This window comes from Saccopteryx leptura, chromosome 8 (genome assembly GCF_036850995.1).
Source record: "Saccopteryx leptura isolate mSacLep1 chromosome 8, mSacLep1_pri_phased_curated, whole genome shotgun sequence".
In the NCBI taxonomy this organism is placed as follows: domain Eukaryota; kingdom Metazoa; phylum Chordata; class Mammalia; order Chiroptera; family Emballonuridae; genus Saccopteryx; species Saccopteryx leptura.
The window spans coordinates 31573549-31717727 of NC_089510.1; the positions used below are offsets into that span (position 1 = coordinate 31573549).

At 35.3% G+C, this 144179-nt stretch overlaps 1 protein-coding gene across 1 annotated transcript; it reads left to right on the plus strand.

The window, feature by feature from the left end:
• The first annotated feature begins 38947 nt into the window (after positions 1-38947).
• ZPLD1 (zona pellucida like domain containing 1) lies at positions 38948-85597 on the plus strand. Its single transcript, XM_066347571.1, has 10 exons — positions 38948-39059; positions 54236-54456; positions 57247-57428; positions 59034-59106; positions 63784-63881; positions 65233-65313; positions 78093-78264; positions 79494-79602; positions 84953-84982; positions 85422-85597. The coding sequence occupies exons 1-10, from the start codon at positions 38954-38956 to the stop codon at positions 85595-85597; spliced, it is 1248 nt and encodes a 415-aa protein (XP_066203668.1). The 5' UTR covers positions 38948-38953.
• The last annotated feature ends 58582 nt before the right edge of the window (positions 85598-144179 follow it).

The window sequence follows — 144179 nt, forward strand, 5'->3', positions numbered from 1 at the left end:
GGAAGCCACTTAGAGTTTAATCCCCTCTCTACTAAGAATTCTTTTGGGGAAACATAAGAGTTGCTGTTTGGCACCTAGAAGTGCGTAGGAATACTGTTGAGTGGGAATTGGCCCAGGTATCTAAGACCTAAAAGGATTCCTTGTTTCTGAAAGGCTCGCTACACATGTCTGTGTTCAGAAAGAGAGTAGGGAGGATGGGAAAGGTAGTAAGATAAGAATAACAAAATATTTCTGTGACATTTCAGAATGTAACAATGTTCACCTTTCAAAATAGTTATTGGGAAAAGTGGAAAGTATTATCTGACCTAATAATTTTTTATATAAAAGTTAACACATGCTTCAGGAAATAATTTTTAAAGGACACCAGATTCTATGAAAGAATTGTGTCTGTTTGAACAATACTCTTTCAGTGTCCTTAATGTATCCATCTGTGTTTATTGTGGGGAAGAAATACATTCGGTTCAGATAACACAAGGTGGTTGCAAAAGTTTATTTTACATAGACAAAGTATTTAACTGTGGGTTAAAAAGATGGGACCTGGGGAGAAATTGGATTCTACTTCTCCAAAGCTGAGAGATATAAAAGCCTTTGCCTGGCAGAATTAGCAGATGGTTTAAATCCTCTTGAGGTACAAGGGCTCAATTCAATATTTGAAATTATTCATTCAAAAAGTGTTGTCTGTCCTGAGAATTTAATAAGCTAAGCAAGAATAAACTGTGCCATACAATTTGATCATAATAAGTTTTGTAATATGACTCAAAAGATTTATCAAGGTAACTTCTTACATTTGGAAAAAAATAGTAAGAACATCCAACACTCGACATTGGCTATGGCTGATATAGACTGTTTTTGAAGACAGGTGACTTACATTGATCTGACTTCAAATACTAGCTTGGATGAAGTATGCATGATTCTATCCTCTGTATTTGAGATAAACCTGGGTAGAAAACCAGAATTTACTCTCCAAAAGAATTATTCAGCCAAGAATAATGGGTTGACTTTAATAAGGTACAGCTTATTGTAAATAAATATAAATCCTTCATTTCATGTGTAGACACATGAAAACTAAAAAGAATAAAATGTGTTAAGTTATAAGATAGGGGAGATGGAGTGTAGCAGCAACACGTATAAAGTTAGCTCGCTGTATTAGTCAGGGTCTCCAAAGAAACAGAATCAATAGGATCTTTCTCTCTCATTGTTATATTTAATGTTGGCTATATGGAGAGAGCAGAAACATTTTTTAAAATAATGATGAAGAAAAATTGATTAATATTGTTCTATTTGTGAAGGAAAGTACAAGGAATGAACACTTTTTCATAATACTGCATTTTCAACCATAATGGACACATTCTATATTTCAAAGCCATAGGTTTAAAAGACTAGGAAACATTAATTTTGTTCTTTGTCTCCTATCCTCTTTTGTCAGGATAGTGCCACCAAATACCTTCATGAATGTGTCAAGAAATCTATGGCATGATCAATCTACTTTGAAATAATTATAGTAAATTATCAAGATGATACACTTAGACTTACCATTCTTTTCTTTCAAGATGTACTTATTTGATAAAATTATATGCATGACATTGTGATATTGGGTCTTGTAAACATTCACTGTAATGAATGTATAAATGGGCATAAGAAATTCACTCTGCAAATTGGGAAAATGTTATTGCTGGCTACCTGGGCAGTACTACCCCAAAAGAACAAAATTTTAATGGGAAACAATCTCACTTTTTTTTCATAAGAAAATATTATTGACTATTCAGATTTCTAGACAATGTGAAAGACTAGTTGCTCAAAGGTGTAATCTAGTCTAACATGTGTAAATGATTTAAAAACACAAAACAGTATATAAAACTTGAAAGGTTGCAAATAAAAATCTTAATCTGCTCTTTTTTTAAAAAAAATTCCAATTTCTGGCAATGTTGGGTCATGTATTTCTGCATGACAACAACCTCCTGAAAGAATGTAGTCATTGCTGCCTTTAGGCCAGCTTTGTGCTCTATGGTTGGCCATGGTTCCAGCTACTGACTCGTGCCTGCATGCCCATACACCAGGTGGCTCACATCATTTATTTACATTACCTTCAAGCCTTCCTAGTTCTTGAAGTTAGTTTCCTGCTCTAGAAAAGAGGTGAGGCTCGATTTAAATAAGGATGCCAGGACAAATTTCTGCCATTCCAGAATAGGCATTGAAATTATTGCTGTAGTCTGAGTTTCTGGCTTTGAAATTTCTTAGAATTCTTGTTTTTAAAAGGAATAAGCCTGTCTTATTATGACAATAGAGATATGATTAGAACAATCTTCCTACCATTATCCAGTCTGTAGCTTTCAACAAAGATTTACTAGAAACACAAACCACAATTTCAGTGCTTTTGTTGGTACATAGGGGCTGTGCTGGTGAACTGACACAGTAACTGCTCTTTTATGACCATCACCACTCCAACTTACAATTATTTTAAGTGAAATGCATTTTCAAAAATGAGTGTGCCTAAGTAATCCAAGAAACAAGAAAATGCCTTATAAATCTAGGGATGATTTTAAAAATTTCTTACAGTTATTCAATATCAGATACCTTGTAGAGCTAGTTCCTGGAATTGATCATTTATAAATTAATTATTACCAAGAAATTATGTACTATAAATACTATAATAGCCATGAAATCTTCATGGAAAGTATCTAGCATATATCAGTAAGTCTTGTATGCAGGGGAAAATCTCTAAAAATATCTAAAAAAAACCCCCAGAGACTTAAGATTCATGTAATATATAAGCAACAATATATCCGTATTTCCACTGATGGTTGTAAAGTAATAAATTCTGCATTCTTTTAATAACATTTTCCCTTAATATGGTATAATAATACTTTCAATACAATAAAGCTTTAACTTTATAGCTGTTTGCTAACTTAACTAACAATTTATGCTGATCAAGAAGCAAGGCTAATTTATTCAGTTTTTAGGCTCTTGAGATTAGTAATATTTGGTTAAATTACTTGTTGAGCTGGAAAATCAATTGCACTTATGTATAAAGCTTGTTTGGGCCCTCTTTCGAGTGTGGCTGAATCTGTTTTATAATTTGTCTACTATGCTGTGTGGGTTGAAATCTCATTAGGACATAAAGCCAAATCATTTGTGTGTGAGAATGCGTGGGCCACAGCTGATTTTACAAGTACCTGAAAAACCTATAGCTCTTCTACTCTTCAGCTCAGCAGAAATGCTGTTAGGCTGTATCTATGATACAGCCACATGGCATTGAGAATGAAAAGTAAGGCAAGCTGGTGAGGGAAGATTTATGAAGTCAAAACTATTTTCTGGCTGCTAATGTAATTGATTATATCAATCACAATGAAAATCAACATTTATATATTTTATAAAGTTATTTTTTTATCATTGAGTTCAGGTCCATTTTAAAACAAAAAAAGATTTCTGTGAGTGAGGCTAAACATTTATTTGGGTGGTATAAACTTTATCAAGCCAGGAGATATAGAGATACAAATTTTTAATATTTATTTTATAATACTTTTTGTAGTGTGAAGTTAAAACTTTGTTTAAATAGAAAACTATGCTAAAACTGGTCTTCCCTACATTTTCCTTTAACTTTGAGAGAAACATTATACTACTCTCAAGTTACAATAAAGAGCTTATATACATGTTCTGCAATCCTTTACTGTTTTTCTTCATGCATTTATTTATTAAAATATTTTTGAGTGCCTCATATGCCAGACATGCTTCTTAGCACTAGGAAAGCAATCAAGTACAAAGAGAACCCCTTGGGGGGATTACATTCCGGTATGTATCTAGAGGGAGAAGACTTATAACTAAGTACATCATATAATTCATGAAAAGATGGTAAGTACTATAGAGTTGGATGAGATGGAATCATCATGGAACTAATTCAATATCAGATACCTAGTTTATAGTGAAGTGAGGAGGGCAAAGACTGAGCTCTGAGCTCCATCACTGACAGGTAACTCCATGAGACTACAGCAGAAATTAACCTTCATTCCTTATCCATTGTATAAACTGCTGGTGAATGTCAATTTCATCATTCTAAGTTTTACTCTAATAAAAAAATTTAAAATCTCACCTTTATGTTTCATATTGAAAAGATACACACACACACACACACACACACCCATATATATTTTACTTAGAAAATTAAATTTGACAGGGTGACATTGATCAATAAGAGTACATAGATTTCAGGTAAACATTTCCACATCATTTGAACAGTCGATTATGTTGTATACCCATCACCCAAAGTCAAATAATTTTTCGTCACCTTATTTTTCTCTCTTTACACCCTTCCCTCAACCTCATCCCCCTTCGCCACATCCCCTTATATTTAATGGTAGAAAGGATGTAACGTTTCTATAAGCAAGATCTTAAAATCCTGACTCATTAATTATGCTTTATTATGGTTTCATCTACCAGGAGGGCTTTTTACTTTCATTTTCTAGCTGGGGCAATTCAGCCAATGAAGGTTTAGTTATATGATTTCTAAAGGAAATCGGGGATGAGCCATCTAGTTTAAGAAAACAGTTACTAGTCAGGGTGCCTTCAGGCCTTAATTCAGCCTTCTGTAGGAATGAAAATGCATTGGTCACTTTTCCTTCTATTATAAAACATTAGGTCCTTTTATGGATAATTGCTCAGATTTTCACTTTTGGTTGTATCAGATACTGATGCATATTTTATATGCTTAAAATTATTCCCTGATACACGCACATGTTGCATGTTCCACTAATCAAATATTCAACGAAATCACACAGCCTATAAGACAAGAAATCCCCTAATAAAGGACTCAGAGTTTTCAGAAAACTGGTAAAATTTTCCTTGGAAGTTTCTGAAATGTACAATATTGTTGTTCACTACATTAAAAAGATTAAATAGTAAGAAATAATACTTTATCTCAACTATTTTATCTTTTCCTTGATGAAAGGCTCTTAATGGAATTGCTGTCTTTTTAGCTAACCAATTTTTAGAGTATGTGGGCAGTGGTTTTCAATATTTATGAAATGTCTGTTATCTCATAGGATAGAAGCTACTGATTATTTTTTTCTATATATAGAAGAAAATATCAATTGTTACTTGAAACTGTTATGTTTTCATTTTAATTTTAAAATGGTAGAGGACATGATGGTCATGCTTTCAAAGTAAAATCTGGAACTTTTCTTGAAAGCATCTAGCTCAAAACCTTCATTATAGAGTAAAACAGATGCTGGAGAATGAGGGAAGGCTGCAGCTCCTGTCAACATAATTAAGAATTGGTTTCCTAAAATTGTTTTTATGTTTTTTTGTTTTGTTTTGTTTTTGTATTTTTCTGAAGCTGGAAACGGGGAGAGACAGTCAGACAGACTCCCGCATGCGCCCGACCGGGATCCACCCGGCACACCCATCGGGGCCACGCTCTGCCCACCAGGGGGCGATGCTCTGCCCACCAGGGGGCGATGCTCTGTTGCAACGAGCCACTCTAGTGCCTGGGGCAGAGGCCAAGGAGCCATCCCCAGCGCCCAGGCCATCTTTGCTCTAATGGAGCCTTGGCTGCGGGAGGGGAAGAGAGAGACAGAGAGGAAGGAGGGGGTGGAGAAGCAAATGGGCGCTTCTCCTATGTGCCCTGGCCGGAAATCGAACCCGGGTCCCCCGCACGCCAGGCTGACGCTCTACCGCTGAGCCAACCGGCCAGGGCTGTTTTTATGTTTTTAATAAGAGTGCTTAAACATAAAAGTACAAGAAAATTTTTATGAATAATATTTTAAAAATTGGTAGATTTGTGTATTTCATATTTACTCATGAGTAGAATGGTAATATAAGTATGCTTGTTTATGGATCTGACATGACCCTGAAAAACATGAAAGTGCATTTGATGTGAAAAGTTCTAAAATCTCTTAATGCTAAACAGATCGAAGGCAATGTGAATAGCTTCTGGCTGTTATTATTATTATTTTTTAGTAGTTACATTAGCTTTAAATTCACTTACTCTTTAGAGAAAACGTTTGGTTCAGGGGATTGAATAGGCAACTTAAAAGGTTGAAAACTCTTGTAATTTAATTTACATTCACAGTAGCCATTGGCAACTTGCCTCTATCACAGAAGCAATTGAGAACGTAAATGTCGTTAAGGCATCCTGAGCCAACTGAACAAAATAATATTTTATAAATGCATATACTCCAGTGGTATTACTAATAAAGGAAAGTGCTTTCTCAGAATAGCCATTCTTATTAAACAGTCGATGGAGTGATGTATACCTACACAGTAGGCTGCAGTCTTCTCCACAATCATCCTTAACCACAGTAGTGCATAAGGTGTAGCTTTACTAAGGGTCACAGTGTCTTGGAAAGCTTTCGCTATGGGACCTGAATTCCCAGCTTCCCACTTTTCTTCCCAATGAGAAATTATAATTGTTATTAGAGTGGAATCCTTAGATGACGTCCAAACTGGATCCAAGGCTCCAAGGGCTGGTGGAGTGAGAGTTGGTTGGAGGTCCCGAAACAAAAGCAGAGCTTATGAAGCAGGTTCAGTGTCTAGCTCATTCTTCACAATTGGGTCCTATTGGGTTTTTTGCATTGACAGCCTCTTAGTCATTATTTTCTCAATCAAACCTGTTTTCATGATGATATTCTATATCCAATTTTCATCACTACATGAAATGTAGTATTGAAAGAACCAGGTATCTTTTACGAAGCACAACAGGACGTTGATAACTGTGCAGATTAACTTTCAGATCAATTGCAGACCTTGTTTCTTACTTCATGACTTTGGTTTTTTTTTAGATGAGCAGGCTTTCCCTCACCAGGTTGATGGTGGCTTTCTTCACACATACCACTCAAGACTTCCATACAGTATAAAATAGAAGATCAAAAACAGGTAGGAAAAAAAGAGTAAGGGAACGAAATAATTGAAAGAAATGTATTTGGAAGGAAACAAAGGCTAATAAAAGATGAGCTCAAGTTTCATGTTGGTGATGATTAGACTTGCGAAATCTTCTGAGACCTGTGAAAGTATTTGCTGTCTATAATCCAGTTTTTTCTTTCTTTCTCTATTTCTTTTTTTTTTTTTAAACCTTCTCATAGTGAACAATTATTCTCTCATTTGAAGGGTTGAATCTTTTCTGAAAAAGTTTGGGAAGGCCAGACATTTGAACACTCGGTCACATGCGGCAGAGCCAAGCACATGGAGGACAGCTGACTCCACAGAACCAGGGACTTGGGTAAGTGCCCAGCACTGAAGCCACCTAAAGTGACTGCAAATGTCTTTTTAGTAAGCATAGAAAACTCATTTTATTTTAATATTTTTTTTTATAACACAAGGCAACCTCCAGTAAAACTCTTCTGGTGATGTGGTTTTGGTGATGGGTTTGAGTTGGGCTGGGAAATACCTTAAATGTAACAAAAGGAAGAGAAAAGTATCTTCCCTTATTTGGGTGTCGAAAGGTAGAAACAAAATAGTGTTTTGTAAATGGCAGTACCACTCCAAATATTTTTATTAGATTTGGAGAAAGGAAGGACTGACTCTTTTGGCAGCTTCTTCAATTTTGAGGTTGGAGCTTGTGGTCGAATGTTGTGCAGGATTTGCCTCACCATTGAATATCCAACTTAGGTCCTGTCCACAGTCCAGCATCAGTCAGCTATAGCCCTCAGATGTTCCATTTAGGGAAGCAAACAGACAATTTACATTTGAGCTTTCTTATCAATGTTTTATCATATCCAAAAAGCTGGCTGAACATGTAAGGCATAATCTCTAATTATAAAGATGATAGGATCATTGAAAATAATGGTCTGATTTTTTTTAATGAAAATTATTTTGATGATTAACCTAGTATTGTTAGAATTGACATGTATTCTCATGTGATATGGGGAAAGTCATCCATGATTCAGAGAAAACTTTGTGATTTCTATTTATTGAGTAATTGATATCTAAGACTTCTTCCATTTCAAGATTTCTTTCAGTAGAATTAGTTGTTTTGAATGTTAATGAAAAGATGTTACTTCTTGGGTTCAGGTATTTGAGTTAATAATATTGTTGGCTATCAGGAGTATGGCGTTAATTATTTTGCTACTCTAATTGGCCTTTTATAATTCATTTTCGGGAATAAAGAAAACATTCGAAACTGTCAGTATAAGTAAAATTGGTAGCAACAATAAAAAGAATGAATTTAGTGAAAACCCAGTATATTTTATTACATAATAGAATATATTTATTATTTTATTTTGCAGTCACTAGCTTTATGGGACACATATCAGAACTATTATTCAAACCATTGCTTCTAGTTATACATTTTTAATGTCTGTAAGTGATTTTTGAGTTTTTTTCACAGATTATAGAATATTTAGATAAAAATAAAAATCTATATTTTCATTTTAGAGAGATTTTTTTTTTAATTTTATTTATTCATTTTAGAGAGGAGAGAGAGACAAGGGGGGAGGAGCTGGAAGCATCAACTCCCATATGTGCCTTGACCAGGCAAGCCCAGGGTTTAGAACCTGCGACCTCAGCATTTTTAGGTCGACACTTTATCCACTGCGCCACCATAGGTTAGGCCATTTTAGAGAGATTTTAAGAAATAGCTTCAAAATGAAATATAGTAATCATTATTTTTAACAATCACACATTATAGTAGCAAGATCATGCTAGATATCATGGCAAGTTCTACATTCCTTTCAATATATTTAAAGCTCTCCCAAACACTTGTTTCAAAAAAGCCTAGAATAATAATGCAGGGGTAATAAACAATAAAATATTCTGTTAAGAAATATTACTTTAAAGATAACTTTTGAAGCATGAGCACATGCTCATACTATATTTACTTATATTATATATTGAATTACTAAATTTTTATATTTTGTAGCTTTTTCAATAGCTTGAATGGCATTAAGTTCATTAGTAGAGAATGATAATCTTTTGTATTTTTAAATACCTATTAGCAATGTTTTTGGATAATTTACCAAAATTTTCCTCTTTTTCTATATTTAAGTACGAATATAATCTGGATCAAGACTGTGAATTAAATTTGCTATGGTTTGCTCTGTTTTACCTTTATTTAAAAATGGTGTGGCTTGGAGGCCGGGCATAAAAGCTTGACCAAAATGTGATAAAATGAACATTAGGATGTTTTCCAGATTCAGAATCATTGCTGATTGTTATTAGATGTCTTAGTCCATTTTAAGTAGGGAATTATTAAAATTCAAACCTCTCAATACTTCAGTGATAAAATGAAGAAAGGTACAACTCAAAATAGAAAATCATGCTTTGAACAGTTTACTGATACTTTTCTAAATATTGAGTGAATATCATGGAAGGTATTTTATTGCTGCTGCCCAATGGCCTTTACCAAGACTTACAAAAAATATAAATATATATATATTAATAAGAATATTAAAAATTATATTTCCTGAAAGAAATCCTCTTGGAAATATATTGTTTCCCCTTCCTTCCGATGTACATGTTGCATGCATATAGTCACACTCTCATACACTAATTGTTTAAAGCAGGATTGACAAACTTCTCTATAAGAAACTAGACAGTGAATATTTTAGTCTTTGTGGGCCACTGTCATGACTACTTAAATCTGTCCGCTCAAAAGCAGCCATAGAAAATACATCCACAAATAAGCATGGCTATGTTCTAAAAAGATTTCATTTATAGACATTGAAATTTGAATATCATATAATTCTTGCTTTTCATGAAATGTTATTCTTTTGACTTTTTTAGTCATTTAAAAAATGTAAAAATTGCTTTTACTAATGTACTATACAAACATAAATGAGAGTCAGAATTCAGCCTGAAGGCTGTGGTGTACTGACCCCTGGCTTAAAGCAGTAATTTTCTAGAACTCACAAGATATACTAGCACCTCAAGAAATATAAAAAGTACAAAATAATATACATGCTCTTTTGGTTTTTTAAAGTGATAAAAATATTTAGAAAATATAGAGCTATACTTTGAAAAAAAGTTGCCAAGCTTCTAAAATAACAAAGTTAAAGTCAGATTAATATGATCATATTTTATTTCTATTGCTTTATATGTGAAAAATTCAAATGCTAAATACAAAAAAACATTTTTTAAAAAAAATTTGGTTAAAAGGTAGTTGAGGCCATGTGAAAATATCAATAGCTTTATTAGTTTATAAAGTTAAGATTATAAAATGAGATTAACTTGAAACTTTCAATAATATTATAGTTATCAGATTCCCAGTTACTATGTATAGATGAAAATGTTGGACAGTGAAGAAGACTGATTGGAAAAAAAATGATTCATTAAAAATATGGTGTTGGAGGCGGCATTATGGTACCCTGGACTGGTAGAAAGATAAACTGGTGAGCCCTAGAGCAAATAAGTTTGAAATATCATTGAAGGCAAACACGATAAAACCAAAACTGTTGTCTTTTGGGTACATCACGAGAAGTAAGGTTCCTTGGAAAAGACAATAATACTGGGAAAAATAGAAGGCAACAAGAAAAGAAGTAGACCAAATATGTGATGGGTTGACTCCATAAAAGAAGCCAGAGGCATGAGTTTACAGCAGTTGAGAGGGTCTGTTGAGGACAAGATTTTGTGTACATCACTCATTCATAGGGACATCAGGAGTCAGAACTAACTCAACAGCTTATAACACATAATATGAAATTGCATCATTAGAGCAGGAAAAAATGAAGAACACTTATTATCACATATTAGAATTTAAAGTATGATATTTGCTCAAATCTGCTTATATAATAAATAGCCAGTGTTCATATAACTATGCTATCTCTTCAGTTGAACACATCATCATTAAGCCACTAAATGAATCTTCTGTACATTACATAAATTGTACTTTAAAATAAAAACATTTTTCTTTAGATAAGATATATTGTGGGATTGGAATTTATGGTTATGCTTTTTTTTCTATTTCAAATATAACTTACCATAATTTGGATTTAAGAAGTTAAAATAATTGCATAATTTAAAATACCAATATTTTATAGATTTTAAATCATTATCCATAGACTATATATTTCAAAAACGTATGTGTATTTTGTATTGTATGTATTTGTGCTCATGTATTTGAATCCTGACAGTAATTGTATTTAGAAACTTATTTTGAATAAGCATTTAAAATTAAAGTAATAAATTTCTGGTTTCTAAAATTCATTACTTTATCAATTCTATAACAGAAATGTGAGTCCTCAGTGTTAGTGGAGTGAAAAGAAGACTCAGCAAAGAATTGTATTATTTAAGGATGATGCTTTTTTAGTTTTAAATATTTTTAAACTAAAAAAAATATTATTTACAGAGCATAAAAAAGTATTCACTGAACATATTTTTTTAAAGGTAAGCAATTAATTAAAGCTATTGAGAACATAAAAGTACTTGCTGAACATTTTTTTAAACTAGAGAAACTAAGTTGAAGCGATTTTTAATTGAAGTTTTACATACATAGCTGTAATTTCAAATCAAGTTCTAGATCCCAGATTTATTATATATATTTTATGTTAAAAACATATAAAAAGTAATATAAATTATATCTAGTCATGGGTGGGTTCATTTGAGGATTTTAATTGTTTAGATAAAATCATAACTTTTAATTTCATTAATGATATAATTTTTAAAAAGTGAAGCATTATCCTGAGAAGGACAAGATGTTGATACACTTGATTTTCTGTATTGTGATAGTATGGTATTATCCCTTTTATATCACGATAATTATTTATTTAGCAAGTGTATTTTGAGAATCTACAGTGGACCCGTCATTCATTCTGCTACATCTTAAATGCAAAGGTTAATATAATATTCTTTTTTTCATGAAGCTTACAGGTTTATTAAGGGAGAAAAAAGATGTACATCTTAGTCAACAGAACTGATTTTGAACCCAAGAGGCATTTGACAGTGTGCGGAAGAGATATTTTTGGGTGTCGTGACTTGAGGGGGAATGAAACCAAGGACATCCTACAATGATGTGAAAACATTCTACAACAAAAAATTTATCCCGTTTAAAATGTTAATAGTGCTTGATCTAAGTGTAATGTATTTTTAGAACTACTATTTTAGAATAATGCACGAACTGATGGAAAGACAGAAGAGTAAGTGGTCAATTTAACAATTAAAAGCAAAAAGGGTTGTTTTAATACAGAAATAGTTTGAAAGAAAAACTATGTCCAAGTTGATACTTGAATGTAGAAATGTTTCTTTAGCGGGGTGGAATTGGGAAGAGATGCTTTCCAGATGGAGGCAGCAAAGTGAGCAAAGGCATGGATATATAAAATAACTTCTCATCATTGGTAACTATAAGAAATTTAGGGTGTGTAGCTAGGTATGGGAGTGTAAACACCTGACGTTGGGCAGGTAAGTAGGAATCTTACCTTGGGGGCTTTTACTGGCTATGTCTTAGAGGTGGGTTTTCTCCAGAAGGTGTTGGAAATTATAAAAGATTTTGAGTGGGACATAGGATCAAGCAGTCTACTTATAAGTTCATTAAATAGAAATGTGAAGTATCATAATTATTTAAGAAAATGTAAAATCCTACATAATTTGATCAGAGAAAGCCACAGAAGGAAAAATTCTCCAGTGGGAAAGAAAAATCCCTTCTTTTTTCATAAATGTTTTGCTTCTGATTTAATACTTTCACTTTGTCAGAACTATATAAAAGCAATAAAAACTTAAGCATGATTTATTTTTCTGTAGTTTTATAAGTGTATTATATTGCTGATTGGCTGACTCCTGTGAGAGTAAGCTCTCACACTTACTGATGCTACCTGATGTGGTAGCATTAGGCAGCATTGCCCTTCCTTATTTTCTTGTTCTTGAATCTGTTTTTGATTCTTGTTGCAGAGCCATGGTGAAAGAAAAACAAAACAAAACAAACAAAAAATCTGCTTATCAATAAAAAAAAAGACAACTAGAAATGGAATCTCAATTCTAATAAAACCTTCTTCCTCTGTTCCATGTTTCTCAACCCTGAATGCTTGTTAGAATTACTGTGGGGAGAGGTGTGGGCATCTAATTTTCAATCCCCCCTCACGTTAACTCGGGGAACTGTGCTATGGATACAAAATATTAACTTCACATTTATATTTGGCTTTGCAATGATTTCTCTTTAAAAAAAAACTTTACCAGTAAATGTACTTTCTTATTTGCATTAAAGTTAAATAGCATTTTCATTTTTCTGAGCCTATACCAACTTTCAAATGGTGGCCCTCTGACAGTGTTACAGAGCTAGAGGAAACTTGTGTATGATTTACTTATAAATTTCTTATAAACTTACCAGTTGGATGAGTCTGACTCGGGTAGCTGAGAAACAGAGATTTGAACATGGAGTTTTTGTTTTGTTTTGTTTTTTGTTTTTTGTTTTTTTTTTATAATTTTATTTTTTTAATGGGGTGACATCAATAAATCAGGATACCTATATTCAAAGATAACAAGTCCAGGTTATCTTGTCGTTCAATTATGTTGCATACCCACCACCCAAAGTCAGATTGTCCTCTGTCACCTTCTATCTTGTTTTCTTTGTGCCCCTCCCCACCCCCTTTCCCTCTCCCATTCCCCCCTCCCCCCCGTAACCACCACACTCTTATCAATGTCTCTTAGTTTCACTATTATGTCCCACCTACGTATGGAATAATACAGTTCCTGGTTTTTTCTGATTTACTTATTTCGCTTCGTATCATGTTATCAAGATCCCACCATTTTGCTGTAAATGTTCCGATGTCATCATTTCTTATGGCTGAGTAGTATTCCATAGTGTATATGTGCCACATCTTCTTTATCCAGTCATCTATTGATGGGCTTTTTGGTTGTTTCCATGTCCTGGCCACTGTGAACAATGCTGCAATAAACATGGGGCTGCATGTGTCTTTACGTATCAATGTTTCTGAGTTTTTGGGATATATACCCAGTAGAGGGATTGCTGGGTCATAAGGTAGTTCTATTTTCAGTTTTTTGAGGAACCACCATACTTTCTCCATAATGGTTGTACTACTTTACATTCCCACCAACAGTGTATGAGGGTTCCTTTTTCTCCACAGCCTCTCCAACATTTGCTATTACCTGTCTTGCTAATAACAGCTAATCGAACAGGTGTGAGGTGGTATCTCATTGCCGTTTTGATTTGCATTTCTCTAATAGCTAAAGAAGATGAGCATCTTTTCATATATCTGTTGGCCATTTGTATTTCTTCCTGGGAGAAGTGTCTATTCATATCCTCTTCCCATTTTTTTATTGGATTATTTGTTTGTTTGTTGTTGAGTTTTATGAGTTCTTTGTATATTTTGGATATTAGGCCCTTATCTGAGCTGTTGTTTGAAAAGATCATTTCCCATTTAGTTGGCTTTCTATTTATTTTGTTATCAGTTTCTCTTGCTGAGCAAAAACTTCTTAGTCTGATGTAGTCCCATTCATTAATTTTTGCCTTCACTTCTCTTGCCTGTGGAGTCAAATTCATAAAATGCTCTTTAAAACCCAGGTCCATGAGTTGAGTACCTATGTCTTCTTCTATGTACTTAATTGTTTCAGGTCTTATGTTTAGATCTTTGATCCATTTTGAGTTAATTTTTGTACAGGGGGAGAGACTGTAGTCCAGTTTCATTCTTTTGCATGTGGCTTTCCAGTTTTCCCAGCACCATTTATTGAAGAGGCTTTCTTTTCTCCATTGTGTGTTGTTGGCCCCTTTATCAAAAATTATTTGACTATATATATGTGGTTTTATTTCTGGACTTTCTATTCTGTTCCATTGGTCTGATTGTCTATTTTTCTGCCAATACCATGCTGTTTTGATTGTCGTGGCCCTATAATATAGTTTGAAGTCAGGTATTGTAATGCCCCCAGCTTCATTCTTTTTCTTTAGGATTGCTTTGGCTATTCGGGGTTTTTTATAGTTCCATATAGATCTGATGATTTTTTGCTCTATTTCTTTAAAAAACGTCATTGGAAGTTTGATGGGAATTGCATTAAATTTGTATATTGCTTTGGGTAATATAGCCATCTTGATTATATTTATTCTTCCTAGCCAAGAACAAGGTATATTCTTCCATCTCATTATATCTTTTTCGATTTCCCTTAACAATGGTTTATAGTTTTCATTATATAAGTCCTTTACATTCTTTGTTATGTTTATTCCTAAGTATTTTATTTTTTTTGTTGCAATCGTGAAGGGGATTATTCTTTTGAGTTCCTTCTCAGTTGTTTCATTGTTGGCATATAGAAAGGCTATTGACTTCTGTATGTTAATTTTGTATCCTGCGACCTTACTGTATTGGCTTATTGTTTCTAGTAGTCTTTTTGTGGATTCTTTGGGGTTTTCGATGTATAGTATCATATCATCTGCAAAAAGTGATACCTTTACTTCTTCTTTTCTGATATGGATGCCTTTTATTTCTTTGTCTTGTCTGATTGCTCTGGCTAGAACTTCTAGTACCACATTAAATAAGAGTGGAGAGAGTGGACAACCCTGTCTTGTTCCTGATTTAAGGGGGAAAGCCTTCAGTTTAGTGCCATTTAATATGATGTTAGCTAATGGTTTATCATATATGGCCTTTATCATGTTGAGATATTTTCCTTCTATACCCATTTTGTTGAGAGTCTTAAACATAAAATTGTGTTGTATTTTATCGAAAGCCTTTTCTGCGTCTATTGATAAGATCATGTGGTTTTTGTTCTTTGTTTTGTTGATATGGTGTATTACGTTAACCGTTTTACGAATGTTGAACCATCCTTGAGATTCTGGGATGAATCCCACTTGATCATGATGTATTATTTTTTTAATATGTTGTTGTATTCGATTTGCTAGTATTTTGTTTAGTATTTTAGCATCTGTATTCATTAGAGATATTGGTCTGTAGTTTTCTTTTTTTGTGCCATCCTTGCCTGGTTTTGGTATGAGGGTTATGTTGGCCTCATAAAATGTGTTTGGAAGTATTGCTTCTTCTTCAATTTTTTGGAAGACTTTGAGTAGAATAGGAACCAAGTCTTCTTTGAATGTTTGATAAAATTCGCTTGTATAGCCGTCAGGGCCTGGACTTTTATTTTTGGGGAGGTTTTTAATGGTTTTTTCTATTTCTTCTCTATTGATAGGTCTGTTTAGGCTATCTGCTTCTTTTTGACTCAGTCTAGGAAGGTTGTATTGTTCTAGGAATTTATCCATTTCTTCTAGGTTGTTGAATTTAGTGGCATAAAGTTTTTCATAGTATTCTACAATAATTCTTTGTATATCTACGGTGTCCGTGGTGATTTCTCCTCTTTCATTTTGGATTTTGTTTATATGAGTTCTTTCTCTTTTTTCCTTGGTAAGTCTTGCCAAGGGTTTGTCAATTCTGTTGATCTTTTCAAAGAACCAGCTCCTTGTTCTATTAATTTTTTCTATAGTTTTTCTGTTCTCTAATTCATTTATTTCTGCTCTGATTTTTATTATCTCCTTTCTTCGGCTGGTTTTGGGTTGTCTTTGTTCTTCTTTTTCTAGTTCCTTAAGGTGGGAAGTTAAGTGGTTCACTTGGGCTCTCTCTTGTTTGTTCATATATGCCTGAAGTGATATGAACTTCCCTCTTATTACTGCTTTTGCTGCATCCCATAGATTCTGATATGTCGTATTGTCATTTTCATTAGTCTGTATATATCTTTTGATCTCTGCACTTATTTCTTCTTTGACCCATTCATTTTTTAAAAGTATGTTGTTTAGTTTCCACATTTTTGTGTGATTTTTTCCCTCTTTTTTGCAGTTGAATTCTAGTTTCAAGGCTTTATGATCAGAAAATATGTTTGGTACAACTTCATTTTTTCTGAATTTGCTGATGTTGTTTTTGTGGCCCAACATATGGTCAATTCTTGAGAATGATCCATGTACACTGGAGAAAAATGTATACTCAGTCACTTTGGGATGAAATGTCCTGTAGATGTCTATCATATCCAGGTGCTCTAGTGTTTTGTTTAAGGCCACTATGTCTTTGTTGATTCTCTGTTTGGATGACCGATCTAGATCCGTCAGCGGTGTATTGAGGTCTCCAAGTATGATTGTGTTTTTGTCAGTTTTTGTTTTAAGATCAATAAGTAGCTGTCTTATATATTTTGGTGCTCCTTGGTTTGGTGCATATATATTAAGAATTGTTATGTCTTCTTGATTCAGTGTCCCCTTAGCCATTATGAAATGGCCATTTTTGTCTCTGAGTACTTTTCCTGTCTTGTAGTCAGCATTATCCGATATGAGTATTGCTACACCTGCTTTTTTTTTTATGTTATTTGCTTGGAGTATTGTTTTCCAGCCTTTCACTTTGAATTTGTTTTTATCCTTGTTACTTAGATGAGTTTCCTGTAGGCAGCATACAGTTGGATTTTCTTTTTTAATCCATTCTGCTACTCTGTGCCTTTTTATTGGTGAGTTTAATCCATTTACATTTAGTGTAATTATTGATACTTGTGAGTTCCCTATTGCCATTTTATATCTTGCTTTCTGTTAGTTTTGTGTCTTGTTTGATCCTTCTCTTTTGTTTTTCTATCTTTTGTTTTTATTTGGTTGTATTCCATACATCTTTCCTCTGTTGCTATCTTTTTTATCTCATGTGCTTTTGTGGTGGTTTTTTCAATGGTGGTTACCTTTGAGTAATGAAAAGAGTCCCTACCCTGTTCATTGTAGCGAACTATTTTGTGAGTACTTTTGCACTCCATCGTCCTTTCCTACTGTTAATCTCCATCTTCTCCCCCTCTTTCTTTTTGTTGTTGTCACAGTTTAAATTTGGTTTTATTGTGTTCTTCTTGGAGCTTTTACTTGTGGCTCTGTTGTTTTTTTTTTTGTTCTTTGTATCTGATTGGAGAACCCCCTTTAGTAATTCCTGGAGTGGGGGTTTTCTGATGATAAATTCCCTCATCTTTTCTGTATCTGTGAATGTTTTTATTTCTCCTTCATATTTGAAGGATAGCTTTGATGGGTATAGTATTCGTGGCTGAAAGTTCCTCTCTTTCAGGACTTTAAATATTGGGGTCCACTCTCTTCTAGCTTGTAGAGATTCTGCTGAGAAATCTGATGATATTCTACTGGGCCTTCCTTTATATGTTGTATTCTTCTTTTCCCTGGCTGCCTTGAGAATTTTTTCTTTGCTGTTGGTTTGTGTCAATTTCATTATGATATGCCTTGGAGTAGGTTTGTTGGGGTTAAGAAAACTTGGAGTTCTGTTTGCTTCTTGAACTTGAGGCTTTAGTTCTTGAACATGGAGTTTTGAGCAGTGATGTTTATGCATTTAGAAGGTCTTATATTGTGTTGCGCAGCCCTGTGATTAGTTGGTTAATGTGCCTAGTGAGAACAGTGAAGGAAATTCTAGCAGTCTCCTTTTCCTATAGCCCATTTTCAGTTCTTAGCTGTAGATCATACACCCATCCTAGACAGCTGCCTTGAAAATGTGGCATTTTCTTGTTAATGTGTCACAGGGGATTGTACTGTGCTACTGTGATTGTATCAACACTAATTTATTCTTGCAAAAAGTTAATAAAATTACCAACCCTAGCCCTTTGTTTATTCAACAAATGGTTATTTTTTGTTTTATGGGTTAGGGATGACTTTTTCATTTATTAGGAAGCAGAAAGGAAATGGAAGTTTAGCTTTCATTCTCTATGGGTTGTTTATAGCATTCTATCAGTAAGTAAAAGAGAAAACACTTGTGCTAAACTGTCTTCTCTTTGGCCTCTTGAATATTTTCCTTTGCACTTTTCTTCTCTGCCATCAGTGTTCCTGTTATGAAAAATCTTCTTCTTAATTTTCTCCTTCAGTTTACAAACCTACTTTAACAAGTATCTATTGCTTCTACCTCTTTAATACAAATTTATAACAAACACGTTTTAAAGACATTAATAAATAATCAATTAGACTGTAAACCTACTTCGAGTCCTTCCTCAGAGCATTAGAAATATATTTTCTCTCAACATTGTCTTTGTGAGTAGTTCAGTCTGGGAATGCTATTTTCCTTTTGTTTGCTTCCTTAGTGAGGCCAATGAAAGCATGTTTAGTGGTTTACGGGTAGGGACATTGAGCCCATGTGTACCAGATTGCTACCATGTTCTAAATCAAGTAGGTTTTAATTCTTTTAAATCTAACCTACAGTATGAAATTTTACATTGAGATCTAGAGCATATACCCATATATATATACAGTACTTTTACATTTTACAAACACATCCCATTCCATTTTAAGCTATAATATAGCATGCTATTCTATTTTATGAGAAGTATTATTCTTGACATACTAAACTAACATCCTCATACAGTAATTATTTCAAAAAAATTATTCTAATTTAAATTCATGATTTTCAGCCAGGCTTATGGGTGTAGCATCCTCTTAAAGAGCTCAGTAAACTCTTGAGGGTATACAGATAGCTTGAAAACAAAGCTGTTCTTTATTCTATTGTTTTGATTTGTGCTTAGTAAGAAGAGTTAATTTAGATTTCCTTTTATTTTTTAATTGAATTGTGATATAATTTTATATATATATATAATTAATTTTAATGGGGTGGCATAGATCAATCAGGGTACATAGGTTCAGAGACAACATCACCAGGTTATTTTGACCTTTGATTATGTTGCAGATCCATCACCCAAAGTCTAATTGGCTGCCAACACCTTCTTTCTTCTACCCCCTCTCTCTCTTCCCCCTGTAACCACCACACTCTTGTCCATGTCCCTGAGTCTCATTTTTATGTCCTGCCTATGTATGAAATATATTTTTTAATTTTGAAATGAAATTTAATGCCTTGACATTGATCAATAAGAGTGCATAGGTTTGAGGTGAACATCTCCATAGCATTTGAACTGTTGATGGTGTTGTGTGCCCATCACCCAAAGTCAAATCATTTTCTGACACTGAGTATCTGCCCCTCTTTACACCTCTCTTCCCCACCCGCTCCCCTGGCTAACCCTGTATCGGTCTAGCTGCGACGAGTCTATTATGGGGTCTTGAACGGGAAAAGGTATGAAATTGAATAAATGATAGAGACTTAAAGATATATACATACAAATGAGTTTGGGAGGATGGCAAGGCGAAGAGTCTCTTCTGTTCCTGAGCTGTAACATGGCTGCTCCCAAAAGCACATCTGTCTTTATTCAGGGAAAAATATGTGGTCCATTAGCAATTCAATTAAGTTTCCATGGCAACTCAAAGACAACCCTCACCATACCATTCAAATCTAACTTTAAACCAATAAGAAACTAGCTTCCAGCCTCTTCCGGAGAACATGGGTGAGACAAGTGAGAATCAGGTATAGCTCTTTGTTAACTAGGTAGGTGAGGTGGGGGTTGGGCCCAGTATCTCTGTCTCCAAGATATCCAGATTGTAAAAATACCCTGTTTATATTTCGGTTCCCAACATAACCTTTTCACTTTTATCTATGTCCATGATTCTCAGTTTTATATCCCACCTATGTGTAAAATCATACGGTTCTTAGCTTTATCTGTTTTACTGATTTCACTCTGTTTAATATTCTCAAGGCCCATTCATGTCATCATAAATGGCAATGTCATTTTATGGCTGAGTAGTATTTCATTGTATATATACCACATCTTGTTTATTCAATCTTCTACTGAGGGACGCTTTGGTTGTTTTGATGTCTTGGCTACCATGAATAATGATGCAATGAACATGGGGGTGCATTTGTCTTTGTGGACCAATGCTTTTGACTTTCTTTGGGTAGATACCCAGAGAAGGGATTGCTGGGTCATAAGGTAATTATATTCTTAATTTTTTGAAGTGCCACCATACTGTCTTCCATAATAGATGTACCAGTTTACATTCCCACCAGCAGTGAATGAGGGTTCCTTTTTCTCCACAGCCTCTCCAACTCATATTATAACCTGTCTTGTTGATGATAGCTAATCTAAAAGATGAGAGGTGGTATCTCATTGTAGTTTTGATTTGCATTTCTCTAATAGTTACCAAAGATGCACATCTTTTTATATACTTGTTGGCAACTTGTATGTCTTATTAGGAGAAGAGTTTGTTAAGTTCCTTTCCCTATTTTACAATTGGATTGTTTTCTTGTTGTTGTTGAGCTTTGTGAATTCTTTATATATTTTGGGCATTAACCACTTATCAGAGCTGTTATTTGTGAATATCAGCTTCCATTTGGTTGGTGTCTTTTGGTTTTTGTTGTTGTTTCTTTGGCTGTGCAGAAGCTTTTTAGTGTGATATAATCCCATTCATTTATTATTGCCTTTAGTTCCCTTGCTTTTAGACACAAATTTTTAAAATGTTCTCTATGGCCAAGATCCATAAGTTTAGTGCCTATGTTTTCTTCTATATAATTTATTGTTTAAGAGCTTATATTTAGGTCTTTGTTCCATTTTGAATTAATCTTAGTCCATAAGGATAAGGTGCGGTCAAGTTTCATTCTTTTATATGTGGCTTTCCAGTTTTCCCAGCAGCTTTTATTGAAGAGGTTTCCTTTTCTTCATTGTGTATTTTTGGCTCTTTTGTCAAAGATGATTTTTCCATATATATGTGTCTTTATATCAGGATTCTCAATTCTGTTCCATTTGTATGTCTGTATTTTTTCTTTCTGACAATACAATGCTGTTTTGATTGTCATGGATCTGTAGTATAATTTGAAGTCAGGTAGTATGATATCTCTGCCACTATTCTTTTTTCTCATTATTGCTTTGGCTATTTGGGGTCTTTTAGGGTTCCATATAAATCTGGTAATTTTTTTTGTTCTATTTCTTTTAAAAAAGATATTAGAATTTTAATGGGCATTGCATTAAATTTATATATTGCTTTGGGTAATATGGCCATTTTAACTATGTTGATTCTTTCAATCCATGAACATGGTATATTTTTCTATTTCATTGTGCCTTTTTCAATATCTTTTAATAATGCTTTGTGGCTTTCAGTATATAGGTCATTTGCATACTATAAGTTTATTCCTAGGTATTTTATTTTTTTGCTGCAATTATAAGTGGAATTGTATTTTTAATTAATTTATGAAGTTTTATTGTTTGCAAATAGGAATATAGTAGACTCTTGTATATTGATGTTGTATCCTGTGGCTTTATTATACTTATTTATTGTTTCTAATAGTTTTTGTTAGTGTCTTTGGTATTTTGTATATACAAGATTATGTCATTTGGAAAAAGTGATATTTTTACTTCTTTCCCAATATAGATGCCTTTTATTTCTTTCTCTTACCTTGGAGAATGTCTTTTTGGGTTGAGGTAACTAGTCATCTTGTTTGCTACTTGGATTTGAGGAACTAACTCTTTCCATAAGCTGGGAAGTTCTCAATTATTTGTTTGAATATGATTTCCATTCCCTTCCTCTGTTCTTCTTCTAAAATACCAGTTATTATTATATTGCTCTTTCTGATGGAATCAGACTCTTCTTGTAGAGATTCTCATTTTTAAAAATCATATGTAGGGGGAAATGATATTATTTTTGTTTTTCAGAGGCCTAATTCCTATTCTTTATCAAGTCCCATTTATATTTTATATTTTTCATGGGTCATCCAGTGAATAAAGCAAACTAAACATCCATTGAAATTTACTTAGCTATTGATTATGTATTGCTGGGTGACATTTTTTTTTGTCATAATAAGCTTTGGTTTTTAAATAGTTCTTGATAGAACAATTTGATAGTTATCAAAATAAAGTAAAGTCAACTCTCCTGAGAAGGGTATCCCATGCTTGGAAGGATTTCTGTTCAAATTTTCCAAAATTCCTGATTTACTAGTTAAAACACAGCCTTGTTTACAATTTCATCCACAGTAATGTCCTGTTCACTTCCTTCTCTGATCGCCTCCTTTCCCTCACTTACCTCCTACTGAAATCCACTATAAGGACAGCTTATCTTGCCTACAATGGTCTGCAGCCATCTCTAGACCTTGCCTGGTGCTTTTGATTCCAGGGAGCATTTAGTTTATGACACAGGAGTTGAAAACTTGTATCTAGTTATATTTTATATTCCTAACTCTATTGCAAGATCATGCATTTGTTAGAATTATATTTATTTTACCAAAGACATAAAAACTCATAAGAAATGGTAACTTGCTTTCCCTTCATAACTCTCATACTCTAATATCTTGAACCATTAACTTTTATCTTATAAATAAGTTAGGTTGATTTTTGCCTCTTTTCTCTCACTATACTAAAGGATGATATGTCCTTTAAAAAAGGTAGATTCTGGCCCTGGCTGGTTGGCTCAGTGGTTAAGCATCGGCCTGGCATGCAGGAGTCCTGGGTTTGATTCCCGGCCAGGATACACAGGAGAAGCACCCGACTGCTTCTCCACACCTTCCCCTCTCCTTCCTCTCTGTCTCCCTCTTCCCCTCCCGCAGCCAAGGGTCCATTGGAGCAAAGATGGCCTGGGCACTGAGGATGGCTCTGTGGCCTCTGCCTCAGGCACTAGAGTGGTTCTGGATGCAACAGAGTGATGCCCCAAATGGGCAGAGCATCGCCCCCTGTTAGGCATGCTGGGTAGATCCTGGTCGGGTGCATGCGGGAGTCTGTCTGACTGCCTCCCTGTTTCCAGCTTCAGAAAAATGAATAAAAAAAAAGTAGATTCTACCTTGTTATAGTTATTTAGTCACTTAGATAATGTGGGTTTATTTTTTATAGATAACAAGAGAGTCTTAGAGAAGCAAAGTGAGTTATTATAGGTACCACAGAATAAGTTACCTATAGGTCACTTGATTTGAGTTTTTACTATAATAAATTACAAATATACAAGAGATTAAAATAATAACGTAACCTTTAATGTTTTCCTTTATTTCCTACAGACATATGCAAATACACACACACTTCAAACTTTTTTATGGGTTATATTAAGACAGAAATATTATTGTTTATTTGAAAGTCAGGATTAATGTCTATTTCTTTTTAATTACTGATTTTCAGAGTACAGTTTTGATATAATGATCACCTCTAGCTATCTATGAATGATTATTTTAATTAATAAAATAGAAACAGTTATTATGGTTCTAATTGAAATGTTTAAATAGGAGGATTTAGATTTTAGGTTCTTCCTGATTGGAACATTATTTCTTAAGGAATGCATTTGTACATATGCTACCTGACCCAACAACTAAAACTTTTGTGGAACTGATTTTATTATGCCTCAGATTATTATATTTTGGGGATTTGAACTTGTTAGGTAACAGCTAAGTTAAAGATATTAAACATTATTATTTCAGGACCTGCTTTTAGTTATCTTTTTAAATATTATCTATAACGAGTTTCTACTATTTGCAAAAAGTTTTAGCCTCTTGGAATCAATTTCCATATCTAAGAAGCAAAAGCAATTTTGTTTGCTTCAAAGAGTTTCTCAGAGTAGTGTGTCATGAAGGCTAATATTACATCCTCCAAACAGCTCAACAAATAATAAAAAAAAACATGAACATTAATAAGAACAGGGTGAACATGTATTTGAAGCAGAACAAAATGCTGTTTTAAATTACCATCAGCATATATTATTCTGTGATCTTTGTTTTCCTAAAGGCCTTTGAGACCTTTGAGAAACAAACAAAAAATGTAGACACAAGGGGAAAAAATAAAAGTACAAAACCAGTAGTAACTTACTTATGTTTCTTTCATGTAGTTTTGATTTTGCCGTTTTTGTCTGTGAAAAGACAAAGCCACCCAAAAGTGTGAGGGTTATAGCCTTCCTTTAACACCATTGAGATTAAGCTATAAAACTGCTTACTGATTTTATTTCTTATAAAAAGAGGAGATTGATGTAAAGGTGTTCTAGATGCACCATTTGCCATCTCATAAATTGCCAGGGGTAGGGCAAGAAAATGGAAGCTCTCTAAAGTCTACTGATACAGTAAAGCCTAAATTCTGATAAGGAAGGTGATTTTAGAAAGAAGGGGAATTGATCATTCCTTTCCCCTGCATTTATTAAAACATCATGATTTAATTGGCTCTTTATAGCTGGAAATCATCTTAGTCATGTTATTGTCAAACACTACATTTCACACATCAGGTAACTCAGAGTAAGGGTCATTATATGTCTTCCCTAAGACCACACAGATAATGCATGTTGGGATGAGAAACAGAGTCCAAGCTTATGGTTTTATTTATTTAAGGATATATTAGTTTACATTGCATAACTATCATGTTATATAAATTAATAGACAACATGATAACAAAAATACTTCAGTAAGGATCTAGGAAAGTGTTGGGAGGCCCAGACTATAATTTATGATGGTAAAGCAATACTTTTTCCTAAGAAATCTTTCATTACTCCAAAGCCATAAAGTGCACTCTTAAGTTAACTACTAGACATTTTAATGTTGTTAATGTAACTATTATAAAGCTAAAGTGTTTCCCTTTTGATTAAAAACTTTTTAAGAGGAGAAACTCATATTCAGAAATACATATTCAGTGCCTTTAGTGAAGTCACACCAAGTAACATTTATCATCAACAAATTCAACTATATATCCTTGGGAAAAATAGAGAAATGCAATTAATTAAATAATATTTGTAGGGTTCCTTTTATTCTAATCAAAGAATTTATTTATGAATCTATGTAAATGTGAGATAGACAACAACAAATTGATATCCTTTAGGAGATCTTAGTTCCCTTGTAACTCTCTGAGTGTAAACATCTCAACATATGATGGATGATTTTAGTGTTTAAAGATGTGAATTCTATGTCTAACATGGCTTCTGAGGAATAACAACCACTTATTCTGTGATTAATGTGAGTTTTTCTTGTTGCTTGCTGTTGAATAATTGAAAAATATATTCTAAAGTTTTTAAGCATTAATGTTCAATTAAAACTACAAATAAGAAAACTTACTTATTCTTAAAAATTTAAGTTTAAATTCTGACTTTTTGTCTATAAGTCTAGTAAACTTTTTCTTTTTTTTATTCAGTGAGAGGAAAGGATGAAGAGAGACAGATTCCTACATGCACCCTGACCAGGATTCACACGGAAAGCCACTAGGGGGTGATGCTTTGCCCATATGGGGCATTGCTTTATTGCTCAGCAACCGAGCTCTTCTTAGTGTTTGAAGTGGAAGCCATGGAGCCATCCTTAGTCTCCAGGGCCAACCCGCTCCAATCGAGTCATGGTAGGAGGGGAAAAAGAGAGAGAGAAAGAGAGAGAGAGAGAAGCGAGAGGGGGAGGGATGGAGAAGAAGATGGATGCTTCTCCTGTGTGCCCTGATGAGGAATCAAACCCAAAACATCCACACATTGGGCCAATGCTCTACCACTGAGCTAACTGGCTAAGTCTAGTAAACTTAAAATTTATTTTTAACTTTTTTTTTTGTGATAGGGACAGAGAGAGACACAAAGAGGGACAAATAAGGACAGACAGACAGGAAAGGAGAGAGATGAGAAGCATCAGTTCTTTGTTGCAGCACCTTCATTGTTCATTGATTGCTTTCTTATATGTGCCTTGACCAGAGGGCTATAGCAGACCAATTAACCCCTTGCTCAAGCCAGCGACCTTGGGCTTAAGCTGATGAGCCTTGCTCAAACCAGATGAGCTCGCTCTCAAGCCGGCAACATCGGGGTTTCGAGCCTGGGTCCTCTGTGTCCCAGTCTGATGCTGTATCCACTGAGCCACAACCTGATCAGGCTTTAATTGGTTTTTGAGAAATATTTCATTTTATATGCAAAAATAGTTAATATACTAAGAAGGAAATCAAATATACGAAATAATTTTTTAAAAAAGTGTAATATGTTTGAGTGAATTTAAGTATCTATTATAACAAGATATCTCAAGTATTAATGATTACAAATAAAAAATAGATTTTAAATTTGGTTAATCTATATTTTTGTATATATCTCAATATTTCATGTAATCTTGGTGGCATGTCAATTTTACACAAAATGTCTAAATTGTTTACCCAATTACAGATCTCATATAAGAATAAAAAGACTAACCTGCTAGTCAGATTCTCAAACACGTTTGAATTAGTAAAAATACCAACATGCATAGATTCTTTAGCACAAGAAAATTATTCTCTGATTTTTAATTATCTTAAAGACTTCTATGTCAACATATTCCTGGGGTAAAGAGTTGCTAACCCACTTGGAAAGCAGTTATCTTCTAAACTAACTGTAATTGCTTATTAGCCAGAGCTTTTGACTGGGACAATGGGTAGATTCTCATTGTTAACCATCATGCATCATCACTTATACAAGAACTTGATCAATTAAAGAGGTTACATGCAGCCCATTATAACACTTTTTAGACACATGTTTTACATTTCCAGTTTCTTCTCTTTGTGACCCCAACCATACAAATTTTAATATTTGATTACATTTTATTAATTCTTAAGATACTTGAACAAATTTTATGCAGCTTTATATATTTCTTATTTTGACAAAATCTCATATTTTTTCACATTCTTTTGGTCTGGTAGGACCATAAAAATTTTTATGGATGTAAAGTGCTATCAGAGCAGTGGGATATTCTATACTGTATTATTAAAAGTTAAAAGGATATAATAATTTAAATGTAATGAATAAACCTTTGCATGTAGTCATGTTATTATCTTGGTCCCTTTTTTTTGTATCCTGGATTGTGAGGAAAAAGCAGGCATAATGCATATTTTTTGGTAAATTGAAGAAATCTGAGTATGCAAAAAAAATATTAGATGCTCTTATAAATTAGGATCAAAATGTCTAAAAGTTAATATCAAATGATTTGAAACATACCATCACTACAGCAACAGATGGGGAAAGTAAGACAAAAATATAAGAAAAATAATATCTGATTGGAATCTTTATATCTCAAGTCTGTGTTATATATATATTGTGGTAGCTCCAGTTTCAGAGAATGTAACTTTTATAATATAGATCTCATCTCCAAAGGTAGTAATCTATTCAAGTGTGAGAAGAAAAACTAGTTGTGAAGAGCTCATGGATCAGGCATGTCTCTGAACAGAGTGTACATAAAATTCATTTGTGTCATAAATATATCAAGATGAAATGTTTGTTATTTCTTATTATGTGAATTCCAATTATAGAAAAGATTGTTTTTTGCCCATGGCAGGGAACATCTAATCTTGCCATTTCATGATAATTCTGGTTTAGAATTTAGTCACGGCTGGTTTAAAATTTAATTTCTTTGGGATTGACTATCAAGTCTGACGAGTCCTTATCTCCCTTCTTCTAACCTCTTCATGATTTGTGTGTAGAAAGGGAGGGTAGGGAGGTAGCATAGCGCAGGATTAAGAACACAGATTCTGGAGCCAGATTACCTGGGTTCAGATCCTGTATTCACCGCCTCCATGTGAGTGCCATTGAGCAAGCTACTTAACCTCTCTCTGCTACAATCTTCTCACCTGTGAAGTAGGGGCAATTACAGTACCTCTCTCATAAGGTTGCAGTGACAGTTAAAAGGTAATATTGATAAATACTTATTTGTTTATTTCTAGATTTATTTATTGATTTTAGAGAGAAAAGAAGGGGGAGAGATAGAAATATTAATCTGTTCCTGTATGTGCCCTGACTGGGGATTGACCCACAACCTTGGAGTATCTGGATGATGCTTTAACTAACTGAGTTATCTAGCCAAGGAAATAAATAGTATTTAATAGTTATCAATAATAATTATATAAATAATAAATTATAAAATGTATGTCAATAAAATAAATAGTACTGTGAACAACAATCTGACTTTGGGTGGTGGGTATGCAACATAATTGAACGACAAGATAACCTGGACTTGTTATCTTTGAATATATGTATCCTGATTTATTGATGTCACCCCATTAAAAAAATAAAATTATTAAAAAAATAAATAAATAAATAGTACTAATTATCGTCTACGTTAGCCACTTTAAAAAACTTGATTTTCCTGACATTGGTGAGGGTATTTGGTTTATTTACCATTTTGTGGTCCTAATTGGGCTTAATAGATAACTCTTATCTATTTGGTCTTCAGGTATCATCACTACCCTTGCTGTGTCTACCATGGCCAGCATCACTTATTATTTCTTTTCTGAAAATGATGAAGGCACAGTGATATATCCTATCTCCTAACAGAGGCTATTCCTCCTCTCTCATACATGTAATCTCTTACTGTTTTTGTGGAACTCAGAGCTGCTGACACGTTCCCCAGCTGTCCCTGACTCTGGGCCATCCATCTCGCAATTCTCCACCACCTACTTGCTTCCCTGCAAGGTATATAGCACATCCTGATTTTTAATTACCTTCTCTATCTCTCTTGAAGGGTTCCAAGGCTTTTTAAGGTATAACCATGTTAGTAGGGAGACTATATGGGAAGCTATTTCAAGCCTTTCTTTGGCTAGATCTGTTCTATTACCATAGCCACTCAATTCTGACTTCCTAATGTTGGCATGGCCTTCTGACAGACACTTAGTACCAGATTGCAGACAAAAAGCTAGGCATGTGTTCCTTTTGCTTATAGATACTATGTATCACCTGGCTATTTTTATCTAACATGAGCAGCAGAAGGAAAACCCTACATTGGAATCTAAAGGCTTTTCCCACTCCTCTCCAAGCCCCTTCATGTGAGGCAAAGCATTTCATTTATGAAATATCTTATCTGACACCTCTTTTGTGGGTTTTCGTGCAAACTCCGTGTTCAGATCTCTAAGCCTGGCTCTTAGAGCCCAGATATTGGAGAGCCAAAATTTTCCTTTGTCTATACCAGGTGAAAACCATAAATTTTTAGGGCTATTCTCTCTACTTTCAGTGTAAAATAAAGGTATTTGGCAGTCTGAATTAGGCAATATTTTCTTTTTCATATAACTTTTATTATCATCTTCCTTAAAGGATGGAGCAACAGAAATGACCATGAAGAAACTTAGTGAAAATATTGCTCCATTACTCATGAATCTCACATAAAGATAGGAAATTTAAGAAATTTCAAGGGTAATTTTGATTATATGTGGTAGCTGTGGATCCTAAATGCTCAGTAAGATACTCTCCCTCTGATTGTGTTAGAAACATTCTCCTGTCAATACATATTTTATTCATATAATACTCTCTGTGATAAGCAACAGAGGCTTGTTCTTGCAACTTAAAACATTTGTAACATGGCTCCTTACAATGTGTTCCATCTTTTATAGTATTTCAGTTTCTAAATAGAAAAAGAATTAGGGTCCCATGTATTCGGTCCAAATGCACTAATATCCTGGTCCTTTCTCCATCTTGTTCCCATTTCAATAAGTGCCTCCTCCCATTTTTTTCTGTCTCAATCTTTGTACTGCTGTTTAACCTGGTTAACCAAGACAAACTCGAAAGGCACCCTCGACTCCTTTCTCTTCATTGCACTGCACTTAGAATTTCTACCACCAAGTCTCATCATTTTCTGTTAAAAATAACAGTCTAAGCTTGTTTATCTATACTTTACCCCAGTCATGACATTACCATCTTAGTCTTCAACTTCAAGGCCGTCCGTTGCTTTCCATTCCACTTAGGAAAAATGCTGTACTACGTCTTCTTGTCCGAACCTCCATAATTTCTCCTGGCCCTTTTCCTTTGCTTTGTATCATGGACCTTCTTTCAAACTTTACCAAAAATATTAAGTATTTTTATATTTTGGGACTTGCGATTACGCAATGAGCATAATAATTAGCTGGAGTGCTAATTTCCAGACTTCATCTGACAAATGCAAATTAATCCTTTAATTCTTGTCAACTGTGGCACTTCTCAGAAAGCCTTTCTTGATACTGCTTATCTAAATTAAGTGCGATGGTTATATTTTCTGGAAGCACTGTTTATTTATTTATTCATAGCACTTACTAAATACATGTATGTGTATTTTTAGTATGCAATTACTAGTTTAATGACTATTATCTTCTCTAGTTTGTAAAGTCTGTAGGAGTAAGAATCTATTTGTTTTGCTCACTGCTGGATTCCCAGTGCCTTGAGTCTGATACTTAGAAACCGCTCAGTAAAAATTGTGGAATGAATAAATGATTGGATAAGTTATCAGAAGAACATAAAATAGTGGAGCATTAATAGGTAGACACTCTTTTATTCTTTTTTTTTTTTTTTTGTATTTTTCTGAAGTTGGAAACGGGGAGGCAGTCAGACAGACTCCCACATGTGCCCGACCAGGATCCACCCCACATGCCTACCAGGGGGTGATGCTCTGCCCATCTGGGGCATCACTCTGTTGCAACCAGAGCCATTCCAGCACCTGAGGCAGAGGCCATGTAGCCATCCTCAGTGCCTGGGCCAACTTTGCTCCAATGGAGCCTTGGCTGCGGGAGGGGAAGAGAGAGACAGAGAGGAAGGAGAGGGGGAGGGGTGAAGAAGCAGATGGGTGGATCTCCTGTGTGTCCTGGCCGGGGATCGAACCCAGGACTCCTGCATGCCAGGCCGATGCTCTACCACTGAGCCAACTGGCCAGGGCCTCTTTTATTCTTAAGCAAGAGTCACCAAGTTATGAACCTATCTTGGCATGATCATTATGGTACCCATACAAATACTTTTGATGTTTTGGAAGTGGGTTGATATTCAGCCAGACTATATCAGCATAGTATTGCTTCTGACTGGCAATTCCTATTCTGGCTGCTCATATATATTTTACATATAGAAAAAAATATGTTCATTCTGAAATAATCATATAATTGTTAATTACTAAATTAATTAAAAGGAAAGAGGCATTTAAGACTAGTTAAGTTATTAATTTATTAATGTACTTCATGAAAGAAGGAAGTCAACATACTAACATTTTCAAAGTTGTTTCAGAAGAGTATAATGTATCTTGAAAATGAACCTGGTAAATTATTATAAAAAAGCTTTTAGACTTACTTCAATCTGTTATTACCCTAAAAACTAAGGTGTTAGAATAAATGTCCTAAGCTAAACACTGTAGATCATTTAAATGCTATAGATTACTCAATAAAACCCTGAACAGAAAGATTAATGAGAAAGACGGGCAAAGGGAAATAAATGAACACTTACTTTGTGGCAGAAAAAATTGGAGTGGTTTTTTCTCTTAGGAACAGCCTTTAGCATTCATATTTCCTTTTGGTATACATCTACATTAGAGTTGCAAAACTTCTGAATGTCTTCTGGATGGCTAAATATATTTCCTTCTTTGTTTGAGGCATTATTCTGAAAAAATACAGGTGTGTTTTATTCTTGCAAGACAAAGACATGCTATCCTAAAGAATATATATGTACATAATAATGGGTATTTCTGATGAAAGTTTTATGCTTTCATTTTCCTTTTACTATATATATTGTCTCGAATGTTCAAGTGCAACCCAGAAATAAAGAACATAGAGCTTCACTGTAGACACCCCATCAGAAAATGTTTCTTCATTAAACAGTCAGGGTTTGTAGTGCTTTAAAATTGGTGATTTTGAAGTGTTAGCTAGTATATATTTTTTTTCTACAAGCAAGTCTTTTTAATAGTATGTGACTTAACTAAGCAAAATGCCTGTGTAATTCAATGCCTTTTTGCACCAGATCTTACCTGGGTCCTATTGGTTGCTTTAAGTAAGGCTTTATTCCTTTAACTTAAACTTCGACCTCTGTTAAATAAACATTTCTCTACCCTACTCTTTCCTGGGAAATTTTAAAACTATTTGTAGTTATTTAAATCCTAAAGAACTATTTCTGATCTTTTCTGAGGAGCAGGCTTGGGTGGATGATGCAGAGCACCAGAAATGGGCTTCTGCCCCTTGTAGGGACAAGTCAAGTTGTGCCAAGTAGCTAGCTGGTCAGTAAGTGCAGAGATGGCCAAGAATAAGAGGACTGGCCAAACATCCCATTCCATATTTTTGTGAATCTGTATGACAAAATAAGTGTATTTTGTTTAATGGAAAATGCATAAATCTTAGAGTAATGATCAGATGTGTAAAGAAATGATGTTTGATTTGAGTTTTTTATTTTTTTCCCCACTAGAACAGCATGACACCAGCTGGCTTAAATGAAGATGATAAAGTTAAAGCAGTATGGGAGTTTGATAAAATGTGCCCCCCTTTGTTTCTGTAAAACCTGTTTCTCAAGAGTAGGTAAAGACACCTGTGAACATGTTCACTTTTTTCCTCAGGTCACAGGGGTGCTATTTAATGAATTACTTTTCTTGGGCATTATGAGCCACCTTTATTCATTTGAAAAGGTTAATGTAGCTGTTCAAAGTGTCCAAGTTATTCTCAGAGAGTAATTTATGCCCTAAAAGTTTTATTTTATTTGGGAAATGTCTAAATAGAAAAAAAAGTGAAGTGCAAATTAAAGACAAGGAGATCTGGCTGTTCGTAACTGAAGTTTCTCTTCCCTTGAACTTCATTTATATAAATTGATTTTTATCCCTGGTCATCCCATTTAAAATTTCAATACTCCTTGCCCTTTACCCCTGAACTTGCTATCATTCTTTTTACTTTATTTTTCTCCATAACACTTACTACAAATAGAGCCTGTGTATTACTTATAGAGTTTGTTTTCTTCTGACCTCTTTGACTAGAATATGAGTTCTGTGCAAATAAAAATTTTCTAATGGCACTTCCTCAGCTCTCCTAGACAGTACCAGGCACATGTAAGCATTCAATAATAATTGATAAATAAATGTAGGCATAAAATTGCTATTGATCAAATTTACCAAGTAATTGCCAAATTGCATCTGACTTCCTGTTATAAGAATCATTTTCTAAAAAGCAGTGCCACTTAATACTTGAGAGTGGTTTCTGGAGTCATTGTGCATTGAATTTTGATTCTAACACTGGTTGTCTATTTAACCTTGGAGAAGTAACTTAACATTTCTATCTCTATCCCCAGGGTAAGTATAATAATTTACCTACCTTATGTATAAAGTGCTTAACAACAACAACAAAAAACACAGAAGTACATTCTGGTAAATTGTCAGCCCTTAAAATTTACTGGTACTATCATTAAATCAACTTGTAAAAAGAATTTTTTTTTTTAAGAGAGAGAGAGAAGGACAGAAAAGAAGGGGAAAAGATAAGATGCATCAACTCATCAGTGTTTGTCATTCATTAATTGCTTTCTCATACGTGCCTTGACCAGGGGCTTCAGCTAAGCCAGTGACCCCTTGCTTGAGCCAGCAACCTTGGGCTCAAGCCAGTGACCTGGGGATTCAAGCCAGTGACATTTGGGCTTAACCCAGTGACATTTGGGGTCAAGCCAGTGACCATGGGGTCATGTTTATGATCCCATGTTCAAACGGGAGACCTCATACTCAAGCTGGTGAGCTCACGCACAAGCTGATGATCTCGAGGTTTTGAACCTGGGTCCTCAGTGTCCCAGGTTGATGCTCTATCTAATGTGCCACCACCTGGTCAAGCAAAAGAATAATATTCTTTATGCACTCACTGCCTAAATAAAATAGAGTCATGACAGTTATGTAAAAATTAAAAGTATTTTGCCTCAATCATCTAAATCATTTAGTTCAAAGCATATTTTAAGCATACATTGTTAATATAGCTCACTTTCTGAAAATTAGCAGGGCATTAATTTTACTTATTTGACAAGTTCCAATTAAGTTAAACAGCAGTGTAACAATTCTAAAGCTCAGGCTTGGCTTTGAAGACTGCTCTGCCATTTCCTAGGTATGTGGTACCGAGTGAGTCAATGAAAAACTTTAGGCTTCTGTTTCCACATTTGTTATATGAGTAAAAGTTAAATCTATGTTAATAGTTGATGTTCAACACAGCACAGTGCTTAGCACAAAGCAGATCTTACTAAAAGGAAAGTTAAAAAAATATAGAGTACATAAAATCTAGAGAATCATGTTTATGACAGAAATATATCATTATATAAAATTGAGTGAGAATTGAAAGTTAAATTGTATTTTTCTGACTCCAAGTTCAATCTTAAACAAATAAATTAGAAATTAATATTTTGAAAAAGTTACTATAAAAATAATATTTAATATGAGAAATACTGAGATATTTGACAGAAAATTCCTTCACGTTTCTAAGTAGAAAACACAGAACTTATTAGTACCAGTTTAAGAGATGCACATGACTTTTTTTAAATCAACACTTTGGAATTTCTTAAAATTCAACTTGGTGTATGGAATCCTCCTCCTCCCTATCCTCATCAATTTAAATTTATGACAGTTCTAAATTAAGAATCGTGTACAAAAACCTTTTCCACACATATCTTAAAGGTCATTATCTAATTATTATTAATATTTTGTGATTTGGCTGTATTAGGCAGTCTTGTACCTCACTGTTGGTACCAAAGTCGAGTGTCGGTTTCTGCACTTACTTACGGTGGAGAAGGTGAGAAACGCTTCTGCTTCGGTGGGTGCTCTCAGTAGAGGTTGCTGGAGTCACCGTGGGACAGCAGGCAGGTCAGGTCACCCCACAGCAGACGACAGAAATCTACCTTGTAACCTGAAACTCAGCTACTTTTTTTTTTTTGAGAGGAGAAAGAGAGGGAGATTGAGAGAGAGAGAGGAGAGAGAGACAGGGGGGAGGAGCTGGAAGCATCAACTCCCATATGTGCCTTGACCAGGCAAGCCCAGGGTTTCGAACCGGCGACCTCAGCATTTCCAGGTCAACGCTTTATCCACTGTGCCACCACAGGTCAGGTGTCAGCTACTTTTTTAAAGCTACATTAGGATTGGGGTACATATGTCTAGAACTGCACCTGTCCAGGAGCTAAGAAGTCTAAGCAAACAGTACACTATATGCTGAGGAATGTAAATAGTCTCAACATAGTTTCCATATCTCAAGTAATACTATGTCAGGAAAGAACTTTAGGAACCATGGCAAGGTAGTATCCCCAAGTTTGCTGCTGTGAGTTGATGCTCAGAGTTTCTATGTGCTGAAGAAGTGATGGAGATAGGATTGAGAACAGGAAGTTTTCCAGCTCATTATTTTGCTTTAACATGTAGATTGAATATAAAAAATTCCCCACCCCCTAAAAGCCTCCCAAAGTATTGAAAGTTCCATAAGCACTACCAGTGTTACACAGACCAAAATGTAGATACTACCTGTACAATACATGTAGATGTCTTTAAAAATGCCCTGCTCATTGTATCTTAATACTAAAACACAGACCAGTACAGATAACATTATAGATAAAAAAACATTGTGGTTCAACTCACCAGGATTGCCTCTAGACCACAGGACATGTTCACGTAAGGCAGTCCAGCTCCAGAGCGTGTGGCTTACCCAACGGAGCACAAGCTCTGTCACTGTGCCCCTCCATTGGATGCCCCTGTGCCGGGAACAACTTACATCAATGTGTGATGACCTTGAAACCAATATTTTCATGCCTTTTGTGTGTCCAGACTATGCTATGTTCTGATCATCATCTTGATTTCCAAGCGACAAATCTAGGCAATGACTGAAGGGGCATTTGAATCTATCTACATCTGTTGATATCAAAATAAATGTATTTTCTGTTAAAGCAAGCTGCCTTCTACCTTTTTTTCCTTCTTTTTTTTTTAAATGTTTATTAAGGGTTTCAATCTCCGTGACAGTGCTGGAGGTCCCGTTCATTGCCTAAAAGGGAGAGGCATCCTTCTTTTGGACGACCTCAGAGCACATCTGAAGTGGTAGAGCTAAGACTTGCTCAAGCTGTCAGTGAGCTACTTCAAATGTCTTGAATTCCTTATACATTTTAAACACAAATCTGCCCAGATTAGTCTACAGTAATAATTCTCATTCTTTCCACAGTAAGGACTTCCTTTCCCTTTAAAAAAATAATATTCTCTCTATTTCTCTATATTTCTCAAATTATAAAATATATTACATACATTACATTTACTATATAAGAATTTGTTTATTCACTTCCAGTTGAAAGCTCTATTAAAGGGTAAATCATTTAAAAATATAAAGAAAACAACTAATGAGAAATGACAACCAAGAAAAAAAATGGAATTTATTTAGTAACATATATTTATGTAGTTTGTGTAACGAACTTTATTATCAGACAGATTTAAGGTTGAATTTTAGTTCCTCTACTTTTCCATTTTACTTAAAATTTTTTTTTTTTTTTTTTTCATTTTTCTGAAGCTGGAAACAGGGAGAGACAGTCAGACAGACTCCCGCATGCGCCCGACCGGGATCCACCCGGCACGCCCACCAGGGGGCGATGCTCTGCCCACCAGGGAGCGATGCTCTGCCCATCCTGGGCGTCGCCATGTTGCGACCAGAGCCACTCTAGCGCCTGAGGCAGAGGCCACAGAGCCATCCCCAGCGCCCGGGCCATCTTTGCTCCAATGGAGCCTTGGCTGCGGGAGGGGAAGAGAGAGACAGAGGGGAAAGCGCGGCGGAGGGGTGGAGAAGCAAATGGGCGCTTCTCCTGTGTGCCCTGGCCGGGAATCGAACCCGGGTCCTCCGCACGCTAGGCCGATGCTCTACCGCTGCTTAAAATTTCTAAGACTTATTTTTATTCTCTTTACATGTAGTAATAATTCTAACATCATCCAACTATGATTAAGTTTATGAATGAGAGAATATAAGTCAGTGGTCTGGCAAACAGGGCCTTCTATGTGTACAGTGTTCACTCAGTATGTGTTGTTTTTTTCTTCTGTGAGAGAATATGAAAGTTGGGAAGCATTTCAGAATAATAAAATAGCAGACTCTGTGAATCTCGAGAGTAAGAGATATCTCTAAAGACAACAATGTGGATCTAGATTTCCAAAACCTTCAGGGAATTTAGGGCACCATCATTAGAAAAGAGTGACAAAGTTGACCTGATTGAGTGTGAGACAGAACGTACCATTCAGAAAAAAAGTTGCTATTTTTCCTGGTAGTCTTTCGAAGACTCCAAAAGAGCAGGGCTGACAATCTATCTAAAGTGTCTTGCTGAGCTAGACAATGAAGGTGCAGGTATGGCCAAGAGAGCCAAGAGTCTAGGTTAGCCACCTGCGTGAGCCTGTTGTTTAGTGACTCTCCTGGGGGAGCAGAACTAAGCAGACATATGGCTATTCTCCCAAAAGTCATTAGGTTTGTGCCTGCACAGTATGTTATAATGCTGAAGGAAGGAAGCTCCTATCAAGTTAATATTTTTTTGCTCTATTTTTTTAGAGTAAACTCATGCCTTCCTTTCCCACATCCTCACCAATATGACTTTGTTTACCATAAACTTGTAATACTAAAATGGTGATTTAAAAGCAAGATATATTTCCTTCCTTTTGCTAAAGACTTGATTAATTATCCAAGGGCAAACCTTTAAGGACATCTAAAACATCAATTTCTCCCCTAAACCTCAAACTTTTGAAGTACATTAAATTATTTGCACAAACCATTTCCAGTTTTATTTAATTTTGCTTTTTACGCATAAACCACTAACACAATTTTTTTTTTCTCATGAACAGACTATACTCTCCTGGGAGGTGTTATAACTTTATCAGACCAATAAAAAGGCATTTAGAAAAAACAAATTAAAAAACTTAACAAATCACCTTTCATTACTTTTTTCTAAGAATTCAAGGTTTTCATATGTCTATATCACTTATCACCCATCAATAAACAGTCACTGGTGGAACCATGGTGTCAATCCACACATAGTGCTTTTGTGTTCTCCTTTCTGCTTTATTCTGTGTTTTCTGACAAAATGATAAACAAACCACTGATTTGGAGAAGTTAGCAGTAGTCTAAAATACCCTTGTTAAGTGAAAATTTTTTCTGACCTTATTTGGTCATTGAGAGTATTAGGATTCTCTGAGAATCAACTACTGAGTGTTATATTTCACTGCCTTGATGTATATTGGTATTTTAAAGTGTAGTGCTGTCTCCAAATTGGTCCATCTGCCTAACTCTGCTGTCCTAAATATTGGGTTTGAGTTCTTCCCATTTAGAATAAAATATTTTAATTTTACAGATTTTATGACTTATACTATGACAAAAACCTGGCTTTTTTCACACTTAGCAAACTTAAGCCAAGAATGAAAATAAATTTTGAAATATTGTCACCAAAATTTCTGCTTTGTTGCTGCTAATTATTCCTGATCATTCTTAAGCCTCTAATGAGCTTTAACTGCATGAATGTAGACTGCTGGCCTATCCAACAGTGAGTTGGAATCAGCCTCAGTCTTTTCAGTAAATAAGAGTGAAGGAGAGGCATGTCCACATAAGTAACTCTTTTGTAGGTTTTGCGATGGAACGAATACGGCTGCTGTTGGTTCTAACAATTAGAGTGCTTCCAGGGTCTGCTCAGTTCAATGGCTACAACTGTGATGCCAACCTCCACAGCAGATTTCCTGGTAAGTTTGAGCCTAATCTTTTCTCTAATTATATCTGAAAAGAGTGATTATGTTTGAAAAATAAATCATTTAAATACAAATGAAAAATGTGGCAATTACTCCTCCATATTAAATGGATATTAACAAAGGGCAAATAACAAAAGACATTTTTTTCTGGAGTTGTATATTATGCCCACATTAACATATAAAGTGTTCGTCGTAGTTAATATCATTATAATGGCTGCTCACAGATGTGAAAAATATTGGCTAGTGGGTGATAAAATTGGGAGAGGATAATTTCATTCAAAATTTGCCTAATATATGCCTTTTTCCCTCATAAGTTAATTCAGACTCTCAAAACTGCTTGTATATGCTAATAGGCTTATTTAGGAATAGCACTTAAGAAAATAATTGTGACATAGTACGCAGAGCTCAAAAGTTACTATTGGTTACCATTAAAGTACAAGGCCAGCTTTAAAGTGAATTTCACAGCAACTTATCAATGTGACAGATACAAGATTTTGACCATAATGATAGAGATGTCTCTCAGGTTCTTAAAATCTGCACTTAGTGAGAAATAATTCAACAATTCATTTAAGTATTAGTCATTTCATATGGAGATAAAGTTTATTTTCAAAATAAAAGTTAGACAATCTGAAACTATTTCTTTTTAAAATCTGCCATACAAACTGAAATAACTTCTATCACATTATGCATTCTTCAAATCTGTCAGTACTTCCATGTCCAGAGCATGCAGGCCATCAACATACTTGCTTAGAGCAATCGGCAGGTTGTTACATAGTTAGTCTGAGATTTCTAGTTTACCTGCAGAATGGCAATCTAGCTTGCTCCAGAATTAAGACCAAAGTGTGAAGGAATGTCTTCATGAGCCCAGAGCTAAGATGCAAACGCTTGTCATATTAAGGTAAATATAGAGGTCAAGATAAGGAATGTCTAAAGGTAAGTCCAAAAAGGTATGCAGGGTTGTTAATGGTTTTGAATACCAGATATTATGTGGGCTTTTTGTTTGTTTGTGTTTACATTTTGTTTATTTTGGAAAATTTCAAATGTATACAAAAGTAGTGATTAATAAAAAGAGCACTTATATTATATTATCAGCTTTATCAACTACTAAAATTTATAAATTTTATCTTTTGTCCTTCTTATACCCCATCTCTAGAATATTTTAAAATAAAATCATATGGAATATTTTAAAATTAATTCATATGCATGCATATATATCATATATACAATAAAAAAACTTAAATCATTACACTTCATGTGTATATCTAATAAATTTAACAGCAATTCCTGAATATCATCTAATACTCAGCCACTTAGCATCTAAAACATCCACATTTGTTAATAAGTGTCTTAAATCTATTTCAATAGCAGTTCCTCTTTGTCCTGTGCTTTTCTGAAATGCTATCTATCTCTTCAAATAATTTGGTCATTTGTTTTGCAGAACTCTGGATCTACTTTGACTGTGACTCTGACGTGTCATTTAACATGCTCTCCTTTTTCTGTATATCCTATAAACTAATTAGAGCTAGAGGTTTGAGCAAATTCAGGTTCAGTTATTTTGCAAGAATACTTGGTGTGTTATTTGTGTAACAAAGTGTTTTGTCTTAATGTTCAAGGGAATGAAGGGCCTTTGAGTCTTTTTAAACACACCTTTTTAAGGATTTGATGAGGTCGTATTTTGTTTTAGAAAGCAGACGTGGGGAAAGGTATAAAATCATGTTAGGAGAGACTAGAAGCAGAAGGAAACGACAAGGCAGTGACTGGGAGCAGTAAAAGGCAAAGGCTATTAAGATATACTATGTGGTGGACTCGCCAGCACTTGAGGACCGATTCGACGTGGGAAGTGAAAAAATGAGAAGACTAGAAAATATTTTGAACTTCAATAACTGGATGTTGATCTTGTTAGCAGACAGCAAAAGTATTGGACACTTTCATATTTTAGAAAGAAAATGAGGGTTTGGAAAAAGTGAATTTGAGGTGCTTTTAGAATTCAGAGTAGCAGCCTACTACTTTTCTAGTAATAGAAAAAAATGGAGCTGGGTCTGAAAAGAGAGGTTGAAACTGAAAATTGCTATACAGGAGTTGAATCCCTGTGCAGTACATGAGCAAGAGATGAGGGAACAGGAAAATGAAGGTATGAAAATAGACTCCCTGCTGGATAACTTTGATGAAGGAAAGGGAGGAGTAACTTGACTCAGCTATTTAAATGAGAAGAGAGGAATTTAGGATTAGAGAACTAGAGACACCTGAGTATACATGAGTAAAGAAAGTATTCAGAGATTGGGAATACTAATAATAAAATAATTGAGATAATGAGTAAATAAAATATAAAAGAGATTTATGGTAGAGGTGGAGGAGTTAACCTTGAAAAAGAGGTAGCTGTTTCTCTGATTTAGGAGAGAAAGAAAGGAAAGGCACAGGCAGAGAAGTTGAGAGATGCCGATTGTCCTCATCTCTGCAGTGAAGCAGGAGGAAGATGCTCTCTTGAGAGTGAGCGGCCAATGCTGTGACTGGGGCCCGGGAAGGGTGGTCAAGCCTTACTCTATTATGGATGAAAAAGAAAACCAACATGTGGAAAGATTGCTTAGCAGAGAGGATTAGCTGATGTTGTAGTTATATATCTATAAAGGTAAATAAAACATGTAAATGAGCCAAGAAGTGACTAGGACAGGAAAAAAAAATGCAATTTTTTATGTGGTAAATTTTTAATATTATGTTATAACATTCATTTACACTGGTGCCCCCTGCCCACTTGCACCAAAATCACCTGGGCTAGTTGCTAAAGTGTAGAGTCCACAAGTTCATCCCAAATATATGGTAGCAGAATCTCTGAATATGGTGCTGGGAATCTGTATTTTAAAACTTGCAGATGAGTCAAATATACATTTCTGGTTAAGGGCAACAGACATATTTTCTTGAGTCCATTATTCCAATTAAAAGTACAATCATGTGTAGGGAAAACTTAATTAAAAACAAAATCTCCCAATCCAGAAATCCTCTCCACAAAGACAGTAGATGTATAAACACTCTTAGGCCCTGGCTGATTGGCTCAGCGGTACAGTGTTGGTACGGCATGTAGAAGTCCCGGGTTCGATTCCTGGCCAGGGCACACAGGAGAAGCACCTATCTGCTTCTTCACCCTTCCCCCTCTCCTTTCTCTCTGTTTCTCTCTTCCCCTCCCACAGCCAAGGCTCCATTGGAGCAAAGTTGGCCCGGTCGCTGAGGATGGCTCCATGGCCTCTGCCTCAGGTGCTAGAATGTCTCTGATTATAGTGGAGCAACACCCTAGATGGGCAGAGCATTGCCCCCTGGTGGGAATGCTGAGTGGATCCTGGTTAAATGCATGCAGGAGTCTGTCTGTCTGCCTCCCCCCTCATATCCTCCTTGCTTCTCATTTTAGAAAAATACAAACAAAACAACAAACAACCACTTTTATTATTCAGTAAGCATGAAACAGGAATGTGGTGTTTATCACAGGCAATCCACTAAAAGGTTGCAAATACAGAAAGATATCTCTTTTATATAGCCAAGCACATGCAACCCATTATGGATATGGTTTCAGGATAAACAATAACTAGTCCTGAAGTAAGAGGACTTGACAGAACCATTTGTCACATAGAGTTTATCCTAAAATTACTTGGTAATTGCATTAGCATATTGCCTTTATCCAAAGGAAAAATAATATTTTTATATCTTTATGAAAGGAGGTACTTTTGCAAATTGGAGCCAGGATCCCACTGCAGGCAGGCTCCCACCCTCCCACGGGGGTGCGTTCTTCCTTCAGGTTTACATTTTCAGAGATATTTCCCAGGTCCTTGAAAAAAACATTTCTAGGTCGTAGAGCTGACAAAAAACCTGTCTAAGTTTCCACAAGATTTATATGCATTTCAAGGAGAGAAAAAAGTACTTACAATTACAAATTTTCTGATATAAATGATCTAAGAGGAGGAGGAAGAAGTCTTTTCCTTTCTTTTCAACAAGAAGAATTAAGCCTCTTACTTTTAATTTGTATTTGTCTTTATATGTCTTACCTCTTTTAGTACCATCCAGCTTGGCTTAGACAACAAATACCCAATCTTTCTAAATCTACACACACACACACACACACACACACACACACACATACATACACACATACAGTTACAATTTAAAATTTCTATTTAAAAATTTTTGAAATCCAGATAAGTCATAATTTCAAGGGGAAGCTTTAAGTTTTCTTTTCAAGTAAGTCTATTTTTTTAGAATGTTTACAAAAGAATACCAGCCTGACCAGGCAGTAGCACAGTGGATAGAGCATTGGACTGGAACACAGAGGACCCAGGTTTGAAACCTTGAGGTTGCCAGTTTGAGCATGGGCTCATCTGGTTTGAGCAAGGCTCACCAGCTGGAGCCCAAGGTCGCCGGCTTGAGCAAAAGGTCACTCGGTCTACTATAGCCCCCCCCCCAGTCAAGGCACATATGAGAAAGCAATCAATGAACAACTAAAGTGCCACAACGAAGAATTGATGCTTCTCATCTCTTTCCCTTCTTGTCTGTTCCTATCTGTCCCTCTCTCTCTGTTTCTCTCTCTGTCTCTATCATAAAAAAAGAAGACTAGAGTGAGCAAATAAAGCCTAAAGGTTAATTGCTCACTCTCCCCTTCTATATCAGGAGCACCATTGATGTCATCAGCAGCTTCACAAGCTGCTCAGAAACTAAGCAATGGGCTAGAATGAGAATAAGTATGGCAAAGGAGAGGGGCTATCTAAATGCAAAGTAATGTTGATAATGATGAGAGTAATCATCTCACCCTATCTGGCCTTTGTGTTTCATGACATTAGAATTATTTTCTTTAATTTTCATGGCATTTATTCTGGCACCAAGGGAAACATCATAGTCTTACTCTTTTCAAATTTAAAAGGATAACATTTAATTTTAAGGTTGTTAACTCTTGGCTTTCCAAGCTTATAGCAGGGAATAGACACATGCCTATTAACATTATAATTGTGCTCTGCCCAGAACAAAACTGAAACTACAGTTGAATATTTGAATACTAAGGAATTATTTGGCCAGAGTGAAACATAGAGATATATGCATTTGACCTCTGTGAGAAGTACCTTCTGGGACTAGCCCCTTTTGAGAGGAAGATGATAGTTTATAAGGGTTAGCTTATACTTTCAGACCTCTAATGATAAATGCACAATCAAGGCGAGATTAGGTTTATGGACCAGAAACTTTGTGGCTTGACACTGTTTTATGGTGAACGAATGAATCATGGGAAACTGAATGTAAGTCAGTTAAGTTACATACCTTATCATTTTGTATTCTATTTAAAAATTATTAATAAAGTAGAAAACAGTAGGTTTCATATATTGATATTCCACATTACATAATTCTCTTTTTTATTTCTTATAACAAACAAACAATATTATTTTCTCTTTGAAAATTTTCTAGCTGGTTATCTAAGTGGTAGAGAGTCAGCCTGGCATGTGGATGTCCTGGGTTCAATTCCTGGTCAGGGCACTCAGGAGAAGTGACCATTTGCTTCTCCACCCCTCCCCCTCTTCCTTCTCTCTGTGTCTCTCTCTTCCTCCTTCAGCCATGGCTTGATTGGAGCGAGTTGACTTGGGCGCTGAGGATGGCTCCATGGCCTCCGCCTCAGGTGCCAAGAAGAACTCGGCTGCTGAGCAGTGGAGCAATGCCCCAGATGTGCAGAGTACCTCTACCTTGTGGGCTTGCTGGGTGGATCCACATCTGGGTACATGTGAAGTCTGTCTTTTCGCCTCCTCTCCTTTCACAGAATAAAAAAAAGAAGAAGAAAAAAAAGGTTTTGTAACATTGTATTTGATGCAAACTAATGACAAATGCAAGGGAGCAATATCTGAAATACTTCAGAGAATAATAGTTTTGCAGCTACTTTTATACATTTGAAATTAAGGAGGGAATCTCAGGAAGGCAAAACCATATTTTACTTTTTTTATAATGAGAAAATTAAAGAATAGAGTTTGTCTAATGCTGACAAATTAGTACTTGACAGATAAAAACAAACAAACAGACAATAAACTAGGACCTTTTCCATCAAACCATGATGCCTAAAAGTGAACTTTGAGTACTAAAGTTTAAACAATGATGTAAACAAATAACCAAATATTTTAATTAAAAATGGGCCAAAAACCTGAATAGACATTTCTTTTTAAAAAAAGAAGACATCGTGTATATGTGCCACATCTTCTTTATCCAGTCATCTATTGAAAGGCTTTTTGGTTGTTTCCATGTCTTAGCCACTGTGAACAATGCTACAATGAACATGGAGTCATTTACAACAAAATGGTTGGATCTTGATAACATTATACGGAGTGAAATAAGTAAATCAGAAAAAACTAAGAACTGCATGATTCCATACATAGGTGGGACATAAAAATGAGTCTAAGAGACATGGGCAAGAGTGTGGTGGTTATGAAGGGGGGGAGAAAAGGGAGGGAGAGGGGAAGGGGAAGGGGAGGGGCACAAAGAAAACCAGATAGAAGGTGATGGAGGACAATCTGACTTTGGGTGATGGGTATGCAAGATAATTGAATGACAAGATAACCTGGAGATGTTTTCTTTGAACATATGTACCCTGATTTATTGATGTCACCCCATTAAAATTAATAAAAATTTATAAAATAAAAAAAGGAAGACATAGATGTGACCAGGTATATGAAGATGTGTTCAGCATCACTAATTATCAGGAAAATGAAAATCAAACCCACAATGAAATACCATTTTATACCTATTAGCATGGCTGTCACCAAAAAGACAAGAGATAGTAAATGCTTACAAGGATGTAAGGAAAAGAGAAGAACCCTTGTGCACTGTTACTGGGAATATAAACTGGTGCAACTGCTGTGGAAAACAATATGGAGTTTCCTCAAAATATTTTAAAAAATAGAACCACTATATTATATAGCAATTTCACTTCTAGGTATATATTTGAAGGAAACAAAATCCCTATGTCAAAGAGATATCTCCACCCCCATGTTCATTGCCACATTACTTAAAATAACCAAGACATGGAAACAATCTAAGTGTGGATGAACAGATGAATAAATAAAGAAGTTGTGATATAAATATCACATACACATACATCACATACATACAATGAAATATTATTTAGCTATATAAAAAAGAAAATCCTCCCATTTGAAATTACATAAATGAACTTTGAGGGCATTATGCTTAGAGAAACAAGTCAGACAGAGAAAGACAAACAAACAGGAGGTAAATACTATATGATCTCATTTATGTGTGGAATCTTAAAACTTAACCAACAAGCAAAGCAAAAAAAAAAAAGAAAAGAAAAGAAATTCATGGAAAAAGAAATCAGATTTGTGGTTATGAGAGATGGGAGAGGAAACTGTAAGAATTGGATAAAAGTGATTAAAAAGTACAAACTTACAGTTATACAATAAATATGTTCTGTGGATAAAATGTACAACATGGTGATAATATCTAACACTGCTTTATGGTATATTTGAAAATTGTTAAGACAGTAGTCCCTTAAATGTTCTCATCACAAGGAAAATATTTAAATGATCACTGGTGTTCCAAAAGAAATAAAGTAGAGAATCACCTATTTAATCAATATAATTCATGGGTGGGTCTAGCAAAATGAACCATCTATTTTTGTGTTAGGTTTTGCTTAACCATTGCATTGTTCTGTGCCCACAACAAAGCTGGAGTGGGTTTGGAATACTTGTCCTAGAGAATATGCACTGGCTCTCTGTGTAGATCAGATAGGACAGCTCTCCTGCCTTCCTCCTCTCGTAGTGTGTTGGTGCTCAAGTTGTGAAGAGGATGTCTGCTTCATACTTTGTATCTGTAACTCTAATTACTGCACCAGATGAGGCAAAATAACTGATCCAGGCTGCGATTGCTTATCATATCCTGATTAATCCACAGTGATAAAGTGCAGTGGAGAGAAGAACAATTAGTCAGCAAGTTCAGTGACTGAATAATTCAGAGTCCCTGCCCTTCTCTACTTTATTACTGAAGTTCTTTATGGAATGAATATTTCACTTTCTCTGCTTGTGAAAGTAAAACCCATATGCTTTTTTCTTCTTGAAAAAATATGACCAAACTTCTCCAGTTTAGAGAAGCCAGTATTGATATAAGTCTGCACAGTGTGCCTCAGTGCTCCTATAGCACTGCAGACAATGGCTTGCATTTGCTAACAAAAAACAGATGTGAAAAACTAAAGTGGCCAGAAACCTGCTCAATAGAGAGAGGAAACTTGACTTTCTAATCCACTTTAAGTTCTTCATCAGCTGCCGGCATTTCATATAGATGAAATATCGATACCTCTTTGGAACTTCTTAATCTTTTAGCAACAAAACCTCCATATTGTATAAAAACTTAAGAGGAAAATTAACTTGGAAAAGTGAGTTGAAGCAGTATATATAACATCTGTTCTTTAAGCAATTCTGTTTATGTAATTCCAAATACTGCTGCTCTTATTTTACAGAGACAGAAATGGAAATGATATATAAATTACTCTTATAATCTGCTTAAAATGGTATAAATTAGTTTTGGAGTATCTACTAGGAAATAAATTATTTCTAGGTGAGGTTTCTATGGTACTATAAAGCAGTGCACTCTTCAGCATACAGAAAAGGCTCTTCCTATTATAGTGAAGATATTTTGGCTCATACTTTCAATTTTAAACCAATATTACTTTTAAGGGATAAACCATGGATGCAGGTGTAATCACATTCATGGGAATACCTACATTGAACTGCCCAGAGCCCCCATCCGTTCACAATAGACTTACCCATTCGCTCCCCATGTCTCCATCCACAGTTTCAGAGAGCGCCCAGGGCATCGCTGCTGCCATTTGAGGTGGACTGTCTTGTTCCTTCAATCATTAAACTGTTGTGGTTTGTGGAATGGGGTGGAGGTGGTGGTATAAGAAGAAAAATCCTATTCCCGTGTTTTACACATTGCCGCTTGAGTACTAGAATGGACTTATTTGAGCTGAGTTTCACAAAATTTTTCATAAATCATTTTTCATAGAGATTCGAAACCAGTTAGTTCCTCAGACAAGGAAAGGAAGTCAGACAAAACACATCCATCCTCTTCATGATTTATTTATTCTCTACCTCCCTCTCTCTCTCTTTCCCCTGGCCTTTATTTATACAGAGCTCTCCCTCTTGTAAGCATGTGAATCATACCTCTAGATATTTAGTGGGAGTATTTAATATCACTAGACAGAATCTACCTAAGGGTGTCTTCTGCTAAGTCAAAATATATAGTTGTGATTAACAAACTCAACTCTTAAATAAGAGTTACAGCATTAGCATCACCTGGGAGTCTGTGAGGAATGCACAAACCAAGCCCTACGCAGATGTACTGAATCAGAATTCACATTTTAATAAAATTCTCTAGTAATACATATGCACAGTCAAGTGTACTAAGTGCTGGTTAGACATGGCACTCGTGACGCTTTACTAGCTTTGTGTCACCACATAGCCACTGTGCTTCTGCCAACCTCAGGGGCTCTCATGCATTTTTCTTGCTGTTAATGACAACAGGGATCAGCAAATCCATCACTATTAATGTGAAATGATAATTGGTCACCAAGAATAATGCATTTAAAAAAGTTAAATACCTAAACAAAAAATAAAAACCCATTATATTCACATTACTTAATGGGTTGAATTTTCTTAATTAGTAGTCAGAAAATATCTGACATTAAGGATTTGGATTAAAACTTGGAAAATAAGAATCATCTCGGGCAGTTGGCAAAATACAGATAGAAAATGCAAATTCTGGATGAAAAGTTTAAACAAATCTCTATTAACTGTGCACATATTTTGTTTTGTCTGTGAATCTTAGAACTTAATATTACAAAGTTGAAAACCATGTGTGCTTTTTGTGAAAGAATTGAATCAAGTATATTTTAATAAACATTTGCTGTGCATTTCTAAGGTGCTCTGGGAAAACCCAGAGCTTTCAATGTGTTCATAATTTAGTGAGAAAGTAAATATCCATCCTAGATATAATGTAAGCAATATTGTAGACTTACAGCTAAAGTGGTGAGGGAAAGAACACAGAAGAATAATTATATTTTATTGGGGAAATGAGAAAAAGTAATATTATAGGACAACGTTGATATTAGTTTTTTTTTGTTGTTGTTGTTCTCAGCCTATTTCTTTTCTTATCTGAATACTCCCATGAGTAGCTCATCTATCATTGTTGTTTATTATTGACGTGTTCAATATTTGGTGATTTTCAAATTTATATTTTTACTATTTTCTATCCTCCAAATATTCGACTAATATTTTCAACTACCTGCAGTATCTTTAGCTTGAATGTTCCCATATGTACCTCAGCCTTTCAAACACTGAGCTTATCTTTTCCTTCCTATATTCCTTATTTCAGAAAATAAGCCCCTCAATCACTAAAGCTGCAAACCTGAGGGTCAGTTTGACATTCCTTTCTCTTCATGGCAGCATTTATTCAATTCTTTAGAAAATTTAGCCAGTTAGAACTATTTCATTATCTCCCCAACAATTCTTTCCAAACACCTCTGCCCTACCAAGACATGGCTGAATATAAGATGGTATACAACTCTCTCTTATATCATTATCAGGCTATATTATAGTGGTCTGATTTTCTTCTGTCTCCTCTACTCAACCATAAGCTCCTTGAAATATAGGAGTCTTGTTAATGTCTTTATCTTCAGTGTTTATCACAGAGACTCATACATAATATATATATATACAACAAATACTTTAAATTTGATGTTGAGATGAAGTAGTGTATAATTTAGATATTGAAAATAAATAGAATAGCTTCTAGCTTGTAGAAATTTGATGACACTGATTTTGTGTTTTCAACTTCTGGTTCTATATACCTCATTCTTTTTCTTTTTTTTTACATTATACACTTATCCCCAGAATTGCTTTTCATACAGGTTTACTTTTTTATAGAATTGGTCAAGAAACATTTTTGAGCCACTGCATTTCAGTGCCAAGCGCAAGCCAATAGCACAATTTGGAGGTGTTGCCATGCTCATTTCTATTGCAGAATATATGTGTGCAAATTATTTAAATAATTGCATTTATCTGTGCTCTTATTACTCCAGGTAATAAGAAAAAATGTTAAATATTCTGACACCAGTAAAATAAAATGTTCTCAAACTTAACAATATTGACATGTGATGAAAATCACCCCATCTACCACAGGCTAGGAATACTTAACCTCCTGTAGATGCCGTTAGTTTTAAATCAGTCGATTATCCCGTTGTTGAGAAAAAGAAGAAAGTTACATATACTTGCTGGCTATATGACTGATATACTGCAAATAGCTCAGTAATTATGTCTAAAGGGAAAAGTGTAATTAGGTGTTCTAAAAGTGGAACTTTATTGTGGATAAAGAAGTAGAGGGAAAGTTTTTAAGAACTGGCTCTATCTCCTCTCTTCTCCTGTTGATGTGCAACCATATTTTATGAGCCCCAAATCAGGTCATATTTTTATACAAAAATAGATGGTTGACAATGTGATGGGATATTTAAAATTTGATAATTTTAGAAAATCTGAGACAAGCTCATTGTCTGATTGATAGGTGAGAGAAGCACAGAACATTTCTTTATTTTAACCTGAATTTGATTGAATGCTATATTTTTAAATTTTTGTGAAAAGGTTGGCTTGGTTAAAATATTGAGAAAAAAAGTGCCATTTTGGCAACGTAATAACACATTAAACTCTGTAAGCAAGTCTGCCATCTTAAACATACTTGGTACCTTTGAACAAAAAACACTAAAAATAACATTTTGTTGTTATTATTAGCTTGTACTGATTGGATTGTTTAATGCTTGAGTATTGTCCCAAAAAAATTCAGAATTCAGGACAGGGATTGAACAATAAGAGGACTCAAAAATTTAGTTATTGAGAGCAACTATTATTCAGTATCTTTAAAAAAATTCTCTACTTTTGACAGAAATTTCCCATTGGCAACTTGAAGAAACATTTTACCCCCTTCAGAGACTCACAAATGGAAAAATTGTGCTGAATGGATGTCTTTAGTATCTACATCCAGGAAAAAAAAATGTGTTCCTTGGAAGGGACAGTAAAAAGTCTTTAGAAAAAGGAGTTAGCTTGGATTTGAACAGGTCTCTTTTCTTATACTGCAAAAAGCCTTTAGTTTGTTGTCACATCTCTAAGTAGGATCAGCTTGTAGCAAATTCAGTTCCATTGCAGGGGTTATAAGTGTTCAGTTATAAAGCAGAAAAGATAAGTGAACTATACATCTGAACAAAGTAACCACTGCCATTTGTAAAGGTACTCTAAGCATCAACTGATTCCTCTCAAATAAAAGTGAAGAAGCTTGTCTTCAGTTAGTTTAAGAAGAATGATATTTCTCTTTTGTAACATATTTATTGATATATATTCATTTGATACATTAATGACATACCAATGATACTTTTTTTCTATTTCACTGGACATAAAGAGAGTTATTAGTGAACTTTCTAGTAGCTGAGAATTTAGTGTGACATTAAGGCAGACATTTTGTTACTTTACTGAGACTATTTTACACACGAAGCTCTTCTGTGATCTTGCCTGTGTGCTTGCCACTTGTTGTCATTTCCAGACACTTGTTCTTCCCATTTTAAATTATAATGAAAAGGGAACTGTCCAGCTCTCCACTAGTCTGAGCATTTTTTCACGCTGTGTTATTATTTATGTTGTCCCTTCCATGTTATAAAAATTTCACTTTATGTAACTGATTGGTATTGATACTTCAAAATTCAGCTCAATGCTATCTTCTCTAGGAAGCTATTCCTAACCAGCTGGTCTGGGTGAGGTTCACTTTTTACACAATCCCATAGGTCTCCGCCCAATCCATTTGAAAATGTGGACCATGTCTATCTCCGCTTACAGACTACAAACTACTTGACAACAAAGGCCACTACTTTGTAAACCTACAGTGTAGTGTGTTGCTTTGGAACTGCATGTGATTAATTGATAATTAATTAATTAAACACCCACTGGCACACTTTGATGACAATGGAGACAAATAAATAGGTTTAAGGTGCATTTTGAAGTATGTAGTCACTCAATAAACCATTGTTAAAATGAACTCTGTTCTGTTAGTAAAGAGCATTATTTTAAAGTCAAGGTTGCATTTAAACAGTTAATGCTTCTGAAGGCTAATAGAGATACCCTCCCAACTGAGAGTGGAATTTATTATTTTCTGTGTTAGTAAAGTGTAATTCATAATAAATTCATTTTAGTTTTCTATCCCCAGTGGGAATATTGCTTGAAGTTTTCTGTAATAACTAGCTTAATATTCTCTTTTGGTCATGAAATTTTTTTTTGCTTGATAATGACTTTAAAATCATAACCAAACAGATACATTTTTTTATTGACTTACTCAGATCCTGAAAGTATGATTCACTTCGCTAGCAGAAAGTGTGTAGAGAATACTCCAACGAAATATGCCCTTGAACACTTCCTTCAACTTTATATCAGAACTGAAGTATTTAAGAAAATTAATTCAATACCAAAAATCCCAGAATTCCATTTACCTAGGTGAATACGCTATCATTGACAAAAATATCTACTAATTTGTTTGTTTATCCTTTTTATTTTTGAACAATCAAGTGCATATGTCTAAATAGCCTACCCAGATTATGTTTTGTGTCCACAGTCTGAAAACTTGATGCGTGCTTCAGATTCTTTATCAAAATGGTAAAACTACAGTTAAAAAAGTAAGAAGCTTACTGCATTAATTTTTTTGGGCTGCCATAATCAAGTGCCACAACAGGGTAATTTAATTTAAAAATCTCTTTTAAAATGAAATTTAATGGAGTGATTTTGATTAATAAAAGTACATAGGTTTCAGGTAAACATCTCCATAATAGTTGACCTATTGATTGCACTATGTTTAAAACATTGGAAATTCATTGTCTTTCAATTCTGGAAGTCAGAAGTCCAAAATCCCGACGCTATGCCTCTGGGAGGCTCTAGGAAGAATCCTTCCTTGCCTCTTCTTAGCCTCCGATGGAGTTTGCTGACAATCTTTAGCATTACTTGGCTTATAGATGTATCACTTTCGTTCTCTGTCTTCACATGACATTCTCTCTGTTTTTCTGTCTCTTCACATAGCATTCCTTAGGACAGCAGTCATATTGGATTAGAGACCTACCCTACCTCAGCTAAACTAATTACATTTGAATAATACTATTTCCAGATAAAGTCACAATCTGAGGTACTTTGCTTTCGGACATCATTGTATCTTTTTATTTATTTATTTTATTCTGAAGAAGGGGTACAATTCATCTTTTAACAGTTACCAAAACCAATAAAAGTAAAAGTTCTGTCTCAGGCATGTTACCTAGCAGGCAACTTTCCAATTTTCTACATATCTTTTTTTTTATTACATGTAAAGAAATAACTAAATAAAGATATGAAAAGCTTGTATGTGTGTATGTGTGTATATGTGTGTGTGTGCGCTCACACTCACCTCTACAGACCTAGAATGGATCCCATCACTGTCAATCCATAGTCATGGAAAACTGTGCTGATTGTGTTTCACAATTCCATACCTAGTTCTTTTTATTGAGGCACAGTGATTGGCAAACTTTTCTTGGAGTGGGTTATGCGTTTTTCTTTGCAGTATCCGCACAATATTTTTCATTTTCTTTTTCTAGTGTGATTTAACATAGGTAAAATAAAATAGAATTCTAATGGATAGCTTTTGTTTCTGCATTCTGGATAAGAGAGGTTACAAAATAGCAAAGCGATCCACATTCATATGTGTCATTTGTGGTGAGCCTCACTACTCTAGACAGATCTAGATAATTTTGTTATTTTAGTTCTGAATTTCCTCAGTTACCTGATTTTTTCTACTCACTTCCCTAATGATTTGATGATACTCAAACAACAATTAATGTGTGTCTACTATATAAGGAAAGAGAGATGAACTATAATCTCTATATTTAAGGATCACTCCCCAAATAACTAAATCAAATACTATTTTTCCTGGCTACTTTTAAACATACTTTTCACATTGGGTTATGGTGTATTCAAATATAAGAGTCAGTTAAGCAGATTGAAGGGGCAAATAAATACATCAGGGGATGTTAAAGTTATTCTTGTATCCACTACTGTGCTTTTGTGACTTATGTTTTTTTTTATGTATTTTTATTTCAGCTGAAAGAGACATCAGTGTCTACTGTGGGGTGCAGGCCATTACAATGAAGATTAATTTTTGTACAGTACTTTTTTCCGGTTATTCGGAAACTGATCTAGCTCTGAATGGAAGACATGGGGATTCCCACTGCAGGGGGTTCATCAATAACAACACCTTTCCCGCGGTGGTTATTTTCATCATCAATCTCAGCACCTTGGAGGGCTGTGGCAATAACTTAGTGGTAAGATTCCTGTGAAATAGTGCGCTAGGTTTGGCATCATAACTAAAGAAAAAAAAACTACCTATTTCATGAAATAACCAGAAGTTCAATCTATCTTTCAAGAAAAAAATTCCAATAGGACTGAACAAATCACTTTCCTTTGCTGCGTGAGGATTCTGCTCCCAAACATACAATTTTATTTTCCAAAAAAGGTTTTCTTTATTGTAGCTGGGCAGTTGACGGGCTGGAGATGGGCTGTGCTTCTCTAAGCAACATTATTTTGTGTGAGTGACATTGATGAATATTTCCTTACAGTTTGTCATTAGCTATGTTCCTCATGCTTTTTATGGAAGTATCTTATCATACAAAATTGTTTGTTCCAGTGAGTTTGGCAATGAATCACTTGGCCTATTGCTTCCTAGTGACCTCATGCAGAAAGAAAGATGACATATAAAACGAGAAACTTAGACTTGTCGAGGTCTTATGTTTAACATTGAATAATTCACACCAGTGTTTTGTAAAAGAGGGCAGTCAGCATATCCGGTGTGAAATTCTTCATCATGTGGGACTGTCCTTTGAATTTCAAAATGCTTATCGTTTCCAATCTTACCCAGGAGATCCCAGGAACACTCTCGCCAGTCATTGACAATATTGAAACATCACTTGAAATATTTCTATCCTGATTGAAAACTACTAGTCCGTGTGATTTGTTTACTTATTCACACACTGAACACCAAAAATAGAATCGAATAAGCTACTGATTTTCCTGGGAGTTAAAATTAATTGAAAATAAAAAAAAAAATTACGAATTTGGGAGTGTTACACTGAAATTCATTTAGTACTGTGTTTTCATTTTGCTTGTTTAAATGTAATCTTATTGACAAATCCAGCAAAGACAAAAAGGAGCTACAGTGAGCAGGACCACTTAACCGAGTGAAAAAGGAAAAAAAAAAAAAAGGCTTTTCCTCTTCATAAACTATTGTTTTGGATTAAGGGGGAAGACTTGCTTATTTCAAGGACAGAGTTTTTAAGACTTGATAACAGAGAGAGGTAACAGGTAAAAGATTTCTTTATCTCTTCTCAGCGGCCAGTTAGAATATTGTGCCCATAACCATTCCAAGCCTGCAGCTTGAGTATTGTTGACTCTTTATTAAAAACGTTTATTCATCTCTCTGAGTTCTGTGCAGAGAAGTTATGAAGTCGGCCTAAGGGGCAGCAATATAGGTTGATTATTGCATGTCCTTGTTTCTTTGTGGAGAAAGGCAGCACTTCCTCTACTCCCACCATTCCCCAAATCCTGTCCCTCACCAAGCTAACTTCTCTGAGTTTAATTCTTGCTCTGCTGCCTCAAGTAGAGTGCAGGCAAAGCTTGTGTGTGTGTGTGTGTGTGTGTGTGTGTGTGTGTGTGTGTGTACGCGCGCTTTTTACTTTTTGTAAAGTAAAATGATTCAGTGTAAACATTGGTGTGTGTGTGTGTGTGTGTTGTGTGTGTGCATGCTTCACCGACAGAATTGGTGTGTCTGTCAGGTAAGTGGTGAGATGAGAGAAAGAACTGCTTATTTTCCAATTTTGTCTTTGATGTCACCCACTTTGGAGTCTGTTCCAAGGATAATATTACATGGGAAAAATTAAGTACACTACTAAATCTTGAATTAGCATCAAAACATTTTCATTTATAATGATTCTGGCTCTGTTCGTGAACTAGCTAGATAATTGCCTCAGCTTTGCCCATGTGCTCTTAGGTTCATGCCTCAGGTTTATTATATTTTTAAAAATTAAGTATTACAGGTCTTCATAATATCTGTTAAAAAAAAACCTATTGAGTGTCACATGGGTATTTGACCTTGTGAAAAGAGCTGTGTTCCTCTATGGTATTAAGAAGGTCAAGAACATTGTCGACTATTCCTAAAATGGTAGTTCTTAAATTTTAGTGGAGTTGAAGACTACAATGAAAACTCATCGATCCCAAGAACATACACACATGAACAATAGTTGTTGTTTTTTTTTATAACTTCTGGGAGTTCATGATCCCCCTGCAATTCACGTATGAACAACTATTGCCCTAGAAGGAGATGGGGGTGTCCATGTGCCACAGAGGAAGACCCACTAAGATTGACTCTCAGAAAAGTTGTGACCTTAAATCACTTCTTCAGTATTTATTTTGGGGACCTCAATACTGGGTTTAGTGTTCTATGCTGATGGTGTCAACATGAACAAGGGGATCTGATTATGGCCGAGGGAACACCAAGTCAGGAGGCTGCTCAATCACTTCAATCCGTGCTATGAAAAAGACAAGAACTACATGTGGGAGAGTCAGCAGTTTCCTAGGGCAGATGAGATCCAGGGGAGGAGAAGGGTATGTCATGGCGAAGTGAGGGGAAGAGGAGGCAGAGGGAGTCTGCACAAAGGACAGAACTCTGGGGCCGGTGCATTATTAACCAAGAACGGGAGCCTGGAGACTTGAAGGTAAAGTGGGAAGCAAGATCACATCAATAAGGGTCTTTTAAACCATGGCACAGAATTTGAAATTATTATGAACATTTTTAAATTACTTGTTATACTACTCTGAACATATAATCAATCACTTTTTTTTTATTTATGAACTGTTTTTAGCAAATATAAAGTTTCACTCAGTTAAGACACATATAATTACTTATAAAATAGCATCATGTTTGTTTAATCTACAAATCATCATGTTACAGTTGAAACAGACTCTAAAAATGACCTGGTCTAATGTTTTATTTTGCATATGACATGTACATTTTTATATATAGCTATTTAATTATTGAACTTGGTCTACTATTCTAACAGGTATCCACAGTTCCTGGAGTCAGTGCTTATGGAAACACAACTTCAGTACAAATAGGAAATATTTCAGGATATATTGATACTCCAGATCCACCAACAATCATCAGCTATCTACCTGGGCTTCTTTACAAATTTAGTTGTAGTTATCCTTTGGAATACCTGGTTAATAATACACAACTTGCTTCGTAAGTTAGCATTTTTTCTTGCTGTCTCATATTATCTTTATGATTTGAGTCATTTCTTATCCTTAAGGGACTTACAAAGATTTATATGGATTCTTTAGAAGAATTTATTGAGAGTAGCCAAGCTAATGTAATAGAAACCCTATTTATTCTTCTCTATCTATTATCTATCTATCTATCTATCTATCTATCTATCTATCTATCTATCTATCTATCTATCATCTATCTATCTATTATCTATCTATCATCTATCTATCTATCTATCTATCTATCTATCTATCTATCTATCTATCTATATCTATCTAATCTGTCATCTATTTATCATCTATATAAATGGTTATGACCTATATTAACAACTCAAGAAGTGTAATAGATATAAATTTTGCATGTTTATTATATAAATTTCCCCCCAAAATTAAACCTGGCTCCAACCAATCAGGTGTTGCCTTGGGTTCTTCTTGCACCTTTCAGAATTGCCTAAGAACGTGAGAATTCCAGGTGCTTATGCCATCTGGAAGCTCCTGTCTTATATACTTCCAGTGTGCAGAGCATTCACTTGGATCCTGCTTGGCTTCTATCTCTCCCTATGCTCTCATTGTTGTATTCTGCTCTCTTAGCATCTGGGCTTTCAATGTCTCCTGCTGAGGCGTCACCTGCACAGGTGCTGATGATTCACAAAGAAAGATGGCATCACCCAAAGCCAAAGAACTGCAGATACTGACTGAGGTTATAGCCTTTGCTTCTAGTTCTATATTCACTGGTTATTCCCAAAGCACATATTCTGATAGAGGTTTATATATACATTACAACATATTCATTTTGGATTTGTCAAATATTTTTTGACAAAATGGGGTAACTAAGTGAAAGCTTTCTGCTTCCCTTTCTAGGGTTTGCTATCAAGGTGGAATGGTTGTTTAATCTTAGTTAGAAGGGAATGTGAACACCAATTCACTTCAGAAAAAAAATATTCATGCTGGTTTTAATGGCACAATGATGATAAATACCTTGGTCAAAAGCAAGGTTTTAAAGTGGAAAACAAGAAAAATAGGCCTTGAGTCTAAAGGATATAAGTGTGGAGGAAAGCAGGTCATTAAGGTATCATAGTCTCTTTATCTGCCCACCTCCCACCTCCCCAGTGAACACATACCTGTATTTGTGCATGGACATTCACCCAATTATTTAGTAAATATTATCACCTATATGTACCATGCAATGTTCTAGTAGTGAAAAAAGTAAAACAAAATTCCTGATCTCATGAAATTTCTATTCTAATAAAATTGATGAAAATGTATTTGTATCAGATTCAAATTATTTTGATATGATGTTATTCTGAAAAAAAGTCTCAAATAGGTAATAAAAAATGGAAAAAAGATGCTTTTATAAATGAAAAAAATCATAAAGAACAGTTTTCCTTTACTTGGCTGTTCTTGGTTTTTGATTATCTATCTGTAGTGATTTAAACTATATGCCCACTCTGCATCTAGTTAATAGTATGTCAGCCGTATTCCAGAATTTTAGTGCCTTAAATCTAACATTAAGATATAGCTGAAACTATTAATTTAAAATCTCATCAGTGCTTTCTTTTTTTCTTTTCTAACTCTGTTTTAGGTCCTCAGCTGCTATTTCTGTGAAAGAGAACAATGGTACATTTGTCAGCACTTTGAACCTGCTCCTTTATAACGTAAGTTGATGGGTGAAGGATGCTATTTCTCTTTTACCATTCTGAGGGAACATTTATGTGAATGGCTTTTATATAAAAATCTACTGAAAGCCACATTAACCTTGTTATACTATGGTAACATTTATCCATCTTTTCTACCATTTTCATATATCTTAGTGATCAAGGTGTAATAAAAATTTTATTATTTTCTAAACATTGATAAATGATTTATATTTATTTCACAAAAATGATTCTGCATAGCTTTCCAAGTGTCTATCTACTTTTAAATGTATATATTTGTTTTTGCGTGTATGAATGTGATCCATACTCAGGATCAAGATTTGGGGAATTGCAGTTTTGTGATAAAGAGATAGGAATAGTCCAAATAATACTTATCTTAATGGCATGCTTCACAATGAATGTGTTAATAGTTTTCTTTTCTTTTCTTTCTTTTTTTTTTTTTTGTGGCAGAGACAGAGAGAATCAGAGAGAGGGACAGACAGACAGGAAGGGAGAGAGATGAGAAACATCAGTTCTTCGTTGCAGCTCCTTAGTTGTTCATTGATTGATTTCTCGTATGTGCCTTGACCTTGGGGCTACAGCGGACCAAGTAATGCCTTGCTTGAGCCAGCGACCTTGGGCTCAAGCTGGTGAGCCTTGCTCAAACCAGATGAGCCCGTGCTCAAGCTGGTGACCTCGGGGTCTCGAACTTGGGTCCTCCACATCCCAATCCGACACTCTATCCACTGCGCCACTGCCTGGTCAGGCTGTGTTAATAGTTTTAATATGGCTTTTGATTGATGTCAAGTCTCTCACTTTTGAAATAATTAGAGTTGACTACGTAATATTGTATAAACTTTTGTCATGTAATTATCGACACTGGCAGCAAAATGTAAAAAATACATAAACCTCTATTTGTAATTCTAACATTAATTCTCTAAATGATATTTTCATGTTGATTAAAATTTTTTATTCATCTATTTTAAATGCTTGATTTAAATATCAATTTTTAAATTTATCAACTAACATTTTTGTAAATTATGAATCTGATTTTTACATTATTATTCATGTCTTCATGGCACTGTGTTATAATTCACACAACTGATTTAAAAGTCAGTACTACTTTGAATATAATGAGCTATAAATATTGTAGTAGGACATTTTCCAAAGGCATTTAAAAAATCATGTTTATGAGTTTGTAGTCTGACACCACAGAGTTTAAACAACAAATTAAAATGTTGGAATGAAAATTGCTTTTGTTGGTATCATTTTCTGTCATTTCTAAACTTTCTTATGTAAGAAGTTGCCAAGTATCTTGTTGCTACAATCTCAGCAAATATGTACTAGTATTCATTCCCCATATGACCAGACATTTATTATTGTTGTGAACGGTATTTTTAAGTTAAAAGTTTATATTTGCTGATATATATGTATATATAAAGCTCCCTAAGATGGGTGACTAGTGTGGGTTCAATATTATCTGATACAATATTTATTATAATATAATGTGAAACAAGAATTATGATACCTGATCTAAAAAAAGAGAAAGATATACCCACATGACATTCAATGATATCATTATTTTCTGTGAAATTAAAATATTATCTCACTGGAGAAGCAGAAAATCAAAATTTAGAAGTATGAATTTGAAAGAAACTTTACTGTTAAATTCTTTTCTTTATCATGAGAAATAATTTAATAGTCCAAAGAATTTATAGACTCTTAATGCTAAAAGAAGCCTATAATTTAATGGTAACCTTAAGATTTTAATTCTATGGTAAAAGCTAAGAATTCTTGGGTATCAGACTATTAATAAAATAGGTGGTGAGTGCCAAAATACACCTCATTTTTAATCAATTTGTAATAAAAGTATTATTATCAATTGAATAAAAATTAAATTGAATTTTAAAAGTCATTTACTAATACATTATGTAATAGAATTCAACTCTTTCCTCCAAAAGTATATTTTTATTAACAGACTTTATTTTTTAGAGCAGTTTTAGTTTTACAGAAAAATGGATCTCAACGGTCAGAAAGTTCCCACAAGCCTCCTCTGCCTACACTCAGTTTCTTCTGTTATTATAGGGTATACTTATTACAGCTGAGAAATCAATATTGACATATTATTAACTGAAGTCCATCATTTATATTTAAGTTCACTCTTAATGTTGTATATTTTATGGGTTTTGACAAATATCTATGGCGTGTGTCTATCATTACAGAGAATTTTCACTGCCTCAAACTACTATTTCCTTTTAACATGGTACCATTATAGTATTTGGTCATGCCATAAGACATTAAAAAGCTAGTAATTTATAATAGAAAAATGTCTTAATATACTTTTACTAACTGACCCCAAATCATGTTTATTATTTGTTTGGAACACTAACATTTAGCTACTCAAATGTAATTTCATTGCAGTATTTCAAATTAAATACTATTTTAAAACCATGAGGGCCCATGCCTTTCTATTTCACATGCAGTTTCTAATTTCTGACCTTTAGGAATGAGGAAAAGTTGTATTACATGCCTACTACTCTTATTCTCTGGTTAGTCATTTGGAGAAGTTATACCTACCCAGTTTGGATTCAGTGCAATTGATTTTTTTTTTTATGTGTTCTGGGATTTAGTGAATGTACTTAGGAAAATGTATTTTAAAAATTAATGATAGATTGACTACTCTGTTTTCATATATGTGGCTTATTTCAAATTGCACTGTGGCCTTATTTCTGTGAAATAAATATCAGTTTTCTCTTTTGCAGAAATAGAAAGTGAGGATGACCTTGTGAATTTGAAGTATGCCTAAATATTAGTGTTTTCTGAGCAGATACAAAACCAGTAAATCTAAAATAAAGTTAGGGTAATTATGGATGTTTAAAAAAGTTGAAGAAAAATCTAAAATAAATTACATTACTTTAGGAACAATATTGTACTCAGAAGAAAAAGGCAACTATTTTAAATAAAGTCAGAGAATTGCCTTTTAGAAGCAACGTTTTAAGGAAAAAATTTATGATTCATGGTTAAACCATAGCTAAGTCACATCATTTTCAAAAGACTTAGTAGTATAATGCTTGTTCAGAAGTAAGTTTCCTCTGGACATTATTAATGCAAGTATAAGGGGAAAGTGCTGTATAGTTCCTGAACTGTGCGTTACTTGGAGAAGTTGGGAAAGGGAGCCAGAAAGATAACTAAATAAAAGTACTACCTATCAGGAATGGCTAGAGTAGCTATTATCATTTACTGCGATATGGAAAATAAGTGCAGCATATACTCTCTCATTTATCTGGCTTATTTGGGCATAAAATATTCTACATGAAAGCAACTCTTTTTTTTTAATAATTTTATTTTTTTAATAGGGCGACCTCAATAAATCAGGATACATATATTCAAAGATAACATGTCCAGGTTATCTTGTCATTCAATTATGTTGCATACCCATCACCCAAAGTCAGATTGTCCTCTGTCACTTTCTATCTAGTTTTCGTTGTGCCCCTCCTTCTCCCCCTTTCCCTCATTCCCTCCACCCCCTCCCCCTGTAACCACCACACTCTTATCAATGTCTCTTAGTCTCAATAGATGACTGGATAAAGAAGATGTGGCACATATACACTATGGAATACTACTTAGCCATAAGTAATGATGACATCAGATCATTTACAGCAAAATGGTGGGAACTTGATAACATTATACGAAGTGAAATAAGTAAATCAGAAAAAAAAAGGAACTTCATTATTCCATACGTAGGTAGGACATAAAAGTAAGAAAGCAACTATTTAAAGAGTGAAGCATACAAATTATTATTGTTTTAATTAAAAAAATTCGAAATCTGTTGCTTTCTTTTTAGCCTTCTGAAACGGAGTATTTTGCGCCATTTGATGACTTTCAGATTCCAAAATAAACATTAAAAAAATTTCCTTTGGCTGTAGACTAGCATCTACAGAGTTATTGAATTTTGGGGCAATAATTTGCCTCCAGACTGAAAGATTTGAAAGTTTACATTTTTAGGAGATTTTTTTGTTTGCATTCCACAATCTTTTTTTCTCTTTCTCTTTAACAAGTTCAAGGTCACTTCTCAATTTCTAATCTGCTATTTAATCTACTGTATGTTGTGGAGTGATATAAAATAGCTCTCTAGAATTGGTTTCAAAGAGGATAAAAAGATAGAATGAGCTCTTGAGGTAACTTTTTCAAAGTAACTACCAAGTATCAATAATTTGGTTCAGGAACTCAATGGCTGGAGAACATGTTGGTTGCTTTTCTTAGTTTTCTATTAAATTTGTCCTTTTTTTTCAAATTGCCAGATAAGTGATTTTGGGTAAATATGAACAAGTGTATAAAGATATATAATTCCAGTGGCATAGGGATTAACCTAAAGCAGATTTAATTTAAATAAATTTTAAAATTAATATTAAGTAAATTAAATATTAACCATTAAATGTAATTTAAATCGGCTGAATATTTACCATTATATATGGTAAACTGGGGAAAAAAGATTTATGCGTGAAAATGAATTTGTTACTTGGATATGGATTAAGACAGTTTTGATAAGAACTAGTTAATCGGGTCCTTTCTGGAGTTGATTTAGTAGATTTCTGGAGTTATGTTGATTTGCCCCTTTTTTATGACATTATTATTTTAAGTCATAAATATGCTGTTGTTGGAAAGGCAATAATTGAGTGTTTATTTTTTCATCATTAGGATTCAACCTACAGTCAGCAGTTGATTATCCCGAGTATAGGATTACCTTTAAAAACCAAAGTATTTGCAGCTGTACAAGCCACTAATCTGGATGGCAGGTATTTTCAAACTCTTATGCTTGTTGGTGAAAACATTTTAGCGCCCTAAAACCTCATGAAGCAGAAAGTTAACTCTTTCATTTTTAATTTCAAAAATGCTGTCATTGCTATTTAGGCATGCTAATAAACAGAAATAACAAATTACAGAGATTAAAGGGTGACACTCATTTTATGTCATTAATTGGAAAACAACAAGTCTACTTATAAAGAAAGAGAGGCAGTGACTGGAAGAGTGATGGAAGATCTTCTGGGATACCAGAATGTTCTATTTTGTTTTATTATCAGGAAGATGATTAATCCATGCAGTCATTTCATGAACATTGATGATTTTTGCATTTTTCTACCTGTATGTTACTATTCAATAAAAAGTTTATTTAAAAGAAAACCCAAAGAACTCTCTCCATAAGGACCTGGGCCAAATGTATGTCAAATAATCCCCAGAAACATTGCTGAAAATAAAAAACAAAACCCTTCAATTTTTACAAGATACTTAGAAAATGTAGAATGATCAAAAGTGAAAGGGAATTCAAAAGCTAAAGATCCAGTCAAGCCCTATAAAACATTATAACATGTAAACAGCTTATTTGGGGTTTCTCACATATTATAACTTAAACTTTGTATCTTGAAGAGATTAGTATACTCTAGAAAATTGGTTCTACTTTAGCTTCTCCCTCTCTGTCTTCTTGATATTTCTGTTCTCACATAGATGTGAATTTTTAAAATAGTCTTACTAAATGCAGGAGTTCTTTTTCTTTTTTCTTCATTACATTGGCATTCAGTTTCCATGGGCTAGTAATTTTTATAACATGAAAGTTGGAATGAAGTAATGTATAAATGTGGGAACAATCTGGCCTTATGAAGGAAAGCTGTTTCTTTGTCTCATGGCTTTTCTCTACCTAACACAGTGTCTGTATGGACTCCCACTCCCACAGCTCCCACCCCCCATTCTGGCATAATTTAGAGTATATAATTTATGCAACAAATTCCTTTGCTGTATGTGGTATTATAGTATCCTTTGTCATATGTTAGAGATAGTAACTTCTAGAAAGAAAAGGCCATTGTTCACCTTTGGCTTTGATCATTCAGTTTTCTTGTACACAATTTGTGTCTATGTGTAGTATTGTATTAGCCTTAAACTTAACCCCATTTGACGTAAGATGACAATTTACTGCAGATTTTAAAACATCTTTGATTTAGGAAAATATAATAATCAATAAGAATTCTCTACAAATAACTAATAAAAAACTACACCCATGGGGTAAGATATTTGTCAATATTTACTTGCCTTAACATTAGTAACTAATACCCGAAAAAAGATTCTCACTCTAGATTATGCTTGCCTCTTCTGCAGATGGAATGTCTTAATGGATTATTGCTACACAACTCCATCAGGGAACCCAAATGACGATATTCGTTATGATCTCTTCCTTAGGTAGGTGTCTATGTCCTGCCTTGATAGCAAAGACCCAATTGTAGATAATTGAATTAGAAAATGTAAGTCAGGAAAACAAATTATAGGCTACTTTTATAGTTTTACATTTTGAACTTTTAGTCTTTCTAAAGCTGGAAGTATAAAAGTTAAGGACAGTTTTCAACATGAAATGCTGATAAGGCGATTGTTGAATGAGAGCTACAAGTAAATTAAGTTCATTGAAGATGTTTTATTCATGTTAAGGACATGTGGGAATATTTCACTGTCTTAGGAAAAGCATGGCTGTGATATTATTGGCAATAAGAGAAAGCAATGGGAGGGTACTATTTATCCACAGCTAGACTGTCTTATTACATGTCAAAAGGAGAGTAAATTTAAGTAATGTTCTAGATAATTTAGATACCAAAATGCTTTTCTTCATTTATCAGTATTTAATATGAAAGTACAAAATACCCTACCACTATTTTTTTTTTTTGTCAGAGCCAATAACTTCAACATCATTCCCCAACAGACAGTGATAAAGTGAATGTAATCTACATTTGGGAAAAGGGGACATTGATCATAAAAACATTCAATCATCTCAGTTCCCTTTCAGCATTTTTATCTGACAGCATAACAGACTGGAGAATCAAGCAATGGCTTCTAATCACGCTTGTAAAATGCAGTTGGCTCAGGTCATTGCTGCTTATTGACACATAATACAAGCAATATGGTGAGAAACCAAAAGAATATGTTCTATTGGCTAATCAAGGTTAAGATGATGGTCACAGGTTAGGGTCAAACTGATATGCATATCCTATCACTGGAAGTGTTAATTTGGGAAACATTTTTGGAAAAATCTTAAGATTTCATATTCTTTGATTCTGTTTACAAATTAGAAAACATATTCTAAAATATTTATAATTTTCTGGTCTATCAGTGTAATTTAAAATGGTAAAACATTGGAGCAAACTGAATGTTTAGCAATAAAGAAGTGACTAAGTGAAATGCGGAGAACCAGTAAATTGTGAGTTCACCCAGGCACCATAATCATGTTATTATATAAATAGAGGGGAAAATGGTTGGTTCTATTTTATTTCTTCTCATTCTATCTTCTTGGTGTTTCTATACTTGAAAATATATAGTTCTTAAAATTTAAATGTATTAAATAGGAAGTTAAAGAACCAGCATATATAATTGCATGTATAATCAACCTCATTTATACTGTATATGATGCAAAAGGCAGTAAAGAAATACATGAGAAGGTTCACAGTGGCAATTTGTGTCTGATGAAATTGTGGTAATTTTGTTTTGACATTTTCCTTTTTCCAGAACGTCTACAATACTACAGATTGACAGTGTGGAGTACAATGGTGTGACAATACCCTTAGCTTAGTTCTCAATCTTTTCAGTTTTCTTTTTGGAAAATACGGAAGAACAAAACATGTAACTAAAAGAAGTACCCCAATTGCCATTTTCAGTAAAACTAGGATTTATAAAAGCCCACAGAAATTTGGAATCATGTGCTAGTGTTTATAAAAAGAAGTTAAGATTAAAAGAAAATGTTGGAATAAGCTCATGAATAAACCTGAGGAACACAAGGCTGATACCTTCATGAATATCTTTAAGGTCAGAGAGGCAGAGAAAACTCAGCTGCCCAATTACATCATTTTTCAATGAAAACTGGCTTGTCATTGTAAACGGGAGGGAGCCCCTGAATTAAGAAAATCCTTGAGGAAAGTCATTAATAGTCACATTGCCCTAGGAGTTCCTGAGGAAAACAGGTCCAGGGAAATCCAGCTTTCAGATATGAATGATAAACCAATGAAGGCATTTCTCACAGTGTTCTTATATACTAAAAGGATGTGAAAATGCCAGAAAGAAAACATTCTAAAGATGAATTAAACTCACTAGGGAAAATGTTGGTATGGAAGAGATAGATTTGTAAGGTAATTATAGTTATGAAGATACAATGATAAGAACTCAGGTAAGAAAGAATAGGACAGTAAAAAGTAAGCACACAAGAATGTAAAAAGGAAACAAAGAATTTTAGATGAAATAAAAAAATGTATTAAAGAATAGGACATAATTAGAAGGTGTGCAAGGAGGAATAGACACAGCAGAAAGCACAGTGTGAGCCAGGGAATATAAAAATAAAAAATGCAATCATAAAGAAATAAATATAAAGGGAAAGAGAAAAAGGATTAGAGTAGAAACAATAGAAGTAAAAACTCGCAGAAAGGAATCCATTATATGTATAATATCGTATGTGGAATCAGGATTTCCCCACCCCAAAACCAACAAAATAATAGAATAAAAATATATTTAAAAATATAGTCCAGGAACACTTTTCTAAATTGAAAGAAATTTATATCAACATAGTGAAAGGATGCCTTGGATAATACTGAAGCTTTCATAAAGGGAAAACTAGGGGAACTATTGAACATAGTCAGAAATATAATAAAAGGGAGAGACTAATTACTCTATTTAAGGAAACTTAGGTCTAGTGGCCAACAATTAAAAAAGAATATAGAAAATAAAAATGACATAATAAATAGCTCTATATTAATAGCTAGAAATTTAAAACAATCTAAGAAAACAGAAAGTCACCACCTTTTGGAAGTTTAAAACTCTTAATACTTGGATGAGAAATGGAAATATGACTCAGGTGTTTGACTGAGAAAATAAATGTTAACATGAAGAATTATTTTAAGGGAGACTCATCATCTAACTTTACTTTTCAAAGTTCTTCAAGACATTGTTTTCTATTCATCTATTATATTTCAAAACAAGTTTACTGGAAACATTAAAAGAATAACATTTGAGAAGGGATTTAAAAATATAGAAATTGGTTATCATAATGAGAAAACTGGGATTCCAAGATTGCAACTGAGTAGGCAGATGTTCCAATTGCTACTTCCTAGGACCAAACTGGAGTTATAATTAACTTTAAGAGTCATAATCCTGGCCCTGGCCGGTGACTCATTGGATAGAACATCAACTCAGTATATAAGTGTCCTGGATTCAATTCCCAGTCAGGGCACACAGGAGAACTGCCATCCGCTTTTCTCTCCTTCCCTCCCCCATTCTCTCTCTCTTTACCTTCCACAATCAGTCACTTGATTGATTTAAGTGTGGCCCTACTTGCTGAGGATAACTCAGTTGGTCTGAGTGCATCATACTCAGGCACTAAAAAATAGCTTGGAAGTTGAACATCAGACCAGACAGGGTTTCCAGGTGAATCCTGGTTGCGGTGCTTGCAGGAGTCTGCCTCACTCTCTCTCCTCCTTTCATGAACTAACTAACTAAATAACTCACTCTAACTAACTAACTAACTAACTAAATAAATAAATAAATAGAAATAGAAATAGAAACAAATACAAGAACCAATCATCCTGAAAAACCAATTTAGGACTAAATAAAGAGGAGTCTATAACCAAGAAGTCACAGAAAAAGCCACATCAAGACTGGTAGGAAGGGTGAAGATGTGAAAAGGGCTTCCCTTGTCCAAAGGGTAAGTGGCTCAGGGTCTGAAGGGACTCTCAGCTGTGGGAGCGCTTACCTTGAGAGGTGTGGTCCTAAGCCTAGAGCACCAGAGCCTAGAAGAGGTACTCACAACATTAGGTGGTGAAAATAGGTAAGGTGTTTGTGAGAAAGAGATGAGAGATCTCAGACACAGGCACCCTCTTAAAAGGGCCAAGGCAGAAAAATCTCATTCACAACTACTAGCCCTGGGCTCTCATGGAGGGAGGGCTGAGAGGACAGGAGTCATGTGAAGAAAGTATGAAATTGGTGGTGTCGGGCAGAGATGTGGTGGAAGACAGTCACCTAAACTGCTGTGCTGAATCATTCTCTAACACTGCAGTCACCATATTTCCTAGGTGGAGCAATCTTCTTTATGTAGTAGCAACCTGCAGAAAAGCAACTGCCTCACCACAGAAAATCTCTCTTCCCCAACATATAGAGATTAGGCCCTGATGAGAAGTAAGCAGCCTTGGTCAGGAAGCAAGAGACATAACAGTGACTCAGATGTCTGGTGTTGAGTTTTTACTCCCAATTTCTCAAGAATATAATTGGTGCTTCTGCTTCATGGGAGATTCAGTAGACACTGTCCAGATGGCCAAATTTTGGAGCAGACCAAAATCTCTGGGTTTCAGAGGCTACAACCATTGGACTCCTAGTGGCCATGCTCTACTGAGGTTTGTGAAAAAATTCAGGACAGAATGAAACTTGGGACCTCAGGAGGGAGCCTTACTCATCACCTTTCTTAATCCTTGAATTGCTCCAGCATCTAGACTCTACAAGAAGTATTTTTCAGGGACTGAGCCCAAAAAGCAGCCAGCAGACAGAGGTAGAAAGAGGTGATTCTCAGGGAAACTTGGACCTTTTGCTGATTTGCCCCCAGGCTCAGTGCTGTTACAAGAGCTTTGGTGTGCAGTTTGGTCCTTCCATGTGCACCAATGCCCAGCAGAGGCAGCCACAAACTGGTTGCTGAGTGCCAGTCACGGATAGTGTCTGCACTGTTCTGCACCAGGTTTTTCCTAAGAGGCCCAGAACCAACACCTCCAGTGGCCAGCTACAAACTACATAGGCAGGACCCAATTAGCCTTTCTACAGCATATCCAAAGGGAGAGCATGTCAGCCACCAAACCCAGATGAGGGGAATTCTGCATTTTGTGATCAACACCTGAACAGCAGCTTGCATGCATTGAATAAGACAGAACTTCACAGTCAGCCAGCCCAAGTCCCAGATATTTTGCCCCACTTGGTTAAGTTCCACAGGGAAAAGGGAGAGAGGCTTAGAGCTCAGATATTCAAAGTGTGAGTTTCGTATAGCGTACAATTGGGGCTGGTCATGGTGCTCAGCCATCTTCTGTAGAGGTACAATCAGCCCCAGAGGAAGACTCTTTCAAACTTTCTCCCTCAGAACAGGGGCTTCATAGCTAAAAGAAGATTCTGCAGAGGGGACTGGCAGTCCCACCCAATCTGAACCTGCTGCTCACCCTGCTAGAGAAAAATAGATTTGGAGTATTCAGCTGTGGCTCAGGGGTTAAGCTCTGGAGTAAAGGCCACTTTCTCCTGCTGAGATCCTGACCAAGAAACTCTAGAAGTAGAGGGTCCCACAAATGTGTTATCCCAACTTCAGCTGCCTTAACGCACTAAGCTTGCAACCTCTTGAGGGTTGGTGGGATGAGACCAGTCTGTGCCCACTATTCAGTTTTTCTACAGAAGACTGTGTAGAAGACCAGACAGCTGCAAGAGAAGGTAAAGTAGTTGAAAAGTGGAGGAAAATCTTATGGAACTTGGGCTCTTTTATGGAGCTGCTGTCAGCTTTTAAGCAGGAGGAAGCTGATCCTTATTCACAGGTTGTCCTTTCCCACACACACTCAGGTACCAGAAACAGACTCACACAGCAAACAGAGTGGTAGCTCCAGATAGGTAGCCCATGGTGGGTTACATCAATCCATCCTTGAAACCCACGCAAGAAGATCTGGAACCAACAGAATCAATAGGGGGTGGAAGACCTCACTAACACTAAACTCAACTAGCCACATAAGTGACATGGCCAAAGGAGGAGTCCAGCATAACTATGTCCCATAGGACAGACACTGCACAGCATCTAATATAAATGATCAAGGTTGCTTCTTAGAGCCAACCATCTGGAAGGGTTAATGCCATCCATGAAAGGGCCAGCAGCATTCAAGACACACATACAATAGGAGGGTAAATATAACCCCTAGAATCATCCCTAAAGCAAAGAACAGAGGAGACCTAGAGATAAGTACCACTGAGCCCATCATCCTCATAAAGACATCACAACAAATGTGGAAGTCACAACAGAACTACTTAATACACAGACAAAATAAGCAGACAAAGAAATGTGACCAAATAAATCAACAGGAGAAATACCCAGAAAAATAATTAAATGAAAGGAAGTAACTAAATTATGAGACACAGAGTTTAATATAATGATGATTAGTATGCTCAAGGATCTTTGAGTAAAAATGAATGATCACAATGAGAACTTAGTACATATTAAAACCATAATGAAGGACCAGTTGACAATGGCAAATACAATGGCTGAGATGAAGACTTCACTAGAAGAAATCAATAGCAGATTGGATGAAGCAGAGGATCAAATCAGCAATTTTGAGGACAAGATAAATGTAAGCACAGAATTAAAGCAGCAAAAATAAGAGGCTCAAGAAGGCTGACGAAACTTTAAGAGACCTCTGTGACATTAAGAGAAACAACATCCACATTAAAGGGATGTTAAAAGGATGAAGGAGAAAAAACCCAAACAATGGATTGAGTACTTGTTTAAAAAAATCATAGATGAAAACTTCCCTAAATTGATGAAGAAAAAAGCCACAAAAGTTCAAGAACCACGGAGGGTCCCATTAAAGATGATCCCCAAAAGGTCCATCTCAAGACACTTCATAATTAAAATGGCAAAGATAAGAGCTGAAGAAAGAATACTAAAAGCTGAAAGAAAAAAGCAGTTAATTACCTACAAAAAAAATCCCCCATAAGGCTGACATCTGAATTATCAACAGAAACACTTTAGTTCAAAAAAGAATTAGCAAGAAATATTCAAAATAATGCTATACAAGAACCTAAAACCAAGACTACTCTATCAAGCATAACTATAATTTAAAATTGAAAGAGAAATAAACAGCTTCCCCAGTAAACAAATAAACAAACAATAATAACAACAAAAAACTCAAGAAATTCATTACCACCAAACCATGCCTGTACGAAATGTTTAAAGGCCTGCTAAAAGAGGAGAAAAGAGCCTGACCTGTGGTAGCACAGTGGATAGAGTGTTGATCTGGAAATGCTGAGGTCGCCGGTTTGAAACCCTGGGCTTGCCTGGTCAAGGCACATATGGGAGTTGATGCTTCCAGCTCCTCCCCTGTCTCTCTCTCCTCTCTCTCTCTCCCTCTCTCTCTCTCCTCTCTAAAATGAATAAATAAAAAAAAACAGTGCCCTTTAAAAAAAAAAAGAAGAGAAAAGAAAAACAGAAGTCAAAGAAGATTATATGTTTAAAAATAAAATGGCAATAAATAGGTACATTTCAATAATAATCTTAAGTGTAAGTGAATTAATTGCTAAAATCAAAAGACATAGGTAGCTGTATGGATAAGATAAAAAGACTCATGTATATGCTGTCTACAAGAAACCCACCTCAGAACAATAGATACAGATAGATTGAAAGTAAAGGAATGGAAAAAATACTCCATACTAATGGAAATAATAATAATAAAAAAAAGCTGGATAGCAATACTTATATCTAACAAAATAGTCTTTAAAAATAAAGGTTATAGTAAGACAGAAAATGGTCACTACATAATAATAAGGGAGCAATCCATCAAGAGGATATAATCAGTATAAATATTTATGCACTCAATATGGGAGCACCTAAATATATAAAGTAGATTTTGATGGATGTTAAAGGAGAGATTGACAGCAATACAATAATAGTATGGGATTTTAGCACCCCACTTATATAAATGGATAGATCCTCCAGATAGAAAATCAACAAAGAAACAGCAGCCTTAAATGACACACTAGATCAACTAGATTTAATTGGTATCTTCAGAACATTTCACCTCAAAGTAACAAAATAATACTTTCTTTTCAAGTGTACATGGTCTTTAGGATAGAACATATGTTAAGATACAAAACAAGTCATAGTAAATTTAAGAAGTATAAGAAGTATATAAAATTAAGAATTTAAATATAAATCATCTTCTCTGACCACAATGGTATGGGACTAGAAATCACTACAATAGAAAAACTGAAAAAATTTAAAACACCTGGAGGCTAAATAGCACGTTATTAAATAACAAACAAGTTAACAGTGAGATCAAGGAAGAAATAAAAAATTTCCTTGAAAAAAAATGAAAATAAACATGCAGCAACATAAAATCTATGGGACACAGCAAAAGTAGCCCTTAGAGGGAAGTTCATAGCATTACAGACATACCTCAAGAAGCAAGAAAAAGCTCATATAAGCAATCTCACCTTGCATTTGAAAGAACTAGTAAAAGAACAAAAAAAAAAGACCAGAGGAAGTAGAAGGAAGGAAGTAATAAAGATAAGAGCAGATATAAATGACACAGAGGCTAAAAAAAAAATACAGAAGATTAATGAAACCAATAACTGGTGTTCTGAAAAGGTATACAAGGTTGATGAACGTTTAAACCAGACTCATCTAAAAAAACAGAGAGAGGACTCCAATAAATGAACTTAGAAATGAAAGAGGAGAGGTAACAACTGACATCACAGAAATACAAAGGATTGTAATACAATACTATGAAGAACTCTATGCCAAAAAGTTGGACAACCTGGGAAAAATGTATAAATTCCTAAAAATATACGATCTTCCAAAACTGAATTTATAAAATTCAGAAAACCTGAGCAGACCAGTTACACCAAATAAAATTAAAACTGTTATCAAAAAAACTCCCAGCAAACAAAAGTCCTGGACCAATGGCTTTTTTTTACAGATGAATTTTACTAAATATTTAAAGAAGAACTAATATCTATTTTTCTCAAGCTATTCTAAAATATTCAAGAGGAGGAAAGATTTTCAAACTCATTTTACCATGGCAAGCATTATCCTTATTCCAAAATCAGGTGAAGACACTACAAAGAAAGAACATAAGACAATATCCTTGATGAACATAAATGCTAAAATTCTCACCAAAATATTAGCAAACCAGACTCAGCAATACATTATAAAGATCATACATCATGATCAAGTGGGATTGATTTCAGGGAGGCAAGGTTGATACAATATTCTCAAGTAAATAAATGTGATACATCACATAAACAAAATGAAAAATAAAATGCACGTGATAATATCAATCGATACAGAAAAAGCATTTGATAAATCCAACACCCACTTATGATAAAAACTTCCAGCAAAGTGCGAATAGAGGGAACATATGTCAACATATTAAAGCCCAGACATGACAAACTAACAGCCAACATCATACTCAATTGGGCAAAAATTGAAAGCAATTCCCTTAAGATAAGGAACAAGACAGGGGTATCACCTTTTACCACTCTTAGGCAACATAGTACTGGAAGTCTTATCCACAGCAATCAGACAAGAAGAAATAAAAGGCATCCAAATTGGAAAAGAAGAAGTGAAACTGTCATTATTTTCTGATGACATGACAATGTACATAAAAAACCCTCTAAAGTCTCAGCCAAAAAACTATTAGAAGAGATAAATCAATTTGGGAAAGTGGCAGGATATAAAATTAATATTCAGAAATAAGTGGCATTTTATTACACTTACAATAAATTGTTAGAAAGACAAATTAAAGAAACAATTCCCTTCACTATTACAACAATAACAACAACAACAAAATAAAGTATCTAGAAATAAATTTAGCCAAGGTAAAAGACTCGTACTAGGAAAATTATGAGACCTTGAAAAAAAATTAAGGAAGATACAAACAAGTGGAAGCAAGCATACACTGTGTTCATAAATAGGAAGAAATAACATCATTAAAATGTCCATACTACTCAAAACAATCTATAGATTCAATGCAATTCCTATTAAAATACCAATGACATACTTCACAGATCTAGAAAAAATATTTCAAAAATTTATATGGAACCAAAAAGATCCCAAATAGCCTCAGCAATCTTGAAAATTAAGAACAAAGTCAGGTATCACACTTCCTAAAATCAAGTTATACTACAAGGCCATTCTAATCATAATAGCCTGGTACTGGCATAAGGGCAGGCACAAAGATCAATGGAACAGAACAGAGAACCCGGAAATAAACTCACACCTTTGTGGTCAATTAATATTTGAAAAAGTTGGCAAGAGTATACAATGGAGTAAAGACAGTTTTTAATAAATAGTGTTGGGAAAATTGGACAGGTACATGCAAAAAAGTGAAACTAGATTACAAAACTTATACCATTCACAAAAATAAACTCAAAATGGATAAAAGACTTAAATGTAAGTTGCCAAATCATAAAAATCTTGGAAGAAAACATAGGCAATAGACTCTCAGATATCATTTATAGCAATATTTTTTCTGATATATCTCTACAGTCAAGGAAAATAATGGACAAAATAAACAAATGGGACTATATCAAACTCAAAAGCTTCTGTACTCAAAAGACACTATTAACAAATAAAAAGTCAACCCACTCAATGGAAGAACACATTTGCCAATACATCTGTAAAAGTGTTAATAACTAAAATTTATAAAGAACCTATAAAACTTAACACCAGGAAGGTACACAATCCAATTTAAGAATGAGCAAAGAACCTGAATAGACACTTCTCCTTATAAGACATAAAGATGGCCAATAGGCATATGAAAAAATGCTCAACATCACTAATCATTAGAGAAATGCAAATTAAAACCACAATGAAATATAACTCACACCTGCCAGGATGGAGCTCATTGACAATTCAACACACAACAAGAGCTAGCGAGGGTGTGGAGGAAAGGGAATCATCTTGCACTGCTATGGGGAATCTAGACTTGTGCAGCTACTATTTCAAACAGTATGGTGTATCCTCAAAAAGTTAAAAATTTGAACTGCCTTATGACCCAGCTCTCACACTTGTAGCAATATATCCCAAGAATTCAAAAATACTAATTCAGAAGAAGATATGCACCACCATGTTTATTGCAGCATTGTTTGTAATAGCCAAGATCTGGCTATTGTTTGTAATAGCCAAGATCTGGAAACAGCCCCAAGTCTCCATTAGTGGACCAATGGATAAAGAAGTATGGTACATTTACATAATAGAATACTATGTGCCCATGAAAAAAAAAGGAAATCTTACCATTTGCAACATTATGGATAGACTAAGAATAAAATATAAACAGAGTCAGCATCCCAGGGAACAGATGGACAGCTGTCAGAGGGTTGGAGAGAATCAAAGAAAGTGAAGGGATTAGGCAATACACACACACACACACACACACACACACACATATATATAGGACACATAGAGATAGGCAACAGGGTAGCAACATCCAGAGGGAAAGGGGTGATGGAGGTCGGGGAGGAGAGGCAAAGAGGTTGTAAAGGGAGTAGAAAGGGAGTTTGCAAGGGGCACGGGGTGGGCATGATGTGGTGGGTTGAGGGTGTTCTATTGAATGGGACACCTGAGTGATGTCAATACAATAAATTAAAAACAAATATTAAAAAATGAAATATGACTCAACATTATGCAAGAAATAAAGAACAAGGAAGTTTTTGGAAAAAAACATAAAATAGTCACAAATTACTCTAATCAAGAAAAAACTGATAAAGGACAAATTCATTAAAAAAACAACAATAAAACATGGAAGGGGAGTTAAGGCCCTACCTGCTACTATAATTAATTAAAGCTCTAAAATTATGAAATAAATGTGATACAATGCAAAACTCTACACATAGACAGAAATTTAGAATAGTAAGCTGAGAAATAGATTCAAAACATGTGGAAATTAACAATATGGTAGACTGTGATATCACAAACCACTGGGATAAACAGGGTTTTTGAAAATAGTACTGGATAATGGATAACCATAAGAAAATATAGCACTGAGTCTATATTTCACTTAATATACCATAATAAACTTTAAATAGATTATGAATTTAAGTGTTAAAATACTACTTTAAAAGTGGTAGAAGATAACATGCCACAATAAGAAATATATACTTTTTAAAATGCTGTAAGGGAAATATGTCTTCAGCCCTAATATCAGATTCCATAAAGTAAAATATTAAAAACATAACATAAAAATAAAACCATATATATGTGTGCACATACACACACACACACACATACACACAGTGAAGAAAGTCCAAAGCTAACCACCAAAGTAAAAACCTATACAACTAATATAACAAGCAAGGATTCCCTCTTCCTAATACATAAAGAATTCATAAGAATCAGAAAGAAAAGGCCAACAGTAGAAATTTGTGCAAAGAATTTAAACAGTTTTCAGACTAAGATTTTTTTCATAGGGTTTGTTGAGTTAACTCTAGGAGAAAAATAAGGATTTTTTCAAACATTACTGAGGAAGTACAAAAATGTAACAATATTTATAGAGGGCAATGTGGCAAACTCTATCAAATGATCTCACAGATATATTGTACAGATACCCTGCACATATTCAAAGTGCTGTATTAATATAAGGCTTCCTTGTTTGTAAAAGGCAGAATATTCAAGGGGACATAAATAGGAAACTAAACAAATTCTGGCCTAAGTGCACAAATGAATACTATACAGTTGTGGATGAAGAATGAGAATGCTTGCTAAGTATTCTCATGGAAAGAGCTCTTATGATACATTGTTAAAATTTTAAAGTATAGGCTGTGCTATGATTTAAGAAGTAGAGAACAATAAAAATATATATATTGCTTGTGCTTCTATTTGTACATACCCTGGGAGGTAGCAATGCAAGTGGGATCACATTTGGCAGGTTTGTATGTGGGTGTGGAATCATGTGGACAAGGTCAAAGATGGGAGGGGACTTTTGCTATATATATGATACTTATACTTTTTGAATTTTTGAACCATGTGAAAGTACTTCTAGAATTTGACAGTAATATTATAATCAGAAACTGATATATTTATGTTTTATGATCTAGGTCATTCCTGTCATAGCTCTTGTTAGATTATTCTCCTGTTAAATGTAACATGACATGATTTTAGCTCTTAATGTAGTGGGGTACTCTTAATATTGCAGAAATTTATTTACATGTCCCAGTGGGCTAGCAATTTCCAGTAATATCTTATTTTTACATTCCCTAAAATGTAGCTGTGACAAAGATCCTCAGACTACCGTCATTGAAAATGGCAAAAGCCAGCAGGGCCGGTTTTCCTTTGAAGTGTTCCGGTTTGTGAAACACAAGAATCAGAAAATGTCCACCGTTTTCCTGCACTGCGTTACCAAACTCTGTAGAGCTGATGACTGCCCCTTCCTTATGCCAGTATGTTTTTTGAACAACTTTATTCTATATTGTCAAATTGATCTAAGCTGAAAGGTTATCAAGTTCTAGGGACTAATTTCTCCTGAGAGAGAGTGGGATTTGCATCAGGTCAAACTGTTTGAAATAGGATTTAGTCATTCATCCAATAAAGATCTATTGAATGGCTACTCTGGGCCAAGCATTATACTGGGAATACAGAGATTCATGCATGAATTCTGAATCCCATTAGTTTCTCTTTTAGAAGCAGGACATAGTCATGGAATAAAACAAGACAAAAATGTTATGGCAGAAAGGCAGACATAGATGTGGCCTGTAGTAAGAGGCAGTGCTGGTCACGGTGAGAGAGAGGAGCGGGAGATATCGGGAGGACTGGTGGAAGAGATGAAGCTTGAGCTGCACCTGAAGATGGATGAACCCCAAAGGGACAAAATCAAAAGTGTGAGAGATACTCCATACCAAAGGTCAGAACCGCGGACATAAAACAGTAGCCAGGGAACTTCCGGTCCTTCAGTGAGGCAGACTGGAAGATGATTAGAAAACCCGAGGGGGGGGGGGCAGGGTTGGCATTGGAAAGGGAGATTGAGACCAGGGGGCCAGGCAATCCCATGGATTAAAAATTAAAAGCTGTAAAATGTGTGGATTTAAAGTGCTTAAAGCCATCATATAAAATATAGATATATTTACTAGTGAATTAAAAAATATATATTTCTGACGGACCTCCTAAGGTCATATAAAACCTGAAAAAAATGTAGGCACGTTTGTTCATTTGAAATGATTTTAACATATTTATATTTATGTTCAAATTTGTGTATTTTTTTTAATAGTTATTGATTGCACCTAACTAGTTTTACCAGATGGGATTAAATGGAGAGTCCACATTACCTTGGCTCTGTGCTGACCAACATTTCAGGGAAAGATTTATTAAGGGCTTAAGAGAAATAAAAGTGGAAAAGTCTGATAAACACAGCCCCTTTTCAGGAGAGCCACTGAGCTATGTAAATTAATGAGGCAATGCACTATTATAACGGGAAGGAAGGAAGGAACGTGGCCCAAGCCAGGATAAGAAGCACTGTAGCAGTTATATGTAAAGTAATTAAATAAATGCACAGAAGGAAATGAATAAAATTAAACATGTGGTATCTCTTCGGAAAGAATCTGCTTTCCAAATGGCCATAAAGAAACAATTTTGTGCCGGTGTGGAATTTCATTTGTTTTCATTAACTCCTCAGAGTTGCAGCCACAGAGAAAGGAGAGATGCGGGGAGGAGGACCACTTGGAGCCCCCAGAGCACGTCTGGAAACGCCATCCTCTCTGCTGGGCCCATCATTACTCGGAGTGGTAAGAGGGCCCCTCCATTGGTGTGTAGTAATAGACAGCTACAAAATAGCTTGTTACTTGGCTTCTAAGGAGCACTCAAAGTGGTTCTTAAAGAGCACCAATTAACTGTGAGACAAGCTAAACTGCTCAACAACTTCTATTTCCCAGTAGTTTCCTGTTCACTCAATTTACACAAAGGGCAATATTGTCTTTACCACATTCCCCTTACACACACACACACACACACACACACACACACACACACACACACACACACACACTATCCAGGACAGTTTCATTTGCCACTTGGGATCCATTCAGCCTTTCCCTGCCCTGCTCTCTGCCCCAGAAGACTTGCGTATGTGAACTTGGTCCACAGGCCACCTTGTCATCCAGTTTCTGGTTGGGCTTGGCCAGTAGATGGCACTGTCAGAGAATGGGAGTGAAGTCCACACAGCTTCTGCCAAACTCTCTCCACAGAGCTGGTATCTCAGTTCTGGATACCTACCTATCCCTTCACTCATAGCTCAGGTAACTTTACTTTCTCATGTGAATTCCTTACAACTTTATTAATAATCCTATTAAACTCTTCTTAAATTGCCCAGTTTGAGTACCATTTGTTTCCCGGGATCCTGAATACTGCATACCCCCATCTACCCATTCATATGCCATCATGGGTATGAATCCAATGGACAAAACAGTTCATATACATATATCCTCATGTATACAAATATATGTGCATGCCTGTTCTTTCTCTCTCAAGTGATATTGCTTTACATCAGCACGAACCCAAAGACATCCAGAATAACATAGACATGCAGTATGAACAATACAAATTAAAAAAAAAATTAAATTTGAATAGTTCTAGCTTTTGTTTTAACATGATTTTGACTTGGGATTTTACTTCATTGCAAATGTTTATTTATTTTTAAGATAAGGTTTTTAAAAAGTAGCCTTAAAGATTTCTTTTGACTCTGTAGTTCTAATTTTGTCTTTAAAAAAAAAAAAAAACCAAACCAAAACCAAAACAAACCAACAAACAAAACCCCAGAATTCGAATTTGGATTATATTATAACAATTTTTTTCTATTTTATATTAGCTGTAAGTCTATTATTGTGTTTCAATTAGATTATCTTTACCTTTTCTTTTTTGCATCCTATACCACAGTGAAAAGAAAATTTGCCCAAAGTAGGTAATTAAGTCCAAAAGTGGTGGTTTGGGCCAGAAAAACCCAGACAACAATTGCTTTAATTATTCAATCCTCTGTGTTTGTATAGACAGAGCATTTAAAAAAATACTAACAGGACTTTTAAATAATGCAGGCACTTGTTAAATAATAAAATGTTGACAGTTCACAGTGCCTGAGGGTTTGGTGGGTATTTTGAATGGTTTGAAAATGATTGGTTTGTGATTTGTAAAAGGACCAAATCTTATCTCTATCTAGCTGTCTGAAATAGCTTATAGAATCACACTGCATGAAAACTCGGGCTCTTTTTTGCCCAGTTTTAGGAATGCTTTGGGGTGGGCACAATAAAAATATATTTGTTTCTATGGAGCATATCTAGAGTAGGCTTGCTGTAAGAAAAGAACCTTGAAAGAGACATCTCTCTTTTTATGTTGAGTAGATGGCTTCTCCCCCTCATTAACCCCTTTTCCTCCTTCTTAACTGGACCAAATTAAATTTATTTTTTTATTGTTTAAATGTGAAGATTATACATTTTAAATAATTTGCTAGTGGGAGATAATTTTTAAAAAGACCAAATTTCTAAAACCCCCAATATCTCCATAAAGATTACCAAGTAGAAGTTTCTAATTCTATAGCTAACCAGATATCCAGCTTGTAGGTTTCACCCACATCATGTCTAGTCACCCAATACATCTGTGTTAAAACTCAACGAGCTAATGCCCTTAATCACAGCCCCACTGGTGTCGTGCCTGGATTTCTTTCTTTCCAATTTCAACTTGTTTCCACCTCAAGGTGACATTTATTCCCCGACACACCAAGGTAGTCTCATAGTCACCTCAAACTCTCCCCTGGCAAAGCCCCCAAAGGATTTTATTCAAACCTTACAGACGTCCCTTTATTCCTCTCTCACCTTCTGTGCATTTGTTTTTCATAATTTAGATAAATAGCGGTAGGATGTTACTCATTTTTTTTTGGTGATTATGGTGGCCTCACAGTGGACAATACATCATAACAGTGTTTACATTATAATACCATAATATGCTGCAAAAATAATATTTTAAATTCCACCTAAACATTGAACTCGGAAATCAAGCCATATCCATTCACAGGCAAAACCAATATAAACTTAACAACCTGCTTGATAACCAAAGGTACCTTATTTCCTCAGGTTCACTGTATTTTTACCATAGGTCAGCTAGAATTTCTCTCTCCAGATCCTATGGCCTATTTTATATAAAGAAGTTCAATTTCAGGCTTGATTTACTATCCTCACCTCTCTGATACTTGCAATTTTTGCCTTGTTTACTTATTGAACCACTCTTTCCCCTAGGCATCTGGCTTAGGTCAAGTTTAATAAGACGTTAAACCTCAGAACTGTGTTTTCGTTTTGTGTTTTAATGAGATCAAGACCACTCTGGTTACTTTTGCCTAATATTGTTAAATCATTATGTTAGTTGATGTAGGAAAATATTCACATCCTCAAAATTCAAAATCCACAAAAGTCCTGAAATGTACTTCTTTTAAGCTGCCAAATACTAAAACTATTTGTTAGGGAAATGCTTATCATGGCGCACAATTCTAGAAAAATCATGTGAGAAATCCAAGACACATTCTTGTTCAACTAGCACTGTTTGAGTTTTATGGGTAGTTAATAATTCATCCAAGCATAGTGGCCCCTACCTGGGATAGGCACTCTGCTAAAAACTTGGAATATAATAGAAAACAGACCGCAATCTTTGCCCTCAAGGATCTCAGAGTTCAAAGGTAGAGACAATCTATGAACAAACATAACAGGGTGGAAAGTAAAAGGTTTGGAGGCTCAGAACTTGAAATACATATGCCATTTTACCATATAGGTAATTAAAGATTTAAAAAAAATAGTTAGCTTGTGCTGTCTCATTTTGTATATATCTTTGTACTAATGTTCATTTTACCCATCTATTTCAACTGCTTATATGATATAAGCAGAGAATAACAACTTATCTGCCACATCTGACTTTCAAATAGCTATTGTACTGCTTCTACCACTTTCCTCCTATTGGTTCTCAGCTAGCTTTTTGTTTTTGAAGAACCCACCAAGTTTAGTATTCTGATCTGATCTAATTTTGGAAGGTTCCTTTTAGTGTCTATGTCTACATTAAGAACAAGTGGACGTGAGAAAACAACAAAAGTGCTTGATGACAAAAATCTCCTGGAAAATGTCTACCTCCCCTTTGTGGGATCAACAGTTCTTTGATTTTTATTTTTTTTTTAATTCCAATGGTACTCCTAATGTGGCAGGACACCAGGAACAGCAACCAGAGAAAGTTATTCTCTCTACCTTTATCCACTATCAAATATAATTCTAAGCAATATTCAAGTATTACATACTTTGATTTCAGCCATCTTTTAAGGTAGAATGCATTCAGTTTCAGATTCCTCAATCCTGGAGCTGGTGTGGCTCATTTGACACTTGTTTCCACATGGAGATTTTCTTCACAGCCAAATCCTAATGAGTACACCTGGGTTATTGTTCTTACTAAAGTGTTGAGGATAGTGTGGAAGAGGAGGGGATATTCTGACTTCTTTTATTCCTCTCAATATGCAGAATATACTCAGGGTACTTTTGCCTAATTAGGAACATATAGGAAGAAAGAGATTTCTATTTTTAATAGAAACCTGTTTTAGAGTAAACGAATGTGATTTCTAAACAAAGAATTACTGTTAGAGAGAATTTTAGAGTATTATATATTCTCCTCCATGTTCTAATGAGGCATCTTGCCTTGGGAAAGAAGCACATGGCTCTTTTGGATGAATTCACTACAATTTCTTCACCCCACCTCTTTTCATGAAAAAAAAAAAAGTATCTATAAAATGATGTTAGTTGGAGGTTAGGATTTTCCTAAGGGTGCCTTATAAAGAAATTTGGAGCTGTTTTTCTTTTTGTTCTATAGTAATGCACCACACCATTCTAAAGATTCCTGTGAATGCGTGCTCCATTACTCTGGGGCATTGTACTTCAGGGATCAGCGGAGCCATCATTTCTGCCAAGACTCATATGTCTGAAAAGAAATGGTATCAGATGTTTTATAACTACCTCACCAAGTTCTCCTATCCATGATTTCAAATACTAATCTGGAGTTTGATTGCTTGAGATATTAATCTCTATGATTAAAATTTTTTTCTAAAAATATTTGGCTAGTTTAGATTATTTTAGAAGAAGGATGCTGAAACTGAGCTTTTATTTGAACATATGTTTACTTTGTCATAGAAGCTGTGACAGATGGAAGTTTCTTCATCTATAAAATGGGGGTAGCAATCACATTTAAACCATATGGCTATTATGAAGATTAAATGCGATAACATGAAACAGCACTTTGTAAACTGTAAGGCATTACATGCATACAAATTGCCATAATATTTATACTGTAAAGTCACTACTGTGCACATTATATGGTTCAAATAACAAACACTCACAGATGCATACACAATCACATATTTAAACACAAATATGAAGTTCACTCATTATAGAAGCTCAAGGGTTAATTACTATATGAGTAAAAAATGAATAACAAAAATTGTGAAGTCAAGTGAATGTGTTTATTGTATCTATTATTACATTTGCCAGGAAAAAGTGAAAAATCAACAGCTTCAATCTTTTACTTCCCAGATGCTAATAAAACTAAAACACAAGCTCAGACATCATGCTTTCCTTTCAATTAGTTATTAAGTGTGAACTTACCTTCTTAGAACTAAAAATGATGTTTTTGTAGATTACAGTGGGCAAATTAGAGCAGCACTAAATGGTGAATATTTCTTTATAACTGAATAACAAATGTCACGGTAGAGGGCAATAAAAATGCAGTAACTATTAACAATTACTGCTCCATTAACATAACTAAAGAGATAATAATCAAGCAAAGCTGGCAGAAAAAAATACAGCCCAGTAATATTTTGCGATTAGATTTGTGTGCCCAAGGCAGTGGTGGGTGTAGGCTTGGGGAACAGATAGATGATGAAATCTCACACATGTGGAATAGAAAATGGGAAAGCAGAACAATTTAGGGAGATTTTTTATTATTACCTTCATCATGGAGCTTGTGGGTGAAGGTGAAGAGACAGGTTGGTAAAATGTAATTAGAGAATTATAATAAACATAGGAAAATATTTGGTGACACAATATTTTTTCTCTTTCCCCATTCCAGATGAAACTCCAACCAACAATTCACAGCTTGGTAAGATAATTATTGTATATTGAAGCTAAAAGTATAATTTCTTTTTTATAATTTAAAGGCCTTTTTTTTTTCTTTTTGGTGATCAGGTACAAATCTGTAATCAATTAAATACATTGAGCTCTGCTTTTATAAGTTTATTATATTTTAAATAACTTCACTTGGGATTTCTGAACTAACTTGTGACCTGTTGGTATTTTTACAAATTTTTATATATAACTATTTTCATTTTTATTTTTGGCTGCGTAGAGGATACCAGTCCTCTAAATCATATAATTCTTTGGTTATTGGGTTGAAATATAGTCAAATAGATTGTTGCATCCAGCGTCAGGTTATTATTCTATAATATACAGATGAAAGATGTTTTGCATGTATATATTGGCATAAGGTAAGATAAGTCTGATATTGGACCTTTCCACTATGTTTGTTTTATTACTTGTAGGTTCTCCAAATGGACCTCCTTTCCAGCTGAATGCCATCACCAGTGCACTGATATCAGGAATGGTCATTCTGGGAGTCATGAGCTTTTCCCTTCTCCTGTGCTCTCTTGCCCTTCTACACCGGAAGGCACCCACAAGTTTGGTGTTGAATAGCATAAGAAACCCAGTCTTTGACTGACTGTAATAGGCCCTTGCTCTGGAGAAAAGGCTCACTGACATATACCATGTGTGACTGCAGTCAGTGTTTCATTTGAATTGAATGCAAGCCAGCACTTGATATTTATAGGTTTGGTAGATTTCACAGTATAGCTCTTTAGCATGATACTAGTGAAAGAATTTTGATAATATTGCCATGGTCATTTATGGATGTGGTCAGCCATATTTGTATGGCACCAATGATTATACTGGCAATAAGCAAACAATATTCAGGATTTAGATCTTTCAGGGTAAATCATATTTTATTTTATTTTATTTTGATTATTTGTTTATAGATATAAAAGATAGGTATAAAAATGAAATTTGTTACATTTTTACCTTAAGCATTAAAACCCAATGCAATGACATTTAGATTTGCAGTCTTTAAAATGAATGCTGCTTTTTGCTTCATTTCAGATAATGCCAGCCTGGGGAAATACTTCAATTGGATTGACCAATTTAGACATCTGAGATTTATTGATAACTACTGTATTTTTGGCTGATTTCCATGTATTGTATAATGACATGTATTTTGTTTAGGAATTTTTTTGGGAAACGTATCTTTTAAAAATTTTTTTTTATTGCAGTGACATTGTTTAGTAAAAATGTATCGGTTTCAGGGGTCCAATTCTGTAATCCATCGTTTGTATATTGTTTTGTGTGTTCATCTCCCCAGATCAAGTCTCCTTTCATCACCACTTACCCCCCCCCCCCGTTTTCTCTCTCCTGCCTCCCCCGTCTCTCTTTCCCTCTGGTGATCACCATACTCTTGTGTGTTAATAAGTTTTTCTTTTCTTTTGCTTTTTTACTTTATACCTTCACCATTTTCACTCAGCTTGGAGGAAATGTCCTAGATCATCCATTTCTGAGCAAACAGTAGAAAAAGTTGTTAACATCCGAAACATCCTAGGTGACCCTCGATCGTTATTCGTTTAGCTGTGATCAGTTTCCTTTCTGGTTTAAATCAACATGTGTTGACTTTCCTCCAGCAGCTGGGCTTCCGGCAGGGTGGCCACTGCAGATATTTTTCTTATCAAGAACCGTTACATAGGAAAGCAAACTGGACTTGTGAGAAGAGGACGTTATCCTCAGTTATAATCGTAGTGTAACTATGTAGGTTTTCACAATCTAGGTGTTTTTGTGGGTTTTTTTTTTCTAGAATAAAGAAGAAACAGGTTAAGTGTGTTTTGCAGAGTTTTGTTGGAGTCTCCAAAAAAAAAATGTTTCTTTTCCTACAAATTTCTAATGCTGGCAAAACAAAGAGAGTGAAGAAAGCTTTCTTTTTTAGGTGTTTTCTTGAAAGTATCATAATCACCACAGAACAAACAGTATTTTCCTTTAATAATAAACCTCAAAAAGCATTTGATCGTTTATCAGTTTTGCAAAAAAATTTTTTTTTTGTATTTTTCTGAAGTTGGAAACGGAGAGGCAGTCAGACTCCCGCATGTGCCCAACCGGGATCCACCTGGCATGCCCACCAGGGGATGATGCTCTGCCCATCTGGGGCACTACTCTGTTGCAACCAGAGCCACTCTAGCACCTGGGGCAGAGGCCACAGAGCCATCCTCAGCACCCAGGCCAACTTTGCTCCAATGGAGCCTTGGCTGTGGGAGGGGAAGAGAGAGATAGAGAGGAAGGAGGGGGGAGGGGTGGAGAAGCAGATGGACGCTTCTCCTGTGTGCCCTGGCCGGGAATCGAACCCAGAACTCCCGCACGCCAGGCTGACACTCTACCACTGAGCCAACTGGCCAGGGCCACAAAAAAATTTTAAAAGCCAAGTTTTAAGCTGACTCTTATTACCAAAAAAATAAAAATAAAATAAAAAAATTAACCTTTCTTTTGTTCAAGCTATCCACATTATTGAACAAATAAAACAGTTCAAATTCAAACACCAAAACCTAGATGTGCTGTATTAAGTATAAACATTCTGTAGAAACTAATTTCATTTCAACATTTGTGACCTTTATTTAGTACTTAATTTACTATACTACATAAAAATTACTATGCAATTTTAGATTTGTTTCAAATGAAGTACCTATACTCTTAAGTTAATATCAATTAACTTAATCATCAAATCAAAAGTTTCTTATCTCCAATTTGCTTGACTAGTTCATAAGAAAGTGTTTATGTTACAATATTTAGCTGGATAATTGTCTCAATTTTCTCACTGAAGGTGACATGGGATCTGATAAGTCTCTATAATTTCTTCAATATAAAATGATTTACCACTTAAAAAGCAAATCTCTGCTATGTTGCTTTAAAATAACTTTGATATGACCATTCTGAACTTTACCTGTGTTAACAAATGTATTTTCTAATTTAAAGGGAAAACTTCTACAAAAATAAATATATAGGCCATGCTACATATATGACCCTAAATATATGCAGATTGTATTGAAATATTCTGGAAAATCCATTTCAGATACTTTAAGTGAATTGTCATTGATCTGAGAATTAGATCCTATGGCTAGGACAGTATATCATTGAAACTGGGTTTTCAGCTTGAATTTTGTGCTTTGAGGATGGCTACTATTTTAGCTGTTGACCTTTTAAATTATAGCTACCGTATCATAAAACTGACAGGCCTATCATTTTGCAAGCAACTTAAATCTTATTATTTTAGCCACCCTCTCAGTGTAAGTGGGAGAATCAGAGCTATAATGAGACTAACCAGAATTGTTCTTCTAGCTTTGTTCTTGTAAACGTTCTGCTGTTATGTAGTATTTAGCTATACTATAATATAGTGTGAAACCTTACAAAATTTGTGCAAATGTTTCCTCAGTTTTAATACCTCAGACTGTTTTTTGCACTTCAGGTGTAAGGTGTGATGACATGTAAAAGATGATTGTTTAATAAAACAATTGTTAATGAATATTGTTAAAATAGTGACTTCTTTTAGATTTTATTTATTTAGTTGGTTTAGAGAGAGAGAGAGAGAGAAAAGAGAGAAAGTAAGAGGGAGGGGGGAAGAACAGGAAGCATCAACTCCCATTTGTGCCTTGACCAGGCAAGCCAAGGTTTAAAATTGGTTACCTGAGTGTATCAGCTCAAAGCTTTATCCACTTGACCACCACAGGTCAGGAAATAGTGCCTTAAAAAAAAAAAAAGGTATATCTTTGTCCTACCCTTTCACAAACCTTATGAATGGTTAAATTTAAAATAAGCTGCGTAATGCAACCAGGAAGGGCAGGGGCCTCCCAGTGGAGCTGGTGCAGCTCGTCCTCTTTAGACTGAGCTTCCTGGTTATGGCCCTGTGTTGGGAGACTTATCTATGAAATCAGATGAAGGTAGAGAAAATAGTACACTTCACCTTCGGTTTGAGCTCTCACTAAAACTGAGACTACAATTTTTAAAGCTTTGAGGGGAAAGTCGAAACTGAAGAGACAAGGAACTCTGCTTTCTGCCCAGTCTCTCATGACAGTTTCATCAGGGTTGGGTTGTCGTCCCTTGTTTGGGATGTGACACAGGGTTGAGGAGAAATCACTTTCCTAACTTGGGGAGAATGCAGTCTCACACAAGTGAGCACTGCTCTGGATCCTCAAGAATTGGCAATTAGCCATGAGAACATCACAGACATGATAGTTCACGAAGGGGTCTTGTCAACCCTGGAAAAGGTAAGGCAGCAAAATTCTAGAAGTAAGAAATAGCAGGAGAGGAAGTCCATGGGAGACACTTATTTGTGAAATACATATGCGGTATAGTTTGAGGAATTCCCAGAGCTCTGGGCAGGAGAGAACTGGAAAAAGATGGGATGCTTTCTGTTGTGATAACAGTAACAATTAGGCCAGCACACATTGCTTTCATTTTGTGCTTATAAGAAAAATGTAAGCTGATCATAGATGAATTATTTTTGAGGATGAGATTCCTCAATTATTTACTAGTGGTAAGACATTTAATAAAAAAACAATTAAAATTTGCAATTTAGAAAAGAAAAAAAAAACATACTTGGGTAGTAAACAAAACAAATTCCAGAGTCAGCTGGGTATTAGGATTTCCCAGAGTTGGAGGGAACTGATTCGATGTATACAAAGAAATTTAGTTTAAGGAATTGGCAAACATGACTATAAAGGCTGACAAGTCTCAGATTTTGTAGTCATTAAGACCCAGGAGAGCCGGTGGTGTGTTTCCAGTTAGGAAGCTGGCAGGCTCAAGACCCTGAAAGAGCTGTTGTTTCTATTTGAATACAATGCAGGATGGAACCTGTGTCCCAGCCTGAAAGGCGGTAGGCAGGAAGAATTTCTTCTTCATCATCAGGGGTCAGCCTTTTTGTTCTATCCAGGCTTCCAATCGATTGAATGGGGTCCACCCAACCTTAGGGAGGGCAATGTATATACTTGACTCATTCACTCAAACGTTAGCCTCATCCAAAAAATCCCTGCAGACACACAAAAATGTTTGGCCAAATGTCTGGGGAACCCATGGCCCCATCAAATTGACACCAAATGAACCATCACAGCTGGTAATTATGTAAACACACAGTTAATATGTGTCACACTGCTGAAAACCAAGTCCTAATCAATCTAGTAGTGGTAAGGGAATGAATACACTTAGATATTACAGAGTTTGATAGCCTACAATCAAAAGGATTTTGAAATATTTAAGGTATAGAGGTAAGGCCTTATGAGCAGAGAGAGTCCTCTTTTACATGAGCGAACAATATGGATCAAATAGAGAAAAGACAAAGGCATGAGTCAGTTTGCAGTGATGAGCTCCAAAGTCACACCAAATTATCACACATCATCAGGAGTAAGAAGGTAAAAGGAGGCCCGGGATCGAAGTACAGATGGCCCCACATCCTGCAGGGAAGTCATTGGAGCAGAGTGAGTGATGACATCAATGGTGATGACAGCCAGAAGCAGAAAAGAACACAAAACAGCAAAGCAGAGAGAATAGGGCACAAGTGCAAAAAGGGAAGTGTGAACAGTGGGAGGAGAGACACCTTTTTTTTTTTTTTGGTTTTTTGTTTTATTTTGTTTTGTGACAGAGACAGACAGGGACAGACAGACCAGAAAGGAGAGAGATAATAAGCATCAATTCTGCTTTGTGGCTCCTTAGTTGTTCATTGATTGCTTTCTCATATGTGCCTTGACCGGGGAGAGGGGGGCTCCAGCAGACTGAGTGACCCCTTGCTCAAGCCAGCAACCTTGGGATTAAGCTCGTGAGCCTTACTCAAACCAGATGAGCCCATGCTCAAACCGGCGATCTTGGAGTTTTGAACCTGGATCCTCTGCATCCCAGTCCAACGCTCTATCCACTGTGCCACCGCCTGGTCTGGTGAGACATCTTGATTGGGAACAAGTTTACTGCTAGGAGACAAAAGTAGATCCTTAGTAGCTGCCACCCATATTTCTCATGATGGTGGCCTGTCTCCTCCTTTATAGCTCAAAAGAGTTAAAAACTGGATAAACATAAGTTATATTTTCATGTTTGTGAGACTATCTTGCCTAATAGCTTATTGGTAAACAGCATGGGTCTTTGCAAATTTGAATAACACAGGAGACCTAAAATAGCCTTGATTCATGCCCCTTTTTGCTGCAATAGTGAGGAGAGAATTGGTTTCAGGGGTTTTCTACTCATGGGTACTAAACACAGTATTTGGAAAGCTCTGCTCTGTAAACTTCATTTGTAAAATGCTTCGTATTCTTCCCAAAGTGAAATCGAGACTCCGATTGTTATCTGCATAGTTCAAACCTCCAATTTCTTTTTTGGCTCAGTATCTGGATAGTCTCCATTTTACTAAAATTGCCAATATAATTACCTCATTTCTTTTTCTTCCATTTTCTATGTTGAAAAGAGAAGTGCCATCATTTGGGTCTAGTCAAAGGCAATGTGGCTTAAACTTTGAGGTTCGTTTTTGTCTGGAGATATATTAGCATTAGCCCAAGTGGAATGTATTACTGAATAATCTTCTAACACGGGAAGGCCCAGGGAGAGTTGTGGTTTCACAACTTCACACGACTCGGCCTCAGAGTTATACAGGTCCTGAAGCTATTTCTCGTTTCTCATTTTGTGTGTAATTAATGTATATTTACAGTGGTGGACAACTCGCTAAAATGAAAAATTACCTTAGTAGAAATATAGTACTTTTTAGAAATTATTTACTTGGGAATTAGACTGATTTGTTTTTTAAAGCTATTGTTTTGCTAACATATATTTTGTTATTGCTAAAATGAGATGGCAGAAAATGAGGCAGGGTGCCCACTGAGAGAAAAATTGAACCCAGTAATCTTTCTTAAATTCTAGAAAATAAATCATAAATATTTTTTTGCATAGCCCTCACTCTCATAATACAAATGGAACAAAGGTGATTCACTCTCTCTCATTAAAATGTGTATGAACACTGTAATAATTTCTTTCCAGTTTGTAATAGATACATAATGAGAATTTCTCTTATTTCATACTCCATCCTCCCTGGACTGTAGCTTTGTACAAAATGGTGAAAGTTCCAAAAATAGAAACAGAAGGCATATACTATCAATAGTATAAGGATTTTTCCTCATAACTGCCACAGGATACTTTGTCTCATATATGAACTGGCAAAAACTTAGTCACATAGTTACACTACATAGTTACTCAGCAATGATGTCTGGGAAATATCATTTTTAATTTGGGTGTCCGTGTGGCCAGCTATCATTAGAAGGTTTCATTTACACCTATCTTACTTAAGCAGTGTCATCATTTACTCACATATAATAATATGTAGACACTGAAAACCAGTTATTAAAAATCTTTACCAAATGAAAAAATAGCAATGTTATAATGTGAAAAGAAAAGAGCAGGATACAGAACTGTAGGTATAAATAGAAACTCACACACACAAAAAGACAAGAATGAAATTGATAGAAATAATAGCTTTGGTCAGTAAGGAAAAATAGTTGGTTTTAGTATTATTCTTCATACTACAGTCTAGCATATTCTCATTTTTAAATAAAATATCCAGATAATTTAAAACAGAAAATATCTGAGGAACCCAAAAGTTAGAAATTTGGCTTCAGTAATAGTAGAGTTCTAGGTGTAATGAGTAGGTGATATGTAAAGGTTAGGAAATAGTTCATCTGCTCGCTATTATTTTTTAATGGTTTCCTGGACTTTACTTTGAAATGTAGCAAAAAGTACCTTTGGCAGGAATGTCAGGAAGAGCTTACATTGGGGAGGGACCTGACAATTAGGAGAGTTTAAATCAGAATAGTTGTTTGTAAATGCCTGGTCACATGATTCACTGTGAAAAGTTAGGGCCTATATATTAATTAAAAACTCAGTTCACCAATCTTAAATTTTCACTTTGTATCCTAAGAAAACAGGGATCTTTTTTACACAAATTCCCAGAGGCACATGGTCCTTGAGGTGCCAGGTCCCAGCTGTTCCTGGGAGACACCTGCCCCCCCTCCCCCCACTGTCTTGAAGAATTACCAAGGACACCAGATAGGACCATGCTGATTAGGCCTGTGCTACAGCAGATGAACTTGCAGAGGAGATACTTCTGCAGAGACTTATTCTTTATTATTTCCTTTTGCCAAATACACCATACTAACAGCCCCTGGACCCGATGATTAAAGTACCAGAAGAGTGTTAATGCAGCTCTGTGGACAAGATTCCCCTGCTTTCTCAGTAACTGGTATTTCTGAACTAACGACATTCTTATACACTCAATCTGGAGTGTCTTCTTGATGACTGCAACAAGTTTCCCCAGAACTCAACCTGTTCTGGTAACAAAAGCTATTTTAATTTTTTGCTAATTTAGAAGATGAGAAAATGTTTTATCTATATTATTGAGATAATTGCATCAATTCTCAACTTTATGTAATTTCATCAACTGAAAAACTTTCTTTGCACCTAATCTAATCAGCATATAACTGTACATGAAAAAACAAAGAGTCAAATTTTTCTGATAGTGAAAATGCTACTGCTTTGTTTATTCCTAAACAATTCTAACGTTTTACTCAACATGCAAATGATCTGCAATGCACTTCAGATTATACAACAGCAGATACTAAGCAGAGTTTTGGGAACTCTGGCTTCTATTGGTGGCAATGAACGAGCTATCTGAGTCATTGTTTTTCATTTGTTTTTCTCACATTGGTAGCATTTGTTATGGTCACACAGCCAGGCTCACACTAAAAATGAGTTTATACTCTGGAAAATGGTTAAAAAGCATCATCATCTTCATTATGTCAACAATGAAAATTATGTTTGCCCATGCTCTCTGAAGTTGATGGCAGAAATGTTTGAAAACAATATCCAAGCATTTTTCTTTCTCACCCCAAGGAAAAAAAAATATCCATGCCAGTGTTATTTACAAATAATCTGTTTTCTCTTGCCCTTTAGAGTTCAGAAAAGCTGCGTGTAATGAATGCTATTTGTACATAAAGGCAATTTCCAGCATGAGGATATCAGTTCTTGAGAGAAAGGGCATGTAAAAAAGACAAAAATTCTCCAGATTACCCTCTAGTGCAACACTGCACATATTTTCAAGTAAACAAGTAATTATTTTCTATGCATTTTTATCTCACTTCATTCTCTTTATAGCTGCTTTGTCTACTCTTCATGTTCCTGCCATTACCTATTAACTATCCCTTAGAAATGGCAGCCAGTACTTTATTATAAATAAAACTCTAAGGTCCAAATTCCTGTAGGTCTGTGGGAAAAGGCTCCATCGGTTTTCCTCCATTAACTCATTAACATTTTGAGTTAAATTTTTCCTCAAAAATCTATCTTTCCTCAATATAGCGACCAGTAGAAGTAACTGATACATACCCAGAGAGTTTGAAATAATACCTTGAAAAGTGTGTGGTTTCTTCCTAAATTGTCCACTGTATAGTGCAAAAGGAATAGCATTTTGCCTCGGGTTAAAATCAACATTTTTCTTTCTTAGTATAGGATTAAAGGAATAACAGAGCCAAAGAAAGCACATCAATGTGTGCCTTTTGCTCTTCAGTTCAAATTACTTCCCCCAATATCTAAATTCTGTGCTCTCAGTGGAAGTCAAGAGGCAAAGAATAATGTGCAGTTTTAAATGTAGATGGAAGATAAGATGTTGAGACTAAATTTAAAAACCCACACCAAGATATATTCATTCCACTCTCACATTTAAATAATGTTCACATTAAATAATTGTTCCAAAGGAACTGTCAAAATGAAACAGTCAGTCATAGCTTTCCTGAGCTGAGCTCTGACAACTATAAAAGTCTAAGGCTTACAGTGAAGCTATGAGAATTATTTAAAAAAAAAAAAACATTCGCAAAGCATGAGCAAAATTTTATTTCTATCTGATTATTGGAAGAAAAGTGAACAAGTCCTACATTATTGATTAGGTGAACCTTTCTAGATTATAATGATTATACAGGACTACCCCGAGAAATTCAAACCATGTAGGACAAAATTGAGTTTTGAAGACCTACGCATAAATCGCAAAAGTATGGGCATGACTGTTTTTAACTTTTATCTTAGTTTCCATCTATGTCTGTGCTTTCTATGCTCGGGGAAAATGTGCAACTCACTATAAAATGCATAAATTCTGCAAATCAGTTCTTAGAGCTTCCTGGGGTCTTACTTGAAGTCAAGGAATAGAGCACTTTGCTTTAGAGCAGATCTCACTGATTTTTGAGAACTGGAATCATTATATAGCCAACATGGGTCTGGAGAAAGAGAAAATAAATTGGAAACTTGCAATAATTCTAGAACCATCATCCTTGAAGGACAGTTCCCCTCACCAGTACCTCCAGTCTTACCTGGGAATTTGTTAGAAATGCAGTTTCTCGGAAGCCTATCCAGACCTACTGAATCAGGAACTCTGGGGGAACCCCACATTTTCTATTTAGCAAGCCCTATGCTTGATTTTACTGCATATGAAACTTTGAGAACCACTGTCCTGGAATAAGATTTAAAACAATTTCAAAAGTTGAAAAAAGGGATTACTATGGATAGGCGTCATTATCTCTATGTCCCAGAATAGAAAGAGCCAGACTAGTGTCTTGAACTGGACATGCACCTCCATTATGAAATCAATCTATACAGTGTTTTAACCAGATTGATTACACTTATTGATCACCAAAGCTGATTCAGCTGACTTGCTTGGGCAGGTGTGTACATTCCCTGTCAAGGCTCTTTATTTATTCTCTGGAAGCAGTAATTTATATGTTTAAAGGGAATGAACTTTTCAGATAAAGACTGTTCTCTGATCAAGACACACTGTAATGTCCCTGTTCTTCTATGTTGTATTCCTTAGGAACAATGACTGAGCCTGTACAAGGAAAATTCCTGTTGTCTGGACGGTATAGATTTGGCCTCTGGCAATATTGTATAATAAAAAACAAAATGTGCTTTGGACTCAGATGACCTAATTTGAATCAGAAGTTTTGTCATTTGTTAGCTGTAAGACCTGGGGGAAGTCATTTCAGCTTCTTTTAACTTCAGTTTTTGTATCTATGAAGTGAAAATTCTCATTACAACTTTTAAGGTTAATTTGAGGACTATAATAATCTATGCAAGAGCCTGGCACTCAGTAAATATTAGATCTTCCACCTTGCCTGATCTCCCTTTACTATTGCACCTGCTCCTTGCCATTATTATGACTTATGGTTTCTTCATTTGTTATTAGGTAGGGAGGTGGGAGCATAAACTGTGGTATCAAGTGTATCTGGGTTTGAATCCCAGCATTGAAACATATCCTGTGGTTTTCTCATGTGTGCAGTGTAAAAAGTAATACAACCTACTTTCACAGGTTGTACTAGGAATAAATGAATATAGGGTACTTATCCAGTGACTGACATACAGCAAGTACACAATTAATGTTAACCGTTATTATTATCCTTAAGATCCCTGTTTTGACTTTACTTTTCTTTCTTGCTCCTTAAACATAGTCCTCTGGTAGAGAAAATCATCCCATCATTCATTTAGCAAATACTTTTGAGGATCTACTATGGGAAAGGGATTGAGCACAGATTCTGCATGAAGGTTTTGAAACACAAACGTGTGTTTATCACTTACTGCTTCTCCAAGTTAGCTTCCCAGTCTCTAAAAGAAAGGCAATAATTCTCTCTATATTTATGTTAGAATATTTAAATAAAATGAAATAATAAATGAGATTACAAAAGCTGAAATGAAAAGCTTCAAGGCCATATACATCTAATCCAACCATAAACAGCTCCCTAGGTAGCGAAGCCTCAGCCTGGAGGAGTACAGCGACTGCTCCGCTTTCCAAACACATCCGCCAGACCCCAATTTGTATTTTCCTTGGCAGTCTTAGTGCTCTTAGGAGAATTAGGTGAGGGAGAAAAACAAACGATTTAATAACTAAGAAGGAAACAATGAGATCAAATTCACGAGGTTTATCTCTTCGGCAAAAGCTTAAGGTAAGGTTCTGGATACTGCTTTAAATATTTGTGCATTATCAAGGTTATTTATTTATTTATTTTTTGTATTTTTCTGAAGCCGGAAACGGGGAGAGACAGACTCCCGCATGCGCCCGACAGGGATCCACCCGGCACGCCCACCAGGGGGCGATGCTCTGCCCCTCCGGGGCGCTGCTCTGCAGCGACCAGAGCCACTCTAGCGCCTGGGGCAGAGGCCAAGGAGCCATCCCCAGCGCCCGGGCCATCTTTGCTCCAATGGAGCCTTGGCTGCGGGAGGGGAAGAGAGAGACAGAGAGGAAGGGGGGGGGCTGGAGAAGCAAATGAGTGCTTCTCCTACGTGCCCTGGCTGGGAATCGAACTCTGGTCCCCCGCACGCCAAGCCGACGCTCTACCGCTGAGCCAACCGGCCTATCAAGGTTATTTGTTGAAAAGAATGTTTATCACCAGAACAACTCTAGAAACCAGGTTTGATTTTTTTGGAGCACTGAATGACATTTGAGCACCTGCGTGCTGAGGTCACTGAACAACATCTCAGCGTCTGTGTGTTGGGGGAAGTGCAGGTCACTGCCTGTTCCAGGAAGGAGAACTGCAGGTTACTGAGGACCCAGTTTGGAACCATGGAAGACAAACCCAGCGGTGATAGTTTCTTAACTTTGTCTTGTTATATCTAAGGCCCATTGTCACTGGGTATCTCAGAATTCTCTGGACATCTGTGTGTCGATCAGACTACATCTTGCGTTTATTTGTTGCCTCTCCTGAATGAACTTCAGTTTTAATTCCTGACTTGTTCTGTCCTCTTCTGACAACCTGCATAGCCCTTTTCTCTGCCTTTATTCCTATCAGTTGCTATCCAGATCCCGTTCTACTGTAAGCTAGGGTCATGGGCTGCTGCTGGAGGATTCCTCTTTTAGGTTTCTTCTACCACTTTCCCCATGAAGTGTTATACCTGCACAGATCGTGTCTAAGCCTGTCTGAGGGTCCATTTTGAAGTGTAGATGGTTGGCCACCTCCAGAGGATCCAGTGCATGTGAATTCTCATCATGCTTTATGTTCTCAGCTTACTTCTCTTATGCTGTATGTTCTGTTGAGCTATGTCAGCACCGTAAAGCTTAGATCATTAGATTAAGATGTAATCTCTGAAAGAGAAGAAAAAGTCATTTTAAACTTCCTTAGACAGAAATTTGAGACCCAGGCCATTTAAATCACAAAATTTCTAATGAAGCAAGCAAAACTATTTTGAATTAAATGTTTAATTTTTATTATAAGTGGCATTTTAATTTTAAATAGTTTTAATTTATAGTATATATAAGACCATTTTCTTCATGTGTAGTATGTGGAGTTTATAGTATAAAGTGCCCTCTTAAATAATCAGTGTATACTGGATATTTATACTCATTTTATTGGACTCTGAGCATAATTTTTGTCTTAAAGATATAGAAAGATTTTATGCTTGTTTTAATGACACCATTAACTTAATCTAGGTTTACTTTTATGCCCCCTTTTGTCAAGAACACACCTTTCAATTTCCATGGGAACTATTGTTTCTATGAGAAAATACAATAATACTCTATCTTTCATGAACATCTGCTTGCCTACAATTTCAATAAAGCTAATGGAAAGACAACCAGAGTTTATTTTTTATTTTTAATTTTTTTATCAGAACTTTTTTTTTTTTTAACCTGGTGTTTCCATTTTGAGATAATGAGTTCCCTAGCGGTTCTGTGTTAATATGATGAGGGGTCCAGTCTTATTATAAATAAAACACAAGAAGCTAAAGTTCTTAAAAAATATATGGATGTGTGTCTATGAGGGGGGGTAGAGAAGATTATATGTATATGTGTTACAACCAAAAAAATTCTTAATTAGAAAACAATTCCAATTTAAAAGAACACTATTGGAATAGAAAATAAAAATTGATTTTACTCATATCTGTCTTTTATTAGTGGTACATTATTCTTGCAGTGTATCGTAATTCATGGCCTTGTTCGGAGATTTAGATTTTATTTGACCGTTGAGGCCCGAGAATCCTGTTCCCGGTCATCTGGAACAAGATGACTGTGACAGATGCAGAGATGGCACATTGTATCCCCCACAACACAGGACATCTGGTGGGTGGCAATAAAAGCAAGCTGTACCCAGGGCCTTCGGGAACGGCCGAGTCGTGGGAATTACTGATCATCAGGAAGAATGTTGTACAATGAAGTTGGGAGGCCTTCATTCACTCTGGTGAGTCGTAATCTCACTGATCTTCCATTAGGTTCCTGATTGTTGTGCTTCATTAATTTTCTGTAAGAAGTGCAAGAGTGTTTCTTCTATTTCATGTGTCGAACTACATGAGCATAAAATATACGTTAACATAATAAAAATAGTATAATTACATATGAAAACATTCATTGTAACTTTAAGTTTTCCATACTTCAAGAGAGAATAAGTGTTAAGCCTAACCTTGCAGCTGTAGGTTAAGTCAGCAATACATGTAATTTGATCATTTAAAACTCCCATCCTCAGTCTTTGTGTAATAAACTATACATGCTAGAATAATAAAATCTCATACACAGCAATACTTAATCATCTTTTGTTTGTTATTGAAAGCTTTTAATTTTATGTCAATTGTTCTCTGTCATTACATATTATAAGATGCAAATCCTCACTACCATTATTTTATACAAGTGAAAAGTCATATACATTTATAAACTGTCTCATCTCATCCACCCAATGTTTATTTCAATTTAGAATAAGCAAATGTTCATGTACACACAGTGAATCTCTTACAGTCTCACAAAGGTTGGCAAGTATTCTGGTTTCAATCCTATTTGACCAATTTAAATTGCAATTTAAATGGTTAGATCTTACCATTAGATTATAATTACCTTCAGTTCTATCAGAGCAAGTTCCAACCCTTTGTAGCAAATTCATTTCCTGCTTAACCAAAGAGGCAATATTCTTTAAATACTCTTCCCCACTGCTTGTACCTTTTCTATAAAGAAATAGTTTTAACACAGACTGTTGTTTATGTCTTCTCTTTATCCAAAACCAATTTAGGAATAAAATGAGAAACACACCAATACCAGGGAAAAAAGATATGAGAAACATAGTTTTTATTTTGTGAATAAAGAAACTCATTATTTCTTTAACATTTGTGACTGAGTGACTTCAGCATTTTAACTATGAACCTTAAATACTCAGAATGACTCTGCACCTTTAAAACTTTCTTTGCATAGGTAATTTTAAATACAGCCTTTCTCTAGAGAATATAATTGTGTAATTAATGAAGTACATAGAGTAAAAGAAATCCTCACTAGGTGGCCTGTGATTTCAAGCACAGAATCTATAAAAATCATAAAGAATCAATTGGAAGTGTACACATTTACATATATAAAAATATGCTGTACAAGACTTAGCATTAGAAAGCCTCATTCTTATTCTTGGTTTAAGTTATTAAGAGTCATTTATGGGCAAGTCATTAATTGCTTTTGCCACCAAGGGCCCACTTAGTGCACTGAAGCAATAACTTTCTTATTGGTCCCACTGGACAGAAGAATTGAAGTTAGGTTCCAAAAGAAACTCACAATAGTTTATATAGGTGTGCCAAAAGTCAGAATGTTGGAAATGACTTTGTGACTTAATCTAAAAACCTTGGGAATGCAAGTATTGTCATTTGTGACTAGGTATTAACAGGAACATTATTTTAGATTCAATTGAGGCTTGAGGATTTTTTATGTAACCGGTATCTAAGAGTGAAGGTGACTCTATCATGATGTCTCTTGGCAGAAAAGTTTATTATTTGTACACCATTTTAATCAAATTTTAGTGAGGCAAGAGATTGCCAAGTGTCTTAAATAGAATCTGTCACCATTATAATCAAATCTGACAGGCTCCTGGCTCATATTTTAAAAGAAAATATTGTTTATCCTTTAGTAAAGTAATAAATAACCTAAGAAAAGGTCAAATTAAATTTGTTATAAGATTTGCATATCTCACATAAAACAGGAAGATATGAACAAAAGAATTGCTTCTATACTGGTCACTGACCAGTATTAAGGAAGGCAGTACATGCTAATGTTGACAGCTTCAGATTCTAACAAGTCTTGGTTCTCTTACATGCTAAGTACATGGTACCTTGAGATACAAGCAGACCAACATATATATTAAAGATTAAATAAGATATATATATCTTATTTTATATATATATATATATAATATATATATATTATATATATATATATTTAAGATATGAGCTGCGACTCGGTCAGTATTTTTTTTGAGATCTGAGCGAAATTCCGAGATACGAGTCATGATTCAGGAAGCTGCTGCAGTTTTAGTTTTGTTTAAAGTAAAGAAAATGCAGTTTTAGTTTACATTTAGTGTTAAGAAAGTGCAGTTTTAGTTTACGTGTCTACAGTGCCTGCATCCCTTCCTCCCTCCCTCCTCCTCCGCCATTCACCTCCATTAGTTGTACTCTTCTGTCTCCGAGGTAAGAATACTGTACTAAATAACACTTTTTTCTTTTATTTCATATATGTTATGAAAAAACATTTGAAAATGTTTCATTTTGTTATTCATTGGTAAAGTATACATGTGTGTTTCTTAATTAAAAACATATCTTTTTCATAATTTAGGATGGTTTGGGGATGTTTCACAGGGCTGGAACAGATTAAATCTATTTCAGTTATTTTAAATGGGAGAAATTTGTTTGATATATGAGTTGACTGACTTACGAGCTCGGTGACAGAATTAATTAAACTCATATCTCAAGGTACCACTTATATGACCTTGGGTAAATTTCTTAATATCTCCATGATGTTGGTTTTCTTATCTATAATATGGAGTGACTACATATATAGTAGCTATGGAGAAGATTAAGTAAGATCATCTAATATGAATTCTCAGAACAGGGTCTAATACTTGGCCTGTCCTCAGTATACTGGTGGTGGTGATGATAGTGTATAGTTCTCAACTCAGACTAAAATTCTTTGACAGTTTTCTCATTGTCCATATTCAAGCAGTATTCAGATCCTTTGATATCTAAAATGCCTCTAAAATATCTCATATCATTTTTATTTTATTCTTGAATTTTTGCATGTATATCAGACAGTATTTAAATCAAAAATGTATAAGAGAACTTTGTAAATTCTAACACACCATAGAATTATGAGTTATTTTTACATTTTATTGAAACTGACCAGAACTATAGTAATTAACTGATATCTGCCACTTCACTATACCAGTCCATTCTCAAGAAGGTGTCTTTTATCATGTTTTCTTAGATTAATCCTTTCCTCAAATGTTTCCATGACCATCTCCACATGCTGGATAACACTCAGCCAATGTGGGTCATTCTCTCTCTTTATAACCTTAATTTCCAATATTTGCTTTCATATCCCACCAACACCTTGCTCTCCAACATGTCAGAAAGATGCTTTTCTCTAAATTTGTCTGAAGTTTGCCTTATATAAGTAGTTAACACTTTCACTAGGTCAATATTCATTAAATTTTTTTTCATATGCCTCCTTTCTGTCCCAAATGGTTTATTTCTCTTTTCCTTCTTTAATTTCTATCTTTCAAAGTCCTCCTTAAATTCTTTTTCTATTTGATCTTGAGTCTTTCATGTGAGAATCAACCTGTCCATATTTTAGACTGTATCATCCTTCAACCTTAATTTGTCATTTAGTCTGGAAAGCATGGACTCAATCACCATTTTCCCTCTGCCCTCCATGATGCCTAGTGTAACATCTTTCATAAGGAAGGTGCTCAATCAGAAGAAGAAATATTAAGTCCTTTTCTCTATGGATGTATTTGCTAATACTGAGATGTAGTAAAGATTTAAGAGAACAAAAGATAGAAAGCTGGATAAAAAAAATATATTCTCAAGTCTAGAGGGGACCGAGTTTGGCTTTGATTGTTTCTTCCCCCCCCCTTTTTTTTCATGTACTCCTGTTGGGCTGTACATTATTTCGATATTTATTTTAACCAAAATTTACTAAAATAAAAATATTAAATGAAGGTCATAAACAAAAAATGGAAGATAAATAAAAAATTTCTTCTCAAACCAAAAGTGCCTCTGTGGACGCATGTCTTGGTTCCGTTTTAGTAAGACCTATGACAAATCCCAGCTGTGATACAGAGACAACATAAAAGCATATCAAAAACACCTTGCATTTTTTCCTGTATTTTTACCATTTGATAACAGCTTGTCTTAGCTTGACCTGGTCAGTTTAATATTCAAAGTAAGGTAAAAATGTATCACAGAAAAAACAAATGGCATTTTATCAAAGGCTATTCTCCTTATTCCTGCATCCTATCTCTATCCCCATATTTTATGGTTCTCTTTAGCTTTAAATTGGTTTTCTGGGTGAAATGTTGAAGATTAAAGGGTAAAGTTAGAAAATATTTTCTTGGCCTTCAATACCACCAATGTGCAGGATTATCAAGGTTTACAACACCTATCAATCAGGTAATATTTTGAGGATCACTTCAGGCTTCTCAAATCTTCTTCCACCTTTCACATAAATGACAGGACACTCCTGTGAACTGAGGGGAAGATGTGATAGAAGGGATCATGTGGGGACACACAGTATTGATGGCTGTGGGCAAGATACTATTATAAGGTTTTGCCATGGCTTTGGTGAAGTAATTATATGAGTAGATAATGTTGACCCTTTACAGATTTTAAAATCCAGCCAGAGCCATCCATCTTTATGAATAAATGAATAAAATCGGTCAGCAGCTACAACTGCACCTTACCCAGACCTATGGACAATGTAAAACTAGTCATCTTTTACTCGGAGGAATGAGGGATCTTACTCCCTCCTGTTTTGAATCCCAATTTAAACATATGAATAAATGGACTAAAGGAAAAAGAAAAAATATTCATCCTCAAATTAGCAATTTACTGGGAAAAAACAATTAAATTTGTTGTTGGCTGGTTGCCTGACTGAAAAAATAGATCAGAGTGGAGAAAGTGTTGCCTTTTTTTTTTTTTTCATGTGTCAGATATTATTCTGGCATCCTTGGTTCCTGAAATAGCTCTTCAGTGATGGCTTTCATTCTTCTGACATCCCATGAGTTTTACTTTGCATCATATCAGGATGGGAAATGAGGAACGTATTGAAATTCTTTTGTTTCTGTGATCAACTCCTTTCCTTTCATTTAAGGGTGCATTAAACACAGTTTACAAGGATATTCAAATCACACAGGTTTTACTTTTAAAGTTTTCCACTTGATAGAACAGAGCAACCATATCATAGCTGCATTGCTATTTGTACTAAATCCACTGTTTCAGAAAGATATTGCTTGCAAAACTGCTGCTAGCTATAAAATGAATAAAATATTAATACTGATCTACAAGGTACACACCAGCTGTACCCATGCTTTTCTGGAAATTATGCCCACCAACAGGAGCTACATGAGAAATTGGCCTTGAGCTCTTCCAGCCTCATAAGCCAGGACTTTAATTAGCATGCTGATAAATACTTCAACAACCAGCAGACAGAGTAAGCATTCTGTGGTCTAATTTATACAATTCTTCTGACATTCTCTGGTAGGGATGATAAACCATACTGCTGATACTAGGGATTTATGAAAGCAATAACATGAACCATATTTACAAAATAATCTTATTACACCTCAATCTTTAATATCCCTGCAAATGATGAATAAGGATAGTATGGATAAATGCAATTTGTAGATACTCATCTAATATAAACTTTTAGTTTTAGATTCTCTGAGTTCTTATCCTTTTACTAAACCCAAAATATAGAGTCATGTGAACTTTATATTTTTGTTTGTTTGTTTTTTTAGACAAAGGCAATAAGAAAGAGATAGGAACAATATATGCCTTGACTGGGGATTGAACCAGCAACCTCTGCACTTTGGGAATGACACTCTCAACTAACTGAGCTATTCAGTCACAGCTTGAGTGGTGTGAACTTTATGATTACTTCCTTTTACCTACCCTTGATACTAGGCTTTTGCATGCTCAGGGATGAGCCTCTTTTGGACCAGATGCAACAACAGGTCAATTTTATTGAATCTCACTGTCAAACTCTTTCAGGTTGCAAAACCCAGAAGGGTACACAAGTTTCTTTACATGGTATAAACTTTTTATTGGAATTCACATAAAGGAGTCTGAAAGCACTGAACAAAGTCTCAGCAGATACATAATCAGGCCTCAACAAGAAGTGGAACTCAGTAAGAATTTAAGCTGCTCTAGTGGTCTAACAATTCTAGTAATGATAATTATTTCCTCAACTCAGTTTCACATTCGCTTTGTAATACTCTACTTCTTTTTAAAAGTAATTTATTTTTTTATTGAGGTAATATTGGTTAGTAAAATTATATAAATTTCAGGTGTATAACATTATAATTCAATATATGTATACTCTATTGAATGCTCACCACTAAAAGTCAAGTTTTTTCCGTCACCATATATTTGAGTTTTTTACCCATTTGGCCTTTCTCCCACCTTCTTTTCCATTTGGTAAGCACCATTCTGTTGTCTGTACCTATGAGTTTGCTTTCTCCACTTCTGTTTCTGCTATTGCTGGGGAAAGGCTACTTTCTGACTTTCATTTACTCATGGTTAATCCTGCCTCATGGCTCCTGTTTTCTTCTATGCCACTGTATCTTCTGATCCTCTCTCTTCTTTGTATTCAAGATTCTCAGAAAAAGGATCTAATCAAAAGAGATAATCATAGTGCTCCATAGAGCACCTACAACAAATAAATGTTTAATTCTAGGACACACATCATATAGTCCATAAGTTATTATAGGGTTGAATGCCTTTGGTTTAGGGGTTCTTCAACTACCACAAAAGTGTTAGGGTGACTTAGTCCAAAGTTTTTGGTGAGATATGCATGGCAATTGAGAATCTTTGGTTATGAAGAAGATATTTATTTCACTTATAAGCATTGAATTCCAAGTAAACAATTCTAGGAAATTTATTAAAAAAATGATATGAAACAAATAAAATGACTAAGAGGAGAAGGAGGATAAAATGGCTTGGGAAAAGTACATCAAATTAATGCTTGTCACACTGTTGATATATTAACTGGAAACTGATAATAACAAATGCACTGAGAAGAGTTATTTTTCATCCTTTGAAGAAACGTATGTTTTAAAGAACATGTCAACCAAATTGTCCACCAAAAATACAACATATAATTGTTAAAATTAGAACTGTGCTTGCATGAGGTTAACAGTAAACTTCAGTTCAGTTGGATATGCTGCTATTCTAGAGGTAGTCAATTGTAAGTACCCCAGAATCCCATAATTTAATTTTGTAAAAGACTATAATATTGTTTTACCCAATTCTCTTCTTTTTCCTGTTGAAGTATAGGCTAAATGAATCCAAGATCTCACAGATAATTTGTGTCTAGATGCTGTACCATATCATGAGGAACAAGTTTAATGGTGTAAGGTAACATTCCCCCCTAGATTCTGTGTTCCACTGGAACACTCTGAGTAGCACTTTTGCATACCTCTGGGGCTCCTGCCAGTGTCCAGTGACTACTCCATCACTAAAACTCCCAATCAACAGACACATATTGGCCACAGAATTCATTTTAATTCCTGTCAAATGGCTGAAATAGCTATTTTATTCCGGACTTGAATGCTCAAATTCATTTATGCCTCCATGTTGTTTACATAACACTAAAGAAAATTTAAATGACATTGTACATTTTTCTAAAGATGTGGTCTTTCTGTTAGTCACAGCATCAACACAACTCATGACTATTTTCAACTCATGAAGCTTTGCAAAGAAATATGCAAGGCTTTAGGCCAGGAGTCAGCAGAATTGGCTGAGGATTTTACATCTTCTGATTACCTTTTATTTAAGGCATTGTTATTTATGTAGTCCCAAATACAATCTTGTAATTTTGCCTTCCATTGGTAATGTGTCACACTAAGCCAACTATTTAGAGTGCAAGAAATTAAATTTACTTGAGAAATCCTGGAATATAAATTATGTCCATTTAGATATTTTTTGGGTGCCCCACATAAGTGATAGATGTATTACTCAGGTCCACCCTTTTCTCATCCTTATGGCAGCAACTTTTTGTTAGATTCCAGGTCCCTGAGAAAACAAAGTTAGCAATTCTGCCTCATTTGCAGGCACAGTGTTAGAGTAAAGGTAAAATCATTTTCCATATTACTTCCTAACACTTAACATGAGCAGAGGAGAGGAAGGCTTTAAGGGTAGAAAAGCAATAGTTGAATCTTGTTGCCAAGGAAAGAAAAAAACACATAAACCTGTTGGAAAATAAAACAAAACCCCCTCATCCATCAAATGACTCTAGTCAACAATAGAGTTTAACATGCTTCATAGAACTAAGTTGGCAACAGTAAATTACTGGATTCAAATATACTGTTGGTATTCAGAGTCTCAGAACAACACTCAGTTTTCTGTTTTGCTCCATTTACGCTCATATTTTCAGTAAGTTATGGCCAACAATCACCTAATACAGTTTAACTATCACATTTTTATGCAATTGGTAGTGATTTTTTTCAAAATGAGTTTTGTTGCCAATGAAGCTTTCACCCATAAACCATAGAAGCTCCGGAAGGAAACAGGAAATGACCAAGGCATTTTGTGTTTGCATTTGTATCATTTGTATACAGACCTGTAATTCCTAATGGTGCATCCATCCTTTCATTCTCTAAATGTCACTCTTAAATGCTACAATAATGTACATAGTTCTGAATAACACCAAGGATTTAAAAATACAACTCGTCTCCTTGCCATATCATGGAATACGATTATATCAGCTGTAGCCAGTTAAGAAAACCAGACGTAGGATTAGAAAATCCTAAACCTAGAGATTCCCCTTACTCTTACTGATTTTTTTTTTTAGATTGAATTTATTTGGGGGACATTGGTTAATACCACTTAATGCTATGGTAAGGAAACTGTAATATTCAGCAAATGTAGCACTGTTCATCTGCATTTATCATCTGTGGATAATTCAGTAAAGCAGTTCTTATCAGGGAAGTCAAAGATGTGGTAACGGTCAGTGAAGACTAATTATGGGGTGTTGGGCAGATTAAATGTATTATGCTCACTTTGTTAAAGATGATACAAGGAGGCCTTCGCCCAGGTGATATTAATGTGTGTTGGGGGCAGGCAGGATTGTTGTAGCCTGGGGCTTGGTTTTGGGATTAAGCCTTTCCCACCCTTTTTGATGTGGGGTGGTACAATCCAATCATGCCTCAGAGAAGTGACTTTGTATTAGAGACTTCCCTATTTTGTATATTGGATTAAAGGTTGTGAAGCTACACTATAAAATGGGGGCAGAACGGGACTTGGCTCTTGGTTCCTGAGATTATCATTAGAAGAGAGAGCAGAGGAGAGCAGAGAAAGGTCACGTGGAGGAGGCCAGGAGAAGCAGCCAAGATGGTGGAGTGCTGAGTGAGATGCCAGTTTGTGTAGAGTTTGTATTTGGGATAAGGAAGGAGATGGGGAACAGAGGTGAATAAGTCTGGTGAGCTAGAAACCTTTGATTCTAGGAAACTCGGATAAGTCAGTGGCTTTGTGAGCACTGAATGTGACTGGGTTTTGGAGCCCAGTGTGTATTTTTACTTGCCCGCCGGGTGCAAACTAGAATTAAAGACTATGGCCCATCAGTTTTTGGCTCCGCTGTTTCTTTACCGACTGTCCGAATCCAATGCGAACCTGCATGAGTCGGGCTGTTTTGATAGTGGCCCTGACCGTGCCTCCTGGCTTTACATGGGGTATCTAGAAGATAGGAATAAGGCAAAAATTTAACATCAACCATTTGGATCATTAGTTAAGAACGCATTGCTTACAAGCCAGGATTCATGAACAGGAATCCAGCCTCGGGAAAAGAAGGCTTAGCTGAAAAGTTTGCTGGAAGTGAATGAGGGCAGAAGAATGAGTGGACTGTGATAATGGTAGCAGCTGCAATAGTAACACCAGCAGCTATGAGAGTTTGCATGTTTAAAACTCCTTCTCTGTACTAGGTGCTTTGTAAAACACTCTTCTGTGAACCACCTCATTTAATAATTATAGTAATTGTTGGGCAGATAAAATATATTATGCTCACTTTGTTAAAGATGGCGCTGCCCACGTGGAAGCTGTCGCCCAGGTGATATTAATGTGTGTTGGGGGCGGGCTGTGGGCAGGCAGGATCCTTGTAGCCTGGGGCTTGGTTTTAGGACTAAACCTTTCCCACCCTTTTTGATGTGGGGTGGTACAATCTCATCATGCCTCAGATAAGTGACTTTGTATTAGAGACTTCCCTATTTTGTATATTGGATTAAAGGTCTGGATTTCTAGATTATAAAATAGGCAGAACGGGAGCTTGCTCTCTTAGTTCCTGAGATTATCATTAGAGGAGAGAGCAGAGAAAGGCCATGTGGAGGAGGCCTGGAGAAGCAGCCAAGATAGTGGAGTGCTAAGTGAGAAGCCAGTTTGTGCAGAGTTTGTGCAGGGAGAAGGAAGGAGATGGGGAACAGAGGTGAATAAGTCTGGTGAGCTAGAAACCTTTGATTCTAGGAAACTCGGATAAGTCAGTAGCTTTGTGAGCACTGAATGTGAGTGGGTTTTGGAGCCCAGTATGTGTTTTTACTTGCCTTCCGGGTGCAAGCTAGGATTAAAGATGATGGCCCATCAGTTTTTGGCTCCGTTGTTTCTTTACCGACTATCCGAATCCTATGAGAACCTGCATGGGCCAAGTTGCTGTGATGGTGGCCCTGGCTACAGGCCATACAGTAATTCTGTAGCTATTGTTATTTCTATTCTAAAAAAAATAAGAAGAAGATTGAAATCTAGTAAAGGGACTTGACCAAATTACCATTGCTTGTTTGCATTTTTCTATACTGTTTCAGATATCCCCGATTGATTTGCCCCTTGGGTCCTTCTCCTCCTTGCTCTCTCTCTCGGCCCTAAGGTGCTGATAGGAGGAGTTTAGAGGGAGGTTAGGTAGAGAGAACACAAAGTGAGGTCAAAGTATTTATTCCTTCATGTCCTTCCCAGTAGAGTCATGTAAAGCTGCCTGTGTCCCTTGTCTCATCCAGTATCTGGAGCACTTGATGGAGATCCAGTCCGTAGGAAATATGGCATGCCCAGCTGTCATATTCTGGTTAGAGTTCAGAGAGAGATAGTGTTGAAACAGTAGGGGTGCAGAAACCCCGAATGTGGGGTGAGACCTTATATCTCATGATTACAGACAGAGTTGTGCTGGATCGGCCTGCAGGTGGACCCAACAGTCTTATCTGCAAGACCACGAGAGCACCATGGGCCCAGTAAAGGCTCAAGAGCAATTATGCTTCTTTTGACAATGTCAGAATTTGACATGCTATTCAGAAAAGGCCACTCAAAATCATTTTTTTCTTATTAATTACTTTTTAATCTAATTGTTGTTATAACATCATGATACATGGACTTCCCCTGGGAACTTTGAAATGAGATAAGCCTAATTGCCTTCCTTGCTCTAAGGCAGGGGTCCCCAAACTTTTTACACAGGGGGCCAGTTCACTGTCCCTCAGACCATTGGAGGGCCGGACTATAAAAAAAAACAACTATGAACAAATCCCTATGCACACTGCACATATCTTATTTTAAAGTAAAAAAACAAAACGGGAACAAATATAATATTTAAAATAAAGAACAAGTAAATTTAAATCAACAAACTGACCAGTATTTCAATGGGAACTATGCTCCTCTCACTGACCACCAATGAAAGAGGTGCCCCTTCCGGAAGTGCGGTGGGGGCCAGATAAATGGCCTCAGGGGGCTGTAGTTTGGGGACCCCTGCTCTAAGGGAAGACATTTACTGTCAACAGAGGTAAGAAAGCTCACAACTGCCAAAGAAGCAGACCAGCCCCCAGGCCTGTAAGGCCTGATAGTAAGCCAGTGAAATATATTAAGATAGATTTTTAAAAATGAATGAATCTGCCTGACCAGACAGTAGCACAGTGGATAGAGCATTGGACTGGTATGCAGAGGATTCAGGTTCGAAATGCCAATTGATGTTATAACAACAATTAGATTAAAAGTGATTAATAAGAAAAAATGATTTTGAGTGGCCTTTTCACCAGCTTAAGCCCAGGTTCATTTGGTTTGAGCACAGCTCACCAGCTTGAACCCAAGGTTGCTGGCTTGAGCAAGGGGTCACTGGGTCTGTTGTAGCCCCGGGTCAACCGGTCAAGGCACATATGAGAAAGCAATCAATGAAAAACTAAGGAGCTGCAAAGAATTGATTCTCATTTCTCTCTCTTCCTGCCTGTCTGTCCCTATTTCTCCCTCTCTCTCTCTCTCTCTCTCTGTCTCTGTCACAAAAAATAAAATGAATGACTCTATCAAAGGAGAGCATAATAGCCTTCAGGACAAAGAAAAAGGAGAGCGAGGGAGGTAGTGGGGATTACCCATGCTGCCAGTAGTCTGGTGAGTAAAAAAAAATGTTTGGCCAATAAATTTGACTACTTCTGCTGCTTTCATCAAGGCCCTCCTTATGATAAGATGGTGGTTTTGTACAAATATTCATTTTTTTCATTGTTGTCTCTTTTGATCACAATTGACTGCTGTAGGGTCAATGTTAGACATGGTCCTTCCCCTCCCCAGTCCCTGGCATCCTGGTCATAGATCCTGGCCAGGAGTTATAAAAGAGAGAGTAATAAACCTGCAGCTGAAGTTTTACTAAAGACCAAGAAACTGAGTCACTACATATTATCACAGAGAAACAGAACAGAATTGCACGTATGCTTCCCCCCATCCCCGGCTTGCCTGCTTGCTTGTTTACACACAGAGTTATATATACTTGAGCAATTACGCAGGACTTAGCTATAAAAACCACAACCCCCCCTCAAGGGGGCATGGAGCTGTCTCCTACCCGTTGCCATCAGTGCTGCCCCTGCATGTGAGTAATAAAGGCTATGTCCTCTCCATCTGGTCTTGCTTGTGGTTTCTTTGGGATCCCACAGCAACACCAGACCGATTTTCTGGGTCTGAACCTCCTGCCTTACAACTGCCCATATTTTTTGTCTTCAGCAAGATAATGAGCCAGCTAGAATTGAAAAACTGAATCAAGTCAATTTTATACTGAAATAAATCAGTTGTATTCCTGGTTTTATCAGTTTTGTGAGTTAAGTTAATGTGAGTCAGCATCTGAAAGACAATTCACTCTATTTGTGCTGACAAATAAGACTTCAACCACTTCCAGACTAAGGCCCGATGCTATACATTGGAAAATGGTTAAGCTAATTATGTCCTGCAAAGTATTTTGAGCAGAAAACAAAATAGACTACAGTAATCTGAGTTTTGGTTGTTTGCTTATTTTTTGTAAAAGGTATTAAGTATGCCTAAAAGTGTCATGCCCTTTGCTTTGTACTGGTGACATAATGATCTAAACACATTCCTGGTCCATATAGACTGTAGTCCAGTGAGGTCACAAGCAAGTGACACCTCTTCTGTCCTACCTTCTACCTGACTGAGATCACAAATATTAAGGGTTTAAGGGTAATTTAGGTGCATGAAATGGTCTGGGACACTGTTTCGATAAGTTGCTAAGACAAAATTAATATCTATGGGTTCAAAAAAGAAACCTTGGTTGAAAAGTTTCTGTTACGACTAGAGTATATACAGTTTTGAAGGATCCAGGATTCACTGCTGTTGGCTCTCTCAGACCTGAATTTTCAGAACTTCCCAGGTTCCCTGAATTACCCTCACCTCATGCAGGGGCTGTGTTCCCACTTTGCTCTTTCCCACAACTAAGCATTAGCCCTGTCTTCTCTTATACTCAGGCCAGAATAGATCTTCATGTTTTTTGTGTTTTTTTTTTTTAAGTGGAAAGAGGGTAGCTAGAGAGACTCCCTCCTGTGCCCTAATTGGGATCCACCTGATTAGGATCCACTAGCAACCCCTATCTATGGCTGGTGCTTGGACCAACTGAGCTATCCTTAGCACCCTGAGCTGACTCTCGAACCAATTGAGCCACTGGCTGTGAGAGGGGAAAAGGGAGAGAAGGGTGAGAGAGAGAGAAGAGAAGCAAATGTTTGCTTCTCATGTGTGCTCTGACTGGGGATTAAACCCAGGACGTTCCCACGTAGGATCAAGGCACCATTCACTGAGCCAAACAGCCAGGGCCACTCACATGTTCTTTATACATTTTTTCCTAAATGAGGAGGTTAGGTAATATTCTAAATTTACATACTGTCAACTATTATATTAATAACTGTTGTTATTTACAAATAAAAAATAATTCTTCACCTTAGTTAATAATTTCATTCATAGCTTTGTTCATTTGTTCAATCTGAATTCTTTGAACCAGTGCTATATGCAAGGCTGACCGGTCCTTTCTTTTTAATGCTTCCTTCTACAAAAAGAGATAAACCACATGTTTTATGTAGGCAAGACATTCATACAGATTTCTTGTAGGAACATTAGGGCATTGGGGACTTTGTGGAGCCGGTGACATTGAGACAGATCTTAAAAAATAAAATATGCTTTTATTGGCAGAAATAGCAGGGACTCAGGAAAATGTAATTGTAGTAATGGGGACGAGAAAAGAATGCTGTTTTCAAAGTTCCATTGACCTTCGATCCCAGCTCTGTCAATTACCATGTATTTGACCTGGGAAAAATCAATTTACCTCTTTCAAACTTCCATTTTCCTCATGAGCAAACTGGGATAAAAATACCCACCTTCACATGGTTGTGGGGATTATGTATAATAATATGTGTTAAAGTTTCTTGTAATTTGTTTATACACAGTTACCAAAAGGAGAACTCAGAGGAGGTATGAGATTTGTTCTAGAAACTGAATGTGTTGTGGCCATGAATTCTGTTTGGGTATTTATGTCCTTTCTCATTTGAGTGACCTTGGAAATGTGACTTACTCTTTATTATTCAATTACTCAGCTGGAAGACAGGAATGCAATTTTCTACCTACCAGTGCTACAAAGACACAGTGATCACTAAAATTAGATTATATTATAAAATGCAATGAGCATTTGGAAGTGAAGCTTTAAGTAAATAAGCTCAAGGAGTATATATTTGATTTCAACAAAGAAATAACATTATAATGTGGTGGCTTTTAATGTGCTGCTGTTCTACTCTTACTGTGGAAATGGGTATATTTGACAAGGCTCTTGAAATGTTGGCAGGCTAAGTAAATGCATTGAAATTTGATCTATATAAGGTGACTGTCTCTTTTTAAAAATTGTCAGCAGCTTGGTTTTTTAAAATTGCAGTATTCCAGTATTTGATTTTGGTTAATTACTATCAGAGTCACTTGGGGATCTGGGTATGAATTTCATATTAACAAACAACACTGTCCTAATTTGGGAATGACTTTTATTTCAAAACTGAATTCCTAATGCAAATGTCTAAGAGAAGACTCTATAAAACCCAACAGCATACACAGCAGTTATGCCTTTGTAATGTAAACACAGCCTAAAATTGCAAAAAAAGATATTAACACAAGGTTTTGGGGTGACTGGAATTCCTAATGCTTCAGTCCTTTGTTTATCAAATGCTGCCTTTAAACTCTGTTTAATCTGTTCTTCTGACAGTTGAGCAGGGGTTTGTTGTGTAACACCTACAGAAGTATTTTCTTCAATATTGCCATTATGAGCAACATCATAGTATATAAAAAATGTCACGAGCCATGCTAATTTGAATGGATTCTAAGCCAACATCAACATTGCTGATACCATTACACTATGTATACCAAACTTAATCATTCTAGCAATGTGATGCCTCAGTAAATCTGTGAACATTAACATACCATCACATCAACTTAGTGCTGCCTCGTGCTGCAGTATACTGACACAGTAGCATGCTGGTTTAGGAGCAGAACGGTTCAAGCATAAGTACAAATAATGTATTTATAATTTATTTATAACTTTTAATGTGGCTATTAGTCATAAACTCTGCAAATACAATGCCCTTCATTTTTACTCTGCCTATACCAAATACAGTGGTACCTTGAGATACAAATTTAATTCATTCTGTAACGGAGCTCATTAAGTCAGTCAACTCATATATCAAACTGCCGATACTGGACCCACGCACCAACGCGCCAACTAGCAGCAGCTTCTCAAATCACGACTCGTATCTCGGAATTTTGCTCGGATCACGAACAAAAATATGGACCGAGTTGTAGCTTGTATCTTAAAAATTTGTATGTTGGTCTGATCGTATCTCAAGGTCCACTGTATTCTGTAAACGCTATTTCAAAACCAGAGGTTTCCATTTTGAAACAGGTGGTATGCTTTGTTTATGACAAGGAGACACATAGACTCACCTTAGAAAATATTATCAATCCAATTTCGAATTTATATAACAAATTAACTAGTTATTATTATTTCCTTTGCAGCACAATTATTTTCATGGAAAAGAAAATACTTGTAGAACTCAAATTTCCCTTGGAGACATACATAAAGTAAGATTTATGCATGAGTGTTCAGAAAAATAAAACCATTTTTATCAGCAGTATTCTAATCTGTCTGGTGTCAGTAAATGGCATACAATATACCCACCTTGAATTCCAGCACAATAAAAACAATTATTTTTTCCTGCTTTCTCAATGGATGAAAAGACATATGTTTATACTAGTATAGAAATAGATAATTATAAAAAAACACAAGATGACTAAGTCACAACTGTGGTGCTGGCAAAGGATTTGCTGGTAATATTCTGGTTCTGGGTCAAAAGAGCAACCAAAAAAAAGAAAAAAAAGAAAACCAAACCAAAAACAAAACAAGTACATTTCTTTTTCTAAATTAATAAACATATCTTTTAAAAATCTAATTAGATAGAGTCCAATAACTGTATTTTTGGGACACAGTTGTCTTTTAGAGGATTTTTCTGCTGTTTTGATTACTGTAAGCAGATAGTAGTAGTAAGTCAATATTAAGTTGATGGTAAGTACTAGGAGGAAAAAAAATATTTTACAATTAGTATTCTAGAATGAGGTAATGTTATATTCAGGTTAGTAAGAAGACTAGGGGTGGAAAGGGCTGTCACATATGCACAGCAAGTCCACTGCAAACACAAACTACACATGATTCCAGTTTTACCAGATGGTAGAGCCGGGGACAGATTACCGAAGAGAAGACATTAATAAAGATTGGCAACAGAAAGGGCCTGCTCTCCATTCCAGAAGAACCCTTCATCACCTCAGTGTGCTGGTTTCTATCATCATGGCAAATGGGGAATTTCATATTCTTGTAGTTTGTCATTTTAAAAAGCAAGCTATGAAGCAGTTTTTTCTTCCAAAATGCATGGGTAATTTCCACCGCCATTCTCTTACAATATGTTTCCTCTGGATAAAAAATTCCTGTGAAGTAATGGCCAGTATAATCTAATTGTAGAGAAAGAAAAATTACTGGGTGATGTACCCTTTAATATGCCAATACTATTTGCATTATTTGAAACTTAAAATTCATTGACTGTAGGAGTTGAGTCCTTTCCTCTGAAGGTCCTTCCTGCCACTCTTAGTGTTTGAATGGTTTACATTAATGATGACTCATCCCCTTTACGTGATGACATTAATGGCAGAGCAAGCCAGGAGATACAATTCAAAGATGTCTCTATTTCAACAGTGTGCAAATGGTTTTATATACAATGAACTCCCTATATATTGCATTTTTTCTCTACTTCATAAATTTCTGCCTGTTTATAAAGAAAAAAATAAAACAACGGAAAGGATGAATTCACTTTATCCTTGTAGAATTAAGTTACTCCAAATGAAGAATAAAGATAAAAATGTTCAAGGGTTTGCTTACGTATTTGATGAAATAGTGTAAATAAAGCAGGCATTTCCTGTCTGTTCAAAAGGGTATTAGTCATATTGGAGGATTTACAATTGTCTCTCGAAATTTCTTTGTAGTTAGTTAACGTATTTCAGACTGAAGCATTTACCTTTATCTTTCATGGACAATAAATGCTAAATGGTCCAAGATTCAAATTGACATTTTTCATAATCTGAATTCACTGAAACAGTCAATTACCAATGCTTAATTTTTTCAATTGGCGGGAGAAAGGAGAGAAAGATGAAGTTCTTCAGAACAAAAATCCATCTGCCACCAAAAACGTTCTTTGTATTTAACTTTCCTTCTCTGCCCTACTTTTATATTTTAGCTCTTTGGGAGGAAGGGAATTTAAAAATTGACACACTATCAAAAAAATGATGCAGTGAAAATTAAATTGCATGAACGCTGTGAGGAGATAAAGAGAAAATGTAATAATATCTAGGGCTTCCCAATCTTGACCACATCCCGTGTGTCAAATAAGAATGAATGAATTTTGGTGATAGTTAGCTTTGTAGTAATAATGAATAAAAATGTTCACATCAATAATTTATTACTTCGTAAATCCTATTTGAAAAAAAAAACCTTTTTGAAACAGTATTACTTGGGACGTTACTCAAATGAGCAGAAACAAATGAGGCATTTATGCAGTTATATTTGTTCTTATTCAAATCAAGCCAATTTCCTCAAGAATGATTTCATTAAAATATGTTTCTGCAATTAAAAATAACATATTGCAAATACTCTATTTGACAAAATGTATATGTTCTAGTTGCACTTATTGTGTAAAAACAAAAGTCAATTTTCTGTTAAGGGTCCTTCACTTATAACTGAAACATGTTATAGATAATTAATAGAAACATTTTTTTTTCTGCCAAGAAGTTCTATCATCAAATAAGAGAGAAGACTAGAAAAACCTTAATCTATGTGATTGAAAAAAAAATTTTCTCTTTTTAATTTGCTCATCCCATATATATATTTAAAAATATATAATTACAGTTAAGCTCTCAGTTATCTACAAGTCAATTAGAAAAACTAGTATGTTACTTTAAATCAAACACATGGATAAAGTGACTCAGTGGATTAAATAGAGCACAGGAAACTGAGTGATTGTGGTACCTGTCTCAGCTTTGCCCAATTATCTTTGGCCTAACAGCCACATTGGTCCTTACAGCAAAATCCGTATCTGTGAGATAGGTTTCTCTACCTCTCATCTCTGGCTACTGCTATTTGGAAAACGATGAATATTTTTTTCTTAATGATATCTTAATTTTATTAAATTATGTTGGCATCTGTGTTAAAATAGCTTTATATGTGTAGATCTACTGTTGGGCTCTTTATTCTTTTCCACTGATCTATAGGCTTACCTTTATGCTAATACCATGGTCTTGATTACAGTAGCTTTAGAGTAATTCCAGTAAGTCATCAAATTGTTGTTTTTCAAAATTGTTTTGCTTATGCTAGGTCTATGTATTTTTGTATAAGTTTTAGAATCAACTTGTCAACATCTGCAGAAAAGGCCTATTAGGAGGGAAAAAAGGCCTATCAGGATTGTATTTGAGATTGTGTTGAATCTATAGATCAGTTAGGGAGAAAAGACATTCTAACAGTACTGAGTTGACTAACCCATGAACTTGTTATATCTCTTATTTTATTTATATATCCTTTACTTTCTCTCAGCAATAATACAAAATTTTTATTTCAGTGGTTTTACATATCTTTTACTTAACTGGTTGCAAGTATTTTGTATTTTTATGATATTGTTATTTTTTATCTCAAATTCTGTATGTTTATTGTTGACCTATAGCATACAAATGATTTTTATATTTACCCTTTATACTGGAAGCTTTTTAAAACTTGTTTATTTGTGTAGTTTTAGAGATTTTCCTTAAAATAATCTATGTAGATAATTGCCTACAAATAGAAACCTTTTTCACCTCTTAATTTTCAATATGTATGCCTTTTTTTTTCTTGCCTTATTACATAGCTAGGGCCTCCAATACAAAGGCTTGTTTCTTTGTTCTTAACCTGAAGAAAAAGCATTCAGTCTTCCACCATTTAGTCTGATTTAAGCTGATAGGATTTTAGAAGACATAATAAGAAAGCTTGTTTATACTTTCAGGTTTTGATGTTTTATAAACAGATGTTTTGGGATTTTTGTCAAATGCCCTTTCTGTAACCTGAAATGATTGTATGGTACATCTTTATGCTGAAATTATAGCAATTACAATACATTGATTAATTTTTTAAATGTGAAACCAAATACATTCTTTTTAATAATATTTTATTATTTTTGTAATATGTTTTATATATATTGCTGATATTGATTTTCTTATTTTGAAGATTTTTGTATCTATGTCATAAAGGAGATTGAGAGTAGTTTTCTTGTCATCTTTCTCTGAGGCTTTGGTCTCAAGATTACACTGGCTTCACTAAATGAGTTGGGAATTTTTTTCTCCACTTTTCTTTTAAACAAAAATTTGTATAAATTAATACAGTCATGTGCCACATAATGTTTAGATCAACGACGACTGATATATACAACAGTGATCTCATAAGAATATAATGGAGCTGAGTTCGTGACAGCAGTATATCCTTTTCAAATGAGATAGTTCCTTTTTTCTAAGCTCTACAACTCACTTGCTCCTGCACACACTTTTTTCAGCCATGTTGATGCCATTGATTAATCATACACATTCTATCAGTTGTTATAAATCTGGCTTGTTCTTCTTGCATTTCATTCCAAAAATGTAATGACTTTTAAAGTGCCCTCTATAGATTGCTAAATTCTTGAAATTGTCCCTCAATAAAATAATTAGTATCTCAAAAAAGTGATGTCATAGCTATGATAATAACAGAGTACAATGCATTACTCAATGTGGTGATGCCATGTAAACAAACCTACTGTGCTGCCTACCCTATAAAAGTGTAGCACATGGAATTATCTACAGCATATAATACTCAATAATGATAATAAACAACTATGTTACTTATTTATATATTTACTACACTATGCTTTTTGTTATTGAAAGTGAGCTCTTTCTAATAAAAAAATTTGCTGTAAAACAATGTGCAATGTTATGCTGTCTGCAGACTTATACACGTCATGTTTACCTCATCCTCTTATTGTATAATTTTCTCTTGTGCTTTATTTCATGTTGTATTGTTATGTACAGTAACATGCTGTATAGGCTTGTAGTTTAGGAACAATAAGTTGTACCATTTAGGATTGCTTAAGTGCACTTTTATGATGTATGTTTAACGATGTTTTCCTCAGAACATATTTTCACGGCTAAGTGATGCATGACTGTATTATCTATTATATTCTCCCTTAAATGTCTGATAAAATTCACCAGTAAAACCAACCTAGTTTGAAGTGTTTTTTGGGCAGAAAGGTTTAATTTGTTACAAATTAAATTTTAAAAAATATTTTAAATAATATAAAGTTTTTCAGAAACAATTTCTTATTTCAATATTGGTAACATATTACCAAATAATTTTCTATTTAATCTAAGTTATCAAAGTTATTGTTATAAAATTGTTCATAATATTTATTCTCTTATCTGTTTACTGCCTATAATACCTAAAGTGGTAATGCTGTTTTTATTTTTGATATTGGTAATTCTTGTTTTCTTTTTCTTTTTTTGTGTGTGTGTATTTGTCTGAAGTGAGAAGCAGGGAGGCAGAGAGATAGACTTGTGCATGCATCTGACCGGGATCCCCCCGGCAAGCCCACTATGGTGCGATGCTCTGCCCATCTGGGTTGTTGCTCCATTGCAACCAGAGCCATTCTAGTGCCTAAAGTGGAGGCCTTGGAGCCATCCTCAGCACCTGGGCCAACTTTGCTCCATTGGAGCCTTGGCTGTGGGAGAGAAAGAGAGATATAGAGATAAAAGAGAGGAGAAGAGTGGAGAAGCAGATGGGTGCTTCTCCTGTGTGCCCTTGGCTGGGAATCGAACCTGGGACTTCTACACACCAGGCTGATGCTCTACCACTGAGCAGCCAGGGCCTTATTTTTCTAATTACTGTTGTGAAGATTTAATCAGTAATAAATACCATGGTAACTATAGTTAATAATGATGTATTGCAAGAAAAATTATCACAAGAAATAAAATTGTAACTATGCACAATGATGGGCGAAAACTTATCAAAATTTTTTTAAATATTTGCCAAGACAAAACTATTTACTTTTTACATTTTCTATATTTTTGTGTCTATTTAAGTTAGTTCTTATCTTTCTTTATTTCATCTCATATAATTTGATTTCAACTTGATGATTTTTAACACTTCTTAATGTAAATTATTAGATCATTTCAAATCTTTCTTTTCTAGTAGTAGCATTTAAAACTATAAATTTTCTTTTAAATGTTTTTTTAGTCAATCTATGTTTCTATTAACCTTTGATTTGATATTTTCTCTAATTTTCCTTGTGATTCTGCTTTGATGTACATAGGTTATTTAAAATGTACATTGTATTAGGTTTTAAATAATTTGGGGATAGTTTTTTACATATCTCATTTTTATTAAGTGTTTTATTTTAATAATCAGAAAACATACTCTATGACTTAAATGTTTTGAAATTTATTAAGGCTAATTTTATTGCCCAGCAAAAAGACTATTTTGGTAAATGTTCTATGAGCACTTGTGTAGTACTCTGGAAGTAATAGGACAGATTGATAGAAAATATCATTCAGACTGTTTATATACTTCATAACTTAATATTGTTTTTTGCTTTTTCTACCCATTACTGAGAGGATGTGTGAAAATTTCAAACTATTGAATATGTTGTAGATTTGTTTATTTCTCCCTTTAGTTTTGTATGTTTTGCTTCATTGTCTTATAAATTATTTTATTAGATAAAATATCTATATATATGTATATATATCTCTCTATATATAATATATATATTTGTAAGATTTTTGTCTCCCTTTCACATTGTTTCTTTTATATCATCAAATATCTCTTTTTATCCCTTGTTATACTCATTGGCTGTTTTTAATATAGCCATTCCAGTTTTCTTAAGCTTAGTGTTTTCATAATATACATTTCCCTCTCTAACTTTCAACCTATTTATTTTCAAATAAATTACACTATTTAAAGCCACTGTTCAGTTTGGTCTTGCTTTTTATACAGATTGACATTTCTGACTTTTAATTGGAGTGTTTAGTCAATTACATTTAATTTAGTAATTATTAATGTGGTTGAGCTTATATCTATGATTTTGCTATTTCTTCTCCATTTGTTTTATTTGCCTTTTAAATTTTCTCTTTATTCCTTTCCAGTCTTCTTTAAAATTAATTTGATATTTTATCATTAGAATTTATTATATTATTTCTATTCTCTTTTTAGCTATATATATTTTGTAGCTGTTCTTGCTCAAAACCTACCAATATGCAACTTATCAAAGTCTATGTAAAGTTGCTATTGTATGACTTCCTCTTTCCCACTTTCCACTTCATCCCAAACACTTTCAACTTCCCATGTCCTACTTGATACACTTAATAAACTTAGAATAGTACGATTTCATTACGTATGTCTCTGTTTTTTTGTACTATTATGTTTACATTGTTTTCTTTAACAAATATTAAAAACACTATTACAATGTTATTGTTTTTACCTCAGAGTCAGTCACCCTTTAAGAAATTTTATGATTAGAAAAAAAAGTAGTATATTAAACTTATCTCTCTATTTACCATTTTCAGTGCTCTTTATACTTTCTCATAGATCTGTTTCCACCTGGTTATTATTTGTCTTCATTCTGAAGAACATTCTTTTACATTTCTTGTAGTGAAGTTCTGCTGGTAATAACTTTTACCAGAGTTAACTTATTTGACCATGTCTTTGTTTCATTCTTATTTCTAAAGATTATTTTCACTGGATACTGAATTCTAGGTTAACAATTTTTTTCTTTTAGCATTTAAAAAAATGTTCTTCCATTATCTTTTTTCTATTATTTCTCATAAAAGAACTAGCTATAATTTGATCATTGTCTACTATAGTTTTCATTGTTTTCCTCTTTAAAGTGATCTGTCTCTTTTTATTTTAAAGAGTTTTTAGTATACTTGCTTTTTAGTAGTTTGGATAGGATGTTCTTAAATGTTTTTTTTTTAATTTATTCTTCTTGAAATTTCTTGATCTTATGGGTCTATGAGTCAATGCTTTTCATCAAAATTGGGGGGGAAATGGTCATTATTTCCTTAAACACTTCTTTGCTATAGTTATAATCTCTTCTACTTTTAGAGCTCAAATTATATACATATAAAGACTATCATTGAACAGATCACTATTGATCTCTTCAGTTTTCTTCAATGTTCTTTCTGTAGTTAACATTGCATAGTTTCTTTTAATCTATTATCAAATTTGCTGAGACCATTTTCAAAGATTTCACATATGCTGATATACCCTTTAGATGATTTTTTTCTTTCACTTTTCAGTTCTACATTTTTTATTTGGTCCTTTTATTATTATTTTAAACTTACATTTTTTCCCCTCAGGACCCCTTTCAGTGAAATCCTTAATACCATATTTTCTTTTCATTATTTGTGAATCTTTTCTTTGCATTCTCAGAATGTGTTTATGACGCATACCCATCACTCAAAGTCAAATCAGTCTCCATCACCATAAACTTGTCCCTTTTTACTCTTCTTCCCCAACCCTCTCCTTCTGGTATCCACTTCACTTTTTTTTTTTAACTTTTTTATTAATTTTAATTTATTGTGTTTACATGGATTCAAGTGTCCCATCGAATATAACTCCCTCACCCCCACCATCGTGTCCCCCCATATACCCCACTTGCCCCTCTCCCCTCTCAGAATGTGTTTATAATGGTTCCTTTTATATCTTTGCTAATGTGAACATTAAGATTATCACAAGGCTGGTTTCTATTGAATGCTTTCTAGTGTGAAAATGAATCACATTTTTCTATTTCTTTGTTATCTTATAATTTATTCCTTAAAATAGATATTTTGGATTACATATTGTAGAAAATGTGGGTTCTGTTATCTTTTTTTCTAAGTCTTTTAATTTTTGTTCTAGCAAAAAATTAATTATTCATTAAACAGTTTAAAATTGAGCAAGCATAGTTTTCATTTGATTAATAATGCAGCTCTGACAGAGCATAAAGTGTTTCCCAACTCCAATTTGCCAGAATTCAAATTTTTCCAAATTGTATATTCCCTGAGGCTTTTTATAAAGGCTTAGTTTTTGGTGTTATTGAGTAGGTTTAAAATTGTCTTCACTAAACCTTGTGAAATCTCAACTAGATTCCAAGGTTGCTCCCAGTGTTTAAAATATCAGTCCTCTGTCTGGACCAGACTCCAATATCTAGCACTGTTAAATCTCTACTGTTGACCTCTGAACCCTATACCAGCTGTTTTCTGGTAAGTCTGATAAAGTCTCACCTTGCATGAATGCAGCCCAATTCTTAATGAAGGACTTGCCTAGAACCACCCGAAAGACTTCTGCACAGGTTCTGTCTATGTGATGCTCTGGCCCTCTAATTATCACTGCTTCAGCTTCCCTGCACTGTGATTTCTACCTCCTCAGTTCGGTATTCTTTCTGAATTATCAGCTTACTGTGCCAAGGTTGGGAAGTTGTCTCCATGCTGAAAACTAGGGTAAAAATAGGGTTTGTCTCATGGGCTTTTCCTTTTCTTAATTTTTGTAGTATTGTAGTGTTTGTCATCCAATGCCTAAAAATAGTATTTCATACAGTTTTTCCAGTTTTATAATTATTAATGTCAAAAAAATGGATTAGTATTAGTTACCTGGAGGCAAACATCTCCTCTACTTAATTATTTAAAAGATTGTGGTATTCTCCTTGCACAAGCCTCCAAAGATATATTTAATAATCTTTTTTTTTTTGCTGTAATAATTATACTTATCTCAAGTGCAAATTATTCTCTTTTTTATTTTGTTTTTCATCTTACATGGCATTGCTATTTCTGAAATGTATGGTGATTCTTGATTGCATGCTTACATCAGTCAAGGTCACAGTAATATATAGCTTAGTGAAATAAGATAATCAGAAGACAGTTAATTTACCAAGGTGTGGACCTTGGAGAACCTTAGAATATTTTAGTCCTAAAGATAACAAGTCAGTCTCTATGATGGAACTTATAAGATATTTAAATATAGAAATTGTTGGAAGCTATACTTTCTGCCATGTGTAGTGAGAAAGAAAAATTGATCCAGCATTTGTAGACATGGAGAGAGAAAGACAAAGATGATAGATAGATAGATGATAGATAATGAAAGATAGATAGATAGATAGATAGATAGATAGATAGATAGATAGATAGATAGATGATAGAGATAGATAGATAGATAGATAGATAGATAGATAGATAGATAGATAGATGATAGATAGAGATAGATAGATAGATAGATAGATAGATAGATAGATAGAGATAATAGGTAGACCTTATTGTGATCAACAATCTGATTTTAACTGTTTTGGCATCTATATATTTCTTGCAGATTGCTGGTTCAGAGCAATTGCTGGTGTCACCAAATAAATTCTTCTATTTTCCCTTGAATTAGTTTAAACTAAGCCCTGTTACTTGCTACTAGAAGAGTCTTAACTAATACTGACAATAAAAGGTTAGGGAAATGAAGACTGATTCAAGAGCATTTATTTAATATGAATGGGACAATCTAAGTTTTGCTAGTTGGAATGATTTTCTCTTTAAAAAATTTAAGTCCTGTTTTACTTTTTAAATTTTTATTCTTTCCCACTGCCACTAAAAGGAAAATTATATCTGAGATAATTTCGCACTTTCTCATTTTTGTTTACTCCAAATTTCTCAGATTTTAATTCACAAACTAAATATGAATAGAACAGTTCAAGTGTGCTGGTTCACCAACTAGGATTTCATTAGATATTTCATATCTTGTGTACTGTGGTCCAGGGCTTTGCTTAATTAAAATCTTCAAACATTCTACATATTTAAGTGATTATTCTAAAAATGATTTCACTCATAATGTCATAAACAAAATGTCTATGACTCAGATCTTTAAAGAATGCCCCGTTAACACTACTTATGGAACAAGGAGTTAAAGTGATTAATGGTTGCCAAATGCATCACAACTAATGGGATAAAATACTTGTTATTTTCTGTTCAGGAGTTAAAGGTGGTTAATTATTAAATTACTTATTCTTATCTAGAAAATTTAAAACTTGAGATAAAAGCCACCACTTAAACTAACTGCTTGCACAGACTTTTAAAAGGAATTATGTTTGTTAACATAAAAAGGTATAGCATATTCAAGTTTAATACTTATTAATTAGCTATGTTTGAATAAAAACTCATATACGTTGAAGCCATAAATGTAATGGTCCCTTCTTTTTAAATATTTATTTATACTGTTTATATGAACAGGATATGGTAATGAGATGAGGGGATGCATTAAATAAGACTGAGCCAAATTTTATAGCTTATTAGGGGAAGGAAAACACTAAAGCTTTTAAAATAAGACTTACAATGAATGTTTATAGAACTAAATTCAGGCAAGACTGTTAAGTAACTGAATACCTTTGACGCACCAAAGAGAAATAAATAATTTTATACATCATAGTAAGACAACAAACAGATCCAAATGCATATTCAAATTATTTGTTACTCATGACGTTATTTAGATTTGTATATATTGTGCATTTTGGCATCTAATTTACGTCTTAGTTTGGTGGTTATGCAGGGAATTGGCAACTATATCACGTGGAAAAAATATACGTTTCTATTGAGGCTTGGAGGTTGTGTGCACTGTGTAACTGATCCACCCATATTTTCTAGCATGATGTTTCCTCCCTGTAAGCCACTTTTGTTTTTTCTATTTTCCCCATATTATTGAACAATGAGAACAAAAACATCTATCTGAAAAAATACATTTCAGGAAAGTTTATATATATAAGGCAAGTTCATTCAAGCATGGTGTGTTATTTGCTCCTAAGACATTTTTTTCTACTTTGTTTTTTATCTGGCTTGACTTGCTGTTAGCCTCAGTGTTAAATGTTTGATTGCCTTATGCAAACCTTGGTGTGTGTGTGTGTGTGTGTGTGTGTGTGTGTGTGTGTGCTGGAGTTTGGGAGAGTGTCAAGTTGAAAAGAAGAATGATTACAGGATAATAAATTACTTTTTATTGAGGAACTATGCAATGCCAAATCCTAGAGTAGTTCCACAGATGCCAGCACCCACTTCAATAGCGTCATATCTAACCAAAGCCAGAAAACTTTCCTTCTGAGATCATCCTGTCTCATACTCACATAACCCTAAGCCCTCCATCCGATCATTCCTGCACAGTTATTGGTGCCTAGACCCTATCAGCCCTTACCCAAGTCTGAGTGAACTAGAGCTACAAACCCTTTTTATAGTTGCCTTATTTGGAGAACACCTTTGGGGATAAGCTTCTACGTAAATTTAGAATATGCATAAGATGAATCAGGTACGGGCAGTTTCTTCTCCAGCCTTCCTCCATTGTCAGATTTTGGCTTCCATAGATTTCTATGATAAATATCAGAGGATTTTTGAGAAATCCTGCTCTTCAGAAGCATTGGAACTTTGATTTTTTTTCAGTATTCTTATAAATGACTACTGGATAGACTTCCACCCCTATCTGAAATTGAAATAAATGAATGAACTATTCATCAAATGGCCCAATGAGCCATTGGCTCTGAGCTTAATTGATTAGAGAATGACTTTTGCCAGAAAGAGTGGGTGGACACCATCATTAGGCTAATAATGAAAACTTTAAAGAATAATCCTTGGCAAGGTTGGAAGAGGGCCTGAAATTAAAAAAAAAAATGTTTCAAGGGCTTAAACCACAATAGAGACCTCTACAGTCTATGTAATTCTTTTCCATTATTTTATTAAGGAATGCCTTTTTAATAAAACATAATTATTCACATTTCTTCCTGTGCTTTTTCCCTCTCTGCCTTCTATCAATCAAGCCATGCCCACTTTACTCTGATTATGTTTATGTTGTTTCTATGAGAGTTATCAACAAGAACGGGCCACTTTCTAATTCTCCATACAACACAAGGCTAGGTAGAGACATTTTCTTGGGATCTGCATTCCTCGCTCAAGAGGGTTTTGCTGGCACCGCAGTTTGACAGCTTGTTTCTTCCTGAAGCATATGTTATTTATGATTATGTAATAGCACCTTTGAGCTACTTCGATGGCTCTGACCTTAGGCCAAGATAGGGGATATATCAATAAAGAAGATGCAAAGATTCTTCACTCCTTTTCTAACCACATAAACTACTCCCTCACCAGTAAAGTCAGCCTGTTCCAGGCAGTAACAAAGGATCATTCTTTCCTTTATTCTATCTTCACATTCCTGCAAGCTCTAAACCCTCTGACTCACTAAAACCCTGATTCTTTCCCTGGATTTTCATGTCCATGGCTGGCACCCCTATTTTGTTTGCCTAAATTTGCCAACTACCTCTTTTGCCTCATTTATCTTGCTTTGCAAGCTCCCTTGATTGCGGCATTACTGGTAATTTCTAATTACCAATTAATCTGCATCACTCTTACCTGGAGGAAAGAGAAAATGAAGAGTGATTCTTTGTAGCTCAGGAGAAAAAAAAGGAACTAATATTTGCAATTATTATATGCCAGACATTATTTCATATAATTTAGTAGCAGAAATACATACTATACTGAGTAAAAGCAGTATAAATATCATGAAGGGTAACATAGCAGAGAGAGTGAACACTGAGAGAGTTGCAAGATGCTCTTCATATGTGAGATGAAGGTTGACTTGGTGACACATAAAGATGATGTTGGCCAACCACTAATTAATCATAGCAACTGGTTTATCTACACATGGCAGCCAGAGAGTATAAACCCTTAGTGATTTCCCATTAGACTAGGACTCTCAAATCCTTTTACGGTTAGACGAGGGTGTAGATCTGACCTGTTCTTCTATTTGTCTCTGGTCACTCATTTTTATTCAAAAAATATATAGTTTTATTTTATACATGTATATAAAATAGAGGTATAAAACACATATACACATATGCATACATATACATCTATGCGTATATATAAAATCTTTCTTTATGGCAGAATAATATGTTATATTCAAGGTCTTTAAAGCAGTAAGAAAATGAGGTGAAATTGGAACACTGTGACAACAAACACTGTGCTGACTTGAATCCATGTAAACACAATAAATTAAAATTAATAAAAATGAAAAAAATTACAGGTTAACACAGAGATAAGATTTTTTTGGAATTCTTTTATTTCCACTAAAAAGAATAATTATGGCTGTTTGAGTACCTTGGCCACATTATAAAGTTTTCTTATTGAATTCATTTTTGATAGATGAAAGACGAATCCTTAACAACACTAACTGGGTCAGGTCATTAACATGTTTTCATACAGTAGGGCATTAAGCATGATGTCTCTGATCACTATTCATTCACTCACTTCACTCCAGCCACATTGCCCTTCTGAGATTTCAAAAATATCAGGTGCTCTCTAGCCTGGGAAACTTTATATATGTCTTTGTCGGACACATTTTCCCCACCTTTCCTTAAGGAACGGATGCACTTGGAATCAAGCTTGTGCATCAGGCTGGTTATCAGATTGGAGACATTTCAAACAAGTTTTCTCTGTCAAGTACAAGTAATTCTTATCTGCTAACCTGGCTTTGTAAACAATTTTATTTTCTAAAGCCTTATTTGTTCAATTGAGATTCTCTCTTTCCCTCAGAAACCTTAGAAAATGAAAAGGTCAAGTTTACCTAAGGAGTGGGTTTGCTTACGGTTGTGCATATTAGTTTTGGTCTTTAGCTTATCTCTGACTTTTTTAGTTCTGAAGGTTTCTTTCCTTACATTATGATTGCTGGGCATGTAGCTGATTATGGACTTTGAATTACTAATCTCTGGTTACTATTGCAATATTTTATGTAATTTCAGTGGTTATCAAATAAATAAACAATGAGCAAATCACGTTTACCATGACAGAATTAAGATATGGCTACCATCTATCTGTTTCCCATGGACGGCTTGAGTTTTAGAGATCTGTTTCTGCTGAGAAAGTTTTAAGCTGTCCAGAAGGATTTTGGCTGTGGCTGTTTCTCATGTGTTGTGTACTATTTTTCTAATCTTGCTTGAAAACAGTAGTAGCTATTATTTTGGGATGCACATTTTGGGATGGAAGTTAGGAGATTAAGAAAAAGTATTAATACAGCAGGTGATTTTAGAATGGGAGACTGTAGGACAAATGTGATAGGCAAAGTGAGAGGTTATTGGATGACTTTGTGGGAGTTTGGGGTTTGTTAAGGTTGATCTCTGGGGTTCAGTGATAGTGAGAACAGGTGGGCTAGTCTAGTTTTTAAACAGAAACTCAAAATCCCTCAGGATAGGATAGGGAGAGGGAAGGGACAGAGCTGAATCAGAGTTTAAGCACATTACAATTCATAGCCTTTAAGTACAAACTCTCACCCTCTTTTCCCTCCCTCTCCTTGTTCTAACAAAATATTAAAACCAACCAGATATTCATCAAAGGAGAAAGAAGACTTCTAAGAATTCAGCAGCTTGTTTATGTGTTGGAGGGGTGGGCTAAGTGTGGGAAAGGAGGGTGGTGGTGTTTTTTGTAAGATATCAGAAAACAAGAAATCTGTTATTAAACTAGTGTGCAGTGATGGATTTTAATAAGATCTGGAAAGGTCATTATCTGATAATCAGGGAAGACATACTTAGGCTTATTTTGCAGCATTTTAAAAAAGATTGCATTGCATTTCAAAGAAAGACTGAGAACAACAGTCTTCAGTGGACGATTCTTGATAAGCAAGATGGAATAATGGAAAATGCAAGTGCTGTGACATCTATTATAAAATTGAGTGGGAAATGCATTGAAGAAGAAAAGAAAAATCACTCTCACATAGACCAAAAATGAGCTGTAGTAGAAAATAATATACTAAAAATATTGTTGTCCAAAAAGACTCGATCTGAGGAAAATAGTCATCATAACTTTAATTCATTTCAGATAATACCCACTCTACCCGCATATTTCTTATTTGCCAAGGAAGCTCTTCCGCATTGGTGCATCTAGTAGTAATAATAAACCATTCAGAATCAACTTGTACAAATTTATACTCAGTAGAGATGAGTAGGACTGACACATCAGACACCAGGGAAGCATACAAATAGAGTGGATATAGAGCTAAGAGTAGATCATTTATGACCTACATTTGCCAGGAATCAACAATTTAAATTTTGTTTGCAAGTGGAGCTATAAATGGCAAACCAAGATTAAGGAAGAAAATAGCTGAGAAAGGAATTAGTATTGATATCTGATAGATATAATACAAATGACATAAGCTTTTTGTTCTTTGGTTGACTATATCATAATAAAATGAACTACTGCCTATATCATTGTTTACTACCCTCATGTAATAATGAAAAATATGGCCCTGACTGGTTGGCTCAGTGGTAGAGCATGGACCTGGTATGTGGAAGTCCCAGGTTTAATTCCCGGTTATGGCACACAGGAGAAGTGCCCATCTGCTTCTCCTCACCTTCCCCCTCTCTGTCTCTGCCTCCCCTCCTCTCACTGAATGAAAAAAAGATTTTAAAAAATCAGGAAAATGTGTCAAAAATATGTATTTTTGGAATGAAATCGACATTTGAATAAGACTCATCATAGAAAATGCCCAGCATACATTCTTAATAAGAGTCACCAAACTGCCTGTATGAGAAATCAACATGCAGCTTGATGATGACCGGACATGGGTGAAGCAGGAGCCGTTGGTTTATATTTTTTAGAAATTGCCCATTTTAATAAACTGAATTTGGGTTTTCTCTGGACCATTTGTTGCCTGAATTGGTTTCTATTTGTTGCTTTACCTTTTACCAGAAGACATCCACTTTGCATATAAATTTCCAAATAATTTTAATCATTAAAAATAATTTCAGATATTTTTACACAAGTGTTAAACCTAATGCCCGTCTTTTTTTTTCTTTTTTTTTTGTATTTTTGTATTTTTCTGAAGCTTGAAACGGGGAGGCAGTCAGACAGACTCCCGCATGCGCCCGACCGGGATCCACCCGGAACGTTCACCAGGGGGTGATGCTCTGCCCATCCGGGGCGTCACTCTGTTGGGACCAGAGCCACTCCAGCGCCTGGGGCAGAGGCCACAGAGCCAGCCTCAACGCCCGGGCAAACTTTGCTCCAATGGAGCCTTGGCTGCGGGAGGAGAAGAGAGAGACAGAGAGGAAGGAGAGGGGGAGGGGTGGTGAAGCAGATGGGCGCTTCTCCTCTGTGCCCTGGCCGGGAATCAAACCCAGGACTCTTGCATGCCAGGCCGACGCTCTACCACTGAGCCAACCGGCCATGGCCTGATTTTTTTTTAAATGTATTTTTCTTTTAGGAACTCGGGCTTTGTATTATGCCATCATGGTTTCCAGAATGATAAAATATAAGGTTATAAAGGAATATTAAAAAATATTAAGCCTAAAAGTTCTTATATTTGATGTGTTAAAAATCATATATGCCAAATTGACTGAATTAGACTCTGGGGATAGAGCAATACCAGATACTTTAAATCACTTCTCAAAGTGATTTTGATGGAAACAATGAAAATTAGTGATCATTCTAAAGAGATACTTCAATTCTAGAGAACTTCAACCAAGGTCACAGCATTAGTTTGGAGGAGCAAGACCTAAAACTCAGCACTTGCAACTGTCAGTGAGAGTTCTTTATACACCATCAACAGGTTGGACAAATTAAAATATAAAATTGTCCCTAACGTGAATGTACGAAATGCCACTAACTTTATACTTTAAAATAGTTAGCTTTATGTTATATGAATTATCCTCATAAAAACAATATTAGAATGTACTAGTTTTATTTTATCAGCATGTAGGCAACTTAATTCATTTTCTAAGCATTACCTAGAAAGGGAACCATATAGCTCTTGCTAGTTTAACAGTTAAGAGGTAAATTGTTGATACGGATCATTCAAGCTACTGAATCAGCTCTCTGGTCTGTAGGTGGAGAAATGGAGGTGATAAGGTCTTTGATGTTGGGTTAATGTGAAGCTCTGAAAGAGGTTATATGTAAGTGTGCCTGGCACACAGTATGGGGGGGGTTACTGCTAGATGTGTTTAAAAATGTGCAGCATGGCATGTTTTTTTTCTCTCTTCTCATCCTGCCTCCCACAATGTCTTATATATAGTAGTGGATTAATAATTTATTTATTGACTCATTGATCAATAGTTGCACATAGAAATCAGCATGACCTCTTACTGGGTGAAAAGAAATTTCCTTGAAATCTCATTTTGAGAAAGAGTTCAGCACATTCCATTTACTCCGTGTGTGAATGTTCTGCTCTCCAGTCTGATTAGGTTACAAGTTGTCAGGGCAGGGCTTGTTTTGGGATAATTACAGCATTAAATGAACCCAGAAGGCTATTACGCACTGGCCATAGCCAATGCATATAATAAATAATTAATTGGAAAAATAAATAAATAAAAATTATAGCTCATAAAAGCTTCTCATTTATGTCCCCAGTACCAGTCTGGCTCCTGCAATTAATTTTAAACTCTCTTGTTTCTCCTTTATTAAGTAAGCTGAAATGAAATAGGAATGATATAATTGTTTTTGCTTTCTCATTTAGAGAAATACTCATGTAGGCTCAGTTCTCACAGCACACAAAAAATGAGACTAAATGAGCCCCATTTGATACACAAATAACAGAATTCTGAACAATGATAGAATCACCCTTATTTCAATTGGGGGGAAATAATTATCTTTCACATACATATGTGTTCCTTATTCCAGTAGGAGGGATATGAGAGATATATATAAATTCCAATGCAGCAGATATGATTTATAAGGATTTAGAAAAATAAAAATACTTATTTTGTTAAGGCTGAATCTTTTCAGAAGAATAATTAGAATTCACCCCTCTTTTATAAGTATTGTTTTTTAAAGTTTACTTGATATTAAACCCATATTCTTTTTTAGTGGGGAAAAGTGCATGTACACACACTTGCTATACAATTATATTTATCTTGGTGATAACTTTCATTTTCAAACTCCAAATTCCCAGTGTTTTGTAGTCAGAGGATCGGATATAAGAATACAGGTTTGAAATTTACTAGTATGTCTTCTAGTGAATGATTCTGTCTGTTCTGTGAGGCCAACTAATATATTACTTAGAGAAATGGACATGATATATTATTGTTTGGGGAGACTTTGTAGATCATAAGGGTGTCTGGTGTTAGAAGTGAACAGTGTTTGAGAGAAACTACTCTTCTCAGTACTAGTTTTATATACTCTACTATAAGAAGTTAGGGATACTGAGGCAGAAAACACACTTTATCCCAACCCTGACCCTGTTGATAGATCACTGAATATCTGTGCAGAGATACCTCTTCCAAGGGCTCCTGAGGGCTTTGAATACAAGTCAATAATTATTGCTTTTCTAGTCCAAATATCAGTAGAGTGAATAATGCCTCACATAATTTTGCTAAAGGGATATTCACTTGATTAAAATGAATCACCCAGGTTTATTAAAACACCTTGCACATAATTTCACTTTGAATTGGCAATGAGGCATAGTACAAAAAGAACTAAACTAAAAGCTAGGAGAGCTGATGAAGGCTAGAACCTTCTCCAATCATCTGAGTGTAATATTTGATTTTATTTGTCAATGTGACTAGGATACAGATGCACCAAAGTTTGATCAAACATGTTGAGTTTGTGTGTTCATTTCTGGATGAGATCAGCATTTGAATAGGTGGCCTGAGTGGAGAAGATTAGATGAGTGTGGGCCATCTAATCCATCTCATCAGTTGAAGGCTTTAATAGCACAAAGAGGCTGACCTTAACTCAAGTAGAAGGAAATTTACTCCTGCCTGAGCAGGAGCTGAGACATTTCTTCCTGCTGCCTTTGGACTCTAACAGAATCAACAGCTCTTCCCAGGTCTCAAGCCTACCAGCATTCACAGTGGAACTAGCAAACTGGCTTTCTTGGGTCTCCAGTTTAGTGACTGTCGATCTTGGGAGTTGTCAGTTGCCATAATTATGTGAGCCAATTTCTTATAATAAATATTATATCTATTTATCTTTATCTTTACCTTTATTTCTGCCTCTCTTTATATATAGGTCCCATTGGTTCTATTTCTCTGGAGAACTTTGACCAATAAGACACAGTGTGACCTTGAGAAAATAAACACAGCTTTCTGAACCCCCGTCTTTCTTTATCCATGAAGTGAAAGAATTGGACAACATAAGGTCCACTATAGCTCCTGATAGAATCACTTGGATTCTGAAAGACCAGAGTAACAGGCTTTATTGAGAGAAAACCTGCCGGGCTGTCTCATAAGGGAGAGCAGCCCCCGGTTCTCTAACAGGTAGGGTTAAATAGCGGATTTGAGGGTGGGGCTGGTAGTCATTAAGGAAAAATGTATCTTTCAGGAATTTATGTAAGATTAACTGTAAGTAAACTAGGGGACCTTCCAAATGCGGGTTAGTCACCCGGATGCCCGGGGGTAGTGACCTGGAACATCCAGTTTGTCAATGTCCCTTGGTCCACTTAAGGGAGGAGGGGGTCATGTCCCCCACCTGCAACCTTATCAGCTTCAAGGCTCTATCTGGCTTTTAACTTTATAATTTCTATAACATTTCTGGGCTCCTTCAGAAGAGATATTTTTGTTTCATTATCCCTGGGAAGAAAAGAAAACACACTTTTTTTTCTTTTATCACCCCATCTCTCTGAGTCTTTAAGAAAATTTCTGTCTCCTTCTTAATATTCTGTACTAATCTAGGCAACCCTGTGGACAGAACAATGTTATCAGCTGGAGAACCACAATTGGCTACACTCACCCTTTCTAAACTGAATTGCTAAGGAGAGGCTTTCTCTCAAACAGAAAGGCTAGCAATATGTTAGGTAGGTTAGAAACACAGAGAAGTTATGCAAATAGTGTACTCAGTGAAGAAAGCAATGAGGCACCACCGTGTTCTGGGTATGTGAATTATCCGGGGTTCATTGCATGGCTATGAACATAAGCTGTCCCTCGTAGGGGCTACGCAAGCCACCTTGACATCATCTCTCCTCATGGTTGGCAGCTGTAGAGAGCTGTGGAACAATCAGTTCCTTGGTTATCCTCCAAGGTGAGCAAGGTCAGTTTTAAACAACTTTACATTCAGGCAGCCTCGTATTTTACGTTTGTCTTCTGACCTCACAAATCTCCAGGCTGGCACTGAAGCCAATGAGTCCTCTACAGCCCGATTCTCCGTGGTGACTTTTCTCTTCTCACAAACAATGCCTCATCCTGGCTCTGTCAACCCACACAGGTTTTTAGGGAGCAGTACTGTAATTAGTCAGGGCGGTCATAGCTCAACTGTAACATGGTATTTGCTTTCAGCAAGCGTCCTTTTTTGGCAGTCCCAAATTCAGCATCCACAAAGGGAAGGCTGCCCTTGAAAGTTTGGTCCTGGGAATAAAATCACAGAGCTTGCTCTGAGCTTTGTTAAATGATTGCTATAGGAGAGGGTGAGATTACACAGTCATTTGCTTATTAGCATTTCATTTAAAACATTACCATATCGAATTGACTTAATTGTCTTCGGGGTATAAATATTTAAATTTTTCAAACTCCCATTAAGTTCTTTGCCCCCATTTTATTCTTGACACAAGAAAGAAAATGAACATGATCCACAGAAGTGTCTGTTAATGTTAAGGACGGGAGGAGCCTGGGGAGAAATGGTTCATGAGATGACTGATGTCTTAAGGAAGAAAATATCTTCAAAATAAGACTATTTCAGCTCCTATTTTCCTAAGTGACAGGGATGTCCCCAATTAAAATGGCCTATGGTACCATGCTACCTTAGGGGCAGGTTATACTCCAACACTTAGGGGCTTTAATATCATAATCATTCATCATCTCTTGCATTTCTGTGTGTTTACTGTGTTCAGCTGGCCAATATTCTGTTGATCTTCTTTGAGGTTTCTTGAATATTTGCAGGTAGATGGTGGCCATAGCTCCTTCTGCCGGCAAGGGGCATCATGTGGAGGCCTGAGACACTGGAGTGGCTGGCCCTCTCTCCTTCTGCGGGCTTCTCCTCTATGCATGGCCTCTTTCTGTGGTAGCTGTTCCAGGGGAGCGGACTTTCATATGTGCCATCTCAGAGCCATGAAAAACAAGCAAAGGGAGGCAGAAGCTGCTAGTCCTCTTCAAGTCTAGGTACAGAATGTTTACAGTGTCACTTCTGTTGTATATTATCGGTTAGTGGAAGTCACAGGGCAGCTCAGATTCAATGTGGGAGGGACTGCATAAGGACATGCATACGATGAGTCTTGTTCCTCAGGGACATCTTTTAAAACTTGCATTTTAATAAGTGAAATGTTTTTTTTGTTTGTTTCTCTGTTTTGTTTGTTTGTTTTAGAGAGGGGCAGGGAGAGAGAGACAGGGCGACAGGAATATAGAGTTATTCTTGTATGTTACCCAACCTGGGAGAGAACAGGCAACCTTTGGGTTGTGGGATGACATTTCAACCAACTGAGCTATCTGGCCAGGGCTTGAAAGATTTTTAAAAAATAATTTTAGGCACGGAGACAGTTATGTTTCTTCTTTTCTTCTAAAACACTCTTTCTCACAGCTTCCTGTTCTAATTCTCTCTTAATCGCTGTCACTTATCACTTCTATTTCATTACTTTACTTTTACACCTCGCTTTTGTTCGTTTTTCTTCTTTTGCCCCTCCCCCAAATAAGGGGCAAGACCCAACACCCAAGCCTGCCTCTCACCCTCTTTAATCTCCCAATGTCTCTTTCATGGAGTTCAACTTACACTCATGAACATTCTTTTATGATTTCTCCTTGATTTTCTTCACTGGCTCATCTTGTACCACTCCGTTGTGCCCTACACTTCCATTGTTTTGAACCGTAACACATTTCACATTGCCTCCTGGAATTTTTACACACTGAGGTCACCTCAAAAGTGGCATTCCTACAGTCACACTTGTTCTCTTTGCCTCCTAAATTTTCTCATAATTTTTTTATGATACCACCATTATCCCAGTTACCAAGACTAACCTTTGTCCATTTCATCCATCCACAACAGTCAGCCTTAGATTTTGGTTATGTTTTTTTTCTTTTGATATTGCTCTTTTTTCATCTTATTTTTTTTTTTTTTTTTTTTTGTGTGTGTGTGTGTGTGTTTAATGTCTACCCTGTTACCCTCTTAGGCTTGTAACTCTTGGAAAATCATTTTTTCTAGGTCTCAATTTTCTTATCAAGGAGGCAGGGACTATATTAACTAGCATAAGAGGTGCATTTTGTTGTTATTAATACATACTTACTGCCAGTTTCCTAGTCTAGACTTTCTTCTTCTCCTACCTGAATTATCACCTTACTCTTCTATCTGGTTTCCTGGGTTTATTTGTTTCCATTTCTAATCCTTCCCACTCTCATAGCCAGGCTAATTTTCCCCAAACCACTCATTCATAGTATTGCTCTGGTACTTCCAGAAATCTAACCTATTTTCCATAAAATAAAATCAATTCTCCTTCCTGGTTCTCACTACCTATGCCAATCCAACCCCACTCTGCCGATCACACTTTGCTACCCTCTGCTAAGTAGCACCCACTCTCAGCTCTGATTATCTCCTTTCCTCAATGATTCTGTCCCAAAGGAACACATGTTCAATCCCAAATACAAGAGCCATCTTCTGGAGGCTGGTTCTTGTGTGCCTCTTTCCTCTCTAACATGTCAATATCTTCCCTATTCTTCCAGGGTGTGTCCAAGTTTTCATCCTCTATCATTTTTTTCTCTTTCTACTTATTTCACCCACTCTACTCTCTCCTTTCTCTGAACTCTAATTGATGATATGTTGTGTCAAAACCAATTTTAACTAATCAGTTTCATTTGTACTTTACCAACACATGTGCTTCTTGAAGATAGAAGCTATGGCTTGTCATCTTTGCTAGTTCTCAGTGGCACAGGGTCTAAGACAATGCTAACCATGGAGCAGGTACTCTAATATTATTGAGGAACTTATATGAACTTATAGTGGTGACATTTTCTGGATCATTGTCCATAGGCCAACTAAAGTCAGCAAGGATAGAGAAATCTGCTCAATGTCTCTAATTCCCAGGTGAGATATTCCCACTTTGGTTCTGAATATTAGTAGATATTTTAAAAATAATAATAACTAGAATTTCTACATTTTAACTGTTTATAAAGCACTTGCTATGCACTTTGGAGCTAGATGTTTAAGATATGAAGATACATAAGAGGATGGGGTAGAAGTGAGGGGTTTAGATTTACAGAAATATTTGATAGTGGATTTCTTTTTTTTATTGGCCAGAAGGGGGCCTATCTCTTGGAATGTTGAGATATGTGTGTGTGTGTGTGTGTGTGTGTGTGTGTGTGTGTGTTTTGTTCTCCAATGTTTCAGCAAATAAAAGAATTCCAAGATATACAGATATACAAGGAATAAATATGAATGTTAGTCAGCTCTCAGGAACCAGTGATAGCAAAAGACTGAAGATCTTATATTCAGTTCATGCTACAGAGGGATTTTGATCTTGTCTTCCTCAAGCCAGCTTGTACACTTGAATAGTTTTTCTGCTAGAAGAATGAATCAAATGATACAAAATTGAGAAAAAAAATCCATCAGTGAAAAAATGGAGAGCTGAAAACCTTGCACCAGAATGTGAATACTTATTTTTAAGATTATGTCGCCACCTAGTAAATCAGCATAGAAGTGCATCCACTGTCAAAGGCAGTGTCTGCCTGGAGCTGAGCTCTACTTTTCTGCTTAGCAATTCCCACAGTCACCTTTCTCTCTGAGCACCTGCACACACAAGCAGACAGGCTGCGACTTACACCAGACTCTCAGGTTCTTTTTTTTTTATAAGTACTTTATTCAATTTTTTCTGAGGAAGGAGAGAGAGAGAGAGAGGAAAGGAGGGAGAGAAAGAGAGAGAGAGAAGGGGGAGGAGCAGGAAGCACCAACTCCCATATGTGCCTTGACCAGGCAAGCCCAGGGTTTTGAACCGGTGACCTCAGTGTTCCAGGTTGATGCTTTATCCCACTGCACCACCACAGGTCAGGCTCAGGTTCTTGAGACTCAACCAAGACTCACGTTCTCTTGTTCATCCAGGGTTATGTAATGAAGAAGACAAAGCACACGTTTTAGATACGAAAATGTGTCAAGAATTTTTTTTCAATCTGTGTTACTTACCTTTGGAAGATCATTAGTGAAAACTATGCTTATTATCATTTGTCTGTTTGAAATAACTTAACTCTAGGCTGTTCATTCGTGATAATGTTCTACATTTTCAACTATCATTTCTGCCTAATAAAAAAAAATTTGTCTGGTCATAGTCATTTTGAGGAAGCATTGGAATCATGCAATTAAAAACACCGAACAGATACTCTTACTATTTTTTTTAGCCACGTCTTTGGTTTTTCTGTTAATTTAAACAACCTCTCATTTCTTCTGCAGTGGTTGTTTATACTGAATGCTTGGTCACTCACTTTGGTTTTATTTGTAAAAGAGATGATTAGTTTGGTGAAATATTTTGCAGGGTTTTAATGTTTGGTATCTACAGACAACTGATTACCGTGGGTGGCATCCTTGCTAGTCCCAATTTTTTCATCTGTGAGACGAGGTCAAAAATATTATGTGCATGACTGGAGGGATAAATTAAGTAGATATGCTAAAATATGTTGGCTATTATTATTAACAAAAAAGATACTTGATTAAGAAATGGTAGAGACAAAGAATGCAAACTAAATCCATCTTGCCATTTGCAATAGGGCAAGATGTCTTAGCCAAACAAGTGGATATATAGCGAGGAAGCATATACTCTGAGACCAAGAAACCATCCATGTAAAAGAATTCAAGTCTGATTAAATTTAAAATATTACATTTTAATAATTATGAAATTGATTAAATTCAAGTGCTAAAAACAACCTTAAAAATCTACCTTCATTCTTTTTTTCTATACTTTCTTCCTTCCTTTTGGAAGCCTATCTTTCTTTACTGCAGCCCTCCAGATGATATCTCCATTTTATTTTAAGGACTGCTTAGACTGTTTTGACTGAAGGAATTTAGCCAGAGTTTAGGATAGAAAGTAGGGGAGGGGAGACTTTTGCTGTGGGAACCGTTTCTGTGGGGACTGTCAGTCATAGAACTATCAACTCTATTTCATCTAGACGTGGCAGAGTGTGCCTTTGGTCTTCCGATAGCCATTTTCCTCTTTAAGGTAACAGGACTTCTGGCTCGCACATAACTTCACAGCTCTGTCCTAGTTTCCTCCTGAACGGCATGCCTTCAGACCTATGATGTGTGTTTAACAACTGTCATGGCTTTATGGAGAGCACTCATGTGCTCTTCCCTTAGCCTGTCTCTCCTTTTCTGCTGGCTGTAATGTATTTGTGATGGTAGGACTTGAGTAGCCATTGTGGGCCAAGAGGTGGAAGGTGAGACTTAAACAGGAGCAGAGAAACAAGATAAAGGCAGCCTGGCAACTTGAAATACCTATGCAGACCTGCAGATGAGATGGAAGCCAATTCCTATCTGACTTTAGCTTATATATTTTTAAGTCTCTTTGTTACAGCAGTCTAAGATGTATTATAATGAACTCTAAATCTCAAAGAGTAACAAGCCCTAGAAATATGAATGTACAATTGAATATTTTAAGTAGGAAGAATGTACCCAGCAAGGCACTACTTAACAAAGACTGGTCTTTTAAGGGTGTTGAAACAGAAAAAGACTTTTTATGTATGCCAAGAAAAAGATTCTCTCTTCTTAATAGTTGGTAGGAGAATTCTATTGTGGGGCTAGAGAGGAGGGATGGGAGTCCTGCCTTCTTGAAAAGAAACTGTGAAGAAATTAACAGGGTAGAAAGGTGGCTTGGCTGGTATCCAAGTTTCAAACAGAACACAGAAACAACTTTACATAAAAAGGAGGGATGGAGTGCTGTATCTAAGCTCTGTATGTAAAAAACTCATGAAAAAGGTCATGATGCACAGAACAAAGAAAGCCTTTGGTAGAAAATAAAAAATATTGAGATTTATTCAGATATTTGCTACCTGTATTACAATGTAATTATCAACTCCTTTAACAATAGCTGACCATTTTTGAACACTTCTGATGTTCCAGACCTGGTTCTAAGAACTTTAACATCTATAACACATGTAATTCTTACATCTTTGAAGCAGGTGCAGTTATTATTATTTTGATTTTCAGATAGATAAACTGATGCACAGAGAAGTGAAATTACTTGGGAAATATTGTAACTGATAATAATGTTTGAAATTTGTACTCAAGCATTTTGCTTGAACCAACATACTCGACTGTATTTATAAACTGTTTACTAAATTCTCCATTGCTAACTATTATTTTCAGACAAATAGAATTTATTTACATAAAGCTCAGATAGAAGATATAACTGGACACATTGTTATTTTTACTTGATCAATATGCATTAGCATACTGAAGTCTTCCCAGTAAATAAATCTGCTTAAGTCTGTTTAATTCAGAATTTCCCAAGTTTAGTTGATCACAGAAATAATGTATTAAACACTGTCTAGTATCACCTCAAGAGCTTGTGCTTCATTGAACATACCGTTTGAAATTCTGGGAATGGGGGTGTATATATTGACCTGGGCATCAAGTGACCCACAATGTGGTCTGATTTTAGTACTTATTTCTTTATGTTTTTGGGAAAGTCACTGAAGATTTCTGGGCTTAAATTTCTTGATCTAATAAAATAATGACCTTGGACTTGAAGGAGAGAAGACCAAGGACATTTGAGCTTCAGAATAAGGCTTATATGAGGACAATAAATTCTAAATTGTTAAAAATGTTGTATAGGCCAAATAAGATGCATCCCATAGGTTGACAGTCTCTGATTTATTAAAGGATATTCATAAATGAGGGTCTACTTTCTTTTTAGACAATTAAATTTAACAGGGTGATATTGGTCAACCAGAGTACATAGATTTAGAAGAAACATCTCCACATCATTTGGACAGTCAATTATGTTGTATACCCATCACCCAAAATCAAATCATCTTCAGTCACCTTATATTTTGTTTCTAAGCTCCTCCCCTCTCTCTCCAGCCTTCCTTTCCCCTTGGTAACCACTGCACCCCTATGTCCATAAGTTTCGATTTTATGTCCCACCTATGTATAGAATCATACAGTTCTTAGCTTTTTCTGATTTACTTATTTCACTCAGTATAATGGTATCAAGGTCCATTCATGTTGTGGTAAATGATACTATGTCATCATTTCTTATGGCTGAGTAGTATCCCATAGTATATATGTACCACATCTTCTTTATCCAGTTATTTATTGAAGGGCATTTTGGCTGTTTCCATGTCTTGGCCACTGTGAACAATGCTGTGATGAACATGGGGGTGCATGTGTCTTTATGTGCATGTGTCTTACCCATGTTTTCAAGTTTTGTGGGTATATACCCAGTAGAGGGATTGCTGGATCATATGGTCATTCTATTCTTATTTTTTTTGAGGAACCAGTATACTTTCTTTTATAATGGTTGTACTACTTTACATTCCCACCAACAGTGAATGAGGGTTCCTTTTTCTCCACAGCCCCTCCAGCACTTGATGTTACCTGTCTTGTTGATAATAGCTAATCTAACAGATGTGAGGTGGTATCTCACTCTTGTTTGAATTTGCATTTCTAAAATAGCAAATGAGTGTTTTTGATGAGTATTTTTTCATATATCTGTTGGCCATTTGTATTTCTTCTTGGGAGAAGTGTCTGTTCATGTCACGAGGCTCTATTTTATTCATTGTTCTATGATCTCTTTGTTTTTCCTGACTCCACATTGTTGGTAGTAATCTCATTATGTAAACTTTTATAGTTCATGTCATAAATTTTAATGCTTATGTAGTATTCTCTGACATAAAAGTATTAGAGTTCACCTTCTACTCATCCTCTTGGTAGGCATATAGATATTGATGCTTTTTCAATATCATAGGTGTATCAGCAAATCTCCTATACATAAAGTAAGCATGTGTTAGGATTTTAAGATAATCACTAGTTACATTTTATCCTAACACTTGCCACCTGTCTCATTTTCTTCAGTAGATGGAGAGATCAATAACCAAGACTTCATCTTTTGTGTACTCACCTCAGTATTTAAGCAAGTATGCAACCCTTGGATGAATGACTACATTAATGGACTAAAAAAATGAAGTCATGGAAATAAAACTTATCCATCCTAAAAATAAATATAACCAGGCTTGTACTTTGAAAAAGCAAAAGCAGAGATACAGCTCTGAAAGCCAAGTAATGAAGGCTATCTAGTTTTAGGTAGGAAAAGCAAAATTAGGACAAGAGAAATTCTGTAATGAGAGTCTTATGTAAGCCTTTGAGCACAAGTATGAAAGAATACATATATATGAGATTCCCCATAAATATTTGAATCCTGCATTTAAACTTTATAAACA

What these genes read in the sequence shown, in the direction of transcription:
- ZPLD1 (XM_066347571.1), top strand. Translation starts at nt 38,954, where the DNA reads ATGGAACGAATACGGCTGCTGTTGGTTCTAACAATTAGAGTGCTTCCA. An exon ending in CCTCCACAGCAGATTTCCTG is followed by an intron (nt 39,060 to 54,235) that starts GTAAGTTTGAGC and finishes TTTTTATTTCAG; the next exon opens with CTGAAAGAGACATCAGTGTC. An exon ending in AACCAACAATTCACAGCTTG is followed by an intron (nt 84,983 to 85,421) that starts GTAAGATAATTA and finishes TATTACTTGTAG; the next exon opens with GTTCTCCAAATGGACCTCCT.